The sequence below is a fragment of the Manduca sexta genome, chromosome 13 (genome assembly GCF_014839805.1).
Source record: "Manduca sexta isolate Smith_Timp_Sample1 chromosome 13, JHU_Msex_v1.0, whole genome shotgun sequence".
Classification (NCBI taxonomy): Eukaryota; Metazoa; Arthropoda; class Insecta; order Lepidoptera; family Sphingidae; genus Manduca; species Manduca sexta.
The window spans coordinates 2,483,638-2,627,816 of record NC_051127.1 but is presented as its reverse complement, the minus strand read 5'-3'; the positions used below and the strand labels follow the sequence as shown (position 1 = coordinate 2,627,816).

The 144,179-nt window shown below is 36.5% G+C and overlaps 4 protein-coding genes across 6 annotated transcripts in view; 2 read left to right on the top strand and 2 right to left on the bottom strand.

Moving 5' to 3' along the window:
• Positions 1 to 6,904, top strand: part of LOC119188444 — a 7,175-nt gene extending 271 nt beyond the window's left edge. Inside the window, exons 2-11 of the mRNA XM_037438232.1 lie at positions 775 to 966; positions 1,496 to 1,649; positions 2,183 to 2,352; positions 2,985 to 3,169; positions 3,409 to 3,580; positions 4,018 to 4,024; positions 4,151 to 4,255; positions 4,757 to 4,878; positions 5,764 to 5,904; positions 6,722 to 6,904. Of these exons, the coding sequence (XP_037294129.1) occupies positions 775 to 966; positions 1,496 to 1,649; positions 2,183 to 2,352; positions 2,985 to 3,169; positions 3,409 to 3,580; positions 4,018 to 4,024; positions 4,151 to 4,255; positions 4,757 to 4,878; positions 5,764 to 5,904; positions 6,722 to 6,821 (1,348 nt within the window). The 3' untranslated portion in view covers positions 6,822 to 6,904. The remainder of the gene's footprint in view (positions 1 to 774; positions 967 to 1,495; positions 1,650 to 2,182; positions 2,353 to 2,984; positions 3,170 to 3,408; positions 3,581 to 4,017; positions 4,025 to 4,150; positions 4,256 to 4,756; positions 4,879 to 5,763; positions 5,905 to 6,721) is intronic.
• An 8,631-nt stretch (positions 6,905 to 15,535) lies between these two features.
• Positions 15,536 to 54,529, bottom strand: LOC115453096 (zinc finger C2HC domain-containing protein 1C). Of its 3 annotated transcripts, XM_037438205.1 has the most exons (11): positions 54,092 to 54,529; positions 23,516 to 23,680; positions 22,507 to 22,719; positions 21,852 to 21,929; positions 20,562 to 20,731; positions 20,117 to 20,204; positions 19,634 to 19,684; positions 19,065 to 19,085; positions 18,492 to 18,689; positions 17,217 to 17,385; positions 15,536 to 16,895 (listed from the first exon to the last, which is right to left on the bottom strand). In XM_037438205.1, exons 1-11 carry the CDS (start codon positions 54,128 to 54,130, stop codon positions 16,732 to 16,734), a joined length of 1,356 nt encoding a protein of 451 aa, XP_037294102.1. In that variant the 5' UTR covers positions 54,131 to 54,529; the 3' UTR covers positions 15,536 to 16,731. The 3 variants fall into 3 exon arrangements, with proteins under 3 accessions (XP_037294102.1, XP_037294104.1, XP_037294103.1); XM_037438207.1 differs by lacking the exon at positions 18,492 to 18,689; XM_037438206.1 differs by lacking the exon at positions 19,065 to 19,085.
• An 8,376-nt stretch (positions 54,530 to 62,905) lies between these two features.
• LOC115450506 lies at positions 62,906 to 142,032 on the bottom strand. Its single transcript, XM_030178537.2, has 9 exons — positions 141,844 to 142,032; positions 132,863 to 132,923; positions 116,192 to 116,239; positions 115,439 to 115,512; positions 90,185 to 90,390; positions 76,617 to 76,644; positions 75,222 to 75,306; positions 65,903 to 66,079; positions 62,906 to 64,399 (listed from the first exon to the last, which is right to left on the bottom strand). Exons 2-9 carry the CDS (start codon positions 132,897 to 132,899, stop codon positions 64,188 to 64,190), a joined length of 867 nt encoding a protein of 288 aa, XP_030034397.2. The 5' UTR covers positions 132,900 to 132,923; positions 141,844 to 142,032; the 3' UTR covers positions 62,906 to 64,187.
• On the top strand, positions 80,564 to 83,217 carry LOC119189175. The gene is made up of 3 exons (XM_037438204.1): positions 80,564 to 80,611; positions 80,956 to 80,986; positions 81,723 to 83,217. The coding sequence occupies exons 1-3, from the start codon at positions 80,582 to 80,584 to the stop codon at positions 83,024 to 83,026; spliced, it is 1,365 nt and encodes a 454-aa protein (XP_037294101.1). The 5' UTR covers positions 80,564 to 80,581; the 3' UTR covers positions 83,027 to 83,217.
• Positions 142,033 to 144,179: the final 2,147 nt, after the last annotated feature.

The following is a 144,179-nucleotide window of genomic DNA, read 5'->3' as shown; positions in this document are numbered from 1 at the left end:
ATGACCTCAATGTACCTGGTAAGTAGGGTGGGGATAGTGTAGAATAACGAATGATTTCAATCATATAACGTAAATAAAATAGCTCATCAAAGTTGTTTGAGTTGCGTAGTTTATGGTAGTGATGTGTCAACTCGAGTTGGGTTTAGATGGAGTCAACTCGAGTTGAATTCTCTTTAACTCGAGTTTAAATAAGTAATAACGTAAGTAGTTTTGTTGTTAATTAATATAAATACTTTATTTATGCTACGAATATTTAATCCTAAATACATAAAACATAAATACATGATGAATAAATAAATTCCTTTATTATTTAAATTCACCTGGTGAGTCATTACATTTGTAAAAATAACCCAAAACAAATCATTACTCAATTTCATCTTACCCAGTTAACTCGAGTTACTTAACTCGAGTTGAACTCGAGTTACGTAAATTTCAACTCGAGTTAGCTCGAGTTGTGTTTATCCCGAGTTGACACATCACTAGTTTATGGTACGACTGCACTGCTGAGGTCTCGGGTTCGTTTCTCCGTTCGGGCAGTGATATTGTTTTTTTTTATTTATTAGCTAGCCCGGTATCTGGAATTTGTCCCCGATGTGGCGAAAAGCTCGCCATCTATCACATCTTAGAACAGAACACACAGCGGTAACTGGGTGCAACAGATGCGCCTCTGCCTACCCCTTTGGAGATAAAAGGCATCAAAATTATAAAAAGCACAATCCATACTCTCTAGCCAACTTTATATGACATAGGCGTATTTTCACCATCTATTGTCAGGTACGAGCAAGGTCCTCTGGTCGAGCTGGGGCCGGCGAGTCCTGATGATGTGGAGGCGATGCTGCCCAGGCTGGAGGAGTACAGTGTCCAGGGTGTGTTCATGGAGACGCCTGTGTACGAGGTGCTGGACCAGCCGGACATACTGAAGCCTTTCAAGAACATGTTCGAGAAGGCCAGGAACGTAGGCATCAAGTGAGTACTTTATAGTATATGGCTCGTATTAGTAGTTGTAGCTCAACTTCGCTCAGAAGTGCGATATCAGCTAAGACGCTGTCAAAGTAAAGGCAGCATTCTGGATAATTTGCTACCATGGGAAATCATGTTTATTTTTTTAAATAGATGTCGCTAGCGTCGTGTACTGTTTAAGGGACTTTGTAGCGGGAAAGGCTCTATACGCGGGCGAAGCCGCGAGTAACACCTAGTAAAAATAAATTTTAATAATGTGTTAGGGTTGTCGTCATAATTCTGAGGATATATATTTTTAACCACGCTGGAATATGAACATAAAATTATGTATCAAAATTAATAGTTTTTACGATATATTTAAGTTTCATGATGAAATACGGGGCGTTCGCCATAACGGGCACAAATTCCTGACTCCTAAAACCGATTTCCATCCTTAAAATAAACAACAATGTTCATAATTTATAAATGTCACCCTCATGAAAGGTCTCCATGCTGTCATAATACATTATCTCTATATAACACAATGTTTCTCCAGGGTGGTGGTGGATCTGCTCCCGAGCTTCGTGTCCCTGAACCACACGTGGTTCCAGCTGAGCGAGAACCGCACCGCGCCCTACACCGACTACTTCGTGTGGGCGCCCAGCAAGGGCTTCGACGACGTCGGCGCACCCATAGCGCCCAACAACTGGGTATAATATAACCAACAATGCTTATGTCTTAGATATTATAGTTTAAATTTGGCTGTTTGTTAGAATTATTTGTAACCGGTGAATGGATCTGGATATTTGAAAACAGATTGATGAGTGCCTTGGTGGCGTAGTTGTACAGTACGACTGCAGTGCTGAGGTCTCGGGTTCGATCCCCGGGTCAGGATATTGGGTTTTTCTACTCAGTATCTGAGCGGGAGTCTGGAATATGGCGATAGACTCACCACCTGTCACTTCCCTGGATGAATTACACACAGCGCAAATGTGGGTGCACATGTTGGACCTCTGCCTCCCCTTCGGGGGTAAAAGGCGTGAATGGGCGCGTGTGTGTGTGTGATAAATCAATATTTCTTGCATTCGCAGTAGTATCTAATATCAAAGTGACACTTTTTCTGAAACCCCGATGGATAAAAAAATGCGTGTGAGATCCGCTCTTGAGCAAACTACAATTGACAAGGAATCGGTTCTAGACACATATTGCCACTTGTCCAACTACAATCACAATTGCCCTTCAGATATCGACGAACAACACGCCAGCGTGGTCGTACAGCGAGAAGCGGCGCGAGATGTACCTGCACCAGTACGACGAGCAGCGGCCGGACCTCAACTTCCTGAACAAGGACGTGGCGGACCACCTGGACAAGGTCATCAGCGCGTGGATCACGAGCGGCGCCGCCGGAGTCAGGTGAGGGCAGCTTTATGTAAAGAAAAAAAGAAAGAAAATACGTTTATTACGGTAACTCACATAAATTATAAGTATTCACAGTAATTAAAACTAATTATAGTAATTTAAAATAAAAGGCAAAAAATTTATGGCAAAAGGAACATTGCACCGCGTCATTACTAGCATTGTGAGTCCCATAGTGGCGAGGAGATAGACGCTGCTGTAGAGGAACAGATGGTTAAGTTCTTCTATGGAAGGGGAGAATTTCCAGTCAAGCAGATGGTGCTTATAACTAGCCGAGCTCCCTTCAACGGTTTTAATTCGAAGATGGTATATACTGCGCGTCGCGCAAATTCTGCTACCGCAATTCAGAATTGTGTAGTGCCATCTAGTGTGATTATTGGGCATTTCCTAATTATCGAGATATATCTCGTAGTTCCAGTGATGTTGCCGACATGGTGGTGTATACTAATTGTACCGTCACACTTAACATCGTATGTCTCAGGATGACGAGCGCAACGGAGTGCCACATAGTACTTTATAATTAGAATGTCTATAGTTTAAGGCTCGTTTGTACACTAAAATTGTAATAAATAAGTAAAACAAAATAAATGTTATTATATTATAATTATTAAAACCGCCGTCTCCCGCAGGTTACTCAAAGCGCGCCATCTCATCGTGAACGTGTCCGCCGAGGCCGTGCCGAACTCTGGGCGTGGGAGCGACCCCGGGGTCGACCACACGCACCGCGCCTTCTGGCGACACTCGCCCGACCCGCGTCTGACACAACTGCTGGGACACTTCGCCGCGCAGGTCAAGGCCATCAGCGAACCTGATGGTGAGTATCAAATCTCTCTCTCTTTCTCTCTCTCTGAAAAAAAGGATTGGGTTATTACTGGGCGTTATCTCAGATTAGCTTTGCCTGCGGCTCCGCAAAAGTTTTTCCGGGATAAAGAGTAGCCTCACGAGAATGTTGACGCGGTAAAAATTGCTTGCAGTAGTCGATACCTGAAAGTTCTCTTGCTAATCTAACTTCACTACACATTAAGTATATGATTATGTTGTGTTCTCCCGCAGCTGTGTTCACGGTGAAGGAGGAGTCGGAGCCGGAGCTGGAGCTGTTCATGTCGCTGCACAACATGTCGTCGCTGCGGCCGCCCAGCGCGGCGCCGCTGCATCGTTCTCCACACACCTCGACCAGCTCGTCTCCACCATCAACGCGCGTCTACCTTCCTGGCCGGCGATTAAGGTAACTGACGCAACTCATGAGTATTAATGATCAGTGGGGGCTAGGTCAAGTCTGTTTTAATTGGTCGAAGGTAGAAACGCTCGCACTAAGGAACCAATCGACAAATCCGCTTGTACCTCTATCTTACTACCATAGATAGCGTAAAATTATCTTGATGAACATTTTGGGGGTTTGGTATGATTGATCTGATCTCCTGGTCGGCTTAAATAAATTGATTTAATAAAAAGTAAGCGTTTTTTAAAAGAGTAAAAAATAAATTATACAAATAAAATTATCTCTGCTAAACCTACTGCGCTGATTTGTGTACCTATTCAGAAATGAAGGCGATAGAACATGTCACTTACCTTAATATTTTTTTTTGAACGAGCACAACAAAATGACTGCTCTGCACCTAATGGTAAGCGCGGCGCCATCCAGATAAAGTATCTAATGGCAAGTTATAGGGTATTTCGTGCTATTCGACATGCTACGGTAGAAGGACATTGCATTATAGCCTTAATTAATTACTTTTATGATAACCCAATATTTATTGGGCAAATAACAACGCATCATACCATTTCCAGCTGGTAGCGAATGAGACAGACGAGGAGCTCGCGGCGTTCTCGCTGCTGCTGCCCGCCGCGCTCTGTGCTGGAGCTGCAGCAGCTCAGCGAACACGGCAACGAGACCAAGACCGTAAGGCACCGAGTTTTTAAGCACCCTGTATAAGTATACATATATTTATACAGGGTGCTTAAAAATTACAAAACGAAATAAAGCAAGCTAAATTGCTTCGATTGTTATAAGAAATATTAACTTCTCAACTTATCAATTGTAAATAAATACAGCCCGCAAACAATTTGAACATACTGCTACGTGTTGTTTTACATTAGTATACTTGCTCTTAATGTATAAAAAAATCCTCTTCCACCATATGACATAAAAATATGCTTATATTTCTAGTATTAAACTGCTCGGCAAAGAGTCCCCACTGCACTTGATGGTAAGTGGAGTGGCGTCCAATAGAATGTGGACTGACTAATTGACACAATTTTCCTTGCCTGTTGGAATAGTGGCACACTTACGTGAGCCACTATAGCGGGTTTTAACACGTTGTCTATGGTGGTCGTTATCCGGACGGATATAAAATATATCTTAAACGATCCGTGTTAATATGTGTTCCTTTGTCCTGTGCAGAGCTCGTGGCTGTCGCACGTGGTGCCGCTGCGCTGGGACGTGACGGTGGAGCACGGCGCCTACAGCGTGGCCGCCGCGCCGCCGCGCAACCGCACACACAACCAGCTCCTCGTCTGCGCCAGGTGCATTATTTTTCTAACACGGGCAAAACCGTTTGCAGATTTCTCCCGAACTCATATACTGGGCCCTTATTCTGTATGATAGTGTAAACACGTAACGCGGCCGTGTCATGTTATCTTCGAGAAATGTGCGTGGAATGATATTTTGTAAGCCAAATTTCTATAGTCCTAAACATGATGCGTTGTGTTACGTGCTTGTTAAAATAACGTGCGGGATAGAGAATAAGGCCCCTGTATAACGTATAAACTGTCCTACTGACTGAAAACATTCGACTCTCCCTAAAATCGATGGTTGCGGGTGCGCAAGTGCAACCCCAACCGTCGCGGGAGTCGGTGGCCTGCACTATACTCCAAAGCACTAGCAGTACTTCATTAAGGATCGGATTCATAATGATCAACGACTGCAGTGCTGCGGTCTTGGGTTCGATCCTCGACTGAATTGAATTTGTTGATTGAATTAGTGCCCGATATAGAGGTAGGCTCGTCCCATAACACATCACAGGACGGAATACACACAGCTAAAAGTGGGTGCACCAGTTGTGCCAGAGTCTTTTTTTTTTATTGCGAATTGAATGACGAAACGAGCTTGCCTTTCGCCTGATGGTAAGCGATACGACCGCCCATAAACAGTAGAATCACCATCTAACTCATTGAATTATTGTACTGTTTGGTATTCCACTGCGCTCGCCATCCTGAGACATGAGATGTTAAGTTTTATGTCCAGTAGTTACACTGGCTACAATGTCCTTCAAACCGGATCACAACATTGACTACACACTGCTGCTTGGCGGCAGAAATAGCGGTGGTACCTACCCAGGCGGACTCTCACATATGAGAGATCTACCACCACCTATCTGTGTGTATAAACTAAAGTAACGTGTGTCGCAGGTGGAAGGCGGGTCACACGGGGTACGTGGCGGTGTACAACCCCGGCGCGGAGGAGCTGCGCGGCAACCTCTCCGCCGTGCCGTCGCTGCCCGACTCCCTCACCGTGCACCACGTGTCGCACCGCGTGCGGCTCTACACCAAGTGAGTATCCACGGGAACCATCAGCCACGAAACTACTTCACCTAATTCTAAATTGCCTTTTGTGTATCTATAAAAGATACTACTACAAACATCGTGAAGAAACCTGCATACCTGAGAAGTTCACTATAGGAATTTCGAGGGTGTGTGAAGTCTACCAATCAACTCTAGACCAGCGTGGTGGACTAAGGCCTAATCCCTCTCAGTACTAGTAGAGTGGGACAGTATATAATATAGGGCTAATATTATTATCTGTAATAGATTTTGTACATCTATAATTCCCGTGTCGTAATGGCGTACTCACGGCTATATCAATTTATGCCGGAAAACCACAATTTGTTTTTATTCCAAAGGACATTACTGAAGTAACGGGCAACATGTAATTTATATGACAATTAAAGAAAAACTTATATGGGGTATTTATATTAGTAGCCAAAGAATTTATATAAGACCCACAAAAGCCGAAACAATAGTTTTTAGATTTTTGTCTGTCTGTATGTTAGTATATATACAATCATATATATATACTAACATATTTATATGTAATTTTATATGTAACCTGTCAGAATTCACAGAAATGGCTCATAGATGTATTGAAATCAATTGTTATGGTGTTATAATATATGTATAAATAAATAAATAAAACAAATAAAAATCATGCCAAAAACTATTGCATGAAGTTGAATACAGTTTCCATCGATATATTTCTAGAGGTCTAACTTAAAATATACTGTCAATTTTCACGCGCGTAGAACTGCAAGCAAAGGCTAGTAATGTAGTAAAACCCTTACAATATAATATAATGCATTATTCATTCCAGTTTCACATCCAACCACGCCATGGCGGCGGACGACGTGTTGGTCCCTCCGCGGTCCACGCTCGTGCTCTCCTACGTGCCCAAGACAAGCGCGGAGCAGTGAACGGACACGCTGACCCGCCGAGTACACGAGGCGGAATATTATGCATTTATTGGACCGTTCTAATATAATAGCTGACATATTAATTGGTTGTTTTATTTTACACGGGCCTTATTCTCTATCCCACACGTTATTTTAACAGTGCGTAACAAGCACTTAGCGCGTCATGTTTAGGACTATAGAAATTTGGCTTATAGAATACATTTCCCGCACATTTCTCGAAGATAACATGACACGGCCGCGTTACGCGTTTACACTTTCATACAGAATAAGGGCCCAGTAGGCATATTGTTACGCGCCACTATCCTAGTCGATGACATCGGGCGTTTCCGGAAGTATTCGGCTGCGCGGTCAGGCTGGTAGAAGAGAAGATATGTCACGCGCGACATTTCTATTATTCTCTCTTAGTCCATTGAAAAGTTACATTTGGGGTTGCGTTTTTTAGAGGACGCAATTTTATTTTTTTGAAGTGTAGGGGGCGTCTGTGTAAAGCTAAAACCAAGTTTGTGGGGTCGCCACCCTTGTCCCACGGCCGCCATCTTGAAAATAGGGGTTGAAATGGTTTTTACTATGTATCTCTTAAACTATTTATCTGACAAAATAAATTATAAACATTTTTGTTGCAAATTAAATTCTCTACAACTTTGGTTCAGTAACTTTTTGTCGTAGAACTATAAATAAAAAAGTTATAAGCGAAAATGTTAAGAAATTCAATGTTAAGCAAAGTCCATTGCAACGTCATCAGAACGTGTGTTTATAAGGTTCATAATACTTTTTTTTGTACTCTCATTACGTACAACACAAACCCGCGGTTGTCGGCTTTTACGCGAATTACTTGGATCCTGAATCGCTTTGGCACAGATGAAGCAATTGTTCACAAAATCAAAGTCTGGCTCTGGAGCTTCTGAAACTGATAGCAGTGGCGAAGCGTCAATATAATTCAATTCCTACCGGCTTCCCTTTTAAGTTTATTTACGTTTGTCTTAGTTTTGTTTTCTGTTAAATTCACCGTGATATGTTAACTAAGACAATTTTTTGTTGCCTCAAGATACCTTTTGAAAAATTTCACCCTTTGCCACTGCTCGATAGTAGACACTATCTGGACCCCATTGCCATTGCAATGAGGTCAAAATTTCGAGATTATGTAAAAGACAAAAATACAGACTACCGATGCAATATTGTTTGCGTAACAGGATGAGGTGCTATCATTGGTTATTGGTGTGATGCGTCTTTACATTTAAAAAATATCAGAGTAAAAAAACTGATAATACTATGAGGATTCACAGTGCCTTGTACACGGGGAATTAGATCGTTATTATTTGTATCGGTGCGGCAAAATGGTGCGCACTACATCAGCTGATAGTAGGTACAGAAATAGGTATAGATGAAACAATTATGCCGGCTTTGCTGTTAGGCTTACTATTTATTTAATTAATCTAAGAATAATTTACTAAATAAAAAAAAACTTAATCTTATTGTACTGATGTAATGATAAAGACTTATCAATCTAAGATTTTTCACCGTATATTTTGTATGTATGTCTCGTCTCACCAATAACCGAGCCGGTGTGATATCAGCTACTAATGCTAGACTCCGGGTTAATATTGAGAATATCAGGCCCGGATATAGGGGGGGGGGGGGATTCAAATTTGGCAGACGAATACTCAACTCATAATTAACGCAACTTTGACTATTGAGACGTCCAGTATATTAAACACATAAATTATTTCTCGCGGGGCGCGAAATGATGATGATAACAAAGGTAAAAATACAGGTGTTCGTGGGCGGCATTATCCAGATTTTGCCGCGCCTCCAAAAATTCAAAATCAGGGGTTGGAGAATATATACCCAACATCACTTCGACCGAAGCGGGATTAGAACCCAAGACAGCGCAGCAGGCGAACTCCTCACGCAATACTACTACGCCACCCAAAGTCCATACTATGAATTGTAAATATTGAAAATATTAAAATTACATGGTATCGATCGTATTTTTTTTATAGTTTACGTCGATTAACGAGACGTTCAATCGTCTGATTGTATCTCTACAACCCTTCATCAAGAACAAGGCTGGAAAATGTAAATACTTAGAATATTACTGAATTACCAGCCCTTTCTTAGCTCACCTCCTTGGGGAACCAAATCTTCCAAAACAGTTTCATCGAGGGCCTTTTTTGGGCCCTTAGTCTTATAGCTATGCCACTCGCAAGGAAAAGTTCATTGTGATTAGAAAGAGAGGAAGGTTACAATTATTCGCCTCCTGGATACCATTTAAAATAAACGCTATAAGAAGCTTATAGTAGTTTATTTGCATAAGCCTATTGCACTGAGAACAATCTCAGAACAACTGAAACGTGGAAAATCTATCCACCTCTACACTCTACCATTTCGATAGAGATGCCACTGTTCGTCGTAGGAACTGGCGATCGCCGGCAACTACACTGTACACTAGCAGATCTGTAAGCGTAGAGCGTGATACAGGGGCAGCAAGCTGTGATTTCACTTGCAGTCAGCCACGAAAGTAGATGAACAAATATAAGAATGTCTCGGTGGCGTAGTTGTACTGCATGCGAGGTACGTTAGCGCTCTGAGGTTTTGGGTTCGAGTCCCGTGTCAAGCAATGTGATATGTGGGTTTTTTAGTTCAACATCAACCCGGAGTCTGGAATTTGTGCCTGATATGGCGATAGGCTCGCCGCCTATCATATCATGGGACGGAACACGCTTGGCGAAAAGTGGGTTGCCCTGGTTGCGCCTCTGCATACCCCTTCAGGGATAAATGCCTTATGTTGAGTTTGTCTCCGTATCAACAAACGGTTTTAGTTAAAATTAACTTCAAAAGGTTTGCTTAAATTTAAACAAAAAAAATAATCGATTGGAGTTATAGAATCGGTTTGAGTTTTGCATTTGTTTTGCGGCTGACTGTACGTTTTCGGTAAGTAGTATTTTCTCAAGCCAAGGCAGCATTAATGTAAACGATGAGGTCTACACCACTACTGTGTACTATCTAGGATTTAAATCTTTGTAGTAAAAACCAGTCTTAGTCTTTTTTTAATATTTTGTTGTACTTAGGTATTTATGGAAATGCTATGCTGCTAGTTACTGTTCTAACGCTAATCTATTAGGACTTCGAATGCAATAATTAGAGTAAACGTGATTTTGTAGGATTCAAAAATAATTTTAACTATTGAAAATAAGATATGTTTTTTTATGATATTGATACATTGGGCAGACACATACACTTCTCAACAAAAAAAATGTAAATAATATTGACAGTATCACATTTCTATTATGTTGTTTAGTTAGTAATTTAGATTTTATAATATTGTGTTTTACTCCATTTCGAAGTCATATTCCACGAAGATGATGCCTCTTAGTTTGAACAATTGCACCATACTTTATTCAGCTTTGTAAAATGTGAGTAAATGTACCCATAAGTTTAGTCTAGGATACCGCAATTCATTAAAACTTTGTTCCTAAATTATTATGTACATTTTGATTTTTTATGTGCTTTTATTTTATTATTTATTTATTTGCATTACTGATGTTCAAGGGTGGCGGTGAACCTAGTTCCAAAGAATAATAATCTTTTTTTCTAGCTAACCGTTCCATAAGGTAGTGATCTTTGTGTAGGCATCGACTACCTAAGGTAATGAAATGAGAAACTGTTTATACCTAAACTCAGACTCTTAAATGTTTTATATGATTAGAAAAAGTAACACTTGGTAGAGTCACAAAGTTTTTGGACACAATATTAAGAAATTATAGGTTTGCTACATTTTTTTATTTTAATTGTCATAGAAAATAGTAACCTGAGAAATATTTTTGGGGAGTATATCCTTTAATCCTACAAATAGGCTTATAGTAATAATTTAATTCATCTCAAAATATGGACTCTATATCATCTTTCTTGCCTTAAAACTACATAAACAATTATGTGTCGTAAAATATTATGAAATAAATAAATAAATAAAAAGGGAATCAAAGTAGCTGCGTCGGTGTGGTCGAGAGACAGTTCTCGCATTTCGATTCTTGGTTAAGTTCCATTGTATAGTTCCATAATTGCATATCGCAGAAGTCCATGTAAATTGAGAAACGTCTTTGAACGTAAGTCGGCGGAGGTTAAGACCGGCCCACCGCCACAACCGGTTTACCTTGCAGCAACGGATCCCCTGTTTGTTAGTGGAGCGGTTTGTATATATGCTAACACAGGTACAAATTTCAATAGCGCGATTCAGGACGCGCGTTGTAATTGGTCTGACGCGTGGTTACGTCGCCGGCTGGGAGCTACAAGGCGAGCGTTGAACTGTCTCGTTGTAAAACTTACATGTCAACCCGGGTTTGCTTGTGATTTATGCACTTTTTTGTGTGCTCATTAAAATAATATTTTTATTACATTGGCTAACCTAACCCAACCTAACCATAACTACATTTATAATTTTGTGTTCCTCTCCATCATAAAAGGATATTATTTAAATATTAGTATCTCATTTTGACTGCCTGTTATTTAATCGTGTACGTTATTTGCCCTTAGATATCTTTATCAGATTGTATTATTCTAATATTAAGGGCTGTGGATTTTTAAAAATAAATAAAATTTCATGAGAAAATTGAGAAATATTTACGCAAAGGTTATCATAATTATATGACAAATAAAAAATAATAAAGAAATGTAGAGTCATTCGAGACGTTTCGTTTGTCCTGTCAAGCCCTTTTTTTAAAGTCGGACAATAGCTTACTATTCTCAATGTGTTATTCGAATTGTTATTCCATTGTTCTAGAGAATACTTCGAGATGTTAGTACAAATATAGTATAATTATTTCTTATGTTTACCCGAATTGTAGACATTAAAATTAAACTACATATTTTTGGGATTTTGTCGCGGTTTTAATATTTTAATTTTCTCCCGATGTTTCGAAGACTGCAGCCTTCGTGGTACCCCCGTGACCTATAAAAACCGCAATAACATTCGAAAAATAGTTTAATTTTAACAAATATAGTATTTTATAAGGTTTCTGTAGAGTTAGTTTAAAGTGTACTAAGGTATTAAGTATGTTTCATTAATTTAATTTACTTTACACAGGTATGCATAACTTCACGCCTTTTCCCCTTTCCAGGGATAGGCAGTATAATATGCACATTTCGCAAGTTATGTGAGGTCCCGACATAGGAGATGAAACTATCGCCATTTACCAAGCACATTTCAAGTCTCTAGGCTAAGTAGTACCCCAATATCATTGACCGACCGGGGATTTGATTTCGAGACATTAGGGCGGTAGTCACGGTACTCGCAATATAACAATGCCAAGGGCAATCATGTACTCCAGTCATTGCTAGTTAGTAAATTTTTATTTACTATAGTCATAATTATAATAATCCGTATAATTAATTTATGTATTAAATTTTCTCATGCAATAGGGCGTTCCATCGCCTAATCATGTACAAATTCCAATGCTATCTAGAAAATCAAAGGTGTTTTTCTAACCGAAGAATTCATAAAATTAGGCGGACCTAGTAATCGAACCCTGAGCATTACGTTGTTCGGTCCAAGTTTGATATCGCTGGACGACTGAGGCGACCGATTTACAAACGCGTGCGGAACGAATGGTGCGATAAATACGAGTTTTTAGTATTTTTTGACTGATTGTGTTCAGTACGAATTCAAATATACAGAGGGCTTTTATATAATGTTTTATTGAGGATTCGGAAGAATAACTTTACTGCATCTGGTGAAGCTGAATAAAAATTTGTTTCTTCAAGTACTAAAATACTTCTTGAGAGAGTAATTTCATTTTAAAACTCACGCAGATATTCCGTTCTCAAGACTGCCAAGCTTAATACGTAACATCGACTATAAATATCTATAATATGGATATTTGAAGTGGGGTAAAGTTCGGATATATTTTTTTATAAGGTGGTGGTAGAGCTATCAGTGAGGACGTGATGCGAAGTATAGATGGGTGGTAGAGCCGCGAATTAAGACGATGCAAGGTATGGATGGACCCGGTTCGACCGCTTTAACATATCTCACAGAAAGTCTACGTAAAGTAGCAGCTTGCTGCATTTATTGTAGCCAATGTAACTACTGGACATAAGACTTAATATCTCATGTCTCAGGATGGCGAGCGCATTGGAATACCAAACAATACTTAATTCAAGGTGATGAATGGTATCGCTTACTATTAGATGAATGGCAAGCTCGTCTCGTCATTCAAAGCAACAACAAATAAAATTTAAGGAGGGTTCAAACAGACCGGCGTATTTGTGTCGACTGTCGACACTATGACCTCACTCCGGTTACAATCAGCTGCAGAGGGGTCACGTTGCCATGTATAAAAACAAGGTGTATGAGTTTACCTAAGGTCCAAAATACCCTAACCATTCTCGAATTCCACTCCCTTACTTTTATTATCGGAAATGCATTATATATTATAGTTATATGACAGTTACATGTCAAAGTAGATGTTTTAACATGTAACTGGAGTGAGCTCACAAATATTTTGTTGCATGTAATTTGTTATTCTTAGCATTAATTTAATTTAATTTTTTTTTGTTAGACAATTTATTTTTACAAATAGTTAAAGAATATAGTTGTAAGTTATTATGTTATTATAGTTCCGTCAGTCGAATTGGGTGTAACCTGTAATGCTCAGCTGTAATGGCTGTGTGTTGATGTAAATAAATAAATAAAAAAAAAATATAGTGATAAGTATGGGTTATAGGCAGTGTATAAATTAACATTAAGTGGTACACTTGCTGTTTTGTCGGCCTATAACTATATAAACAAAACTACTTGGTGATAGCTTCGAACCTTGAACTAATTAGTTAAAGCTCTAATTTGATACTGTAGCGGTTACCTTTTTATTTCGAGGCATAATATATTACAGTGAAATTGTATAAAATATGTTTATGAAATATGGAAAAAAAGTTATACGCTACCAAATTTTTTATGTGATACATCATACAACTGAATTATGCTCACGCCTCTGTATCGTATGGGTCGGCAGAAACTAATCCTCCAGACAGTGCGAGTGGCTCAAATTTCAAAATATGAAATATCTTAAAAAAATCACCCTCATTAGCCTTTACTATTAGCATAGTTGTTACTTATTATCCAGTTTCATGGCACTCTGGGCGATGCTCTGACTAAAGCAGATAGTCGCGGCTTCTCAAATTCTGCTCCTAGATAAGTGATTATATGATATATTTTTTAGTTTTAGGACCGATTTCCTTGTTATATCTGATAGATATTAAAGCACTATATTATGGTGTGCTAAGACGCAATGGTGCTCTTAGGACTTCGCTCCGTGTCTAAACTGAAGACTTTTCTTTAGATCATTATCGTGCCACATAACATGACGCATTTATCCCTGATAGGGTATGCAGCGGTGCAACCAAGGCACCCCCTTTTCGCCAAGAGGTTTCCGTCCCATGATGTGATAGGGGGCGAGCCTATTGCCATATTGGGCACAAATTCTAGACTCTGGGCTGATACACAGCAGAAAAACAAATATCATTTTACCCGATCCGGGATTCGAACCCAGTACTTCTGAGCGCTGTCGTACCGCGCATGCAGTACAACTACGCCAACGAGGCAGTCACTATCGCGCTAAGTTTGTAGTATTTTCTGTTCATATCCGCCGTCTTGTGTCGGATGAGTCTGCCACAGCTAAGAACTTTAAACCTTGTGGGTTTAAGACTATGTGAAATATGCATGTCAGTTATTTATTTAGGTTTATGACTATTATAATTTCATGTGTTAGATGTGTATTCAGGAAGCAACATCTCAATTATAAATTGTGGCGTGGGGACTGAGCCCATGATTTTATCTTTACTAGTGTATGTACCTATATTTGGTTAGACAAGGTAGGTACCAACTGTATTGTCTACATCTGCTATCTAGCAGTTTAAGCATTATTTAGTTTTTATGAAATGGGTTCGAGACATAATTGGTTATTTGTTTTTAGCCCATATAATATTCAGCTAGGAGGAATTTTGCGCGACAAATTATTATATATTTTTATATGCCATCAACCTTTTTCGAAGCTTTTTATTAACTTTTATTAATAACTTTATGGAAATGATTCTTAAAAATATGTGTTATTGTTACTTGTTTAGGTAGTAAATCGTAAATAACAAAATTCCAATATGATGAGGAACAAAGTAGTCATCAAGGTTTGCGTCCACATTTTTACACCACTTTGCTCCTTCGAAGTTTTGCTCAAAGTTTTAGTTGACGCCATTGGTTGACGCAGATTTTGTAATATATTTCTAGCCCTCTATTGAAAAAGAGGTTTGTTATAATATCGAACTCCGGGCTGGTGGGATACAAATACTTCTTTACTGGTCCCCCCACGCGCCGACGTTTGGATAAAAATATAAGAATTATTTGTAAAACACTTAATAAGGACAAATACAATTAACTTTTCAATGTTTTTTTTTCTATCGGGGTGTTATTTAAATTTTACTAGTACATAGTAAATAATGCATGTTTCCTTTTATATTTAGTTTTATCCAGAAACTCCTATCAACTAGAATTTATTATCCGCGTTTTCTTTGTTGAGAATACTTGATCTGTCACCCTATTTTGTTGTCCATCCTTGAAAGGGTAGGCAGAGACAGCATGACCACCTTGTAGCGATCAGGTTTGGGTATTTTGCTTCTATGTCATAAAAGATTTTGTTGGCAACTAAAGGCACTGAATAAATAAAACAACATTACCAAATATTAAAGTATATTTAAAGATTCCAGTAACATTGCGTATGTTAACATGTTTAAAAAGCATTATTTGTACAACATGAATTGACTTACAAAATCTTGTCATAATGTCTTTTTAACTTATACTAGGCAGACGACTTTGCGACCAGCATTTTGGATCCCTGGTCGCAATTTCGTCGCTTCCGCGCCGTATATATTTTCATAGCTATACTTCTGTTATACGCTTATAATAGATCCGATATTGAGATAATGACGTCACAATGACGTCCTGCGCTGCTCTTCTAGAAACGTCGAGACGGTTTCTCGACCGATGCGTGCAAGTATAGTCGTGGATAAAGGTTATAACCATCCATATAGCATAGTACAATACAGTGGCGAGCCACATCCGCAGCACAAAGTCTTTCAAAGTGTACACATTTCTTTGACTCACGGGACAAAATACTTTATTCGATGCGATGTTGAGCAACCGGGACTGTTTCTCCACGGAATCATCAAAGTCATTCATTTTGCAATGAAATCAATATTTGAGACAAGACTAGAAATATTGATGAATGGTTTAAACAAGTAATTGAATAGTAAAAATATAAAATTAAAATTGGAGTAAAAGAAGCTCTAAAATTATTGAATAAAGCAACAAAATTTGCAGATCTTATTGTCAGTAGTTAGGCAAGTTAGGACTGATTATGTCGTAGAAAACTTTAACCAAGTAGATTAGGGTGTAAGTGAATATAATCTGCATGAGAGCGTCGAGGATCCAGCCCGAGGTAGTGTTACCCTTGCACTCCGCGACATCAGGCATTTTAACATCAAAAGGAATCTAGGAACTAATATAGAAATACTGTTGATACTGCAGAGAGAACGCTGTACGAATTAAATCTATTGTAATTCAAAGTTAATATAGCACGTTGTTATTTGCTACCACGACCAATCGGTCACCACAAACTTATTACTAGCAAACTGCTACCACGATAACATTATTTATGTAAAAGCTCTCCAGTAACCAATGGATTGTAACAGCAATCGAATTGTATCACCAGTAATCACAATTACCAATAAGTTGCTTAATTTCAGCAACAAATTAGGTACGGAATGGCCTGGCTTCAATTTGATTGTAGAACCAGTCGTCAACCGCCAATCAGTTACCACAGTTCCCAGTTGGCGACCATGGGAACTGATTGGCATTTGTTTTGGTCGGTTACCGCCTTCTGGCAGCTGGTTTGGGTTTGTTGAACTGGTAGTTGGCGCACTTGGGTATATGTCGTTCGGCGGCGCCTTGGTTGAAACGTCTGTTGCAGTGAGGACACTGGACGTAGTCTGGGTTTTCAGACGGCGGCGGTGGAGGTAAGTCGCTTAGTTTACCTGAAAAATTACGAAGGAAATTCGTGAAATAATAATTTCAATAGTAGTTTCTTCATTTGATAACTTCGCCAGACTTGTATTAAAATTGCTGTATGCTATAAATTACTAAGTATTTGTAATAATTCTAGTTGAGACTTTACTTGCATTGTAATTTCTTAATCATAATTCTGGTTATAAAAGATTATTACCATACCATAATCAGACTAAATGACATCTGACAAAGGACATATAATAATAAAAAGTTTGACATTTAAACATACTCCAGAGTTAAAGACTTTCAGGTGAGCTGAATAAAATGACTGTTTTTGAGTTCGAACTCACCGCCCGCGTTGAGATGCGCCTGCACCTGTTTGGCGGCGCGTATCGCCTGTATGAACTCCTCGTGCTTCTGCCTCCAGCTGCTGTTCAGCGGCTTTGCGTTCACCTTGGTCGTCGACGGGGTCGTCGTGCTCTTGCGCAGCTTGTTGATGAACGGTTCCGCTTCTGTTCCCTGTTGGGTAAGAGGATAGCTTAACACTACAAAAAAATTAAGAATGATCGACGTGAAAGGTTGAATAATTTTCTAATGGGTACGCTTATAAACATAGAAAAAAAAATTATAAATATAGCAGTCGTGGTAAATATGTACAGTGAGTTTGAAATATGATCACAAATAAGTCGAACAATGTTAAACGCAGACTTTAAAACATGAGAACATTCGATTAATGAAATGGCAATCAGAAATTCAATCCATCAAACATCAACATGGAAAGCATCAGTAAAAGAACATGTAGTGTAAGTTTTTAGGAAAACTAACTGTCACTTTCGGTAATTTGCTATGACAGATAGCCTTGTGTGTGAACACGCGTAAGCTGAAGAATCAAATAGTGTAAAATCAAGTACGCTTGCCTTAAAGTCGCTCGCATCGGTACCCTAAATGTTGCCGCATGAGGATAAATACTTATGCTTATTATTTATTATTACATAAATCGGCAAACGCGCTGTACGATCACCTGATCACGTGATCTTCACCGCCTATGAACTTCTGACAAATTCCAAAAGAGCTATGACTATCTTGCCTGCTCTTAGTGAAAGAATTAGGGATTAAGAATTAGTAGACCATATTTTAGACTTCCGATTATTCTAGCAACCACCATACGATACTCCATATCAAGCCATTTAACGCTCAACTAACTGTGATGTATTTTAGACAAGACTGAGGTACATACGTGACAAAGCATTTCAAGATTGGTTATTTCGAACTCAGGATTATTTTCAGGATGTGCATCTTCATATATTGTCTTTATTGCAATGTTAACTACAATTACCACATATTAAATTGTAACATTATTCGTGTATACAGAGAAATATATATAGAAAATCTTATCAATCGGTGCTTTCGACATCTCCTTGAAATTTAGCAATCCCAGTTCTTTGCAAAAAAGGCATGCTAAGAACCAACTGTCGATACGCTATCAATAAACAACATTCCCTTGTAACTAATTGCTAAAAGTGTACGAAATAATCGTCTCTTTAAAATACATCTTGCATAATCGGACCTCCACCATTCACAAAGCTGAGTGCTTCGACTTGTACGTTACAAAAACCAAACCTTACCGCCAGCCGATGTTTGAGCGCGTCAAACGGCTTCCGCTTTTTGGTGTGCGACTTCTTGCAGATCTCCTGGTGCTTGGCGACGCGGTCGGGCGCGAAGTGTCTGCCGCAGATGGTGCACGCCGCACCCGAGCCGCTCGAGGGCGCCGCCGTCGCCGCCCGGGCCTTCGGGGTCGGCGGGGTGCTGGGACCACTCGACTTCTACAGGGACGGATAATGAGGATGGTATAGAGGATGGCGACACTCAAGGACCTTCTAATAGTTAACGATTACTCTTGGTTATCTGTTGGTCTTTTGGATATATGAATGGATGCGTTTATTCTAAATTAAAAATTAGAAAGCTTTCTTGATGGTAGAAGATTTGACATTAGACGATTAAAAGCTGTTGTGATTAAAGAATGATATGTTATGTAAGGTTCGTATGGTTGAAATCTACGTGAAACGTTATTCAAAATATTTCAAGTTCAATGTAAACTAGTTAATAAACGTATGTTGAAAAGTACTGAAATTAGTAATAGCGGTGACTTTGATTCAAAATACTGATGTAAATCGAACATTCGACAATAAAAAACCTACCACTGGGTGTTTTTTTGATACCTGTAAAACAAAATTATAAAAATAAAACTTAGACTTTTAATAATAAATAATTGAATAAATCAAATCGAAATATTGCTAATAAGTAGAAGTAAGGGAAAGAAAAAATTCTTGGTAGCCTTAAAACATTAAAATTTAAATGACTAGTGAAACATTACGGGGAAATTAATTTATTTCGGTTGGTTTGAAAAAACAATATTAACAAAAATAATAGACGCAGTTCTTTAATAGATTTAAAAAAAGAGGACGCTATATGTTTGACTGTATGTATTCTTTCATGTATGTGTACCGTCCCTTCCATCAAATGTAAACCTAATGAAAATACTTGTTACTTTATATATTTGATTTATAATCCTGATCGGTTCGGTTAACGGTTCTAACATAATATACAAAAATACTCTGACGGTTTCTCTGGCGCACTGAACTGTTCTCTCTGAACCTCTCAGTAACATGGTAATAAATTCCCATACCGGCTCTCTCATTATAATATACGAATCATATGTTCATGATAATTTCAGTACGAGTGAAAATTCAAAGTCCGAGTTACTTACTGGGTTGGCCGCCCTCTGCATAGCCCCGCGGGCCTTATTGCTGTCCGATACCTGACCACATCACAACGCGGTATTATTACACTAGCATTTATAAAATTTTAATAAATAAATATCAACTAAAATTTTGTACAGCCATTATGACAGCTTCAATCAGAATTTTTTCTTGGTAAGCGATTTCAAATATAGAACTGTCATTTTATTTTTCTTTTCAGAATCAATTTCAATAAAAACTTTTTAGTATGGAATCTATAAAGTTTATTTTCCAAAGTTTTTAATATCAAGTAAAATTTAAAAAACATTAAAATTATTGGAAAAATATAGTTAAATATCTTAAAAAATTTTACCGTTCCGCAAAAAGAAACAATGTGATTATGCAGTAAGTAATACTACTCGGGGAAATGAGGTTTATAAGATGTATTTATGTACTAACCCAGTAGGAACAAAGCCGCGATATGACGTAAATGATGATAATGAAAGACTTACAGTAGTTCCATTTGTGATCCTTCGCGGCGGTGATGTAACGGACTGTTGTTTCGTTTTAACCGGACTTGTTGTTTTGATTGGAGTACTCCTAAAATGTCACATTTGAATGGCAATTTAGCGTTAGTTTGGAAGATAGCTTACAGCCGTTTTGAATTAACGATCCCAATCTCAAACTTCAATCCGAATCCAAGAATGAACCAATCAAAATAACTCATTTGGAAGCATGTCAAAAATCTACGTTCTGATTGATCTATTTTTGAAATCGATCCTAAAAACCCATCGGAATCGTATATTGAAAATGGCGGTTATTCGATTTTTAATTCGTGTTTATTTTTTTAACACGATAATTTATTTCTAGAATGATCTAGATTCTAGAGAGGGTGTCTTTCTTAGATGACTTTAGTAACTACTCACAGAAAAAATTGCTAAATTTGCATTAGATTACCTCTTAGGTTGTAACACTTCCGTAATCGGCTCCGGTGTTTGCGGCGTGGGTGTCGGCGCCAGCGCTTCAGGGAACGTCTCGTTTTCCAGCATTTCGTTGTTGTTCTCCACCTTGTCAGGCTTGTCTGTCTCGTCTGTGCTCGGTATCACTTCGCCGTTGCTTTGTGGCAGCTGGTGGAAGATATTTAATTAAAAATACTCTTTGTCGTTTCATTATTCTAGAAATGGGCTATACTCCCGAGTGGAGACATTGGGCCGTAAGACCGGTGAAACCAATATAACCGTTCCACTCACTCCCCAACTGATGGAAGCGAAAAAAAAATTTCTAACTCGCAAAGGTTCTAAATTTTCTTGCTATGCCGAGCAAACAATAACTGACATTTTTCAAACATAACTAGAGATATTTACGAATGTAATTTGGAGATGGTTCACCTTGTTACATGGAGGAAAACTAATCTTGCTTAAAATGCAACCACTTCTGGCAAGCATTTTTGGTACTTACAGATAAATGAGAATATTCAAGATACAAAATATAGAATATTTGATAAGACCGAATTGGCAATAGCGGACAATATTCGGCGACTTAAAATGCTGTTACATTTTATTCTTAATGGAATATGCTGTAACATTACAAGACAACGCGCAATGATACCGTCTAACTATAGCAAAGAAAACTGGATTCGCTAGACCTTTGCATGCATGCGAAGCGTTTACTGCAGATAAACGCAAAGATAACTTCAATTAATGTGGGAACTGGTCTATAGCAATTGTCTAGTTTTTGGTAATACTATGTATTACCAGAAATATTATATTTAAACTGACTCAAAACAGAAAACAAGGGTATGAAGAGTTTCGACGACAATTTACGATACTAAGAACCTGTTTCATTAGTTTTCAAGTGTTTTAAGTCAATTTTATTTGATAGTTATCATATAAACAACTAATGTAGAATGTACTCATTTTATTACCAATCATTTGGGAGCATAGATTAGAGTGTAACTTTTGTATTTAATCAGCTTATACAATATACATTAATGTGATGAGTAGCATTTAAACAAACAAGTGAAACAGATCCTATGCACGTAATTTATATAACTAACATCTATTCATTAGATTCCACGTCTCATAATCCTGTGTTGTTTCGAAGCCTTTATGTATCAAAGCACTATCTTAGAGACATTATGAGGAACCGGTTGCCTCGATCTATCTTCACGCTTAAGTAGAACCGATAACCATAGGGATACTCGGGAGCCTACAGGCTATACCACGTTCTAATGGCGTAAACACTTACTTGTTGCTTGATAGGGTTCAAGTCCGGTTTGTGATTGTGGTTCAAATCGCCGGACCCGTTCACTATGTTCTCTATTTTCTGTAAAGAAACAACACAAGCATTATGATTCCTTATGTTTACGCGAATGTTAGACATTGCAATAAAACTATTTATGGATTCTATCGCGGTTATTTATATTATTACTTTTTCCTGACGTTTCAAAGACTTTGCAGCCTTCATGGTCACGAGGCGCACTTCTTTTTCTTAAAACATAAGCGTTACTTCAAAGTTTAAGGTATTTTACAATAAAAAGGTTTTATTATCATTGTAAGTATTTGGTAACATATTTATGATGAGTTGATGAGGACCACGAGGTCGGAGACTTTTAACATTTCTACTAAGGTTTAAAGTTTTTTACATGATTTAGTTGGTATTTGATTTCATATACGTCAAAGATCATTGACGGTATGTGGTAAAGTATTTTAAAATGGACTGGTAATTGACCAATCAGAAATAAATTTATTCGAAATGCTCTCGGACGACTTACATTGATTTATAATTTATATTAATTCGGTATCGATTCGAAGACGATTACTTTTTTCCTAATTTCGGCCCTAATTTAAAAATGAACTCATATCGTCAAGCTTTTCCTGCTTGCTCGCTTTCCAAACCTCACCTGCTGTTTCTTAATGGTGTGTGTGGCAACCGTGCTGTGACTCTTTGTGGACTTCTTCTCGAGAACCCTGGTGCTGGTGGTGGAAGTGGTGACCTTCGCGTACCCGTTCGGCAGCGGCTTGCGCATCGCCTTGTCAGTGTTTTGTATCGGCTGGAGCGGATAGCTCTTGTCTATGCCGGCTTTCGTTCGACGCTCTTCGAACATTTGTCGGACCTGAATGGATTCGATTCAGAAGGCTAGGTTCATTTTGTATTGCTTTTGATTATTAGTACTTTTTTTATTTTTATTTATTAATTGGATCGCCAGTGGGGACATTAAGAACAAAAGAAGTCAAATACTCAAATCAAACTACCTAGTTACTGGCACCACAACTAACATAAAATATTACATCGAACATAATTTACTCTCAAGGTTTACAGATACCTTTATACATTTTTTTATATAAATTAATGGGGATCAAGCTGCTTGCATGATGGTAACCATGACGATTACCCGTTATGCATTGCGTGGTAATTTACCGTGTTCGTTACCCCTCATAATCAACCCATACTTACCATCCAATATCTCAACATGATCAATAATTTTAAATAATTTTTATTTCAACATTTTGAATTTGAACGACGATGCCGTTTAGGGGCTATCGTGGCCTGTCATCTTGGAAGCGATTTATTCGTCTAGTCATCGAAAAAACACAGCACTACTTACGGGAAAGGTATAAACGTTTACCTAAATCGATTTAATGAACTCTACGACGTATAATACCGTCTACGGAGTGCTAATGCAACAGGATTCCTCCCGAGCGGAGTTGACATACCAAATGCTTGCACGGAACGCTTTACTATGTGCATTTAGTATTTGTTATGCAAATTGCTAAGCTGGCGATACTTGTAACGTTGATTACAAGAAATACTAGTGCTGAAAAGTGTGTACTACTACGACTGCGTTGCATTGGGGTTACTTTATCAGGCTCCTATTAATAAATATGTTTTATTACTAGATGCACCCTCACCTTCCCAGGCTGGTGTGGCTGCGGCTGTGTCGGCGACGTGGCTGTCACGCTGACTCCGTTGCTGGGCGAGTGCCGCACGCGGTCCAGAGCACGCGCCTGCTGCGCCTCGTAAAGCGACGCGATCTTCAGCTCGCGCTCTTGCATCTGTTTCTGCTGGAACCTCGCCTGGAGACAAGATGGCTAGGTTAATAGATGTTTAATAATCATCAGTAACAGAATGTATATACGAACGTAGATACAGGATGTTACACAATAGCTTAAGAGTTAAAACAAGGCTTTGTGAAAAGGAAGTAGATTTACTTGGTCAAATCTACTTCCTTTACTGTGTTTTTTTTAGTATCTTGGGGAGTATTATAGACTCGTATTTTTTTTATATTATTAATTGTTAGTTTCCTAGGACATTCATAAAATGTCAAACTATACTTGTGTTCTGTTAATCCATATTTTGCGTGAAATGACATCACTGATATTATAAATAACGATACTTAGGGCCCATTTCTCAAGTTTTAAGTAAATTGTATTTTATGGTTATCGTATTAAGCAGCTAATATAGATAGCACTCATTTTATTACCATTTATTTGGAAGCACATATTGGAGTGTGACTTTTGTATTTGATCGATTTACAATTACTCAGAAGTTGTGAAACAGGTTTAGTTACTTTCCTATTTACCTAAATTCCATATTTATCGCTGAGTCATCCTTTCGATACGTTTTCATATAATATAAAGAATAGGGTATTGTCTTGTTTTTCTAAATGGAACGAATCTAATCCAAGGTTGAATAACGAAGTCACGACTGTTTGTTGTGGTGTAATATTACGAAGCATAATGGATGGATAATGTTTTCTCTAACATTCGATAGCATCATTGTCTATTTTATTAAGTGCTACAAATTAGCTATTATTATTTAGTTATTTAACGATACCAATTATTTTAAGTTTATAGTCAGATTTCAAATTGAATTAATATTTAAAAACAAATGTTTCGTTTTGGTTTTCATATATCTAAACTGCTGTAAACAAACAACGCCGTATTTTATTTATATCTTACAATGATTTTGTTTCTTGCCCGTCCTTCTCTAGTGAGAACTGCTTTCCAAACTGATGGTAGAGTTAATATTGACGGAATTTAAATAATGTATAACATTTTACAGGTTCAAATAAACTATTAAATTTCATTTTAATAATACGTAATATTTGCCATTGTTAATATGTAAATGTTTTAAACAACAAATAATTATTATGATTAATTCTGTGTTACCATTTCTTGTAGATCCTACAAGGACGCCACCTTATATTTCCTTCCTAAGTTGAACGTAATAGTTTAAAAATAAACTCGTATCGTTAACATGATGAAATTTATTAGCATATCACATATTTGGAAATTGGACTTGCTATGCGCATCAACTGTCCTAATATGCTAATCTAGTCCTGTAGTTTAGATGACAGAATTAATTATACTTAGGCACGATTTTGTGTTTTGAACGTACAATCCATATATTATATAGAATAAAAATCTGTTGCCATATCATTCCTTTTTTGTAGTGTTCCTCATTATCAGGACAATGTTTATTTCAAATAATAATTTAGATGATATTTTGAAAATATATTTTCGTACGCGCTAATATTTAGCACCTAACCGATTTCAATAAAGAGCTTTGTGAGTTTAGTTAATTCTAGCTTGATATACGAACATTATGAACCTTAAAGGTGGTGCTGTTGAAACCTACAAAATGAAAGGTAGTTTATATAAAATGGTGTCTGAGGCAGGACGTCTGCCGACCTCACTAGTACAATATAGTTTAGAACTAATAAATAACATAACTTATGAAAACTTTGTAGACTACGCGACGCAACAATAGTCGTAATATAATATGTTGATATAACAATAATAATAACTAAAATCACGGTGTCATTTATATTGCCGAAAAGTAAACAAAAAAAATCATGAATGGAAAAGACAGCTAATACCAACCACCTACGTCGCCAGGCTACTCATTTTAAACCAAATGAACAACACTCTATATGGCAAACGAAGGCGGAGGACTGTACCCACGCGAGACACCTCACTAAACCCTCCGTTTCCGCGACCCAGAGACAATGACAATGCCGTCGAGTTTTTGCGCGGTTTGTACAAGGAAGCGAGCCGTTCAGCCAGTTAGATGTGACAGGTTACGAGCCAGTGAGACGCTAGTTGCTTATTTGGTTATACAAGATGACGTATGTCTTGGTTAATTTCTTTGTTATTACATAAGGATAGGCATGTAACTCTTGTATGAATTACTGAAGATAAGGTGCTTTGGAGTTCTTTGAACTACTTATTGTCAGTGACATGTAAACCATAGATAAAAATTGCGTTATATCTGTCGACCTCTGGATTTGTGATAAAAATGTAATCTCCTTGCGTAAGACAATCCGTGATGAAAGTCCTTAATTCTAAACTATTATCTTGTGTCCTATACGAAACACAATTGATTGCATTATTAGTAATAAAAAATCGATTTGAACCTTATTTTAAAAGATTTAGCGAATGTTATATCCAGATAAACGACTAAATTATGTTTTAGTCTTTTCACAATAATAAAATAACAAAACAATCGAGTGGTTATTTAACCCCTGAGTCAAAACTTAAATTTATAAATAACTAATCCACAAGAATTTGCAAAAATGTAAAAACTTAATGAAAGTATAAAATGTCAAAGTAAAACGATTCAGATCAGTAAAAGCGTGAAATATAATTTTCCCGTGTTATATAAAGTCTAAAACCTAGACAGTCTTATCGCTTTCTAATTCTAGAAATTACTATTTCAACCAGAACTGAACTCTTAAACAAAAAAAACGATAATCTATCAATTAATCACGTTGAAAGTCAACAATTCTGGTACTAAATGATTTTTCCTGTAATGTTACCGATGGATAGTTCCAATGCCTATATTACTATCGGCAATTAGCAATTGTGCGTGATGCAACCGGTCGCAAATCGGTCGCGATTGGCATGCGCGCCGCACCGATTGTTGCCGACGTGCAACGCACTATGACTGCAATCGTCGTGATCGAAGCTGCGATGATTATGCACGACCGTCAGGTATTCACGATTTGATATGCCGGCTCCTGGTAATGGGTAATCTTGGTTTATATAAGGAAAAGGTTGATACCAGTACTGCTATCAGCGAGGATAAAAATTTCAACGTACATCTATTATGTAGTTAGGTAAACTACCATAATTTGGATTACTATCAAGAGACGAAACATCTTGTTGGTAGGTATTAATACATTCTAATATTTTTATTTAACGTCTTAATCTTTTAGTAGTAGGCCAAAGAAGTATTGAAGGCAATTTTTAAATACTTAATTTTTTTAAATTTATATTTTATAATCATAAACAGCTTCTAATTTTGCATATCCAAACCTTGTCCAACCCCACTCAATACCAAGAAATTACATTAAAACTGTCACTCTTCGAATACCACTAAAATGGCGCTGAAAAGTGAAAGGACATAAAAACAGGCAGCTAATATAAATTAATCGCGTCACGTTGTGGGTGGATAATCGATCGGGCCAAGGCTGTTATGTGTACCGATGTCCATGTACGTAGACAATGGAACGGACAAGGAACGAGTCGCCAGGGATTTGCGAAGGTGATGCATCTTGGAACAGCTGACTTAGAAGTAGGAGTATCTACAAAACGGTCTTATAACTTGCCATACTACTGGGCAGGGTCTTCCTCTACTACCGAGAGGGATAAGGCCTTAGTCCACCACGCTGGCCTAGTAAGGGTTGGCGGACTTCACATACCTTCAATATTCTGATGTAGAATTACTCAGGTACGCAGGTTTCCTCATGATATTTTCCTTCACCCTTAATGCAAGCGATAATTCACAAAGTATACACATATCACTCTAGAAAAACAGAGATGCGTGTCCCTGGGTTCTGAACCTGTGGACATTCGTCTCGCCAGTCCGTTCCACTTCAACTAGGCTATCAGCGCCTCATTGTAAATGCGACGATTCTTACGTAGGTCTTACGCATGTTTTGACTGTGCCTCTACTCTAAAATCTATGGACGGCAGATGCTGTTTACCATCAGGCGAACCACTTGTTCATTTACTTACTTAAGGCAATAAAAAAAAGAGGTCTTGCAACAATGTACAATATACAACAAATTAACAAGTAAATCTATATGTAATAGATTAATTAATACCCCTACATTAAGATAACGTATTGCCAGATTGCTAATTTAGCTGATAAAGCCACCGCGAACTTGATGCGGTTAAAGCTAACTAATGTCCAATATAATTAATTAAAATCTGTTAATGCTCACGATTTATCTGACCGCCTCAATTATTAATTATCTAAACACGATATTTATTTAAACTCGACAAACTACTGAACATAATAATTAGTCCAAGTTATTGCAATGGATAAGTTATCTTATTCGCTAGTTAATTTAGCTAATAGTATGAATTCTTTACTATTAAAAATTGTATTAATTTCTGGTTATAATACAAGATAATTGCGTATAGGGATAATTTGTAGTATTGTAATATTTATTTCGAAAATGTTTTGTTTTCTAAAACTTAATTTTGAACTTCTATCATAACTTACTGAGTATAACGAAATAAATAACAACAATTATTGTCTTTTGTTTTGTAGATGCATTCAATCTTTATCAAATTAAAATTCATATATATATATTAAGAATACCTTCACCAAATTTGGAAAAATCACTCAAATCCCTTAAAATCCCTTGTAATTTCATACGAATCTCAATGGCTAGAAGACACGTTCCTAGATATTTATAGTCGTATCCATTGAAGTGGCGAGGGGGCGAGCTAAGTCTAAACCTGTTGAAGACAACATTCCGGCGGAAACGCGGTCGGCTCACACCTGCCCGCGCAGAACTAGGGTTTGAAGCTGCCTTCAGAACTAAAGTCGATCTAACGATACTGGTTTGATTTTATTTAGGTATTCGCAGCAAAGACGATGAGAATGTTCATCTAAAAGATTTGGCTTGATTGTTGCATTGGAACAAATGTTTGCATGATAAGTGACAAAACTTTAAAGAATCTGGGTGTTTGCGTCTTGTGGAACCAATGAAATCTAGAATTGCTACGTCCCAAATCTTCTAGTTTACTGAGAACTTCCCTAACTTTATTTAGTTATTTAAGTTCGTACTAATTTTACATTTAAGTATAGGAATTTATTAAGCAATGTAAAAAATATAATGTTGATATATTTAGGATCAACGGATATTGTATTTATCGTACGCAGGTTGAACTCCATGTTTTGCAGTTCTTTTTCGTTTCAAATATCGATACGTAAATTGGTGTATCGATAAAGTTATCGATATAGACTTCGGCAACATCGAGGGATCTTTGTTGCGGCCGACGGAGCGGATCGAACCCTGGCACTTCGTTACGCTGTCCCGGCCACTGTTACCCTCGCAACTTCATGGTCATTTAGCATGAATCATACTGACCACTGGTCATTTTTAAATTTAAAAGAAACATTAAAGTTTTTAACAGATTTTGTACTCATGAATAAAGTTTTAACAGATTTTGTAGTCATGAATAAGTGCGCGCTGTTTGCAAACATTATCCAAAGTTTACGAATAATTATACGGATATCACAAGGTCAAGAGGGAGAGAGACATTACCACGAGACTAAGGCAATAGATAAGCTACTATACAGTTTCAATCAACACCCACTTAATAATTTTCAAAATCGACTGAACAAAAATAAAAATGATCACCTTGAACAGAAACTTAAACATTGACATTTCGAATGATCTACAATTAGAACGGCCAAGCAGACCGAGGCGTCAACACCCACATATCCTAATGCACACAAACGTTTGGACATATCAGCTAATATCCAAACACGGGACACGAAGTGATTATTCTGAATCACACAGTCATCGACCTTAGCAGCGTCAATATTGACAAAAGTGTTTACTTTAATCTGTTTACTTTGTTACATCAAAGACAAAGGAGTTTTGGCAGGTTTTTTATAGAATGACAAGAGACAAGTAGCTTGGTTGATGGGTAAACGCCATACCTGCTCAAATATAGTATTAGTAGTAGTATAGCTGAAGGTAAGATAATTGTATTCCCTGCAACAGCGACCACCGTACGCAAAGCGTAAAACTGTAAAGCACTGGCTCACGTAAGTGTATCTCTTTTCGAAATCAGTCTGTGTATATCCTGCTTCTAATAGGTATAATTCTATAGCCTAGCGTGGGGTAATCATATTTTCTCAATCGACACTATATTTTTACTTTATTCTGCTTATCATTAGGTGCTGTGGTTCATTTTGCTGTCGCCATGGTAAAAAGAAAGCAGCAACACCAGACACTTGTTATCAAACTTCATAATTCTCCAATGCTGTTATCACACAGAAACATCAGATGAATCTTATTACCAAATTATACAAATCGGAACACAATAATAACATATTATGAATGTCGTTGACTACCCAGACCGAACCCTAGAGATCTTACGTATTATTTATATATATTTGAAACAAATCTCGCATCCTAGAGATCTGCAACCTTACGTATATCATATTTGAAATTCATATTTGAAATCAACACCTTCGATTTCATTAATACACGAAAGTTATTTATTTATTTTATTTCGAAAACTAACAAAACATACACCATACAAATTTATTTGTTACATGTAACAGTAAGTAATTGCTGTAGTGCTGTTTTACTTACAGGCTGTCACCGCATGTCATAATATAACATTGGCATTAATTATACCTTCGTTAATACCCTTGTCGACTTTGGCATCTTTTCATCTAGCTGGTAAATAAGTTTTATTATCATCAACATCAAGATTCTGCAGACAGTTGCATTTAGCAACTATTATGATATCTAATCCTTTGAGGTTTTTAGCTATTTTACTCTTAGTATAAAACATCCTTGACGGAAAAGCTAGACTGTGCTCCACTGATGTAATACGAATTTTGGCTGTTAAGAGACCATTTAAATTAAGGACTGTGAGTGTAAGGCACATACATAATTTATGCATTATGTAGAAATGGATTCGTTTTTTTATTAAATGAAGACGTAAATTTAAACTGTTTGTGCCTCTGCCTATCGGTTCTAGGATACAGTTTTAAGCTCAGGTATATGTATACAATAGTACAAAAAACACTTTAATATTTCATACGTCATTAGCTAAATAATTTGTGTGTGACGAAGCTGTTATTTTGAGAGTTACTTCCTTGTGACAATCAGGAAGGAAATCCTGCTGTCTAGAAAAATTAAACGTGATTTTTGGATTGAATATTAAATTACTTCGATGAATGATCACTTCCTCACATTATATAAAACTTTTTAAAATACCCATCACGCGTTTTTACCGTTTCATGGGTAGGCAGATCTAACACACCAATATTTCGCTTATTTGATTAGGTTCCATATTTTAGGATTTACGGGACACCATACCAGGTTCCGGACTAATGCTAAACAGAAAAATGCAATACTCCTTTGCTTGACCCGGGGATTGAACCCGAGACATCAAGCATGCAGTCGTTACGTATTACAACTACGCCACCGAGATAGTAGATGCAGGCAGACAGTCACTTAATAGCAACAAAAACCACATCTGCAACTTAATAGCTGCAAGTATATTCTTAAATTCTTGGAGACGCTGGCATCTTCATTAAGTAATACAAAACATTCGAATTAAGAACTTCCGTTATTTGAAGTAAGTTAAAATATTGTTCTTCTCAATATGCGTTATACCGCGTTGATTTTGCAGAAAAGATCAACACGCAAAAGAACCAGTTCCGAGGTTATTGAATTTACATCGCCCGGTTTCTGTTGACAGTTATTAATTCCACTAAGTTAAATAATACCTTATAATGTTTGCTAATAATTATTTTCGAATAGACACGATAGTCTAGATGGGAATAAAACGGACTGCCGAGACGATGGTCCGAAAGTTAGACCCTCAGGTTCTAAGCCCAAGGCACGCCACTTGTGTTTTCGAAGTTACTAGAATTAAGGCCTAAATCCTAACAGCAGAAGAGGCCCGTGCTCAGCAGAGGGGAGGATAATAAATAGCTGATGTTATTATTATGTTTTTTATAACTAGCTTTGTGGCATAGATGTATGTTCGGTACAAGTCTACATTGTCATGAAGACCAGGGTTCCAATCCTGGATCGGGCAAAATCTTATTGGGTTTTTCTGATCAGTATAACTCCGGAGCCTGGAATTTGCGCCCGATATGGCGATCGACCCCTAGCACACCATGGGACGGAACAAACAGGCGAAAATTGGGTGCCCTGGTTGCATCTATGGTAGCCCTTCAGGGAAAACGACGTGATAGACTACTGGGTGGACCCTTTCCCATTCCAGATTCCCCCCAGCCATCTCTCAAATCTACCGTTATTTTTGCAAATCGAACATTGAAATCCAGTTTCGGCGGTCGCTGACCCGTCGTGCGACCTTACCCCAGGGACCTCAGAAACTGGGTTTAGTGAAGTCACGCATCCATAAAGCCAGCATGTTGACAAACCATTTGCCATCATTACTGATGCACGATAAAGCCTAAGGTTAAACATGGCCAGACTTGATGACTAATCTTTTGTCGTGTCTAATGCCATCATTAAGTCAATCATTAATTTTCACTTGACACCGACAGGCGACTTGTTAAGCATAATTATCTCTGTTAATTTGTTTTCATGTTGAATGTTGAAACATCAGTACCTATATATCTGAGTTAGTAATTTTAATTATAACCAATCTTGGCTTGGTCAACAAAAATAAATTGCATAACTTTTTAAATAAACAGATAAGTTACATCGTACATGATTCTTGCTAGATATGAATTCAATAGAATGAATTGACTGAAGAATTTAACAATATTGATATTGCAATTGAAGATGAGAAAGGATGTTTTGTTCTTAAGGTGCTCCCTCAGCGGAACGGCGTGCTGGCCGTATATTTAGAAGCTATCTTCGTGAAATTTATTAAACATAGAAAAGAAATTAAACATCATATTTTTACAACATGTTATCTTAACTTTGGTAATTTAAATCTTTTTATAATTGTGTCATTAATTTCCTAATAAAAATTGGTGATACCGTGCGTCTCTTCCTAAAATAATTTAAATTTGCAACAACACTATTTAATAAGGATTATTTTTCCGAGACAGTACGCCAGTTACGAAGAACCCATTATTATAAAAAATAATTTGCGAAAGTGGACATTTCATATTTCACTTCCTTCTTACCTTTATAACAATAGAACTCAAGTACGACCATGATATATGACTTGGTTAAGATGTCTGCATTATAAAAGCAACTCAAGTTGGAATCTCTCGCGATTCTTGTGGGAAAATATGTATTTAATATTAATCTTATTCAGGACACGAATCATTGAATTACTTTGACAATTAACATTTTTGCTTCGCTACACCCCAGTAAATCTGCAAACGAACGAACGAAGGAAATCGCACAAAACTTTAAAGACATAATACAAGTTAGATAATACAATCACGGCGCGACGCCCGCAACACACCGAAGGTGATTCACACGAGGTCGTATGCAAATACGGTGTGATGTAACCAAAACAACAGCCTACTGAGCTGTGACTAATCTAAACACGAGCCTTATGGACTCGCTTTTAAGGCGTTTTTTGAATCTCAATGTCGAGCAGACGGCCTGATAGGAAGTGCCTCAACTCGTAAAATCAACGCCGGAACACGAACCTTATGGATTAGCTTTTAATGGTGTTTTTTGATTCTTAATGTCGAACAGTCGGCCTGTGCAGGAAGTGCTTCAACTCTTAAAGATAGAGTTTTGAATTAGTAATAATTAGCAATTAGGAAATTGATCTGAATGATGGAGCAAGTATTTTATTGTATGACACTGCAGTTTAAAGGTCAGAACGGGAAATAAGTCTTAAAATGATAAATATAAATATTTTTTTTGAAAAACAATACTAATGTTGAAAGTAGGACTATTTTTAAATAAATTAAAAGGCCGGCAAAGAAAATTGGACTCGTTAACTTTGGGATTATTTATCCTTCGATACGATGGTACAATTTCTTAATCTCATCACTTTTTATTCCTTGACTGCGTTGGTGACGTAGTTGTATTGTGTGTGCAGTACGACTTCCGTTTTAAAGTTTCCGGTTCGAAACCCGGGTTGGGCAGTGATATTGTTTTTTTCTCAGTATCAGCCTGGAGTCTGGAATTCGTGTCGGATATGGTGATTCGCTCGACATCTAACATAATTCTTTAAACATAACAATACCAAGTTCAAGGTAGCACGCGGTCCGATGATTAATAAGTTATTAGCCGTGCCCTTGGCCTTCGACGTTACATACCAACATACTTGCGACCGCAGAGTTTTGAAACAAGATGTCCAGTGCTTTCCATGATTTAGTTACTTAAACTGCTATTTAACTTATTGGTTTTATTTACAGTACATATTAAACGATTTAAATTTAACAGTTCTAATGTCAGCAAGAGCTAAATAATGTTTGATAGTATTTCAAACCCTCTCAAATGCAAGTTATGACTTAATATGTTAACATTTATACTTGACTTTAAATTATGAAACATTTGCATCATAATTTACTTTAAAGTTTACAGGATAACATGTGACAATAACAATGTAATTTAAGGGTCGCGTCAGTTTGTATACTTAAATCAGTGTTCAACTAAATCTTTCTAAATATTTTATCAGGTAAAATCGAAACATCATTTATTATTGACACCTGTCGTGTGGAAAGCATATTCATTTAGACGAGGACACACCAAAACTGACCCTTACGAGGTTGAAGGTTGTATCATTTTACTTATTCAAATATTTTTCCAGTTTACCAATCGATACATACTCATGTGAACCAGACATTTGGTAAACGTTTATGAATTGATGGATGTTAAAAAATTCATTCGCAGTGGAATCAATAACGAAAATTTCTTTTTCATTCGAATCACGATAGAAATTTTGAATGGTAAATACGGTTGGAATACTTTTATGTCTATAGCAAGGCATGTTTAAAAAAGGTTTTTGAATTTGTGTTCATAATGGACACAAATTCTAGATTCGGTGAAATCGCATTCTTTTGTGAAAAAGTCAAAATATAGCTAAATATGAACACCTGACCAACTGTAGGACGTATTTTGAAACAACTGCAAAATAAATATTTTGCAATATTTAAATTATCAATTTAAGAAAAGATTTCAAAAACTTTCAAGTTTAAATTTACATTAAACATGATCGCGAAAAACTCTGTTAAGTAATTTTATTTCAAAGTATTAAGCTTTCTGGGACAGAAAATGAAAAACATATCAGAATTAAGCAGAGCAACTAAAACTAATAGAACTCTACGAAGACATTCCCTATTCTTATTTTACCTTATTATTCGGTAGGGTGAGCCATCCATTCCTGATTTCGGCTGGATCAACATCTTCTAAAGACTTGGAAGACATAGCCCTCACTCCCCGATTCTTCCAATGTTCAGGGTCCCACCAATTAACATGGTCCAACGAACGAGACATATTTTGAGTTCCCATTATCTTTTATATCATGTACCAGGACATTAGAAATTTAAAGAGTAAATTTTAATTTCACAGCAAACTTAAAATCTTAGTTTGAATATAAATAGTCAACTTTCACTAAGCAATCCTTTACGAAATTGTAAAAAGAATTACCGTTACTTATTTACATTTAATTTGGTTTTTATGTCCATGTGCAAAAAGAAATGAAATACGTTGGTGATTTATTATGAAGGTCAAAGACATATGCACGGACGCGAAACATCAAATATCAAGGCAATTTTACAGAAATCAACAAGTGTCACAAATTACGGCGAATAAAGTCTAACGTTTCCGTAAGCAACTATCGTTCTCTATAATCTAAGAAATCAAGAACCTCATCATTTGCAATTCCACTGTCATTTACAGATGGAACGGGTCAAACAACCGGTTCGACAATATTTTTACGAAGCTTTACATTATTATTTACTTGCAATAAGACGTAAGAACGTATTACATCATCGACATGTCCATCAACTTTGACGGTAAAACTACACGATCCTGGTGAAGTGGGCGAGCGTGTAGCTCCAGCCGAACCCGCGACGTCCTCTGACTGCCCAATTTGGCAGGTGAATGAAGCCCCCATTGTTTCTCTTTGTTTGTGTGTCCGTCTATCGCTTGGCAACGCACGTGGCCGTCAATGTCATGGCGATACATAAGTCACGGCCGTTGAGAACTGTATTTGACCTTTGCTTACACAGATGACTCATTTTAGAACAACGGTGGCTTTTTTAGTTATAATGAAATCGTTTTGGCTCTAGTCAAGACGATTTAATTATAACTCTATATTATGATCTCTAGATCTAACTCGTTATTTCTTGATATTAAATGTTTAGAACTATTATGAATTAATTATTAGTTAATTTGGTACAATAGGTGTTGTACTTAATATTTGAAAGATTTACAATTATTAGAGCCATGATAAAGCCGATTTTGTCTATAGCAAGGATGCAACGCCTCGGCCAAAGAAGCCACTGATTCGCAAAAAAAGAAGCTTTGCTTTTATGTTTTGTACGACCCATTTGCCAACAACTCCAAAAAGAATATTTATTATTTTAAAACCCAGCAAGGCTCGAGCCCTCTGGCATAGTACTTAGACAACAGTAATAACATACTAACTATCATGCATTTGCCTCTCTTTTGATTTTTTTTTCTAAACTGTGCACTGCATTGTGCTTTCTTAGTGTGATGATGTCAAGTGCAGTTCTATTACAAAAAGGAGAGGATCCTAGTTAGAAAGCATCCTGTCAACTGCACTTTATTCAATCTAGATTTTGCAAAATTATCCAATTATCCAATCTTCTAAATCAACAACGGAGGGTTGATGGATGAGTGCATCTAAACGGCACATGCAGAGCAATTGCAGGATCGTAGCAGCTGGTACTTGGAATTGGCTTAGAAACAGAACTTATAAAAAATCTAGATTATATTATAATAGAAATGGTCAAGAAAATAGACAATATTTTTAATGTAACCTCTATGACTAAAGACGAAGCGTCTGTAAAGCGGGAGACTGAAGGATCGTTGTTCTTTGTAAGGACATACAAAATTCGAGTCAGACTAAAACACACACGCATTACATCCCCAAAGGGGTAGACAGAGGCGCAATTGGTGCACCTCAGTATTCCATCGCATGTGATAGAAGGCCAGCCTATCGCCATATCAGACACTAATCCAAGACTCCGGCGTGATAGTTAGTAGAAAAACCCAATATCACTTTGTCCAACCCAGAGATCGAACCCGAGACCTTAGCACTACAGTCGTATCGTAACCCAAATACCACCAACGCAGTCGTCATCGTCGTTTCAAAATAAATAAGAATACATTTAACAGTAACATGAATTTTCCAGACCACCCAAAGAGAAGTTTTGCATCATGAAAGTAACTTTCACAAGCAGACCTGCAAATATTTGCCAATAACACAAACATTGGTGAGATCAAAAGACTGGCTGAACACTGCAACTCATCTTTTTGTTTCTATATTTAGTATGCAAACGAGTCAGTGTGTTTGTAGCTAATGATTACGGTGTTTGTGGGTAAACAAACCGCGTACAATTGTGGGAAGATCTCGGCTTACTTGCGGCGGCACGATGCATCGATTACCTAGCCGCGCTTCAGTCTGTGGGTTTGGACCTAGCTTAGATTCACGTGCCCACGCTCGTGTTCATATAAGGCTATTATACTTTACAAGCAAAGCGGGGGCCAACTTGTAGGATTTTTGGGTAGGTTGTACAAAGAACTATAATATTGTAAACTGACTGATAAAATTTTGCTGTAAAAATAGCCCTGAATTGAATAAATTTTGGCATTACGTTGACGCATTGTTTCCATATGAGATCCCTTCAAGTTAAAGGCAAGCAATTATTGTTTCAGAGAACAATGACAAGTCAGAAACAACGCCATTCACAGATATTAAAGTTCAAAAGCGATTATCAACTACAGCAAACCGTTACACCTATCCGTGTGCAAAAACCAACTAGAGTAACATTGAAAGTGGTGACGTCACGTCAGAGTCTAATGCCACCTTACAAGGCGACCGGAGTGAATCACCATCATAAATTGTCCTGACCATAAGCGCTAAAATCTCGCGTGGGCGACGCAAAAAACAACCTTAAACTTTTCACGTTAGAGGTTGATTTCAATTACTAGTCAACTGAGAGCGATGTTCAAATATTAGTGTGAAAGTTACAATGTAAGTGGATCTAGTAAATTTCAAAGTAAAATGAGAGGTATTGCTGTTGATTTCAGTTGTTAACATTATAGAATTTAATATTACAAGGATCCTTAATGAATGTATGAAAGTGGACCAAACTAACAGGAATCTATCTTGTCTAATGGAAGTTTCATAGATTATTTTTAAAACATCTTTTATTCCGGAAAAGGCAACAGTTTTTTATGACCAAAAGCCACAACTTGGCACCCAAAATCAGTTTTGCTCAGTACATCCGTGGTAGTGTATGATTGAGTTTTAGTTACCCAACTGGATAGAGATCATGGTACACATGATACAAATACCAGCCACTATGACTAGAATATATTGATAGTCATCATGTAAGACGGTTCATAATCCTAGCAAACGGTAGACCGTACACAAGAACCTGTCTGAACCACGTGCGTCACATTCCGGGATCAGCCTGTGTATATCCTGTTTCAAATAGGCAGACAAATTGCGTCAACTGGTGATGGTTAATCATCTCTCGTCAGTCAACTCTGTTTAGAATTTAATCCACTTACCCTCAGGTGCAGTGGGGTCGCTTAGCCTTCCTTATAAAAAAAAATAAAGTTGAAGCATACCGCATAACACCATTTGTCAATTCTCGTTCACTCACCAACAACCTTTTAGCTGATTAAAAAAGGCTATCCGTATTTAATTTATATCCTTGCATCATTATCTTAGTATTTTAATGAGATCCTCGCATCACGTTTACTTGCCATATGCTGTTTGTTCCTTAATTGCAAATTATTGCGTTTGAGCCGACAAAACCCGCGTATTTCTTAAGGTCGGACCTTGTTAATCCATATACGACCGAGCCGAGATTTTGCACGCTTTACATTTCGGCGACAGTGGGTGTATAAAGACATTCAGGTCATAATATATTTTTAATACGGTAAAAATTAAATGAGCTGTAATTGGCTTTTGTATTTAATTATATTTCCATTGTTTGTCTCCGATAAAATAACCTCCGGGAAGGTAATTTTGAATGGTTCAATTTAAGTATTAATTTAAGAACAATTATTTCCGAATTCGTTGGATAATGGTTGTGTAGTTGTAAGCTCAACAGCGGTGACTTTGATCTTTCGATTCAAAAATATCGCTTTGAATATTGACGTTTGAAGGTCCGTAAACCTCTTGTAGATATACCCACAGCTATCTTGGAGGGTTAAGACGGTTCAAGTTCTTTCATAAAATTCTCGAGAAAGTATTTTTCAACGACATTATTGATTGATTTATGCCCCACAATCTCGAGCAGTTATTTAATTATTATAATAACATGTTTCGTGTAATACCTGCCGGTGGTCCAATTATAAATTAACAAAAAAACGGCCCCTACTTTCCGAATATGCGGTGGTATTATCACAAGTGTATTTTGAAATACTTGAACTACTCCTGTTAAGAGCATCAAACAAATTCGCTTATATTTTACTGAATTATCAATTAAAATTATTTTAATATTGTAATACACTTTATTAACTTATGATGTTTTTTTTTCTATTTATTTAGCTTTGTTGCTGAAGCAATAATGACGTTCCTATAGTATAACATTTAAATTTAAAATTACATGTTTTTTAACCTTACATTAGCTAATATATAATTATCTTAGCGTGATTAAAATTGGTGGTATAGCGTGTTGTCTAGTGATTTTATAATTCAGCTTCGGTGGTACCTCGTATTTTTCGGACATCCTCAATAAAAAGTCAAAATCATCAACCATAAACATTACTGGCGAACTCGTCAATTCAATCGTTTAAAAGGGTAACGCTCTGCACTATACAGTAACAAGTTAATGACATCTAAACACCGTACAATTACACAATTTGGCCGACGACTCGTTTTGAAGCACTGTTCGACACAATTTGACCGCATTCGTGTCGCATCCGCCCACTGTGTGCTTTTGAACGGGCGCAGTGCACATTGCACTTACGACGGACATTGTTCCATCACGAATTAATGTTATTTTAATGTTTTAGTCTGGTTTCTCGTGAAGAAAGGCGGCCTTAAGGGAAACTGGGCAACCGCCCGAGGCCGGCCGGCGCGGTGTATGAGAGGACCTTTTTTCGACAAAACTGTTAAAACTTGGAGGATCTTTTTTGCTTCGCCCGGGGCTTCGCGTATTTTTTTTCTTTTTGCCTAGAGCTACGCGTCGTTTAAGGCCGCCACTGGTTGTGAATTGTAAAAGTAAAAGATGCCAAACACACTATAGTAAAAGTTTCCGCAACATAATTAACATTATAATTTAGGCAAAAGTAATAGTAAATTGCTTAATTTCTTTGTAAATTTATCTTTCGCTTTAACGGTGAAGGAAAACATCGTGAGGAAACCTGCACATCTGAGAAGTTCTTTATAGGAAGTCGACCAATCCGCATTATGCCAGCGTGGTGGACTAAGGCCTAATCCCTCTCAGTAGTAGAGGAGGTCCGTGCTCAGCAGTGGGCAAGTATATAATACAGGGCTGATATTATTATTAATAGTAAATTGAAATTGACTGTCAATAAAGAAGCTAGCCGTAAGTGTTTGAAAGCAGTAAAGAGTGAATGACATCTAAATATCGTATACATAATTTGGTGCACGCCGACTCGTTTCGCCGCACTGTGTTCGGTGCAGTTTGACCGCATCCGCACACCGCGTGCGTATTACTTACGCGCAGTGTGCACATTTACCCTTGGGGTGGACATTATTGACGTTTGTTTTGTTTCTGCTTGTGCGTTTAAAACAATAATCGGTTACCCACCATAATGGCCTACGTAAGTGTCTCGCTTTCCGGGATCAGCTTATGCATATCCGGTGCCAACAGCCCGGCGTAATTGTGTCGACGGCCGAGGGGTAATCATTTCTCGTCAGTCGACATTCTACACCTCCAATCCACTTACCAGTGGGGTAGTTGTGCCGTGCTTGATTTAAAAAAAACGAATGACATCTGAATACTTTACAATTACACAATATAAACCTATTTGTTTCGGTGCACTGTACTTGATGCATTTGTCCGCATCCGCCCACTGCTTGCGGATCACTTTAGCGCAATGTGCACATTTGTACAACACTTGTGATCAACATGATGCTGTTTCATGTGAATTAGTCTTTGTTTTGTTTTTATTGTTATGAATAATGTAATTTATAGACATTACATTATACTATTTGTTTTCATAGCAAAAAGTTTCACAAATACCCTCTAAATATTAGTGAAAGTATTTCTGTAGGCAGTGATATGCCTTTTTATTATTCAAAATCCCTCCATTTCCTAACAATACATTATTAAAATACACACGAATTATACTTGTAAAAGGAACTTTTCTCACACCCAAACGTCCTTAGCACGATTTATATTGTTACCAAGTATAAGCGTAGGAGGACAGTTCCGAACCGGATCGTATTACAATTTACCGACCATCGACTAATTAATAAACGCAAAGAACATTTGTAACTGTCAATAATTGTCTAGGACTTGGTGGATATGGCTATTGTGAGGATATTGACATTTAATGATAATATGTTACGATTTTAGGACATATATTAGAGATGTTTCCGTGAGAGTCCGCCTGGGTAGGTACCACCGTAATGTCTATTTCTGCCGCCGAGAAGCAGTGTGTAGTCACTGTTGTGTTCCGGTTTGAAGGACATTGTAGCCAGTGTAACTACTGGACATAATGAGACTTAACATCTCACATCTCAGGATGGCGAGCGCAGTGGAATACCAAACAATACTTTGTAATTCATGGTGATGGATGTTTCTACTGTTTATTGGCGGTCGTATCGCTTACCATCAGGCGAACGGCAAGCTCGTTTTGTCATACAAAGCCATAAATAAATTAAAAAAAAAACATATGTAAGTGTTAAATTTTATACTACTTTATTTTCATTTAATCCCCGTGTGAAAATCCCAAAAGACCCATTGTGCATTTTTAGTGATAAAAATAAGTAATTCTATTATGAAATTTATAATTTCTTCAAAAATTTTGTGCTGCTTTGCAATTGCAATTTTTATGTAGTTATCTGTTTGGTCCCACATGAGTCCCGTTTGGAACCCTTACAACTACCACATTGTGGTTGCACAACTTGCGGAGGCCAATATATTTTTATTATATTAAATTTTCCCGTGGGAAAGAAAGACTTGTAGCGGCTATAGTATAACTGGAAGTATCGACTGACTGACGATCAACGAATGTCTGCAGATCCAAAACTATAGCACTCTGGAATACTGCAGTTTCTAATCAGTACAAAAAAAAACGGCTTAGTAGTTTCTGATATTAGCGCGTTCAAGCGAACAAACAAATTCTTCATCTTTATATTAGTATAGGTTATATTATACATTATAAATTCCTTGATAAATGGCTTATCCAAAACTTTTCAATTCGAACAAGTAGTTCTTGAGATAAATACGTTCAAACAAACAAATTCTTCAGCTTCATATATTAGTATAGATATAAAATAGGGTCCCTCAAACAGCCATTACCCCCCAACTTCCTCTCAAACACCACATTCGATTTAATAACTCAGACTACACGCGCCGATGATTTTCCCATATTTTTTTGTTACAATACCGCGCGTTCGGTTCGCCGCGCACGGCAACCATTTACTCAGCAGTGGCGACAGGACAGCAACAAGGTGATTGCAACCAAGACTCCAATATACTTCGATAATGTTTACTAACACTGATATAGGCTAATAAGATGTTTATACAACAATTTGTAGCTGTTTTGTACATTTCTGCAGTAAAGCAGAATCTGAACGGATTTGGAAGACATTTGACACACACAAAGTTATATCAGAATAATATATCGGCTAGTTATCTTGGAAAACTAGTTTGTATTTTGGAAAAGATATTTCACACCGGCAAAGCTGCGAGCAAAACTTAGTATCTTATCATCAACCTGAAGAATGCAAGTTTGAACGCTTTAAAATCTGCAACTACTGCCCCAATTCAAAAAATAAATAAATCTGAAGCCGCATTTCTTGAAGTATTACAAGCTTTTTATCCGGGAAAACGAACGAGCGAAGTCGCGAGCAAAAGCTAGTTTACCAATAAAACCGCAAGCCCTCTATAAATACCGTGTAATCACGTTTGCCATCTCCATATATAAATAACCGCAACGTATCGTTTATCTCAAAGCAGAGTATAAAGCGTGCTCACTGTTCATGCGTTTCAAGTCATTGATTAAACACTATAAATGAATTGTGATCAATCATTCTTCATCGACTTATGCCCTTTATAACGTTTTGAGAATGTACTTAATACTGGCTATGCAGTGGCGGAGTGAGCGGTGTTTTTTGGGGGATAGAATGTTCTAGAACAACAGTCGCCAACCTTTTGGTAGGCAAGGGCCACAAGGTAGCAAAATTTAATAAAGGTGGGCCGCACGTATAATATTAAGCCTAGATGCCTAAGTACATACAAATAATTCCATATGTAATACTATAAGAATTTTTGTTCTGACATAGGTACTGACAGACTGACTTTGTCTTTCGCTTGTTCATTTAAAGGCAGAGCAGCGCGTTCTTGAGACGCTTTACTCTTTATTTAAAACATTTATTTAGATGTTAAAGACTTATTTACAAAACATCACGGGCCGCAAGCAGAACGTTCGCGGGCCGCGTGCTGCCGACCGCTGCTCTATGACATTGATTCCCAAAGTGATCCAGGTAGACCCCGTCTACTGGAGACTTGACGGGGGTCTACGATGGCATGACCAAAAAATGGGAGTCCAAAATTCGAAAGCGGGGGTCCACGAAAATTTATCTTGGCTTGACTGCACCTATTAATGTAAGCACATAATATTGACAGGGGTCGTAAGAGGCACAGCGACCTCAACGAACACCCAACATAACTGTCCAGAAACACTGCGATGGCTGGTTGGTGGTTGTAATGCACATTCACAGCGAAACCAAAAAAATTAAGTAAATTTAGAAAGTTTAAGTGAATACGACACATCAAATTTTGTAGATATTACAAATTAATTGCTTGTTGCTGTTGAGCACGATTCTCCAATTTAATAATTGCCTCGAGTACATCACTGGAGGCATGATTTTTAAAGTGCCCGCCGAGCGATATATGGGGGCAATGTTTTGGGAACAGCGGAGAGTATGGAGTCGTATTTTTTTATTGCTTTTCTTATTCAATTATATATTGATCTTGTGGCAGTTCAGTTCAAGCTCATGGCTTAAGCTGAAAGAACTTAGGTTTGCCAATCTGGGAAATGTGAGTGGCCAGATATGAGTGGGTTATTTAGTTCAATTTGTAAGGGATTGGAACTCTAAGAAAAGGTTAACGTCGGACTAGTCATAAAAACATAAAAAAACTGTAATACTATGTGTGAAAAAGTAAATTCTACTGATTACTCATTGGAGTAACATAAGGGCCCGAGGAAGAAAATAAAGATGAACTTTGTTATAATTACGTAAACAAATCAAAATAAAAGTACCTATAATAGTTCAACCTGATTGATAGTCATAACAAAAAAAAAACTATTATAAGACCAAGTTTCCCTAAACAAAGACATTTAATTCCTCGTTTTTTATCTAAACATTTTTTATCACAACATCAACTCCACGATTTCCGCGTGCTATTGACTCAAGTGTCTCGCATTCCTCAATTAGTCAGAATGGCTGTTACAGTTCATACCTACCGCATAGCTATTAACCGCATGTTAAATATGTATGATGCGTCTACGCATACACCAACCCATTCAACTTCGCGACAACCTGATAAAATGTTCTGGAAAGTTCCTTTTAATCCCAATTTATATCTTTAACCACATTTCGATGTGTTTTCGGCTGATTGCAACGTGATCCAGTATGAATGTTTACATTATTGTGAAATTAACTCATGATACCGATATTTCGTGTACTTATTAAGTACAATTATTGATCTGTTTAATATTTTACTGTAGTTATATGTTGTTATTAATAACTTAATTAGTGTAATTAGTTTATCTGTTCTAATTGAAATAAATAAATAATATTTACATTGTATACCTGTCACCTGCGGCTAAGCTGAGTACATATAATTGTCTTTAGTAATGTGTACATCTTTAATAGGTGCGTGTATGAGTTATTAAGCCTAAGTATATTAGACTATTGTATATGACGGCGCGTCTCATGAAAGTCAACGTCAAGAGTGACACCGTCAGTCACCCTCGCGGAGCGTCGTGTCGACGGCAGCGGGGCCGACCATCTTTACTTGGGTTTTGGTGGTACGTAACGGCCAGCGCGCCACGATTGCGACGAATCGCTACAAAACGTGTTAATCAGTGTATCAGTGTTATAATGAGTTCAGATGTAGGTCCTTCTGCGCTTTCATATATATTATGTAGTGTTGATGTAGTTATTTAAACGGCTTTGTACGACTTGTCCGCGTGAAAATGTTTCGGGAATAGAAGTCTTTCTTTATATTGTCCGGGATAAAAAAGTAGCCTATAGCACTCAGGAGTAATGTAGCTTTCTATTATTGAAAACATTTTCAAAATCGGTTCAGTAGTTCCAGAGATTAGCGCGTTCAAACAAACTCTTCAGCTTCTTATGTAAATAGATAAATTTAAAAATGTCGGGACAAAACCCAAAGGACTCATCAAACATGAGACATATATGTTTAAATAGTTAGTTTTTTTATGTTCTTACCAGAAAATAAAAAACGCGACAATTTAAAACTTTCAGCACCTAACACCCTTACATAGTCATCATATACCCAAATAGATAGTTATAAAACCAATTTACGACATCTGGAAATACCAAAAACATCGTCCCGCTGGTCTTTGAACATTGAACAAGCTTTATAAGTCAAATAGTGGGTAGACACTGAACGCTCCAGCAAAACACGCTTGCAATTAACCCACGCATTCTTTACATGGATTCTGCGTTTATAACTTGTATTAAATTGTGATTATTAAATCGTTATGTTTACATTAATTGTTTATCCAGTTGCGAGTCTACATAAGGGCTTTTTGGACTGTAATATAAGGCCCCGTGGATGATAGGCCCCCCCAGTACATTAGACAGTAGACAATATAGTTGTTGATGTCTGTCATCTATCTATATATATAAAAATGAATCCCTATTTCCCTTGGTCACACCATCACGCGTGTACGGCCGGACCGATTTCATTATATTTTATTTTGTTGTGTTCGTTATTGTCAGAAGGATCTTATGAAAGAAAAAATTAAGGAAGTTGAGCGGAACGTTAGAAAATTTAAGAAAAGTTAATTTCAGTGATTGACTGAAAGCGCGCTGCAAATTCAAATCAATTCAAAAAAAAATATTTCCAAACATAAATACCAACACTTAGTAGTTACTACACCGAAAAGTGAAGGTCCCTAGGTTTAAAACCAAAAGCACAACCCTCGAAATTTTCAAAGTTACGCCATTGGCTTTATAGACAAAACTTAAACACAATCAGTGGATTCTATCGATCGCCTCCACCCACATCAGGACACCTGGCGACACGAGTACAATTAGGACAGTGGTATCACCAAACACACCCAGTTTTAAAACCGTGCCATCACGCAATTAATTAATGTAATCTACTATAACTCTATGTACATAAATATCATCATGTCGGAACGTGTATACGCTGTAGACTTTATCATCAAACATTTTGTATACGAATATAGTGCTAATATTTCAAGGTACCTATGATGTACTTAGCTTGTCAATCTCTAGACCAACCTAAGGTTGACTGAGAAAGAATGTCTATGGAATGAAGTCCACACACACACACACACACATATATATAAAAAAGTGAATAATTAATACTACACATTCTATAGTGTTTAGAAAATCTATGTTGGTTATAGTTCCACATATGAAGTTAGTTTACTGAAAAACAAAACTTATAAAGCGTTTTTGGTCAATATTTGGCAGGATTTTCGTATGCAAGGGTTCGTCATCGTTGGTAAAAGATCAGACATATGACTTGCCAGTATAGAAAAGCTGAAAACCGAATGGACAATGGGATGGAAAGAAGAAAAGCAGATGACGAGACGTTGGTTTATCGAGAAGAATAAAGGACTGTTTATAAACGTATCGCCACAAATATATTGGAGTTATATTGGGGTTTGGGGCCGATTGGGGTATATATGTATATAGGATATTGGCCTAATTTTTGTAATGGGGCAAAGTGACGATAACTCACAAGCCGAGACATATTATTATTATACACATATTATTGTCCTGTAGGTATTCCGATAAATATATTTATATACTTAACAGGTAAAATATAAATAAAATTATGGCTGTCATACATAAAATTACGCATAACTTTATATTTATTTTAACACCAATAATTTCCTTTACATAAAACCTATAATGTGCGGAATTTTACGAGTCCCTCGGGAGCCGGCCGCAATTTCAAATAGTGTGAGAGGCTATAATACATAACCAACTTTTATGTTACATGTATATATTTTAATACTGTTAACACGAGTATTAATACTGCTATTTTATCCTCATATTTTTATGATAAAGGGAGCAAGCCGTTCACTTGTTAAATTCCATGACTCCAAAAACAATCACACCAGCAGCTCTTGAGAGTGCTTTGTAGTATGCTACATGAGCGCTATGGCGCTCGTCACAGACAAATTAGTTGTTAAGTCGCATAATACCCACTTCCCAACATTTAAACTGACCTTAATGTTCTTTAAATTATAAAACAGTGCATGAACGATGCTGCTTAGAAGGCAACGAAAGACATTGTATTGATACCTGCCCAAGCAGTCTCTCGCACACGAAGGTGGTATTAATATCAATCTCACCTTTGATAGGATCTCAAGTAGACATTTAATAAATTTAACTATTTAGTAAACAAAGTTAAAGTTGTCATTTAAGAGCGTGTTTCCGCTGATTCAGCGTTAAACATATCTCAGCTCTCAAAATCTCGCATATACTTTGACTTAAGACATAATTTGAGATGTTGATACCTGTATATTAAATAGCTACGATCTTAAGATGCTGATTTTAATTTGACAGCGAATCAGCTGCTATCGGAATTCAGAACGAAATTGAATCGCGTCTATTAATAGGACCCTAAGAGATCTCTGAGGGAGACCTCTGATTTCATAGAAGTCTTCGTAAAAACTCTTATATGAAATCTTCTAATCAATCCCTCGCTCCATTTAATGTTCTTATCGGTAACAAGGCCTGCATTGTAACCACGTTATCAGTCAAACATCGTATTTAGCTCGTAATCAGCAAGTGAACGGGCATAGATAGCAGTAAATATGAAAGGGACCGTTGCTGCGATGTACTTAACGATGCTGCGGGCTTTATTAGCTTTATATTGAGGTCTCTTTGAATAACAGTTAATTGTCTTGAGTTTGCATAAAAGTAATACATTTGGGGTCATCTATAGTTTACGATACAAAAGTAATTTTTGCAAATTCTATTCTTGTTACACAAGTTGAGGTTCAGTTTTAGATTCCAGATTTATTCGTGACGTCATAATGCTTAATATTCATCTCAACTTTGTCACAATATGATAATACTTTGTTGTTGTCCTCCCTTTTTCCAGCAATTATATGTAAGCCAGTCTGTCTAAGTTGGCAACAACATCAAGGTAAATAATACTTCTCCAAGAATTCAAGCAATAATGTTAAATAAAGTTGTTTCATTTAACTTCCAATGTTTGGATCAAATCTTAAAAACAAATTTCAACCGATTAAGGTGAAATTTTGCACACACGTTTAGTTTGGATGACAATGCATGGTTACTTTTTCTATGTTGCTTTGAATGACGAGACGAGCTTGCCGTTCGCCTGGTGGTAAGCGAAACGACCGCCCATAAACAGTAAAAACATCATCCGACACCTTGAATTACAAAGTGTTGCTTGGTATGCCAATACGCTCGCCATCCGGAGACATGAGATGTTAAGTCTTATTATGTTCAGTAGTTACACTGGCTACAATCTCCTTCAAACCGGAACACAACAGTGACTACATACTGCTGCTGGGCGGCAGAAATAGACATTGCGGTGGTACCTACCCAGGCGGACTCTCACATGAGAGATCCACCAGTAATATTACGTATTGACAGCTTCAATATAGGGCGTCGTTGTCGGGCCGCGGGGCCATCGCACTGTTTGTACGCCACGACCTGCATCTACCACCTATTTATACCTTTTCACGTGAATTGAACGAGGTCTTTGAGGAAATTATGTAATAGCATTGTGTAGACCGGTTATAGAAAAACGTTTGCGCGGCTATAGCTTTACGAATCGTTTATGATACGATAATTCATTATTCAGTCATTGACAAAACTGTTAAGGTGAGTCCTCTTATAGGGACTGACATGTAAAGAATATTATGGGCGGGCATGTGAAGAAACCATTTTGAAAGTAATAAAATATATACTTAATAAAAATATAATGATTACTTACCTATGAATATAACTGGTTATGCTCGCCATTTCATTTGCGTAATTTTTTTTCTGGGATATAGTATATTATTCTGGTATAAAAATATAGGCTTTAGCACTCAAGAGTAATGTAAGTTCGTAATAGAGAAAAAAATGATGTAATCGGTTCAGTAGTTCCAGAGATTAGCCTCTTCACAATCATAAACAAACACAAACTTGTTCTCTTTAAATTTAATAAAGTTAAATTAACAACTATAATATATCTACTTAATTACTAAGACGAAATCATAGGGAATAATGTTTCTGGAACTGCGTATGCTCAGAAAATGTTTGTCGTTATGTGTCTAGGTAGTTGTATCTTGTGATATTTTATAAAAACCAAATAAATATTCATTTATATAATATACATTTTCGAGCCAGAAACCCTTGCGGCCGTCTTCAGAACACCCTTCCAAAGTTTCATCACAATATGATTATTGGTTTTGTAATATAATAGGACAAACATACACACATTCATTTTTATATAAGTATATAGATTTGACAGCTTAATCAAGACTTAAATAATTAATTAAAAAAAATAGCTTGTTACCGTTAAAAGACGTTTTATGCAAACCAATTATACATCTCTTTGTTCTTATTTTAAATAATATTTGTATTATAATAGCTATGATTAACGCATTATTAAAATTCAAATTAGATTTAAAACTGTATTCAAATTAAAATGTGTTTTCCTAAAAAAAATAATTATACTCGGATAGATATAAGTGAGCGTTTAGGCCGTGCTCGTTGTTTATCGATATAAATAAGTATCTAATATTATCCAATAATGAGATAAACACTCATACCTACTAACTGTAAGACTGAACTGAATGCCTGTATGCAGTATGCTCATAATTTCCACTTATACGTTTGGAAAATAAAACCGATACAAAAGGTTTTTAAAGTTTCTAGAACTTGCTAAGTAACGGTATTTTATTTTTCAATTACTAAAATATACTCGATATATTAGCTATAATTAAGAATGCTTCCTATATTGTGCAAGTCACGAATGACGTTTAACTTAACAATGAATAACATACAAACATACTAAACATTTCATTACTCTATTATTGATAGTAAAAAAATCACACACTTCCATTTCCGCCGGAGTCATCGTCAATCGTAATTGACGTCACCAAAACATTTATACGGAACAAATGCGTATATTTATTCAACATACGGTGCCTGTGCGCCATGAATTAACATTTTGCGACGTTATATACAGACTTAATATCGATAGTTATGGATATCCATAAACAGATTCGACAGACGGAACTTATAGAGAATCTAAATAGTAGTTACTGGAGTTGGCATTGAGACACATAACTGAATATCGACATATAAAATCGATATCGGTAAAAACACTTACTAAATAACGTCTAGACGACAGCTGTCAGTTGGAGCTGGCATTGAGTTTAATAATATATAACACAGGTCCACAATGTTTGGACAATTTACTTATTAATAAAGTTCATTATATGTGTGGATATGTATATTGATTTCGATTTTTTTATATAATATAACTGTATGAATATAGATCAGAAACAACAGATTATTTAGATTAGAGGATTCTTTAATATAATTATTATATATATTGAAATTAGAAAGAAATAAGTCTGTATGTCATTAACATTACCCGCTGTCTCCATATTCAACACTCGTTCCCATACGTCAATGTCAATATTCTTATGAGTTTTTCGACATCTAAAGTATTCAGGGGTAAAAGTGGTAGTGAAGATTACTTCCCATAACATGACAGGCTTTTTCATTTAAAATACCCAATATTTGGCTAAAAACCAGTATCATGCAGCATTGTGCTAGCGTTGCTATGAAAGACGTCGTTGTTTGGAAAATATTTATTTATTTATTATCTTATATTGTTGAAGCCAGAGTAATTACTGGGTGTTGAGAGTTAAATCCTTAAGTCCCTAGGTGACATGCGCAGTATAATACTACCCAATATTGGAACTCCATAGCCATAAGTAGTATTGTTGTGGTATCTAGTCACTTACCAACCGTTCTACAGCTTAGGAATTTCATAATACAGTTGTATAGAAAAAGATTAACTACTCATTTCAATAACTGTTTTCCATGGTCAAACTTAACAATGAAGCTCTTATATAGACCAATTTGTAGCCAAACTAGCCAAATAAATCTAGATAAATGGATGCCTATGTTACAAACTTTCTGGCACTTAATACTTCACAAACATAAATCAACTTTATCTGGCGTTTCGCTTTATCTTTTCTTACTTATCAAAACAAAACTTGAGGTGAAATTGGCTCACATCCAAAATTAAAAGGGTGTATATACTAATATGACCTACTTTAAGCATATTTTTTTTCTAGACCTAAATTATTTCATGCGTAATATCTCTTAATATTATTGGCTTATAATTTTACTTAATTATGACATGTTTTCTCAATAGTATATTCGTATATTTGGCCTTGAATCAATTTAATAAGTAGGATGATTAAGTCATGCGATTTTTCAAAACCACTAATAAGTAAATTGTTTAGAATTCAATTTAGTGGCGTTTTTAAGCATAGGAGGGAAATTAGCTAAATAAATCATGAGGGCAATGTTTGTGCATATCTTTTCAGTGAAACAAGCCTAACGTGCATAATATATAGTATGTAAATGTTTATTATTTAGAAACTGATATATTCTTTAAAATATAGCCCCATCTTAAATGTTTATAAACAAATTATGTACACAATCTAATGACCTATATATTCGCAAACTTGTTATCTGTATCAAAAGAGGCATCCGCACTTTTATCAGTTATTATAGAGATAACCAGGGCATGATGTTTGGCAATAATATATATTACCTGTCATGTAAAGAGTGATAGAGCAGCGAATAAATTTTGCATGAATCAGCATAGTATCTTAGACGAGGTTAATGAGACCCAAAACAACTAAAATCCGATTTGAGTTCTAGGCCTCACATTTAAAATAGGTGTAGGAGGAATAAAAAGACATATTCCTTTTGTTGATATAAATAAAAATTTTAATATTCAAATTTATCGACTTCTTACGCAAATCATTCCCATTCCCTCACCTATCATTAGCAAAAAAAAAATCAAAACATCGATAAAACATTTCAACGAGCATCACTACAGCGAGTGAGGATAATAATAATCGGCACCGGCGAGGTCAAGGTTCGCATCCCGGGCGGGTCGACGCCGCGGACGTTACGCGACCGTTTGAAAAACGAACCGTTGGAACGCTAACAATCCACTGTGGGGGCGCTAGTGTCGCGAGTTATTTTTTCTTTTTTTTGCAATTTTATACGCTTAATGGCAATGGGGTTTTTTGCGAAGTTTGAATAGAACAGTTAAGGCGGATTGAAATGCATTGTTTTGCTTCCAGTTTTGAAACAATGGCTTTTAAAAATTCACTTTTTCGTCTTTAATTGTATAAAGATCCTTAATTCTCGTCGAGTTTATAACTGTTTTATTTTTATTATTATGATACATTTTTTATATGACGACTAAGTTATTTTATGTTCCTTTCTTATTCTTAGCATTATTTGAAACTGATAATACGAATATGTAGTTGGATATCTACTCTAGGCAAATTATTTTCATTCTATACTCTATTTTGGACTACAGAAATTTCTTTTTTTTCTAGCACACTGATTCCATGATATCATTAGTTGCCGTCTTAATATACAATTCATTACTAGTCTCCAATTACACTCGTGTTTATTCTGAATCCTCACATGTCCTTGAACATGAACACCGTATACATGCGGTTTTATTTGAATAATTCTAGGCAATGATAAGTACATGCCACCTTGCCTTTGAGGTATTCTACGCATTGTCCCAAGAAAATATTTATTGTTTTGCTTAAGCTTCCTGGAATTGATCACAGCTGACGCGGCGACAACATGAATAATATTGGGTTAAATATTAGTGCGAGTAATAGAAACTGTTTAGACGTTACATATAATAATGACTTGAAAACCATTGTATTCTTCTATTGAGCAATTCTTTACTTCCGCGATGAAAATCAATGCTTTTGATATGATTGAGGAAATAATTTACTTTCCAACGTTTTTTAGATAATTTAATTTAATTATGTATAAGTCCAGACTAGCACTGGAAGTAATATTTACATAGGTTCGATTAGGTCTAGATGTAAAAAGTTCGTGGAAGTCCCGACTACATCTAGAAGTATCTAAATATAAGTTCAAACTAGGATTATAAGTAATTTCTTATATATCAAAATAGTATCCGAGTAAAATCAATTTCGATGTATACGCATTTGATTATTTGTATAGTTTTATCTATTTTCCTTCCAAATACTATATAAAAACTCGTTATCTATAATAATTTGAACATTGTAATATCATAAAAGAATTGTGCACACCTCTATTTGGAATCACTTCAAAAAGCTTATTTAGTCGTTCTGCTATAAACAGACAGTAAAAAATAAATACCACAATAATTTTTAATTTTCTCAGAATAATTGATGTGATCTACTGCCATAGAGATTAGAGACCATAGATGGACATTATTTATAGTCTTGTATTTAATTGACGTGACACAATAATAAATACTGTAAGTTAAAGGAAAATGGAACGGTATAATATGTCTTTGTTTTCCTACATAGATAAATGAACAATATTGTTTTCATAGCTATAATGCATTATTATTAAAGGATTGCTGGCACGTGTCCTTGTTAACTGTGTACACAAGGCAAGCAAAATATTTTAGACACATTTATTATGTTTGCTTTTCTTCTTTTGAGAGGATGTAAAATATTTTAACTATAACGTTGTGTGCATAAGATTCCAGCTAAAACACTGGGCGTAAAGAGAACAATTTTTTAAAAAAATATCGTAACTTTGATAGTAACACTTAATATAGGGGTCGACAAACATAAACAATGATTATAAGTAGTTTGACCTCCTTACCTGCATTTGCAGCAGTCTCGAACCACCGCCTTTTTCCATTTTGTCACAGAAGAACAAAGTGTGGAAGATCGCGAAAATTTAAGTTTTTTAACTGTTTTACGTCCAGGACCAATAAACAAATACAATTAATGCGTCTACCGGCTAGCAGTTCAAATATTACACACGATTTTAAACATTATCAACACAAAACATTAATAAAAATTTGACACAATTTTGACAAGTCCAAACACGAGAATTTCCTTTGACCGAGTTTTTGAATTTCGAATTCACGTTCGGAAACGTGTTTATATTTTTTATTTTTAATTGTATAAGGCTCGCGCACCGATCAAACGTATGGTCGCCAGGCGACTCAGCTGCGTGCGGCCCGACGCGAAACACCACGAGATTGCGCGGCGGGGGAGCGAGCAGCCTGCATGACTGCGCGCTGAGTAATCAACTAGCTGCACCTACATGCCCTGTAAACCTCGCCGAGTGTCCATTTGCCGCCACGCAACTAACGCTCATCCAATTTGAGTTCTAACCTCAAACCATAGAGGATGGTATTCAATAACAAACTGTTTGGAGTTATCAAAAACTTTGTGCTTCGTACTGTCGGACAAATGTAAGTTTACCGTTGTTATCAATCAAATGAGCTTTATTTTAAGGTGATAGAAACTATTTTTGGAATGCATAGGCTTTAGTTTGAACTTTTGTCGGTGGATGGAGAGGAACATAAACAGTGCGAAAGAAATTTGCAAGCCCGCAGCCGAATACGGTGAAAGCTTATGAACGCATCGGGTGTTAACCTTTGGGGCACTGTGATTAAATGTTTGACGGGTCATGTGTCCCATAGTTTATTAGCATTAATTGCAATAATTTAACATATTAAAATTAAATTATTCGTGATAATTTTGCTTCTCGATTACTTTCTGAAAATTAAAATTATGTTTAAATCAGGAACACGATATTGAGATTTGTAATATTAATAATAATTTTGTAATATTGATTTAGTGTCCATAAAATTGTGTATGCATTACTAATATATATTTTTAAATGGGTACAACAAGGTGACCCCCACTGCACCTGTTGGTAAATAGAGTGGAGTTCAACATGTCGACTGACGAGACTTGCTTACCCGTCGGCAGTCGACACAATTATGCTGGCCTGTTGGAACCGGATAATAAATAACAATAATAACCGGAACAGGCTGATCACGGAACTCGAAACATTTACGTGGGCCACTGTGGCGGGTTTTAACACCTTGTGTACGGTGGTCGCTATCCAGGCGGATATAAAATACGTATATCCTACCATCAACAAATTAGTGTTATATTCCGAAATTGTTTTGCACTCTGCCTTGTTTAATTTTAAATAATAGTAAAACCGGTATAAAGAAACTGTTCCACCCCTTTTCAAGTGACGTTTTAAGAAATTCATGATATTTAAGTACCCCAACCTTATTTGGTCTGAAAGATTTCAATTATTTATTTACTGAATATACAAAAAAGAAACAATCATTTGCTGTTAAGTGGTCGCCACGACTCGTTATAAACACACATCATTTCAATAAAGAAATGTAAATAACCAGACGGCTTTAAGTAAAAGGCATAGAGCTCAAAATATGGTTAAAAGCATACCGGTTATATTTTGGTGATCTGGAGGATATCTTTTAGACGGTAACAGAAAGATGTCGTGTTGACTTCCATTTTTTTTTATTATAATTTTTTTTTATTGCTTTGAATAACGAGACTAGCTTCCCGTTCGCAAGGTAAGCGATACGCCCCCCCATAAACAGTAGAAACACCATCTAACACCTTGAATTACAAAGTATTGTTTGGTATTCCACTGCGCTCGCCATCCTGAGACATGAGATGTTAAGTATTATTATGTCCAGTAGTCACACTGGCTATAATTTCCTTTAAACCGGAACACAACAGTGACTACAAACTGGTGCTTGGCGGCAGAAATAGGCATTGCGGTGGTACCTAACCAGGTATATGAGAGACCTACCACTAGTAATAGCAGTTTTTACCCTTGACCACTTCATTGTTACTGACGTTAACAGAGTCCTTATTAATTTTAAAGTAATTGCTATGAATCATTCGACCTGATTTCTTTGACATGCAGATGTTTAATGTCCCAAGAATAGTCAATTCATTGTTTGTACGAAGTTAATAATTCTATATCTATACTTCTATATAAAGCTGAAGAGTTTGTTTGTTTGAACGCGCTAATCCCAGGAACTACTAAGTGAAATTTGGAAAAATATCTTAGTATTGGATAGCCCATTAATCGGGGAAGGCTATAGGCTATATAACATCACGCTATGACCAGTAGGAGCGGAGCATCAATGGACAATAGTGCAAAAACGGGGAAATTTCATTCCTTTTGGGAGCTTCCGTTGCGTGCGCTGGGTAAACGGTTAAATCATTGTAATAAATATTCTATCTATTGAATATAGTCGCATAATTCCCTGGCCAAAGTTTATGCAGTATGTAAAAAGCAATAGGTCGGTTAATTGTAAGTTACCAGTGAAGAAATTGTCTTATTTGAGAAGAAAGTGAAGAGTGGGGAATGTCCTGGATTAATTTTGCAGTACACATCACGTTTATTACTAAAGGTTAAACGAGGTACAAGCAGGGCAGTTTTTGCCATGTGTTTCATTCCATGATCAGATAAGAGGCGAACCTATTGTTATCAGGCATTGATTCCGGATTTTGAGCTGATACTTAGCAGATTAACCCAATATCACTGCCGGATCCGGATTCGAACTCAGGACTTCAGGGAAGTGGTACCCTGCACACAAGATAACTAATTCACTGAGGCAGTCAATGATGTATTTTATGTTATTTTTCATCATGTAAAACTGCTCGTGGGAGTCATATTGTGGGAAAAAAATTTACGCTAGGGTAGGTACATTAAAAATTAAGTACTTACCTATCTTATAAATATAAACTAGATATTTACCCCCTTATTCATAAACGTTTTTTATCTAAAGACGGAGCTGTGGATAACAAATCTGTTTCTCAGTTATGGCATGGCAGCCTTCGCAGTGCGTAGACATAGGTCCGTTGTGATTGGCTAATATTGAGATACAACAGTATTAGCCAATCACAACGGCCCTGTCTGTTTCTCAGTGCCGTTGGGCATTGAGAAACAAGCTTGTTATCACAGCTTTACTCCGTCCTTAGATAAAAAACGTCTATGAATAAGGGGGTTATTTTTTAAGTTGAATTTATAACTTTTATAAGTCTATAAGTACTTTATATTATAAAGCTTATGGGTTTGTCTGAAAGCGATAATTACAGAAACTACTCAACCCATTTTTCTTCAAAAATAGGAACTTACGTCACTTCTGAATGCTATAGGCTACTTCTTATCCTGGGCTAATATTTAACTCCGGAATTTTCATTCGCGTGTGAAAGTTATTATACTATATATATATCACATATATATTACAGAAATAAACAACCGATACATATCTCTACCACGTCGAATTTGTTCAATATCATAACATATTCAAGAAAAGAGTCAACATAGCATATTGATTTTTAGAATGAAATATACCATCTGTTTATATGGAAGTTAATAGCAGTATCAATATGTGGGTAGGAATCCATAATGACTTAATTGGTTTGAACCAGTTTGAGCACGTGGGTTTAATGTCAAGCTATACTAGGTTTTTCCTGCGATTTCGTAAGCAAACAGGCCGGCATAATTGGTTCGACTGACGAGGGATAAACATATCTTGTCAGTCAACATACTGAATTTCAGTTGTGAAAGGTGAAATTTGCGAAATGGATCTCAACTCGAAACATAGGTACTAATGTGTATAAAAGCGGTCAGCAAATCGTTCCGATGATTAGATTCTAAAAAATTCTACGTCAAGTGAAGACGGTAGGAATAAGTTTATATGGACCCTCCGCCACTGTTGAACTCCATTGCACTTACCATTAGCAATGGGGTCACTGCTGTGACGGTATTAAAAACATATTGATTTATTAAAAGAGGCTATCAGTCGCCTTGTTCTTGCATTTGCTATTTGTGAATGATTCATTGTTTCTTTCCCTTTCTGGCAGTAAAGCCAAGATTTGTCAAGAATTGTCTTTTTACAATAGTTAAAGTACGCGGATAGTATGTATGATCTTTTCTTTGTTCCAAAGTTTATAGGCAAAAACTTTGGCAGTTAGAAGTTAATGCACAAAGTTTATAGGCAAAAGTTTAGTTAATAAGTGTTGTAGTGTGCGTAAAACAGGCAAGTATTTTAGATTTATCTATGTGTGGGTTCATAACGACACAAATCCTTATAGGATATCATAATAAGTGTGTTGTCCTTTCTAAGCGGTAGTTACATTGAAAATGACAGATATTTTGGTAATGATTTCATATGTTTGCGCGAATGTTAGACATTGAAATAAAACTATTTTCGGATGTTATGGCGTTTTTTATATTATGATTTTTTACCGACGTTTCGGAAACTTTACAGCCTGGTCAGGGGGGACCTTTGTTCAGTAATAAGCATATGATACGTCCTTTCTAGATAATCTAAGAGAATTACAGATGTTTATAGATGCAATGTGCATAAAAAGCAAGTTTCTTGAGGCGAGTCTCGCCCGTCATCGCGGGCAAGAATTGCCTGAATTACGTTCAGACGGGGCAACTTCATACCCTTTAATTCAAATAGGCAGTAAAATTGCTCCGTCCAAGTCCACCACCACTAATTCCAGTAATAAATAAAACAAAATTTCACCAAACGGCGTTTATTTACAAAAATTACATACAAACATTCATAATTCTTAACGCGCGGGATGCTGTCGCCTCCCGCGCTGCACACCACGTCCACTACCTACGCCTCTACGTATCCTTATTTGTCCAAACTTCACATTTTACGTTATCACTACTGCATGAACTTAATCACTGGTATTATATCACTCGAGATAATTAAATAAGTCGATACTAGATTCAATAAATAGATGTTAGAGAGCTGTGTAGAGTGTAGAGAAGGATTGGTAAATAGAGAGCTTTGGTCTGTTGGGGTATCTAATATTTCTCTATTTTAGGTATAACCAATGAATATTTAGGTCTTTTGTTAAAGAATGAAAGTCTAAAACATCCATTATAAATGACATGAAAACTAATTTTAAATAAAGGCAGGACAAGCAAAATTGATTGCAAAAGTGCAACTGGATATAACATATTATTATTGTTTTTTTAGTTTGCCCCTACTACCTACGCTCATACTATAAAAAATGGTTAAACGCTAAAATGGCTTTCCCACTTCTTGAATAATGATCTTTACTATTACATAATTTCGGGTTAAGTAACGCTTAAGTTAACACTTTTTTAATTGTGTACAGTATTAAGATAAAACAATGGTGCGTTAATGTGGTGTTTAAAATTACGTAAGCGTACCATTATTCAAGTCGAAAGAACCAAATTTTCACACATGACATACGTCCAGTTGATGTGAAACGGCTGTTTTTGTTTACAAGCGCATTTCTCAAAACCATAGCCATCCCTCATAGACTTCATCTGACAGTTGTGACCCAACCAATGAACAATCCCTCACAGACCTCAACTAAGAATTGTGAGTCGAGTTGTGTTTGCTATGCCGTTAAAAATGATAGTACCGTTGGTAGCCAGGGTTAATGATCGAATGAAGTAATTGGTTGAATCTCAGAGTTAGAATACAACGCACAACAAATGCATTGACTATAATGCCTATCTAAAAAACCTTCCTAGGAGAATTTCTGTCGTGGCTGTCAAAGGAACAGGTAATCAGCGAGGTATTTAGGAAATATAGTGCACAAGTATATGCGCAATACACAAGTGCACTATCCGTTCCTTCACTCTTATAGTTCTTTGAGACGGTAATTTGACATGACCGGAGAGAGATCAGGTGCAAGTCCAAAGGCTTTACGTGTTTTCCGAGGCACGGGGATATCACACTGCAAATTCCGAGTCAAAAAACCCGGACAGAATTTACTTCTGCCAATGTTGAAACTACAGCATTTGCGGCGAGTTGTATAGAAATTATTGCTGCTAACATTTAGTTCTTACGCAAAAACTGCAAAAACTTGCTAGTGTGAAAAGTATGTGGCAGCTAAGACTTCTCAAATATAATACCAGTGATTACATAAAACTTAACCAATAACACAGCCAAATTATGTTCTCATTTCAAACTCATCCAATCCGAATTATTAAATGAAAAACAAAAATAGCAAAACATTTTCATGTTGATAACACATATTATCTAACAATTATTATATTTAACACACAAACGAACACAGTGGTTGAGTTTATCCATTTAAAAAATAATTGCGTGCTTTACATATAAAAATATATTTTAGACGAACGTCCGTTATTGCTATGGTTTGATAAAATAAACACACTTAAACATTAACTAGCATAACCTAACATTAAAATTGTTTTAAAGCAAATATAATTGAAATCATTGCGAAGTGTGAAAAGCTTTTAGCATAAATTAATATAAAAAGTAACTTACATTGTCTATGTATTAACTAATTTAATATTTATCGTACACGATCTGCTACAACATCTAATTGGTCGATTGCAAGATTTTTGAACTGTTTTTAAGATTTCCCTTAATTTGAGATAAAAAATAAAACATTTAGAGAGCTGATTGATATACGCAAAGCGTTTGATCCAAGTGTTTGATGAAATTGGAACAAAGAATTCTATTTGACAATATATTATTTAATATCAATTGAATATTCTTCTCAATACTATGTGGCTGAGCGGATAACAAGCCAGCTTCGAAAAAAGAGGCAATTAATTTACCAAATTGACAAATGTTTCAGATCTGGTGGGATCAAAACACACATGGACTGGGTGGACTCAACGCCAAGAGCATTCTCTCCCAATTAACCTTAGGGTGGTACAGAAGTAAATAAGGTGGTACATTTTTGGCGTTCCGTACTATATCTGCATAATTTTGTAGATATATCAAATAAACTCAACTATTTCTTTTACTCGTGAGCCCAAACTCCCTCAGCTTTCTTTAATCTGCATTCCTTTCCTATTTAAATATGGAGATCATTTATTACCAAATCACTCGCTATGCAAAAATATAGAACCTTTTTCAATTAATTTAAAAGATTTTTTTCTTACTGGCCATAAAATTAAAAAGATACGTTTTTCATACTGGCCAGTTCCAAATTCAAAATCTTGCAATACGACCCACATTCGCAGGGCTGGGGACATAATCGCGATTACCTTGCCTAGGGTAACACGCAACACAGGTATCAGTTATAATAACGTTAGGCAGTCTTTGGGTAGGTCGGAAGATTTATAGCGACTATAATTTTATAATTGTACTAATATACCACACCTAACACGCCGACGCTATGCCAAACCATTGGTTTAGATTGGGTGAGAGACCTTTTAAAAACGACTTGGGTTAAATAACAGTCCTGTATTACATACTGTCCCACTGCAGCACGGGCCTCTACTACTACCTACTGGGATTAGGCCTTAGTCCACCACGCTGGCCTAGTGCGGATTGGTAGACTTCACACACCTTCGAAATTCCTATAGAGAACTTCACAGGTGTGTAGGTTTTCTGACAATATTCCTTCACCGTTAAAGCAAGCGATAATTCACTAAGAATATAATTCCGCACTCGACGCGAGGGCGAAGCGCACATCCAACATTTTCAACGATACCAGCCGCACCTGCATCGTCGTCGCCTCGCACCACCTCGCCATCCATCACCTCCTTTCTATCCAGCCAGTCAACACTTCGCACAGCCAGTCAGCACTCTCCAGCTATTAAGGTTACCACATGCATGCTGCCAATGCAAGCTTGGTACATTCGACACTCCTGCACGGAGGGGCCGCGGCCGGTCAGGCGCAACATCTGCCTGACTGGAAATCTTCCCCTTCCATAGAGGAACGCAATCATCTGTTCCTCTACAGCGGCGTCAACCTTTACGCCGCCACACACACATTGTTTTAGAAAAGTCAGCGGTGGGTTCCCTTGGGTTTCGAATCCCTGGATATTCGTCTCGGTAGTCCGTTCCACAGCCCAACAAGGCTATCGCGGCTACCACCTTGACTTGGGTTGTATAGCTACGAGGTACACACCCTAAAGACATATTATTAACGTCATATGTATTTAAATTACATTTTATTTCAATAAGCTAGCGTAAAACTTGCTGGAGCTAGGCAATATTGAAATCAATTTCGTAAGGTATATGAGTCAAGAACTGTTGCCGGGCTAGGTATTAGTCATTTTTAAAAGGTCGCGTACAGGAATCACGAAAGGTAAGGCTTTGATTCTACCGACCACATTCACTACATACTAACATCAAGTTACGTCTAATATGAATCCACGAATACAATATTTAATTGATGTCATGAAGGGACAAGCAAACTTATCCTAAACCAAAACTCCAAACTTGCCCATTTGTGCGATTTCATGACACATTAGGAAAGACGTAAGCGAAAACGTTACCCTGGTTCTGTCGCGTAAAATATTCGAAAACTTGTCTTAAAATGGTCATTGCCTCTAAACGTAACGGGTTAACAATTGAATAATGTTCGAAAGGTACATTTTTGATACACAAAACCTAAAATGCACTGTTCTTTTTATTTTATCAATGCAAAGTAATACCACTGCGTATTGTAGTAAGGTCTGAACTCCAGATACAGTCTCGATCGGCTAGAGATGATTCTAGTATTACCCTACGAACGGGCATTACAAGGTTTAATACAAGGAATAAAAAAATACTATCGTAAAGAGATTTACACCCCTTCAGTGAAATTAATAAGTTTGATTTACACTAATTAGGGCCTGTTCCTCAACGTTCAATAATTTTACCTCCAATTAACATCTAAGACACAGCTTGACTTTTGTATTTAGTTTAGATATACTATATTCGAGTTTCTCAATGTTCAAGTAAATGTGATTCACCAATTAACGTCTAACATAGAGTTGGACTCTTGTATTTAGTCGGGTTATAGTATACTCGACTATTAGCGTTTATATAGATATTGTGATATAGTTGTTTATTAAAAAGCCGTAATGGTTCTATAATTTGATTACAAAGTGCAAATGAATAGGGGAGAATTTGTTTTGTTTTTACGGCATCAAATAACTTGTCATAGTACGATCGCTTTACGTTCATGTCGGGGTACGAATTTGTGTTACATTTTGTCATTTCAGATCCTTTTATCAAGTGAGCTCACAGTAAATATCGCTCTAATTATAATTAGAGGATAATTAAGACAGTATTAAGCTACTGGCATGCGACCCGTCGATGGCAGTAGCTGGCTTCGCTGTTAGTCTAGCAACTCGCACAGTGTAACCGAAATATATATATTGAAGAATTGCGATACGAAATAAGTCTTCACACGTTAGTAGATTGTGTATTTTAGATTTTGTATATCATTTTTCAAAATATATAAAACAAAATAGTGTAAAAAAATTACGAGCAATTAATAAACGCGGTTACGGAACAAGTACGGTGCTAATGTATCTATATTATTGAACACCTAAACCGTATCAATAGGCCGTAGAATAAAATCTAGACATTTTCATGGCTATACACATCATCTAGGACATGCAGACACGACTAGAGCATGCAACTATACGGATAATAGTTATTGGAAATGTTCAAAAATAATCATTAATATCGGAACACAACGATCAGTGACAGAACATTTCCGAACGGAAGAACCGACGAGAACTATTAGTTTTATTCACGTTTTCATAAGATCTTCAGATATTGGCACGTATATAATCTCAAAACAGATTTGAAAGTTTATTTTTGGCACATAGTAAACTGTAAATTTTGGTATACGCGTAGTAATAATATAAATGTAAAAGTACAAAATTAATTGTATCACCATTATATTTGGTATAAAATTTGTTATTCCAGAAATGTTTCGTATATGGACTAGAGAAATTCTTCACGTTTTCACAAAGGAATATGAGCAAACGTTATTCAAATTCGCAGAGCAATTATTTGAATGTGCCTTTAGATACGAAAACCCTCGTCTCAAATGCCTTAACGGCACAACCCATTTCGGGTATCGGAGTTAAACTCCAAAAGAATCCAAATTGCGAAATCATATTGTGCCTCTCGAACTAAAGATTACATCATAAAGTCTCCGCAGTCAACTCCGAAATCCCAGTCATCGGACGTGGTGGCAGTGTCATCGTATTCAGCGAGGGCTTGTTCGTAGGCGGAGGCCTCGTATGCTGTCACTCCGTCGAGCATGGAGCAGGCTTGGGAGACGTTGGTGTGGTGCATGATCGGCATAGCGTGGAGGGCGAAGTCCTCGCCGTCTTGAGACCAGGTAAGACCTAGAAATTTTAAGAGCATTGATTAGGTTTTGTTAAAAGACGTGATGAAGTTTAGTTTTCAAAACTTTAAAGACAGAAGAAAGGGTGGTGAAAAAAACAATGTCTGGAGAAACGTTTATTATATTTCTCATTTTTATGGTAAAAATAATGAAACATACATTTTATAAGTAACAATCGAATCAACCGACTCTACTTTGTAATAAATATATTGCATCTGAATCATGGCGATATACCCTGTTCTCATTTCTCAATAACTCAAACCTATTTTAACATAAACTCAAACTCACCACAATTTCAATGGAAATACTGAATATTGGTTTTGATATTTTCATCAAATGACCGCGTAATGCAGCAATTATAGTCTCCCCAATATACTGATATCATGTATAAGCCACAAATTAAATGTGTTTGTAACCACAGAACGGTGCTTTGGTACTTTAATGAATTACTTGTTTATTGACATTAATATTTTGAATCAATAGTAATAATATCAAACCTGTACTATATAGTGTCGTGCTGGGCACGGGCCTCTTCTACTACTGAGAGGGGTTAAAACTCCAAGCTGGCCTAATGTAGATTAGTAGATTTTGCACACCCTCAAAATTCTTATAGAGAATTTCTCGGGTATGCAGGTTTCCTCACGATGTTTTCCTTCACCCGTAAAGCAAGCGATAATTCACAAAGAATACACACATAATTTTTATAAAAGTTAGAGATGTGTGCTCTTGCGTTTTGAACCTGCGGACATCAGTCTCGGCAATCCGTTCTACACCCAATTAGGCTATCGCCGCTTTAATGTCGGTTCTTGGGAGAAATTATCGATTTTTAATGATAGGAAAATCAACACATAGGTGTTATAGAAAGGGTTGGACGTGTAGCGTCTCAATGAATTGTATTCCTTATCATTAAGGATTCTTTTAAGATGTTATTTGGAAAATCCCGACGTAATAGTGGTATACCACATATACCGTTGTTGGAAACCGTTGTACCTACTATTGCATACATTCAACTAAGTTAATTTAATTAATGTCTTTTTCATAGTCTGAAATAAACGTAATATTGGTATTTCTTCTAAATAAGCCATTCAGAACTGGCTCATATTGAACCAGCCTCATATAAAGTGGTCCAGGTGGACCCCCAGGGGTCTACGGGAGACTCGACGTGGGTCTACGTTGGTGTGATCAGAAACTGGGGATTCACAATTCGTAAGCATGGGTCCACGAAAATTTATCTGGTTTTCATAGTAAAGAACTAAAATGTAGGCTTGACTTCACCTATCAATGAAGGCAGATAATATTTTAAGAAGCCCAGCGATTGTTATGTCATGTAAAAACTTGCATATTCTGGGGAAGAATAAAGTAGAAATTTAGCTGCAGGGGGTCCGACGGAACCAGAAACTTTGAAAGTGGTCTATGAGAAAAAAAAGTTTGCGAATTACTGCTTTAAATATTAGCTCCAAAATGGTAATCAAATATCCTAACCCAAAAATACTGTTCAACTTACGTCCACTCCACACTCCGTTCGGCAACGTCACCCACCCCCATCCCTGGCCCCAGGCCAGTTGATGGTCGAGCTGGCCAGCCAGCGGCACCTGCCTTTTGATAACAGCCACCAGCCCACGGCCATCCAACGCACCAACAGCATTACGACTGCTCCTGTTGTAGATCTCCGAGGAGGTGGCTGTGGATGCAGGGCAGCTAGTTTTTAGAAATGTTCTATGTAGTCTGTAAGTTCTTGTGTAGCGTAGGTTCATAGTCGTCGATTTCAACGTCAAATATGACTTTTTAGATTTAAAATAACTGAGTTACTTGGGGTTAAAATGTGTGCTCGTGGTGGGAAAAGGCTCGTCTTTCCCATTATAGTATATAAGCTTGATGTATTGGTGGCATCGAGTTGACGGATTTGATCAGTCATAAAAAAAGTTGTACTGTTATATTTTATTCTGTTGTGCTAGCAAAAATACAATTTAAGTTAGTGTACTGCCTACAGTAAACTAACTTAAATTGCGTGATTTTTTGTTTGTATGCGTTATTGCTATTGCTATGAATCAGGCGTAAAATTTGTTATCGTTTTTAATTTATTTAATAAGGCCTTCATGTTGGATTAAGGAGAATGGTAATATTACGCAATTAAAATGTTTGCTGTTAATTTTAATTTGTGTAATCAGTCCTACATTGTTATACACATTAGGAAAAATGATAATAGTTTCAAAGTTAAAAAAAAGGTTTGAGATATTTGAAAAATTGAATTTATTTTGATGCCTACTAAACCTATCCTTACTGATAATACTATTTATTATGAGTAAAATAAATTGGTTTAAACACTGTAACTCAATATTACACAGATAATTGTCTGATAATGACCATTTTATCATTAAAATCACCAATCAATAAAGAAGTGTTGTAAAATAATTTTCTAGATTCAAAATAAAATACAATACATGAAAACTCCATTTAAGGCCGCATAAAATTAGATTACGAAGGCTTTACTAAAATTAACTTACGCGCCTATTACAAATTAAATAGCAAAAGCACCTAACCGCACACTTCACTCCATCAGGCGTCTTACCCGACTTGTACATTATAAGTTATAACAAGTGCTATTAAGCTTATTAACTTAATGGCTCGTAGTTTTGACGGGAGTAAAGACAAGACGTGGACGCCATGATAGATTGTCTATGCGTGTTTGTTGGATGTTAAGTGATGACTCATTTGGTATATAGGTTAAACTAACCGGCGAAGGCAATGTATACCACAATAATTACTGGATATAGAGCATGTACCTTCATTACAAACGTGCGACAAAAAGTCTGGGAAGCTTCGAGACATATATTGTTCTTTTATTATAATTAGTGACTATTTTACAGCCATCATTCTGTAAAAGAATTTACAAATATTATATATTGCACAACTAATGATGTCATTACAATAAGCATTTACTTAAATCAGTATTTCAACTCTCCAAAAGCTTATAGCATTACAATACTCCAAATACCAGTTAGTCTCACTATTGGTGGCACATAGTAAACTCTTCATTTAATACGATACAAATTAACTGTCACTGATCGATCCACCGTTTTCCAATCGACAAAAAGTCGCTAGTCTGCATCAACAGTAATAACGCCCAGGATCCAGAAGACGTGATTAAATATCTACGTATAATCTCATTTTACGATTCTATTTTATAGTCGGATAATAATTGTGACGAAATGAATCGAGATCGTAAACCTATTTTATTTAGGAGCATTGTACCTTTCCAGGAATCTTGAATTTCATTGACATAAATGCTTTGAGAATTCTTCAAAACATTTAGATGGAGATTATTTTATTTACTGGCTTAGGATACGCTTACAATCTGTCTATATCTTGTACGTAATAATATAAAAAAATCATTTAGTTATAGGAATGATGATAAAAAAAAATGTAAAAATTTCAGATTCCTTAACATTCAAATTAAACTATTTTGCGGATTTTAACGCAGTTTTAATATTTTAGTTTTCTCCCGACGTTTCGAAGACTTTGCAGACTTCGTGGTCACGGGGGGACTGAGGTGTTGATCATCCGCAAAGTCAAAGTTACAATATCTACCTACATTTTACAATTATAAACCTTTTTAAATTTTAGCTGTTGGTGGTCCGACCTATGCAAAATGCGCTCACAGTGTCTTCAAGTCTGGCAGCCGGTCTTTTGGGTTCCGATTTCATTAAATGTAGAAATATTCTTAACATTGTCAGAAAACAAGCCTTACCACCCGCAGATTTAAAGTTAAAATACCTACATGTGAAACAGAAAAACTTCCCTCGCAATCCCCGAGGGTCCGGTCGTCAACTTGTAATGCGCGACCCGTGTCATCGCTTAACAATGCCTTAAACGAAAATGGTCCTTCGAACCGAACTCGTCGTGAATAAAGTCACTGTTTTATTACAGGGATTTTAGTTAAAAGCAGGATGATTTTGCAAAATGAATACATTGAAGGTTTTCTTCACTCGTAAAGTAAATAATTTTAGAATGTTTTTTTTATTCTCGACGCGAATGGTTATGAAGTTAACGCTTACAAACTAATTCCGCTGGCATCCAAACATATTGGTCCACATAAATGTGCTGCGAATAAAAAGGCCGGCATAATTATATTGACTGGCAGGGGTAATGATCTCTCGACAGTCAACGTTCTATCTGAAACGTACTTCACTTACAATCAGGTGCAGTGAGGTAATTTTTGCTTTTAATACATTTAGTATAGATGATTGTAAAAACAAACAGATAATTCAATTGAGTTTCTAAATATGCAATTAAAGTTTAATAGGGCGTGCTCTCACAGCTTGGCAACCATAAGTTCCATTCAAATTAGTTTTGGACAAGGCAACTGTGAATGTGGTCAGCTCTGTTACCCAGTGTTCATTATCTGGATTTGGTGTGATTAAAATGGAGTCCGTATTTAGTTTAAGATTGAAATTAAGGTAATTATATAAATGCCTATGAACCGGCAAAGGGTATAAAAGGGTTTGTTACTAAAATAAATTATATGATGAACAAGATGCTTGCTTGACAATAAGTAATATGATTGCTCTTCCCTCGAAGTAATTCTTGTGCGTTAGGTCTCTACACCGAATGCGCGCCCATGCATGGGGGACATTTGTCGCGGCCGTACGCACACAGTTAAGTGTGTATACCTCATGGTTGCCAATTCACATTGAGGCCTACAAGTGCTCGACAATATTTCTTGGGCTTCTCCCCTTTTCCAATCCTAACAGGCTTTCTTCTTCTTCCCCCACACTTTCTTCCAGAGCCCTACAGTTGTTAAGCTAGGGGATTTCAGTATGCCGTTCGCAGGTATTCCCTGTTGTTGAGTGCAGGGTTCGATATAAAAAAAAAACATGATTGCTCTGTGTCCCGTTTCATTCAACATTGCTAATATTATTCAGAACATAATGTAAAGGTACAAAGCACTATATATTAAGGTACATCTTAAGGTTAAGTGTTATAGTATCTACATTGCTTATTATATAATTCTCACCCTAAAACAAGTCCTTGCGCACTGCAGCGTGGAGGCGGACATCCTTCCTTCCTAACTGAATCTGAACTAGTATCAGCCAGGTACGCAAGATACATTAATGTCCACAAGTGTGTGCGCAATACACAGGTGCACTATGTGTTCCTTTGGCCCAACCTGGGATCTGAACTCAGAACCTCAGCAATTACAGCTACGCAACCGAGACAGGCAAGCGGCGGAAATATACAATAAGGTAGTACCTATCCTGACATTTTCTCGTTATAAAATAATGTAGAAATTCAAACAGAAACCTCTATTGTCTTTCGAAGCTACACTACCCGGAATAACAAGGCATTAAGCGAGTTAACGTTTACCCACGTGCGAAGGGTCCGCACCCCGCTGGGCGTCACGTTTATATTTAATTTGCCAAGTCCCGAATGCTCAGCGAGATTAACTTGTAATTGTATAACATATCATTTACATAAAAGCATTACTGAGCCTTTGAGATAATACATGCGTGTAATGAAGTCGGCGTCTATTTAAATTATAAAATTAATAGGTGTTGCTCGTGACTATGTCTACGTAAAAAGCCTTTGTTGTTACAAAACTCCTTAAAACAATGTACGATGCCAACGTCATCGATCTAAAAAATTCATTTTTTTTAAAAAGCAAATTACAGAGTTAAAAAAGTATGTGCTAATTGAGGACATGATCTTCTCGTGTGCCGAATCTTATCCAAATCCGTGTAGTTGTTTCTATATTTATTTCTAACAAACGTCCAAACATTATCACAAATTTTCGCATTGATAATATTATTTGTCCTGTCTGAATATCAGTATACCAGTCAACATATATTAAAGTCCTTTCCAACTGTGAAGTGTAAGAAATTGAGAACTTTTATTCATACTGGTTGGTCGTCCTGTGGTTTAAAGTGGCCATCGAAATAATATTTGTAAAACATATTATACATCAATTTTATTTTTCTGCACTCTTTTGTACGTACTAATTATACCAAATTTCAATCCTCCGTGCGTGCATGTGCTATAATACACAAAAAAAAATTCTTCCCGTAATATAGGTTACAGTTTGCAGAAAAAGGAATCATACGAAAAGTAACAGGAACATTACGTTAGAAATCTGTGAAAAAATGGTACTATTTCATAGACAAAGTGAGTATACCAAGGCTCTACCGTACAGAAAGGCTTGATTTTTTGTATTATCATGCCGGTCAGCTAGTCCTAACCAAATATATGAGTGACGAATAACAGTTTCATGATCATTATTAGCCACAGCATGACTACTAAATATGAATCTATTTCAAAACAATGACAATTTAAATTTGTATTTCTACTAACACTATTTTTGTCTTCTAAATCCAGTTTAATTTCTCATCCTTGAAGATCTCATAGTTTTATAGCAAGGTAACAAAATTCATTTCCTCGTAATTGCCGTTTGATTAAGATCCGTCGGCGACAGATCTAGCGGGATATTAAAATATCACTCTTACCTGAAGGAAATTAGAATTAAATTTCCAATACCCAGTCTTTTGTTGATTAATCGTCCTTTGAGTTTTTTCTAATAGCTTCATCCTTTTCGAATAGATATGAGAAATCATATGTATTGAAAATTTGAGATAACAGCGTATCTATGGGGGCACTATTTCATTTTGGTCTAGTTTTTCAATGGTAAGTTAAATGTGATTTAAAATATAATCGTTTAAAGTCTCTCGGCGCGTCTGTTTATCTGCCTACGATAAATTTAAATTTAGACCTTGGGAAGGAATAGGGTGTATTTTTATCCCGGGCAATATATAGCGGGACTTTTATCCCGGAAAATCTTTCCGTAGGCGAAGCCGCAAGCAAAAGCGGTTACAATATACGCAAGTTGAAATGGGGAAATATATTCTGTGGATACTTAATAACTTTCTTTTTTTTTTTTTTTTAATGGAAGATACATCATCTCCTCGTGCGCTAGCTTCTTTTTTACGGGATTATACAGGGACAAATATAAACATTTTTTGATTCCTTCCTAACTGAATTTCGGCCACGGCGGCCAATCTCATCGTAGATCAGCCACGCAGGAGATATTGTAGTGCACAGTCTGTGTGCAATATACAGGTGCACTCTCTGTTCCTTCACTCTCATAGTTCGGTGAGACGGCAACCCGACATGACCGGAGAAAGTTCAGGCGCAAGACTTTAAGCGCTTAACATAAACATTAATGTAACAATAGCTACTATATACTGTGTTATATCACATACTGGTTTTCTAAATCTTACAAAACAAAACTACACTCAATCTAAAACCGACCTTGTACGCGACGTAATAGACTGAAATTCCCTTGCGGAGCGTTATTATTATAATCCTCATAATAGTCCCTCGTTCCAGAGACCCTTTTCCAGGCTATGATCAAAATAATGGCACTGCTATTGCTCGGGCGTGTTAGTCACGTGGTTTCTATGAGGGAAGAACACGTGCCTCGAAGATAAACGAATACACGTGTTGGTAAGGGTCAAGTTATACTGGCGCAGTCCATCGTCTCGCGGATTCGTGAGATTTTTTATCATAGAAATTTGTGCGTTACTTTGTGAACATAAAGGTGAATTTACTGTTAAGTTTAGATTGACGTTACATGTTAGTTGACTAGAGCGATAGGTCCTTCCTGCGAGATTGTGACAACAATGTATTATTATATACGGAATGGGATCTAGATAGCTTGTCGACTGACGAGAGATTACCTCTCGCCAGTTGACATAATTATGCCAGCCTGCTTAAAAATGTATATACACATGCTAATCCCGGTATGCGGCATACTTACACTTTTGGGAAACTACCCTATATCAATAAAAAATACTCTTCAATAAAATTGAGGAACTGAGATTCCGCCTTATATACTTACCGTGCATGACCACTAAAATATTTGTCCAAGTTAATTTGTATAGGTGTTTCTAATGTACACTATTGTTATATTTGCCTGTATTATATGATTTATGTAATTACGTTTCTATATTATTAGCTTTTGCTCGCGGCTTCGCCCGCGTGATAGAGTTTTCCGGGATAAAAGTCCACTGTATGATAAAAGTCTTGCTACATATTTTCCCGGTACTGATAGGTTCAAACTAATTTTATCCCCATGGGGGTTGAATTTATCAAAATCCTATTTAAGCGAACGTCTTCATCAGAGTAGCTCCAATCTTTAAGTTCAATCAGTCGAAAATCTAAGAAGATTTATACATACTTTCATCCCCTATTTTATCCCTTTGGGGTAGAACTAATCAAAATCCTTTATTAGCGGTTGCCTACGTCATAACATCTGCCAGCATGCCAAATTTCAGCTCGATCCGTCCAGTGGATTGGGCTGTTCGTTGATAGATCACTATATCAGTCAGTCAGTCATCTTTGAGTTATATATATTTAGATGTCACCGTTTTTGAACTTTGGACCGAGTATGGTATAAGTCCCCACCGTGACCATGAACTGCAAAGTCTTCGAAATCCGGGAGAAAATTATAATATAAATAACCGCAATAACATCCGTGAATAGTTTTATTTCAATGTAATAAATAGGTTTATGGAGGTCTCGGACCCATTCGACCCCTAAAACTCGTACCCTAGAATAAAAGTTATAGATTCGTCACCTATTCAAGTGCCCATTGGTCCCCTGATAGGAGACCAGTTAATATTAATTTATTTATAAGGTACCCATTCGTTCCCCGTCGTCGTTATCAAAATCACACGGAGAAACATGATAAGCGAGTACAAGCATGCACGATTGTGTAGAAGGCATAACTCTAACCAACGGTTGCACAAAATCTTATCTTTCCATGGGACTTAATGCTGCCTCGTAAGACCAGTGACCCCCAAAATAACCGCCCAATAGTCCCTGAGACTTGGTTTGGTAATTGTTTCTTGAGAAAATAAAAAACGTAGAAGATTTGTGGTTCAGTGACGTGCGTTTACTTGTAGTATATGTAGAGTATACGAAATAGTTTTAACTAAAACATAGTCGTGTACTCCTTACATTACAGTAGTAATACTGCCTACAGTCTTAAGGATATGTTGATTTATATTATACACTTATCTAAGCAAATATCGACTACTATTGTGTAGACATCTGTGTTTATTCGAATATAATATTTAGTCGATTAATCGTTTTGAATTTGTTCAGTGCGGTAATATATTATCAAACTATTTACACTTTTGTAACGCAGCTTATTGCGTGTGCTGTACGCCTGCTTGAGGACTTAGGTTCGATTATCGGGTTGAATAAAGCGATTAGTTTCGTTACAATTATGCCGGCCTGTTGGAACCGGAAATACCCAGGCTGATCCCGGAACGCGACACACTAACGTGTGCCACTACGTCGGGTTTTAACACCTTGTGTACGGCGGTCGTTATTCGGGCGGATATAAAATATATCCTACCACCAGCAGTCTCACCTGGCGAATAACATACAATGCAGAAATCGAACCTAAAACCTAAAGGTTTCTTAACCAAATCAACACAAATTCTATTCATAGTTTGTTCACAAAATCAATTCAAGACTGGCAAGTAATTGAAAGTTGGTAAAACGGTGGACATTTTTACCACGAAATTCGTCAATATTCGATGCAACCGAATAGAAACATCACCGATATTTGCAGTTCCAGTTCGATAACGAATAAACGTTATGTTTACTTTTCATATGGCGTGGATTTTTCACTTGAACTATATTTCAATTTTTGTTCATAGAATAGTGTGGTTTACCTTCGATTGAAACTTGGTAACGAAATTAGAAGCTGTATTGGTATTTGTTAGTGCAAAGTGATTGCAATCAGTTAAATGATTTTTAATTTCCATTCTTCCGACGTTTCGAAGACTTTGCAGCCTTCATGGTCAGGGGGGGACTGAGGTGTTGTTCATTCGCAAAATCAGAGTTACAATATGTACCAATTTTTTTCAAATATAAAACTTTTTAAAAAATTTTAGCTCTTGGTGGTCCGATCTACGCAGAATGAGCTCACAGTGTCTTGAAGTCTAGCAGCCGGTCTGATAAGGTGATATTGTTAATATGTGTAGATATAGTAGGTCACTTACATGATGTTAAGCCTGTCATTATATAGTAGTGGCGAAAGGTTCAAGTAATCCGTTTCCTTTCGGCTGTCCTTTCATAATCTATGTAAAATCTTATCATTAGTATGATTTGCATACCGCAATTTATTACTTTGAATGAGGAGGCGATGCCGTTCACCTGATTTTATTTATTTATAGGATTTTTAAGCGATTGATGGTAAGCGATACGACCACCCATAAACACTAGAAACACCATCCAACAATTTGAATTAAGTATCGTTTGGTATTCTACTGCGCTCGCCATCCTGAGACGTGAGATGTTAAGACTTATTATATCCAGAATTTACACTGGATTTGTAGCCGTACATTGTTGTCTTTCAAACCGGAATACAACCATGACTACACACTGCTGCTTGGCGGCAAAATTTAACATTGCGGTGGTATCTACCCAGGCAGACATATGAGAGTCCTACCACCACCGGTTCTCTTTCGAAAAATTTTACCCATTGTTTTTTTTCCCTTTACTGCAACAGATGTGACGTATATAGTCTGTATATCGACTGAAGAGAGATGATTATCCCTTGTCGATCGACACATATCAAGCTGTTCGAAACCATCTATAAATATTACATTTATTTATTAGGCAGACCTGCCTTACTGGTATTTTTCCTTCATTACGTCTGATATAACATATACCGTCTGTATATTAACAAGAGGTATGATTAGCCCTCGTCGGCTGACATTTGCTCCACGTCGTTCAGAACTGTCTAGACAAATACTTACGTCGCACTCGGACTGTGGGCCTTTTGAAAGCGGTTCGGAGGTACGGCATGGCCATCACCAGCTCGATGTGGGGCGGTGGAGGAAGCTGCGAACATATAATATTAATTTAGATGAGTAATTTTACAAAATTGATAAAATATATTAAAAATAAATAATAACAAGTGAAAGAGGTATTTAATAAAATAATATTTGTGTTTATTTTTGTCCCACTAAAAAAAAATGCACTATACATTCGTGGACTGAAAAAAACACTCTATATTTTTATAAATTTGTTAATTCCACAAAAAATTTCGTATCCGTAAAACTAAAATATTTTTGAGCTAATCTGGGATTCCCTCGAACAATATAGTAAAAATACAAGTTATAAATCACAAATCAAATTAATGCGCAACAGAATCTAATGCTAAGGTTAGACTAGCAAGTTGTTGCAGCAATATTTTGCGCAATAATTTTGCATTTAAACTAGCGACAGTATTTCAATTATTCTATACATATGCGACTCGCAGCAAGTCCTGCAAACTTAAAATTTTGCAGTAGGTACCTTGTTATGATTGTTTACACGGTAAAATTGCTATAGTCGACTTCTGCAAGTTTTCACGCTAATCTAAACCTCGCTTTATGCTTATAATTTCAACTTAGAAATTCCTAGAATCGGTTTATGCAATATTACACAATTCCCACGAAGCTATTGATTATAAATTAATGCATTATACGGTCCGCTTGTCTTATCATTACGGGTATTATCGTTCATACAGCAGCTCAGGGCTTAACGCTGTAGACTTAAGTCTATTTGAGGCTTATAGTTTAGTGGAGCTTGAATATGAATATGGATTGTATACTGATGCAACTAATTAAATGCTGTAGTGGGTAATGTATGTACTTAAGCTCATTACAGCGAGGTGCGGGATTCGATTCCCGGTTACTTGGCGCTATCAAAAAATATACGAGATTTGCCGTGAACTATACTTTGTGACACGATGGCTGTTAAATCCTTCACATAGGACAAACATAAGTTAGAGGCTTTCCCGTCCTCACACCCACCACTACAACTCCTGTAAGCCAGGATCAGCAGTGGCACGCATTTTCTGACACTGAGCGGTGATGCTCGGCGAGTCTCAAGGAACACTAGCAACGAAATAACTTAAATATAAAGATAGGAAGGAGCTGGTAAGAAAAAGGTAGGTGAAAATATATTACTAATAAAGATATGTTAGGAGAAATTGAATGCATTAAATACCTCTGCTTGCCACTAAATCATGTATTATGAAACAAACTAAACAATGTTTGGACTAATATGCTCACTAGATTATCAATCTAAGCCTTAATTAACCATAAGCTCGATTTAAAATAAGATAACGAAACGATTTATTTCTAAAAAGAAGAATTAAGGCTTACCGTTTTTGAAATTGCCGCCATCCATTCTCTTGAGAAGCGAGAAAAAGAAATCATTTAATTAATACGCATTTATTACGTTTACGTACATTGAAATGAAAATAATTATGGGGACCATTGCAAAGTCTTCGAAATGTTGGCAGAAAATTATATCATAAAAACACCGCGATACAATCCCAAAAATATTTTCATTTTAATATCAAATGTTTCACAATAAATAATACAAAAACTATCTATAGCTACATATATTTTAAATTGATTATTGTGGATGTTATTTATTAATATATTTAATAATCAATGTTATGTCCTTTTTGTTATTAAATATAACTCTTTCATATTTAATTACAAAGCGGGAAAGTGTTTCATATTGATACTCAAAGGTTTTGACGTAATTTTACCAAGTTATATTGTTTAATTAACACATTAACGCATTTGATATTTATAAATGAAGCTCACAATAAAATGCAGTCATTTAAATTATTATTTTTCATAAATCCGCGCCGTTAAGGTCAAAAGGGCTCACCGAGTGTTTATAAACCAACGGACCCTTGGGCACGAAAAACCCACCTCTGGGAGGGCCTTGTTTTTCACACCCCTTACAAAGAGCGAAGAAACTTGTGAAATGGAAGTCAAGTGTTTAATGAAAATTGATTCAGGGGCCTTATTCTCTATCCCGCACGTTATTTTAACAGTGCGTAACAGGCGCGTAACACAACGCATCATGTTTAGGACTATAGAAATGTGGCTTACAGAATACCATTCCACGCACATTTCTCGAAGATAACATGACACGGCCGCGTTACGCGGCTACACTATCATACAGAATTAGGGCCCTGGAGTCATTACCGAATGTTAAATGTCGGTTGTTTTAAATATATTTGATTTCCTTGGAGTACAAGGCACAACTGCAATGTCTAATGCCGCCAAGAGAATGTGCATGGACTATTGTGTTCCAATTATAAATACACTGTAACAACTGATTTCTTCCTAACTGAATTTTGCCCACAGCGGCCAATCTCAACGGAGATCAGCCATGTACGCAGGATATATTATAGTGCATAAGTGTGTGCGCAATACACAGGTTGCACTCTCTGTTCCTGCACTTGCATAGCTCGGTGAGACGGCAATCCAACAAGAGCGGAGAGAGATCAGGCGCAGGACCAACAGCTTGATATACTTTCCGAGGCACGGTGGTATCACACCACTAAATTCCTGGCTCTGAGCTGCGACTGAGTAATTTTCAAGATGGCTAAACCCAGTCACAATTATTTGGCCGGAACCCAGGATCTCAGCGCGGTAGTAGTACTTGTACCATGTACAATTAAAATGAGGCCACTGAGGTATTGTAGATACTTCGCATAAGCAGCTCCCTTCCATGAAACCCATTGTTGTAACAGTATTTCCCACACCAAAAACCACGTAAAGATAAAAAAGATAACTAATAAGATGCAAAAACACATAACGGGTTTAAGCCGGGTTACGTTCTAATAAATTCCCGTGACGAAGCTAAAACGCCATCTGGAATGAGTTGCTGCTTTTACATTACGATGTTTGAAGCATTACGTTGCGTCTTGTCAACGCTCCATTGCGTTATTAGGTGGTTGTGGATTGAAAGTCTTGCGTTTTATTCCAGAACAAAATCGTAGTGTGACTGGTTGCTTTTATATCTTGTAGATAATGTAATGGCACTGGAGGTCTTTTTTAACAAGCTTATATCTAATCTATATATATAAAAATGAATCCCTATTTCCCTTGGTCACGTCATCACGCGTGAACGGCTGGACCGATTTCACTATTTTTTGGTGTGTTTGTTATTGTCAGGAGAAGGATCTTATGAAAGAAAAAATTAAGGAAGTTGAGCGGAACGTTAGAAAATTTAAGAAAAGTTAATTTCAGCGATTGACAGAATGCGCGTTGCAAATTCATAGTTAGGACAGGACAACGTCTGTTCCGCCCTGTGGAATGGGGGCGTTTGGAGAATACCACCACGGTAAACCCCTGCCTGTCGTAAGAGGCGACTTATAGGGGCCACGAAGGGGGTCGTCGGCGGGCAGCAGGGGGCTGTCCGCCCTAGTGCATTTTTGTGCATTTCTTGCACATTTTTCGGTTGACCCCCGGGATGGACGGCAGTGTGGCGTTGACCTCATGCTGCCGTTGACGCTGAGAGCGTCCTTCGGTGCGAGGGATTGATGAACAATGTGCGAGCGCATAAAAGTGGTACAATTTGCAATATAAAAATAAGATAAGACATTAAATAAATGACAAATGAAAAAAAATCTAATCAAAGAAATTTCGGCTCACCATTCTTGGTACTAGAGTCTAAAATGTACTGGCATGCCTTATTACGGCGAGTCATTGTCTCAGCAATGATATAAGTAACGGAACGTGAAACCATGCGTCAATTTGTATAAAGTCTGGTGAAGATCATCAACTTCGTTCCATAGTGTCATACGGATCGGGTCTCACCTCGTTCCCTCGCCCAATTATTATAAATAATGAGATAAGATCGAGTAGCAGGATCGACGAGGCTCAATACTCCTGTGGCCAGATTTATGACTCGCGATTGTAACTTTATCCAAATGATTACTATTTTATCTGAAAAAAATTACAGTAAAAAATACAAATGAATTGAGAACCTGTTCCTGTTTGAAGACACTAGCTGACTCGATAGACGATGTCCTGTCAACTATGAATTTGCAGCGCGCAATCTGTTAATCGCTGAAATTAAATTTTATTTAATTTTCTAACGTTCCGCTCAACTTTCTTAATTTTTTCTTTCATATGATCCTTCACCTGACAATAACAAACACAACAACAAAAAAATTGCGAAATCGGTCCAGCCGTTCACGCGTGATGGCGTGACCAAGGGAAATAAGGATTCATTTTTATATATATACATTAGGCGTTATTTTTATTACGGCGACTTTTCAGGTGAGTAGACTTGTATTATATACTTGCCCACTGCTGAGCACGGGCCTCCTCTACTACTGAGAGGGAATAGGCCTTAGTCCACCACGCTGGCCTAGTGCGGATTGGTAGACTTCGCACACCTTCGAAATTCTTAACTGCTCAGATGTGCAGGTTTCCTCACGATGTTTTCCTTCACCGTTAAAGCGAACGATAAATTCACAAATTTTATTGCGATATTTAAAATTCGTGTAAACATAAGTAATCAATATCGTAGAGTATCTTAAATCCATGTTGTAAACAGTGTTGTTGTGTTTCACAGGTATTATAACGTGGTGGTTACTGCAAGTTATATAATAGCACCATCAAATGAGACACTGTTCAATATTAGATTATAATTCTATATTATATATCATGTTGTAGTATTTAATTTCTTATTTATTGCTTTGAATGATTAGACGACATTGCCTTTCGCCTGTTAGTTAGCGATACGACAGCCCATATACAGTAGGAACACCATCCAACACCTCGAATTACAAATTATCGTTTTGTATTCCACTACGCGTGCCATCCTAAGACATTAGATGTAATTCTTATTATGTCCAGTAGTTACACTGGCTTTGTAGCCGAACATTGTTATTTATACTGGAACATAACAGTGACTACAAACTGCTGCTTGGTGGCAGAAATAGACATTGTGGTGGTACCTACCCAGACTCGCACATATGAGAGACTTACCACCAGTCATTTATTATGAGTTGCATTTATAATACATAGTATTTCATTTAATTTAATTCAATCAGCGAATCGTAAATCACATAACCCATTTGATTCAGCAAATACAACTATTTACACAGTCAGTTTATTTTAAACTTTGACGTCAGATTATAAATCCCGGTGGCAGCTGATTTGAAACATACGTAATTAAATCAATGGAATATTTAAAGTAAATTTACTCAATAGTAATGTTTGAACAAATTGTCAAATCAATTGTTATGTTTGAGGGTATATATTCTGAACAATTGGAGGATACGTACCACACTTTATCGAAGATCGGCAAGATGAAATCGTCAGGATTTCTGCTTGCTTTGGTAAGATATTCAGTTTATAACAGCAACGGTTAGATAATTAAAATTATTTTAAGTGGACAGAACAAATTGAATAGTGGTTCTGACTTTTCGAAGTTACTGATCCCTCATTATAATGGGATAAGAAAACATGCTGAGGAAACCTTTACCTTTGACGTTATCATAATTTTGGAGTTATGTGAATATTTTCAACCTTCCGTGTGGTGGATAAAAAGCTCTCTTTCAAAGACTCGTGGCCAACTGTGTGATTCGTATTAAGAACTGGCTCATTGATAAATTATTTTGTGTGAACTTTAAACATTCTTTTATTGAAAATTCACGTAAAAATAATAAATATTGCATTGCAGGCTACGATAACTGCCGTGACATCAGCACAAAGTAAGTATTTATTTGAGAACATTAGATATTTATATTAAAAATTCGATCTTAAGTTCAAGGGAGGTCAAGGCAGAGGTTATGAGGAAGTAATTTATCATTTATAAGACACCAATAATTATAACCTTTGATTTATTATAATTAGACAGTCAGCCTAAAAAGAAGCTATACAAATTCCAAATTTCAATTCGCATTAAAATATTGTGGCCGCATCAACAATCGTTTCAACATTTGAATGCCAGAAGGGCCATCATGTAAGCAACAAATATACCCAAAATGAGTAATACAAATATTTGAACTCACCAGATTTTTCTGCGTATTTTGATTAAGGTTTTGTACTTTTAGGATAATTTTCGAATCATTAGTCTATATTTTTAAAAAGTAAATATTTAAATTGTTATGACATTCTTATCAATACCTAAACTTTAAATTGCTCTACTCAAATATTATTAATTGTCGCTTAGATATGATTACGTTTGTTGCTGACTCTGCCTATATAATATAGTAATAAAACATACGGGCAGCATGACCTCATATGCCCTGTGTACTATTGAATTTCCCCACTCCATTTCTCCAAATTTATCTTATATATCTATACCTACCTCTGTATTTTAACTTAATTGATTCGCTACGACCTTGACTGTATATTATGCAAAACACTGTATGATTTTTTATAGATTCTGTCTATAACACAACCTAACATTGCTAATAAAAAAATTGCCTTATATCAATTTTTTAGATCAAAACTATGCTCAAGCCAATGCTGCAGCGTGGTTAGCGAATGCGGCAGCAAACGGAGCCCAAGTGATACATGTTCACCACAAGTCCGGGGCAGGTCGTCCAGCCCAGTCTAAGCCAGCCCAAGACAGACCTGTTCAAGCAGCCGGCACAAGAGCTGAAGCAGTAGCTCATTCGCGATACCCAGAAAGCCACCCCAATACTGGACAGGCTAATGCACCAGCACAAGCTATAGCCCACGCTCTAGCCAAACCTCACCATCAAGGTCATCATGGCGCTCCACAACCCTCAACGCCAGCGTCAAGTGCGCATCAAACACCTGTTGCAGTCACTTCTGCCCCAGCCACCACAGTTGCCAAAACGCCTCCACAACCTCCAAATGATAAAGATTTGCAAAAGTTACCGCAGCCATCACCACTACCCGACGTCAGTGCTCTGGGGATACCCAGTCTATTACCTGATTTACCACAAGATATAGCGAAAGTAATCCAAGCTGCGTTAACTGACAATCCATTGGCTAAAGTTGCGTCAGGCCTAATCACCGCTTTCATTACTGATCAGTCTACAACTGTTCCAGCAATCATTGCCGGAGTTCATAAAGGTCTCACAAATGCAGCTACCGTGATCTCCCCTGATAATGTATCCAAAGCAGTCGCTGTTCTAGCTGACAAATCCCACGATGTCATAAAAGCCTTTGTTGCAAAACTCGGAGACCTTATAGTCAGTCATGTTGATAAGATTGGAGAATTGATTAAAAAACTTAGTGAAATAGGCAAATTTTCACATGCAATTGCGATCGGATTGTCAGTCTTGGCTACTCTGTCCTTGATATTCCAGAATGAGGTACTACCAAAAATTCCTGCTGACTTGAGTCACTTGCCAATACCTTTGGAAGATTTGCCACACCTATTGGAAAAGGGTCCGATACATCTTGAAAAACTACCGTTTTTGTTAGACAAGCTTGAACCCTTAAAAAAGTTGCTGGAAAATTTTGGACATGGACCGGCTTCGGCTCCTGGCGCTGACAGTGAAGCAAAAGCTTCAAGTGTACCAGGTCAGGGCGCGCAAGATGCTGCTAAGGCTGATGCAGCGGCTAAGGCACCAGCCTTAACCACCGGGTCAAGTCCACCCGCACCTGCAGCCGGCGCTGCTCCACCACCTACAGCAGCGACGGAACCAGAATATTTGGATGAGTACTATGAAGAGGAAGAAGAAGGTGCTGCAGGTGCTTTTGCTACTGCTGAAAGTGCCGCAGCGAGTACTGCAAATGCTAGCGGTGCTGTAGCAACTGCTATAGCTGGGTAAAGGACATTGACTCATCAACCCATATATATAGATTATAATATAACTTAGTTTTACATTTTTTACTCACATTGCGGTAAGTTTGATAAACGAATGATTGAAGTTATAAGTTAAGTTAATATTTGGAGTTACTACCTTTTAAGGAATATATATTATGCGCTATCAATTATTTGCAATAATAAAGTTTAGTAACACTTATTTGTTTCATTGAAGTATCGGGGTAAACACCATTTAGATGTTCATATCCATATTATTGATTTTTTGATACCCATAACCAATTAATATAAAGTCATAAAAATGCTTACTAGGTACAAAAATGTGTCAATAATCATTAAGAATGTTAATTAAACCAAATAAAAATATATTTTTTCCCCAAACAGACATATCCGTAAAAAACATCGAGTAAACACAGAAATTCTGTAATAATGTACGATAAGCGCAAAGTAATAAATAATGCGGATACAAAGTGTTGTACGCGACCAAACACATAAACAGCGCAAACAAGAAAACCTATGGAATTGTTTGGAACTAGACAACCCGAGTTAGGCCGCGGCCACACTCAGCAAACAGTTTGCGGATATTTGTCTTGAATTAGCGCTTGGTGGAACAAAGCTTGCTACGTGCACGATACGCAGTTTTGAATTCGTCGACTCATTCATTGATTACACTAATTTTAGATTGTTTTTGTTGGCTGTAATTAATGTTTTGAATACGCTAGCGTTTGTTTTAACTCATTGTCTAACTTAAGTAAGATACCACGTTCGCTAATAAATAAATGAATATAAAAATATAGAGTCAAATTTTAAATGTAACGTTAGCAATACAAAGGATAAGTAGTTATTTAATTATTGTTTTGGTATCTGATTTTAAGTTTTAAGAGTCCATATCACCTCTTTAATTTTAGATTTGCAGCGTGCGATTAGTAAAATGTTAAACGCAACTGTTCGTAGTTTGCCTTGTGGACGCGTCTTAGCTCATATATTCTTCTAAGCTTAGTAAAGATATTGCCGTAAATGATTTTGAGGGTAGTAAAAATTTTATAGAACAGTTTTATTTTATAAAGTAGAAGCGTATAGAATTTTATGGCGCACTAATGTTCAAATATTTTTAATTACATAAATATGCTTTCATGCTACGTAATTAACAACATTTTTGAATAACACACATTATTTAAACATTCATATTAATTCAATATTTGATTATAAGTTTAAATGAACACCTGTAACAATATGTAAATTAGAAACATGTTTGTAACGAAGTGAAAAACGACGCTTCCATAATTAAATAATTTGAGAAATTTATTACATTGATTACATCTAATCACTCTGATATATAGGCCTGGTTGTAAAAATTATAATATGTACTTATACTGCAAAATGTTCAAAAAAAAAATTATGGCGACTTTAAATTGAAATAGAGTAGGGACAAATTGAGGATTATTAACGAAACAAAGGAATAAACAGTAAAGACCGTCCATAGTATTATATCTATTATAATTATACTTATGCTGAGATGATCTCCTCATTGCCATGGCGTGAGTTTGCTATTCACTTCATACCTACTTTCTCTATATGAGCATTAATTAGCCTTTGTTTTATTAACCGACTTCAAAACAGGAGGTTCTCAATTCGAGTGTATTTTTTTTTATACATTTTTTAGACCTTTTTAGAGGAACAATTCTGTCGTACATCATTGTTGCGTAACTCTAACCGTTTAACCAGCGCACGCAACGGAAACTCAAAATGAATAATATTTGCCCATTTTTGCAACATTATTCATTGGTGCTCCGGTCTTATTGGTCATGGCGCGATGTTATATAGCTTATAGCTTTCCTTGATAAATGGGCTATGAAACAATAAAATAATGTTTAAATTCGAACCAGTAGTGAGATTAGTGTGTTCAAATAAACAAACTTTTCAACTTTATATAATAGTTTAATTTGCTGCGCTTAAGTTCCTTTTAGATTCATTTATATAAGTACATGTTGAGTTTTCCTAACTTGGGCTTTAAAGCTATAAGTGTAATATTTATATTATTGTAATCGTAGTGTTAAGTCTGCTGGAAAACCTAACAAATAAAATAAAATAGTAGTACTATAATATAAATAGTACGATAGCCTAGTTGGGTGTGGAACGGACTGCCGAGACGAATGTCCGCAGGTTCAAATCCCAAGGGCACACACCTCTGACTTTTCTAAAAAATTATGTGTGAATTATGAATGATTATGAAATGTGAATTTATCGTTCGCTTTAACGGTGAAGGAAAACATCGTGAGGAAACCTGCACATCCGAGAAGTTCTCTATAGGAATTTCGAAGGTGTGTGAAGTCTACCAATCCGCACTAGGCCAGCGTGGTGGACTAAGGCCTAATCCCTCTCAGTAGTAGAGGAGGCCCGTGCTCAGCAGTGGGCAAGTATATAATACAGGGCTGATATTATTATTATTATTATAATATATAATAGTATATACTTATGCTGAGATGGTCACCTTTTCGCCACAATGTGGGTGTGCAACTTACTTTATATCTACTCTTTCGATATGAGCATTAGACATAAATTACATATAGATAGCTTACTACTATAAAGTCCTATACTAATTTTTACATATTATGGAAAAATGAGATGTAAAATTTTCATTTAAGTAAAAATTAGAAACGCCAATACATGACACCTTTATTATTCCTTCACGAATATTGGAAATTTTACTTTAAAAAGTATGTGATATAATTCAATTTGTACATCAAATATAACATAGTACTTTATAACAGTGAACCAGCGATTTTTATATGTTTCCACCTTTTTTAATAGATATCCAAATACTTACTGCATGTTAGTGGTAATAAATGTTTCTTTCTTTATAAGAAACAAAAATCCTACAGAGTTTTTACACGATGTTAATACCTCCCACCGAATAGCAGACATTTTGTCCAGTATCGCTTGGGGGTTATTCGCACCGCCCAAAGTCAACCCTTTAGGTTCGGCGACCGTTGACAAATGTAGTCGGCTCGGTCGATACACACTTTTAACCCTCTAACATACCTACACACTTTTAGACTTACTTATAAACTTGTCTTGTTTTAATCAATTGTTGTACCACCGATTATCGAAAATTTTACTTATAAACTTGTTTTAGCGTTAAGAGACGGTTAAGCATTGCTTAAATAGTTGTCAATATTCATGATTTCTGAGAGGAAACAATAACATTGATATGAAAATTTAAATTAATTTATTCCTTATTTTACGAGCATATAAATGAACTGCTCTAAACAACAATAAAAAATCAATTGTATTTTTTTTCTCCTCTCCATATCATGTATTGTAGTCTTTACTTTAAACTGATTTTGAAAAAAGCAACACTAGAGTTTCTTGCCAGTTCTTCTCTTGTGAGAACTGCTTTCCGAACTGGTGGTAGAGTTAATATTGACGGAATCTGAATAATGTATGACATTTAACGGATTCAAATAAATCATTTCGTTTAATTTCAAAAAAACATCGCCGGTGATTACAAGTTGAAGAGCAGACTAGTTAAGATGTAACTAAGCATAGCTTTCCGAAATTTTTATAATCAAGACTTATATCGATGGAATTAAAAAAACCTGAGCGTATTTGTTTTTCATTTTCAGTGTATGTAATTAGCCAGTTTTAAAAATGTATACAAATATCTAGGTTATTTCAAAATAGTTTTTAAAGTTTTTAATAAAATATCTTTGTTGGTGGATATATTTTTTATCTGCACGGATAGCGACCACCGTACACAAGGTATTAAACCTACCATAGTGGACTAAATAAGTGTGTTACGTTCCGAGATCAGCCCGTGTATATCCGATTCTAACAGGACAGCATAATTGTGTCGACTGTCGAGGGATAACCATCTCTCGCCAGTCGACAGTCTATTGCACTCCACTTACCTTCAGGTGCAATGAAGTCACTATCTACTCTATCACTCCTTAGAAATATATTTACATGTCTGGAACTCCTTGGGGTAATCTATAATAGGTTGTAAGCATCAAGAAATAAAACATATATTCATGTGAGCCAAAAAGTGCTTGCAAAAGGTAAATAACGAAAGAACAACAAATAGCTCAGAGTGATAAAGGAGTATATTTATTGTGGCCGGCGGGCTAGGTTTGCTGTATAAATAATTCTAGTAGGAACACTGTGAATGGCGGAGAACGGTTGATACATTGTAAGTTTATTGTGTTGTTGATCGTATTTATAGGTACATATAAAATGTAAAGCAATAGCAAGTATGTGGCTTTACTGCGAAAAATAATAGATCAGTTCATGGGTTTTTTTTTTTTGGCATTATAATAATAACTAAAAATACACCATTAAAAGTGTTCGAAGTGATGCCGATGTCGACATGTTTTATATTACATAGGTATATTCAATTGTAGCTTACCGAAATTAACCGAAACTGCATATAAAGGTATATAAAAAAGCTTAAAAATATTGTTAACTATAACAATTAAGAATCTAATAGTAATATGAATATTTGATACACCATTGTATAAGTGTTAACTGTAATTGATGTTATAATTTAGTTCAATAACTAAATGTTAAGCCAGCGCGACGAGTTGCAATCGCTCTGCCGCCACCAATACCTGCGCGACGAAGAGGACAACCCCTTGTAGTAGGTTTTAGACTAGTAGCCGTGTGCCTCAACTCCCTTCAGAAGATTTTAGACTAGTTGCCGTGTGCCTCGGTCTCCGCTACCGGTGGAATAGTGCGCAGTATGTTTCACTATCTAGGATATATAAAATGACCACGAACCGCGAAATCATTTGGGAATCCGAAACCTGAGTTCTGATTTGCAATTGTAAATCAAGCAATTGTGAATCTACTTTGTAACAGCTACGGTTACTTTGTAACGATATATGGTTATTTTGTCAGGGAGTCATAGAATCAAGGAGGTCAGTTTTAGATGTAGGATGCAAACTAAAAACTTAATTGTTATGTTTCGTGTTAATATGCTATATATAATAATATAGATTTCTATCTATACTATATGTTTGAAAGCGCTAATCTCAGGAACTACTGATTCGAATTGAAAAATTATTTTAGTGTTAGATAGCCCATTTCTCGAGAAAGCCTATATAACATTACGCTTTAACAAATAAGAGATGAGCATCAATGATTTTTTTTTTCAAAAACGGGGAAAAATTATTCCTTTTAAGAACTTCTGTTGCGTGCGCTGCATCAACTGTTAAATTTCGCAACAATAATGTATGACGGAATTGTTTCTCTTAAAAAGTTGTAAAATATTTTAAATATGTAATATCAAATATAACATAATGTTTTGCGCAAAACATTGTTTGATTGAGACGTAAATGACGTTACCAAGATCATATCTTATAACGAATATTATGTCAAAACAGTATTTGTTGGACACATCACACTTCACTTAAAATAATAAAATAGCATCTTTAAATCCTCTAGAAATTACATCCAACTAAAAGAACTAAGTTAAATAAATTCCTTAACCCACTCTAGCTTTGCGTCGCGATGAAAAATGTGCCTGTAAGCCGAGGTTATTTAACCATCCGTCGCTTCAATCGGCTCTTTATAAACGTAATATACATATTTTAATTAAAAACGTTATCTACAAAGAATAATGATGCTGTATACGTCGGTATGTTTCATTAATCAACAAGCTATGATACACCTACACTTTTATTAACATTTTGTTTTGTTTTCAGAATTTTTGCGTGGTACTAATTGACGTATTTGGGCTAAGTATTGCTACGCTATAAATGCGATCCATGTGCGACACTAGCGCCATCTATTTAAAATCAGATTAAATAATCCATTTATTTCCTACAGGAGCAAATTACTACTACTAAGTATTACTACGCTACAAATGCGATCCATGGCTCCATCTGTATTATGCCAGCGACATTTATTTAAAATTAGATTATTTAATCAATTTATTCCCTACAGGAGCAAATTATTAGGATAAAAAGTAGCCTATATGTTTATTCAGGACATAGCTTATACGTATAAAAAAAATCATAGATATCCGTTCAGATGTTTCTGCTTTTACTTTTAATAAACATGTAAACATTTTCGCAAACTTTTGCATTTACAATATTAGTAAGAGTAAGTAGTAAAAGTAACATTGCAAAATTAATCACTCATGTAACTTTTCTTATTAGCTTTCTTTCTGTTTTTAGCTTAATTTACATAACAAAAACTGGTACGACGGATATGAAAATATAATAATAATCGGTTTCTAGGACACAACACACCCTTACTTACTGGTAAAATAACACAATTAATTCAAACCAGCAGCTCATGTTATTTAAAGATGTCTCAGAAACGAGAATTCTGTTATTTTGCTTCTGTCGTATGAGAACTTACATTAACTTAAGTCTATCTGAAGCTTATCGTCTTCGCTCACTGTCAGCACTGCGAGATGCATACCTCATCCAATTCCAATTTAATTTACTGATATTAATCATTACCTAGTACATTGAATAGAAATTCTTTCTTCTTTTGTATCTCTTCAGTATGTTGGTTACAGAATACTATGAATATCAAAGGCTTTTGTTAAATACATGTATATTGTCTATGTTCGATGATATTCAGAATGAAGATAAAATTTCCTTTATGCGTTTGGATGTTGATATTAATTTACATGGATCATTTGTAAATACAGATTTGATTTTGTTTTTATTCTTATATTTTTATATTAGTATATTTTTTGCATCTTCTTTTGTGCTCTTTCATTTGGAATCTGTTTTGTCTTAGCTCTATGTCTCTATTACATAAACAATTTTATTATTGCTTTGAATGATGAAACGAGCTTGCCGTTTGCCTGATGGTAAGTGATAGGACCGCCGAAAAACAGTAGAAACACCATCCAACACCTTGAATTACAAAGTTTTGTTTGGTATTCTACCCCGCTCGCCATCATGAGATATCTTATATAGAGTTAGAGTCTTATTATGTCCAGTAGTTACACTGGCTACAATGTTATTCAAATTGGAAGACAATAGTAACTTGTTGCTTGGCACAGAAATAGACATTGCAGAGGTACGTAACCAGAGGGACTCTCACGCATGAAAGATCTATCACCAGTAAATATTTTATTCGCAATAGTTATAATTGTTCATGTTTCTACATTCCTTCTCTCATACCTCCTATTTCATCTAATACTCACTTCATTTCAGCATCAGACTTCGCCAGCATCCAGACGACCTGTCCAGGGTCTCGCCTGGAGCCCAGTGCCATGAGCTGCGACAACTTCGCTCCCGGCGGCAAGGTCGGCCTCTTCGGCACCTGGCCAGTCCAGGTGGAGATCGCCAGCATCTCCGGACTTTCCTTCACCAGGTGTTTCTGTGTTGCCATGCATTTGCCTGATGCGTCCTGCGAAAGATAAGTTCTTTGTACAACCGGAATAGCTAGCGGTTCACGTCTGACAGTAAGATCAGCCGTTAGGATAAATATGCCTCGCAGGACCTTGACAATCAAAGTTAACGAACTCCAAATAATGCTCTTGTTACCCTGATAATAAATGGTATCTAACTCTTAAAATAATTATAACAATGGCTCCATACAATCTGAAGGGTGTTAAATGCTTCTGCTTAGCGGCAGGAATAGGCGATACATTATGTTACTGTCTGGTCTTGCTGGTGGTAGAATATATTTTATATCCGCCCAGATAGCGACCACCGTACACAACGTGTTAAAACCTGCCATAGTGGCTCACGTAAGTGTGTCGCGTTCCGGCACCAACCTCTGTATACCCAGTTCCAAGAGGCCGGCATAATCGTATCAACTATCGAGGGGTAATCATCTCTCATCAGTCGACGTTCTATTGACTCTCACTTTACCTACCATCTGGTGCAGTGGGTCATTTGTGCCCGTATAAAAAAAGTACATTGACTCAACTCTAATTCAGGGCCCTTATTCTGTATGATAGTGTAAACGCGTAACGCGGCCGTGTCATGTTATCTTCGAGAAATGTGTGTGGAATGGTATTCTGTAAGCTAAATTTCTATAGTCCTAAACATGATGCGTTGTGTTACGTGCTTGTTACACATTTTCAAAATAACGTGCGGGATAGAGAATAAGGCCCCAGTTTCACGACTATGTACTATAAATTCCATAAAGTGACATGATTAACATCTCACAGTACTCGACAGACAGAGAGCGTGGCTGGGTGTGACATTCACGTCGTGTGTTGATCACGTCAAGCTACGTGTTGCAGTTTCTACATGGCGTCTTCTATACATTGTTATCTTATCCCGCTGTCTTGCAATGCCTTTAATAAAGTAAGAATAATATCTACGTCTAGAGACGACCGCAAATCAAGGTCGTATACTTAAAAACCAGACCACTCGTTCATTATTCGGGAACTCTTGTAGTAAAATGATTATCGTAACCGGCTAGCATCGAGCGCGCCATTCATCAGACACGCCGCGCCAAGTGGTCACGCTGAATACACAATGAGCTCGCTGAATATACCAGGCGGGGCGGATTAAGGGTTGTTCGTGGGGGAAATTTGAGTAAAGTTGTTTGTGACACATTAAGATTTAAGATTGTATACACTAGGGCACTATAATATCTAATAATAATAAGTATTTATTGCACACAACACAGAAAAACAAGTTTAAAGAGAAAAAAAGGACAATAAAATATAACGACGAACGAAGAAAAGATGATGAGATATAAACTAACTACCTATACCGAACGAAATTATACTTAAAAGATAAACTTGGCACACATCCGCAATAACTATAAGACGCCCTTCTCGCTTACTCCGAAACAGAATGCCATTTAACATAGCGAGACAGAGCACAGCACAACCACAATAGATGTGCGCAATGTTCACTACATATTATAATTAAATTAAAAATACAATAAAAACGAAAGACCTCTTGCGTACATGACTGATCTCCGATCTGGCGAAATTCGATTACTATGGATTCATTCATTCTTTACTCTCAAGATATGCGTTTCAATTACACCTGATGCTTTCGGTGCGTAGGAACACTTTGTTTAGATACAAATTGCAATCCTTAATTAATGAATAATATAGAGGTTTCTCACAAATTTCTTGCTTAATAGAAAATTTCTGTTACCTAAATCCGTCCCTGGCGCCCACACAGACAGAACAACCTTAATTTTGTATAGGAACCAGACGTACTGCACGATGAAGAGTGAAAACGACTAAATGACATTTTAAAAATTCACAAAATTATTTGAACTTATTCGAGTTATGAAAGAGCTCTAACTAAATACGTATTAATTTTCATTTATTGTCTAGTTGGCTTTGTTGTATATTGTGATAATACAGTAAGGATTCAAATTGATTTTTATAACTGATATGGCAAATTATAATCCAAAGTATGTCAACTAGTAAGAATCTCTTCTAGCCGAATTTCGACCACGGCAGCCAATCTCAATGGAGATCATCATGGTAGTCTCATATTCCGGTGAGACGGTAATCCGACATGACCAGAGAGATCACTTCCAGGACCATCATCTTTACATACTTTTCGAGGCTTGGTGGTATCACACCGTCAACATCCAGACTCCGAGCTGCGACAATAATTTTTAAGATATAAAAGTCCAGTCACAATCATTTTTGTCTTGACCCAGGATTCGAACTCAGCAACTGAGTTCAGTAGGCGTACTCCTATGTACGCATTGCAACTACGCCACCAAGGCAGTCATTACTATAACTATTAGTAAGAGATGATGCATCCTTTGATCGTCATCACAATTATGTCAACTTTACTTACTTTTTAAATTCCATTGATTTAAAAGCCAGAAAACGGTCAATTTTTTAAATAAAATCCTTGTAAGATGTCAGAGCTTGGAATTTGAGACCGAGGAAGCGATACATTCTTAACCAATATGAAAAATATCGTAATGAAAGGAACACTATACCCCACGTGTTGAGGTATAAGCTCCTGTACGTAATAATAATTACGAGCATTTTTACATGAATTAAGCAAATTAAAAATACATTACGCTCGTCAGTTGCAGATGCTGACGTCACAGGTCTCGTTGAGTGGTCTGCATCTACCCACGCCTCGGTGTTCGGACAAAGCTTTTAATTATAATCATATGCTATATATCCGCTTATCGCCCATAATTAATTAAATTATGTGCTGGTAATGCATTCGACACTCGGACGTAAATACGTCTGCTTATTTCGTCATGATTTATTTCTTCTTCTACATTATTTTATCCAACTCCAACGTAGTGTCAGCGCAACATACTTTTTAAGCATTTATTTGTTGTAGAAAGGTTTTACTGGAACTCAGTCCCTTCTAGTCCACAACCCCCATGAATGAATCCTTCCTTGGCGCATTTCGGTCAAAGTAGCCAATCTCAATGGAGACCAGCCAGATACGCAGAAGATATTATAGTGCACAAATGTGCGCAATACATAGCTCTCTGTTCCTATTTCTCTGTTCTTTCACTCTCATAGTCCGGTGCGACGGCATTCCGACATGTCCGGGGAGACATCAGGCATAACATCAACGGCTTAACGTGCTTTCCAAGGCTCATGGGTATCACAACGCGAACTTATTGACTCCAAGCTGCTACTGAGTAATTTTAAAGACAAAAAACCAAGTAACACTATTGGGCCGATCCGGGCTTCGAATCCGGGACCTCAGCGCGGTAGTCGTACTCGTACCGTGTACGCAACTAAGCCATTACAACTCACCCACCGAGGTAGAAAAAGCCCCCATATACTCTGACTGGCCGAATAGGCAACTAAAGCCCTAACCTAATGCTTTAATGTTAGAGAACAACTAGCAACGATTTATCGAGCTACCCTCTTTTCGCTGCGAACATTAAAACTACCAATTACCGATATTAGGTCGACAAATCAGATCCTGCCGTTAATGCTCTGTCTCACGAATATTGTAAGAGCCAATTAGCCGACTTAGAAAACTAATTGGAAAATAAATTTTATACGTAAAGTTTATTTATTAACGAAAAGAAAAATAAAAAATCATTATTCGATTCTGGAGTTGTTTCGCATATCTTTAGAGGTCAAATAATAAATATATTTACAGGTAACAGGAATTATGTAATGATTTAGCTATATAGGTAAAAATAATAATATTTTGCAGTATCTGCTCGCACGTCTGCCCGTTAAAAAAGATTTCATGATAAAAGTCCTATTTTAAATTTTCCGGGATAAAATGGAGCCTATGTTTAGAGTTAGACAAATATTATAAAAACTTTTGTTTTGGCTTTTGTTTCATAAAGACCTCCCATATTAGGTTTTCTTCAATATTTATAATATCAGACTTACTAAAACTCAATATCACTGCTCGACCCGGCGATTGGACCTCGACCTCAGTACTGCAGTCGTACCGTAATACAACTACGCCATAAAGGCGGTTATATGATTAAAACTATTACCCGAATCATTAAAAAATAAATAAATAAAAATGTTGGAAAAGAATTCTCCTATAATAATATCAGCCCTGTATTATATACTGTCCCATTGCTGGGCACTGGCCTTCTCTACTACTGAGAGGAATTAGGTCTTAGTCCACCACGCGGGCCTAGTGTGCATCGGTAGACTTAACACACCCTCAAAACTCAAATAGAGAATTTCTCAGGTATTTTAACATATCTCCTAAAAAAGTCGTAATTTATTTTGTTGTCCGTCAATTGTGGACTCTAAATTCTATTAAGTATTTAGTGCCACATTGTTATTGGATAAAAAATTAGTATAAATGTATACTTGGCAGACAGAATCAATTAGGGCCCAGGTGGTCCATTAGGGCAAGCGATTAATAACATCTGTACTGATTAATTTTATATTGTAGATCGCGTCTGCCTGTCTCTCATTCATAGTTAACAACATATCGGTAAGTAAATTGATTATCCTATCATACTAATATTATAAATGCGAAAGTTTGTGAGGATGTATATATGATTGATCCTCTTTCACGAAAAAACTACTGAACGGATTTGGATGAAACTTTACAGTAATATTGGTTATACATCAGAATAACACATAGACTACAATTTATATTTTTTTGTAATTTGGTCATAATATAACGATACATATCAAGTAAGTAGGAAAAAAGAATTATCCCGGAAAACTCCTTCACGCGGGCCAAGCCATGAGCAAAAGCTAGTAAGATATACGTAATCGCCTCTTAAGTTTGAGGGCGGCATTAAGGATGCAACTTAACATCGCTCTCAAGTGCGATATCAAATTAGTCGCTGTTAAATGAAACAGCGTCTTAAAATCGTGACTATTTAAAAAATATATATTAACGATATTTTATAAATCTTACGTCACAGCATCTGACGGATTTTGATAGCTGAGATTTTTTTACTAAAAATCGTCGACTCAGCCTACAACGAGCTCTCAAATGACAGCTCAAGTTTTGAAATAATTTTGATTTTAGTATTTTATCGCGGTTTTTTATATTATTGTTTTCTCTCGACGTTTCAGATGGCAGATTCTGTTGTCTTAAAAATGACAAACAGTAATTAAAAAACCTCTATAATTAATAAATATATAGTATAAGGCAAATTAAAAACATTTAGTACTTTATTATAAACAATAGGGGACCGGACTCATGTTTGTTCTTTATTATTATCAAATATTTACGTTATATAAATTATAACACAGAAAGAATTATTTAAATCCGTTAAAAAATCAACAAGTTATAAGTGTTTTAATTTCGGTAGAAGGGGTAAGTAACAAGAAACAGAAAAGAGGCGCAATACCCACGTGTGACGTCATCGGGCATTACGACGCGTGCGAAAGAAAGAGATGAAGCGATATCCCCACATCGCGCCCACTTCTGCACATTACAATATTTTAAATATGAATTACTCGCTCATTTTTTAACCAATTTTAATGCAGTTTTCGCAGGAGGGTTTCTTTTTCGTATTATTAACCATTTCATATAGAATAATGTACAAAATCGAACACAGGCCGGTCCCCTACTGGTCTGTTTTACTAACATTTATTAGAGAAATGAGTATAAAAACTGTATGAAAAAGTAACATCCCGGATGGACGTTGACAAGTTAAAACCCACGCTTCTGTACACGACAACGTTAGGTTTTTTATTTAAAGATTAACACGGGAAAAGCGTCTACATTATAATTATAAGGTACAGTCACCGATATAAATAGCTGAACGAAAAAACTTCAAATCGCCTATGAAAAAATCTTTAAAAAAAATATTTATTGAAACATACCTAATATGTGGGCGATTTGAAGATTTGTATTTGTGGACTATACAATTACATTCCACTACGCAAATAACGGAAAAGATTCTAAACAGCAATTAATTTTTTTTAACATAAAATTGCATACTTTTTTGTTTTCCAACTTGGTAAAGCGTACAGAGAACCTTATGATTTTATTTACTTATTCATTTATAAATAAAATTGCATAACTTTTGGTTTTCCAACTTGCTAAACCGAGAGAACCTTATGATTTTATTTACTTATTTACTAATATCACTTTTAAAATATCTTTACAGATTTATTATTGAATCGATATAAGTATATCTATAAACAGCTAAGAATTAATATACTTAAGCATAATCTTGATCCTATACATATTCTTTCTACGTTCAATTTGCAAAGTATTTCAGACACTTTTAAAAGTACTTAAGGTTCATGTTTGTTAATTTTAAATAAGTTCAGCGGTTGGTGCGGCGAAGCACTCCCAAACACCTGTCTCCACCTCATGTTGTATTCAGAATGTCTGCAATATTTATAAACGTCTTAAGAATATGAGACATCGCTCAATGAACCGAAATATTTTTGCCGCCAGGTGGCGCCACTTGATAACAGGAAAAATATTAAAATCTTTTAATCTCTAATTTGAATAAATAGTAATTGTTAATCATTAAATCAAAGATTAAGATTGAAATCGGATCGAACTCTATCTAAGCGATATTCGTGAACTTAAAATAATTACTGTTGGTAGGTCTCTCGTATGTGAGGGGCCGTCTGGGTAGCTACCACCGTATTGACCATTTCCAACGCCAAGCAGCAGTGCGCATGCACTGTTGCGTGAGTTTGAAGGACATTGTAGCCAGCGTAATTACTAGGCATTATGTGACTTAACATCTTATCTTATGGTGACGAGCGCCTACTGACACGGAGTACTTTATAAATCAAAGTTCTGTATGGTGTTGCTTCTGTTTTTGGGCGGCGTATCGCTTACCATCAGGCGAGTGGGAAGCTGGCCTTGTCTTACAACTAAACATAAGTATTCTCATTATGAACCCTTATCTTACGTCTCAAGATGACAGGCGCAGTGTAATGCTATGTATAAAATTCTTCAAATTTTGGTTAATGCAGTTGATATTGTAAAGTAGAGTCCTCTAGCATACAAACAGGCAAGAGACTTGCCCATAATTATTTTATTGTTTTAATAAAATAAACAAGTCTTAATGGCCTAACTTCTGAAAGAGTTAAGAACAAATTAAGAATTTAAGTCATTATCATCGAATTCATGCAACAAATTCTATACAAAATTCGAGCCCACAGCCACCGGCACCTCATTCTATAACTTTGCTACAATTTCAAATCCTACAATGCCTAAGTCTAACTCTGAGCCTACGAGGCCTTGAACTGCTTCCACCATTGTTTCGCCCGAAGCGCCTTAACCGTCCGCCCACTCATATGCCGTCGCTAAAAAAACGTCAGCAAATAGCAATTTGTTTCTATGCAACACGACTTTTCACGTATTCTTTTCACATATGAGATATTTCTAATAATAACCCGTGGATTTTAGTCTACATTCTGTGCTATACAACTGTATTTGGATAAGGTTTTAAATAAGTATTTTTATACAGGCACTGGGACCCTACTCCCTAATGGTTGGTGAAGTAAGGTTCAGTAAGATCGTCTGCCGAGAGATGATTATAATCGGCAGTCTTCTTCTTTTATATTATGGCTTGATTTTGCTAATGTCGAGTAATTATCGTCAGCCGACACAACTATGCCGGCTTATTTGAAACAATACAGACTGACCCCGGAACGCGACACACTTACGTGGGCCACTGTGGCGGGTTTTACACTTAGTATTTTAGTCGCTATCCAGACGGATATATATTTGTTTGTCCCGGCACAGCAAATTGACCCCATTCTACCCGATGGTAAATACAATGAGGTCAATAGAATGTTGACTGACAAGAAACATCTGGACAATCGACACAATTATGCCGGCCTGTTGAGCCGGATATACACAGGCTGACCCCAGAACGCGACACACCTGGGCCCTTATTCTGTATAGCTTTTGCTCGCGGCTCCGCCCGCGTTATAAAGTTTTTCAGGCTAAAGTTTTCCGTTATAAAAATAGTAGTTTCCCGGGAGCCTATGTTCTTCCCAGGGTCTCAAACTGTCTCCATACCAAATTTCATCTTAATACGTTAGGTAGTTTTTGAGTTTAACACGTTAAGGCAGACAGATGCAGCGGGGGACTTTGTTATATTATTTAGAACTTTTTAAGTGAAACAATCCCGTCATACATCATTGTTGCATAACTTTAACCGTTTACGCAGCGCAGGCAACGGAAGCTCTCAAAACTCATAATTTTCCCCGTTTTTGCAACATGTTTCATTACTGCTCCGCTCCTATTGGTTATAGCATGATGATATATAGCCTATAGCACTCCAGGAACAAAGGGCTATCCAACACAAAAAGATTTTTTCAGTTCAAACCGGTAGTTCCTGAGATTAGCCATTACTGCTCCGCTCCTATTGGTCATAGCGTGATGATATATAGCTTATAGCGGTCCACAAATAAAGGGCTATCCAACACAAAACGAATTTTTCAGTTGAAACCGGTAGTTCCTGAGATTAGCCATTACTGCTCCGCTCCTATTGGTCATAGCGTGATGATATATAACTTTGAGCACTCCACAAACAAAGGACTATTCAACACAAAAATTTTTTTTCAGTTCGAATCGGTAGTTCCTGAGATTAGCCATTACTGCTCCGCTCCTATTGAATATAGCGTGATGATATATAGCCTATAGCTCTCCACGAACAAAGGGCTATCCAACGCAAAAAGAATTTTTCAGTTTGGACCGGTAGTTCCTGAGATTAGCCATTACTGCCCCGCTCCTATTGGGTATAGCGTGATGATATATAGCCTATAGCACTCCACGAATAAAGGGCTATCCAACGCAAAAAGAATTTTTCAGTTTGGACCGGTAGTTCCTGAGATTAGCCATTACTGCCCCGCTCCTATTGGGTATAGCGTGATGATATATAGCCTATAGCACTCCACGAACAAAGGGCTATCCAACGCAAAAAGAATTTTTCAGTTTGGACCGGTAGTTCCTGAGATTAGCGCGTTCAAACAAACAAACAAACAAACAAACAAACTCTTCAGCTTTATATAATAGTATAGAAGTATAGATGATAGTGTAAACGCATAACGCGGCCGTGTCATGTTATCTTCGAGAAATGTGCGTGGAATGGTATTCTGTAAGCCAAATTTCTATAGTCCTAAACATGACGCGTTTTGTTACGTGCTTGTTACACACTGTCAAAATAACGTGCGAGATAGAGAATAAGGCCCCTGGGCCGCTATGGCGGGTTTTGACGTCTTGTGTACGGCGGTCGCTACCTGCGCTCATATGAAATATATCTTATCATCAGCTATTAACTCAGGGTGACGAGCGCAGTTGAGTGCCACGCAGTAGTTTGATGTTCAATTTTCTGCTTGGTGTTGCAACTGTTTATGGGCGGTCGTATTGCTTACCGTCAGGCCTAAGCCATGCCCGTCAAAGTCGTCCACGTAAGTGACTTTAACACCTTGTGTACGGTAGTCGCTATTCGGGTGGATATAAAATACATCCAACCAACAGCAAATAGTGTAATATTTAAGATTGAATTAAGTATTTAAAGAAATAAAGCAAAGCTGTAAATAACAATTCTATTTATAATCAAATTTTGTTTACTACATAATAAATTATCCAGTTATAATGTAATGAAAACAAACTATAGAATCACCTGAACAGATCGTATTAAGATTATACTAATACTAAAGTTAGAGAGTTTGTCTGTACGCGCTATTCTCAAGAACTAAGCCGATTTTATAATTTTTACCGTTAATAAGAAGCTATCAATGGCAAAGAGCTCATATAAACCGATTCCTACCGGCTTCCATTTATGAAGAATTTATGTACAATCTAATTATCATAAGCAGCGATAGCCTAGTTGGTTGTGGAACGGACTGCCGAGACGAATGTCCGCAGGTTCAAATCCCAAGGGCACACACCTCTGATCTTTCTAAAAAAATGAGGTGTGTATTCTTTGTGAATTATCGCTTGCTTTAACGGTGAAGGAAAACATCGAAAATATCACTTTGCCACTGGAAACTACATTACTCCTCAGCGCTATAGGCTACTTTTATACCGTTAAAATATAAAGCAGGATTTTTATCACAGAAAAACTTTTTCACACGGGCAAAGGCGCTAGCAAAAACTAGTCTCCAATAAACGTTGGAACAGTTATAACTCGCATAACTCACAAATAGCTTTAACGTTACTTTGAAACAACGGATTTTGCCTTTGAAACTTAGTGGTGTAAATCATTGGCTGCCGATTGAACGAGTAGGCGTTCGATATCGCGAAAGTCGAATCAAGATTTGTTATAAGTAGGAAAAGACATATTTATAAGTCTATGTTTCTTTGTTGACTATGGTGATAGGTCCGCTCCATCATATTATGGGACGATTCATACTTGGCGAAAAGTGTGTGCCCTGGTTCCTACTCTGTCTACCCTGGGTTTTTGAATTAATTTGTTCGTATTAAGCTAGGTATTTGCAGACAATACAAATGATTTTTACATTCTTCAGGTCAGGCCAAAGAACTATTATGGTTTTATTATTATTCATCATTTAGGTAGCTTAGCTAGTGAAAGGCTGGTAGGTTAGCTAGGATAGGGCTCATGTCCTCGCCTGTGAGGATCGCGACGCGTTATCCTTTCATTTCCGTACTAGGCCAGCGTGGTGGACTAAGGCTTAATCCCTCTCCGTAGAAGAGGAGGCTCGTGCCAGCAGTGGGACAGTATATAATACAGGGCTCATATTGTTATTAATGTAGAAATAATAATCATTATTCTTATACATTGTTTTGACGTCTCATAAGTGCAACTTTGTTCGCTTCGTGACAAATAAAGTATTTTATTTTATTTATTTTATCGTTAACGATTGTAAAAAGGGATTTTGGCTACGGTCTCAGAGAAGTAACTGTAAAAAAACTCAGAAATACTCCATCTAGACAATTATTTTCAAGTACTTATATGACTACTTTTTATTAAAAGTTAGTTTGTCTAACTTTAACAAGACATGTAGTTTAACCTATAACAAGACATGTAGTTTGGCTAGTTAAATTAAACCTGGATGGCTGAACATTGCTAACTTCAAGAAATGTCGCTAGATGTCGCTATAAGTTTCGGTTACATTTGAAACGGAGTACGTACCATTCCTTTATTTCATATATTAAATTTATTAAGAATTGTTATTTAAATAAACACTAATTCTCAATACAGAATATTTTAGTAAATAGGATGCAATCTTAAAATGACTATTAACCACACTGTCTATTTCTAACGGCACGCAGCAGTGTTCATGCAGGGCTTACGGGACATTGCAGCCAGTGTAATTACTGGGCATTATATAACAACATCTTATTTCTTTTATACATGCATGACTACACTGCACCTGATAGTAAGTGGAGTGGAGTCCAATAGAATGTCTACTGACGATAGATAATTACTCCTCGGCAGTCGACACAATTATGCCGGCCTGTTGGAACCGGATATACAAAGGCTGATCCCCGAACGCGACACACCTGGGCCGCTATGGCGGGTTTTGACAACTTTTGTACGGTGGTCGCCATCCGGACGGATATAAATATATCCTACCACCAGCAATTGTCTCAGAGTGACGAGCGCAGTGGACACACATACGTAGTGTGATCACACGTACTTAGTAATTCAAAGTTCTGTATAGTGTTGCTACTGTTTATGAGAGGTCGTATCGCTTACCATCAGGCCAGGGGCATGCCCGTCTGATCATTCCAATTAAATAAAAAGCCAAATCATTTAAAACGTCGTTTGTAACAAGTTAAGGCACAAACTACTGAATGGACTTTCAATTTTGACACACAGACCAAACCCTAATTAAAAGCTAAATTGACACGTTGGACTTATCAAAGTAAAAACTACTTTAGACAAGTCGCATTGGAGTTGTGAAAACATAAATTGGACAACTTAAAGCGTTAGTATAACAGTGTTTTACTTTGTAACACCTTGGGAATTTAAATAGCTTCTAATGTAGACGAGGCTTAGTAATTACCGTGTTTTAGCTTCTCTGCCAAGGTTAATGTTAAAAACTTTATTTAATTTAAGTGACTGGTGAGTTTGTATCAGAATTTTAAGCCGCCATTAGCGTTTTTTATGGAAATAACTAAAATCTTTTATGTTTTGTACTAAGAGTTTAATCCTGTGTAGTGTAGACATAGGTGCTACCTATAGTAAATACTTGTACTTTGTAAACTGTAAACCTTATTTATGTCCAATCCCACTAAAAATATAACTATGGTGGAAGTGACTGCTTCAACGTAGTTGTATTACAGATTGCAAAGGTCTCGGGTTCGATACCCGGGACGAGTAAAGAGATGTTGGGGTTTTCTACTCAGTATCATCCTGGAGTTTGGAAAATTTTACCTTTCGCCATTGCAAGCGATAATTCACAAACAATACACACATAACCTAAGAAAAGTCATAGGCGCATACCCTTTGACTTTTGAACCTACAAACTTTGCCTCGGCAGTCCGTTCCACCACCAACTAGGCTATTGCCGCTTAACATTATAGTTACCATATCATAATACCATTTAAAACCTAACGGGATTATGCGTAACAATAACCAATCATTCGTAACGATAATACCACTTAATCAGCAAATACTACGATAATTAATTATTATTGTTACCGTATTTCCTGTGAAAGGGCTTAAGTCGGTTGCCATTATTTTGCAAAAAGCCGATAAAAGCTTTGTATCGGAAAGTGATGTCTGACAGGGACGGATTTAGGAATAAATTATGGGGCTTCGATGCCCACGAGACAGTTGAAGTAGGGTTCGGGTCTGTGTATCGTACAACGTTGAGAGCATGAGAACGCTATATTATTACTATTTATCTAATGCGTGGTAAAAAGAAGTGTTCGAAAAGATTATTTTCAAAATAATAATTTAATTTCAAACTTTTACTATCTCACTTTCTTATGCATAGTTTTATCTATTTAATATGCCATTGATTTTAAAATCATTTACATAGTTATGACTCCCAGTAGTTTTTACCAGATCCGCCCCTGATGTGTGCTGCGGAAACCACTATAATCAATATAAGTTTATGTTGTTATTGTGTGTGTGTAGATAAATTTCCGAGCGTTGAATGCACATTAACTAAATGTTTACATCAAATTAAAAGTTTAATGTAACCTAATAAGACATATTATCATTTGCAGCCGCTATGTTCAACTAATAATTAGTTGTTTTTTTTATACGCACGGCACAGTGACCCCTGCACCTAATGGTTAATGGAGTGACGTGGATGAAAGATGATTACCCCTCGACAGTCGACACAATTATGACGGCCTGTTGGAACCGAATATACACAAGCCGATCCTGGAACGCGACACACTTACGTGGGCCACTGTGGCGAAGTTTACCACCTGGTGTATAATGGTCGCTATTGGGGCGGATATAAAATATATCCTACCACCAACAATATCATTTATAAATCAATTTATGTATTTATTTAACTAGATGGTAAATTTTTCGTATTAGGCAATTCTTAGTATTATTAATTACGGTACTTACTATATAATTAGTTTTTTCTCCTAGATAGTAGATCTTGCTTTGAGCGACCCATCTGAGGAGGTACCACCACGTTGTATTATAAACTGAGCAAATCGGAATCCTTCGGTCGCTCGTACGACTCCCGCGGGATCAAACAAGATCACGCAGATTTATACTCTTACGAAAATTGAACCCAGACCTCACATTTACGGACTTAAGTACGTATCTTTGATATTGAGTTGCATACGTTGAGATCTCAGAGCGATAACATTTAATCCCCATGCCTTAAATATGTAATGCGCTACAAAGCTTTTAAATGAAATTAAATAATTTATTTTTAACCCATAAAATGATAACTATTAACATTTCATAAATTTTTATTCTACCACCAATTCGGATAGCGTTTTCCACAAGAGAAGAACGGATAAAAAACTCTAGTGTTGCTCTTTTCAAAATCAGTTCAAAGGTATAAAATACACAGAGTACAAAAAATACAATTAGTTTTTTATCATGTTTAGAGTAGCTCATTTATATACTTGAGAATAAAAAAAAAACTCTCCCATACGATTGGACAACCCTATAAATCCTGAAATAGTTTTTATATTTTACCAACATACTTAGTATAGCTTTCAAAGTAGTAATATATCATTTAACATCAGCCAACCGCTCATTAGATTCCGTTTTAAACAAAACTACCAATATATAAAATGTAATTTATTATTTCTCATAGAATATTCACTTTTCCGTGATACCAAATACATTATATGTCAAATCAATATCCGCATTCACAAACAATATTATGAGGACGCACAGTATACCCGAACGCATAGTGTCCGCAACTTCATAGTTTCTTTTGTAGGAAATGTGCGTGTCTAGCAGTGGCAAAGGGTGAAATTCTCCAAAAGGTAACCCGTGGTAAAAAAATGCCTTAGTTAACATTAGCGGCCAATTTCACAGGAAAGACAAACGTAAATACACCTAAAAGGGAAGCCGGTAGGAATTGGGTTATATGGACGCTTCGCCACTGGTGACTAGCCTAATTACTGACAATTCAGAGACTTACAGCCGTATTCAAAAACAATACTATGAGGCGCACAGTGCGCCCGAATGCGTAGTGTCGGCAAATTCACTTTTCTTTGGCTTCTTTCAGTTTTGTTTATCAGACAGTCAATTGGAGTAAAGTTGTATCTCAATATTAGATAATGCACTGCGAAGGCTGTCATGCCGAAAGTACTGAGAAACAGACTTATTACCAAAGCATTGTTTCGTACTTAGCTAAGTATCATTTGTGAATACGGGCTATAGTCTATATGAAAAATGTCAACCGAATGTGTTCAGCAGTTATGTATTCACTTTTAAAAAACAGACTGCCTCGGTGGCGTAGTTGTACTGCATGCGCGGTACGGCAGCGCTGTGAGGACCTGGGTTCGAATCCCTGGTCGGGCAAAGTGATATTTGGGTTTTTCTGCTCAATATCAGCCCGGAGTCTGGAATTTGTGCCCGACATGGCGATAGGCTCGCCCCCTATCACATCATGAAACGGAACACACTCGGCGAATAGTGGGTGCCCTGGTTGCACCTCTGTATACCCCTTCGAGGATAAATGCGTGATGGTGTGTGTGTGTGTGTGTGTTTAATAAACATTCAAATATAAATTTTCTCGTTTATAATTATTAGTAGAAGTTATAAAGATATTAAAATTCAACGATAGATCACGTTGAAAATGCACCATAAGCCACCGAGTTTTTTTCAGCAAACGATCCTCAAGGAGCCTCGTTGCTGACAAGGGCACTTAATATTGACATTTTAATACACGCCTCGATAATTCCAAGAAAATTCTCCGCGAATTTCCAACGTATTTTCGCCGATGTAACGTTTGTTAGAACGCCCTTGAGGCACGGCTCAAACGCCATTGTTAGACTCAACTCACCGACTCTTCGGAACTTCGGCTTTCGTGCACTTAGGTAATGCGGATGTTGCGAATTTGCTTGTTGAGAGCCCTTTACATGTTACACGCGGATAACGTTTGAGGTTATTGAGCTGTGCGGTAATGGAAGCTTGAGCTTGTACTTGAGCTGCAAAGCATGAGATTAAGATTGAAGTACTAATTTCTGGATTAACGAGGCAACTTTGTGATTATTTAAAGTATAACACTAGCTTTTGCTCGCGACTCGATCTATGTAAATTCTGGGATTAAAAATTCTTTTATTGGTAGGGTTTTGGTATGTGAGGGGCCGCCTGGGTAGGTACCACTGCATTGTCCATTTCTATCGCCAAGCAGCAGTGTGTAGTCACTGTTGTGTGAGTTTGAAGGACATTGTAGCCAGCGTTATGAGACTTAACATTTTATGTCCCAAGGTGTACTAGCGCAATGGAGTGCCACACAACCTAGTAATTTCAAGTTCGGTATTGTTGCTATTGTTAACGGGTGATTGTAGATTTACAATCAAACTCGTGGCATGCTCGGCCGAAATGTTAAGCCATGGATACACTAGCAACACATATCGATGCTTGAAAGGCAATCTATCTAAGCGACAATCAGTAAATTTTTGAGTAGAGTGCTTTAAAGTTTTAATTTTCATATGAAAATTCGTAACAAATTCAACTATTTATTTTTAAAAATAGAGTCTAATGTTGTTAAAATTGTTCTAGACCTACAAAACCTAGATGAAATGTTGCAGAAAAAAAATCTAAATATTTATATAATTCATTTTACGTATTTTTGTCGATATTTGAATAAGGCGTGTATAAAGTACAATACCGGAAGATAACACTACCAAAAACAGATTACTATCATATCTCCATTCGCGTACAAAAATGCAAACAACTTGTATAACTATAAAATTAAATTTGAGCTGCAGAGTCGGCGTTTTCTTCGAATAGGCAAAATTCTATATAACTAGATACGGCATCCACAACGGGTGTCATTACCGGGCCAGCGTGGCGTGTAAACCGATTCCGCGCCTCGACTCCGGCCACGAGCGGACGCGACGAGCGGAAAATGATACTTTAGACGCGTGGTGTAAATTACAAGCGATGGCGTAGTTAATTAACATATGCGCAATACTTGCAATAGTTTAATAATCGAATTAAGATGCACACAATTATTTGTTTTGACATACATACTTCTTATTTACACATTTCAACAGAAAGTATTTTGTATTCAAGTATAACTTAATATTACGTCATATTTTTGTAACATCATTGGCACCAATCTAAATAATTTGATGCCGAGTATATACGTTGATTGAGTTTAGACCAACTCCAGCGTCGACTATTTGATACAAGGTAAATGCTATCGTCCAGATGTTTGCCAAATTTTAAGAAAACAAATACAAGTGGCCAATATAGACGAGTTCTGTGTAGCTCCCCACATATTCTACGCTGTCAGTTTTTATTGTGTGAGCGAGACAAGTAATTGCGAGCTATAATGAGTTGTGACGTCACGTCGCTGGCACGTTACCCTGCCTTCGCAGCCAGTAAACTTCAATCTAACTATCAAAACTTACATCATGTAAACATTTTGTGAACTACGTAATAGTTGGATAATATTATAATAATATTATGTTAGACAAAATTGCATAACCCGTGCCGTGATTGTAAACTTTGTCTCCACTATTTTGTATACAATTTATAAGAAACATTTTCCATTTTTATACAATTAAACGGGTATGTTGCTTGCCAATAAATTAAATGCCAGAAATATTATAAGGTTTTGTACATCATTGTACTGCGCTCGTAATACTTAGAGTTCAGATGTTAAGTTTCCTAGTTTACAGAAATCATTTAAATCGAACCACAACAATAATTACAAAATTTACATTACATTTCTCTTATCCTATATTTTTAATGTATTAATAATGTGGTTGATAGTACAAAATATCTACTTTACAATACCAAAACCATACATCATAAAAAATCGCAACCGCTCGTCCCTCGCACCGCACAATCCCGCAGGAACTTATTATAACTTTTGTTGCAGAAACCGCGGCAATCGCGCGGCCGGCCTAACTGGTTTACGTGGAGGAACGAGCTTAATGTCACTCGGTATTCACCCCCGCTAGTTTAGGGGCCACACAAATTTTATTGACGCCTTCAATGACATTCTTTCTCTATTCGATTTCTGGTAGTGGCTTTATTGTTGTAGTAAGATTTATAGCATAGCTAAGCTGTTTCATGATATGAAAAGGGGAAGTGATTTTTCGTTGAATATACAGAATGTTGCAAAATGTTATCAATAATAAACCTAATTACAAAGTGCGTAATCGGTTAATTTCTGACTAATATATAAAGATGAAGAGTTTGTTTGTTAGTTTAAACGTGCTAAACTCAGGAAATACTACACCGAATTTGATTCTTTTTCACTTTTAAAAGCTACGTTACTCTTGATTACTATGGAATACTTTTTTTTTCCGAAAAATATTTATCCCGAAAAACATTTTCACGCGGGCGGAGTTACAGGCGAAAGTTAGTAATGTATAACACGCAAACCTTATAGATTGATATAAATTGTAAACGTACTATATATAATTTTTTTTTTAAAAACTGATAAACATTATAAAGTACCTTAGCATAGCTAGGTATATGTTTAGGCTGGTTAAAAATAAACGCCACATAGCCTCAAAAAAGCTGCATAAGAGAAATAAACATAAAATAAATACCATCAAAGATTAGATATATATGTAAATCCACTCCAAACCGACTACATTCCGGGAACCGAATGGTTGTACCGAAAATTCGGTTACTCGATCTGTTTCCGACCGATATCGACAGTTCGTTAACTCACCAACACTCTAATTTCGTTGTTAGTTCACGAAACATTCACGAGGATTTTTGAAAGCTTTGTGTTTCTTTGTGTTGTAGTTTGCTTGTAATTTCATAAAAATAAAAAAATAATAAATAATTTGTATATCTACGTACTTATTGTATTTTTACGTGTTTTCTTTATATCTTGTGGAATACAGATAATTAATTATAATCCGTCTAATTATCGACTCGTTTAGAATTTCGTAATAAAAATAAACGGTCCCACTATCTATATTAACGTGTCACTGACAGCTTGATTCACGTGATTCATGCACATTAAGCAGAAAAAATTTACAATAACATAACTTTAAATAACAATATCAAAAAAGTAACCCTGTATTTACTCCCATACACAGTAGACAACGGGACAATATAAAAGCAATTTATTTACCTACTCAATCAGCATTACTGCATTATTAACGAGATTGTTTACAACACGTATCCAAAAACACATTCGCAACAAAAGTAACCCCTCGCAAAGAGCTCGAGCAACAAATTTATTTGATCCACCCATTCGTTTCGTAACTGTCTGCGTAGCGACTACGTGTCTACGTAGCTACGTCTCTACGCGGCGTAGTAGCTACGCGTTTTATCATATTTACGTCACGGCTAAGCTCTAGGATCACTCTGCAGTCGTACTCCGATATCGGGGATCACTGGAAATGAATACCGTTTGGATGCCGCTCATCCGATATGAAAATTGAGTTTGTAATTTCATTAAAACGGCTGAGGTGTTCGCGGATTAATTGTAACTGTTCGCTTTTAGTTTCTGAATATTGGAATATCAAACAGAATTATTAAGTTATGATACTGGGTTTTTAAATATATCTTGTAATAATTTGTTATGTTAACATTATTATAGTATATGCGCATTATGTATATTTTGTTATAGAATCAATGCAATGAGTGACTATGTATATATTAGTCACATTAAATATAAACACTTGTGTTCAAAAATAACTTTTCCTTGCAGCTCCGCCTGCGTTCATATTCATCCCCGGGGAAAATTAGCCTATAGCATTTCAAGGAAATGTAGCTTCGTTTTAGTAAAAGGATGTTCAAAATCGATTAAGTAGGTTTTCATTTTATCTATTACAACACACTCACCCCTTTTTATACCCGAAGGGGTAAGCAGAGCCGCAACCGATGTACCCACCTTGCGCTATGCGTATTCCGTCCCATGATGTGATAGGTGCGAGGCTATCATACCAGACGCAAATTCCATTATCCATTATAAATATATAAAAGTAAATCATAGATAAAAAGTCCTTTTTCGTACAAGACACCATTTTTTTTTTTATTTAGCGAATTCAAGGCCAATGTCTCTCCTATCTATTCCCGAGGTATTTGCTGAAGTATTCAGACAAACAACGGCAGGTATAAGTTATATAAAATAAAAAAATAAAAAGCCTTTTATATCTTGATCATTCACTAATAAAATTACAATATATTACATATATTGTAAGGTATAAGTTACTTATAATTAATTATTATTTACACCCCAATGGTGGTAGGGATAACACGTTTTTTCCAGCGAAAAAAAAACATAAATTACTTCCCCCATAGCATACTAGCACGCTAACTTTATTAATCAACAAATACAACTTGGCAAAACTTGTGAGAGTATATTGACTCTGATTATGACCCTTATTATTAGGTTGTTGCAAAATGACTAACTTGTGAATATGCTCACGCTATATCCGAAGGTTTAGGGAGGGAAACTAGTATATATATCGGCGCAAGATTCCCATCTGACAGCTCGCATGAAGAAATTCTAGTTTTTACAATTATTTGAAAATACGTCGGTAGTCTTGTATAAAAATTCATTCATGCAAAACATCGACAGAGCTCGACCAGTGAACATCTCTGCCGCTTGGTATTCATAAAATCTGTAAAGGTGACTTTATTGCTGTTCGTAAGTAAAAAATTATAAGTTTTATTTGATTCGGGAAATTTAAGGTCAATTTCATATTGTTAATAATCTTTAATAAAGATAAGTGGTGAACAACAGAATGACGATGGTAGTTTTATTGAGCAAAGTACCCCTCCTCTTATATATACTTGAGAGCTTTATGTATAGGCTGAAGGGTAGGTTGGTAATTTAAAGTGTATTTTTTACATGTTAGAAATGTTAGATGGTAATCTCTTTTACTGGTGGTGGTATGTATTTTATCTCCGCCCGGATAACGACCACCACAAGGTGTTAAAACCCGCCATAGTGACCCACGTGCGTGTCGCGTTCTGGGATCGGCCTGTGTATATTCGGTTCCAACTGACCGGCATAATTGTTTTAACTGCCAAGGGGTAATCATCTCTCGTCAGACCCCAATCACCTTACCATTAGGTGCAGTGGCTGAGTAGAGTCACTTCTGTGCTCCTATAAAAAAAATCTCAATCTAGATATCCGTCATTACAACTTTCGTTTCATAGAGATTTCTCAGATTTAATAGCCTACAATAACTTACTATATTACTTACTAGAGTAGACTGCGCATGATTTAAGTTATTTTTAGCAGATTTTGCAGAAATTATACGCGGGCAGTGTCTGTACGTAAGCTTTCACAGACTTATATCCGAATAGAATTTAATTATATAATTCTTTTCTGATAATTCACTTTCAAAAATGTTGAGTTGTTTGTACTCTTAATAAATAGAAAAGAAATGCATAGCTTTTGGTCCACAATTTACGGTTCTGCCTACTCCATTGGAGATAAAGGCGAGGACTTACCGTATATCATAGCGAAGGTTAAATATTTTAAAATCTAAGTCACTTTTACTAGTAAAAATATAATTCAAAATTTATTCAATAAGGTCGCAAAAGTAAGTCAATAAGAGTCATGTTATCCGAACACTTCTCCACTAGTATATATTGTAATGATGCTCCAAAGCTGTATTAAACTCATTTGTATTATGCAAATCGGGTTGACATGGATTTAAATCCCGTTTGGGAAATTCTCGTGTTTGTACGAGAATTTGTAAAAGGGATTATTAAAATTGGCACTGGCGGCAAAATTTTGATTTAAAACAGGTTGATATTTAAGACTTGTAAGTCATTTAATGAAATCTTCAATCACCACAATTATGAAGATCGAATCCACTATCATAGCGCATCAGTCCTGTATTATAAACTATCCCACTGCTGGGCACGGGCCTCCTCTACTACTGAGAGGTATTAGGCCTTAGTCCACCACGCGGGCCTTGTGCGACTTGTTAGACTTCACACGTCCCCGAAATTGGCCTGTTGGAATGGGATATACTCCGGCTGATATTGGAACGCGACACACGTGGGCCACTATGGCGGGTTTAAACACCTAGTGTACGGTGATATCTGGGCGGATATAAAATATATCCTACCACCTACAAAACACAATTCCAATACTGTTAATCAACACAAGAAATCTTAATTCAGTCGCAGTCGGCAAAGTCTTCTGTTTTAAACTGACAGATACCGGAGCGCTCAACTATTTAAACCTATTTCCTGTCTTAAGTAACTGGATGACAGCGAAACGCCGACTAGTATTGGAATGTAGATGTTGGGAATGATTTATATTTGTTGTTTTGTGTTTCTTAGTAACTAAGATGTTGGGTAATTTGTGTAGTGACAACCCTCTGTTAGCTATTCGCGGTTTGATACATCTATATATATAAAAATGAATCCCTATTTCCCTTGGTCACGCCATCACGCGTGAACGGCTGGACCGATTTCACTAGTTTTTTGTTGTTGCGTTGATTATTGTCAGGAGAAGGTTCTTATGAAAGAAAAAAATAAAAAAATTGCGCGGAAAATTAGGAAATTTAAGAAAACTTAACGACAATATTAATTTTACATAACTTTCAGTGGTTTGAAATAACTGTCAGCGATCGACCGAATTCGCGCGTGCATACATAGTTAAGACAGGACAACGTCTGTCGGGTCAGCTAGTATAATAATAAAGGTTGAAAACATTGTGTCGACCTTCGAGGAACGAGTTGTTCAGCATTATACTTCATTATGTTTATAATTTCAGTAGATTGGGATGCGAAATTAAAAATATAATAAAATTGACTTTAAACTCTTACATATTTCTATCTTCATAAGTATTGTCAGTAAACGTTAACGAAGTATCAGCTACATCCCAGAACTCCAAAAAGTTGAAATTATTACTTTATATTCAACCATCTTATTAATTCCCTAAATTTAAATATTGAGTGACAATAACCTCGCCACGTACCAGCAATATCAATATTAAAATATAATTTACTGTGAACAGACAAATCCCGGGACACTAGAAATGATGCGGTCCCGTTCCAACATTCCCGCGGTACTGAACATTGAATTCTCTAATCTCCTTCCTGTCACTAACTAACTAAGTGGGTGACAGCGACGCGGGTGTCTTCTGGGTATTCATATTGGATTCTATTAAAATTTAATCAACATTTCATGATTTCTGGGAGGGATGGAGGCGCACTCGTATGGAAATTTAAAATTCACTTATTACCAATATAATAAATGAATTTTAAATTTCCATTCGCAAAGTATTGCGAGCATATGAATGAACTGTTCTAAACAACAATAAAATATAACTTTTTTTTTTCTCTTTATCATGTACAGGGCCCTTATTCTGTACGATAGTGTAAACGCGTAACGCGGCCGTGTCATGTTATCTTCGAGAAATGTGCGGGGAATGGTATTCTGTAAGCCAAATTTCTATAGTCCTAAACATGATGCGTTGTGTTACGTGCTTGTTACACATTGTCAAAATAACGTGCGGGATAGAGAATAAGGCCCCTGTAGTTTGTACCATAAACTGATTTTGAAAAGAGTCAAACCAAAGTTTCTTGCCCGTTCTACCCTGGTGAGAACTGCTTGTAGAGTTAATATTGACAGAATCTAAATAATGTATAATATTTTACAAGCTCAAATATATTATTCCATTTCATTTTAGCCAACAGACTTCATCGGGGAGAAGTTTTGAATACGTGTTATGATTGTTATTCTAAAGTCTCAAATTCGATCTCCGTTTTATAAAGGCCGGCATAATTGTGCGGCTGGCGAGGGATAAACATCTCTCGTCAACACTAATTTGAACATATTCCATTTACAATCATATGCAGAGGTTACTTTTCAGTGCCCCTATAGAAAGCAAACAGTAAACCCCAGGCAGTAAGGAAATGATGGCCTTGTTTACCTATTGATAATTATTAATTTAAAAGTAGAAAAAAAAACGTATTATCGTCACATCGGGTGCATGAGACATAACAAAAGTGAAGATTTTAATATATTTAAAATACTTTTAATTATGTCAGTGTTGTACGCCTGCGATGTGCCAATTTGCACTGTTCTATATTAACTGAACATTCTAGTATTCAGCATATTAAAAAAAATCTCTGTCTCTCTCCAACATTAGCTGAACGATATCTACCCGTCTCTAGTCACACAACCCACTAATATTAAGGACATGAAACGGAAAATATCTCTCTCTTTCTTATTTAGTGCCGGTCGCTTCCCTAACTGAATGATACTACCGCTGTCTTCAGGTATTCATTCAAGTGATTTCTTCAATCGAATCCGTTGGGCTTTCCCCTGTGGCAGCTGACAGCCGCGATAGTCAATTGTCGTCTGTGGTTCGTTTATAATTTATTAGCTTTTGCTCGCGGCTTCGCCCGCGTGAAGGAGATTTCTGGGATAAAAGTCCCGCTAAAAAAGTGTCCGATTTAATTATATTTATGGCTCACTATTTTGGTCATACTGGCTTCCACATAAAATGTAGATACATGCTGTCGCATACTTTTATTTAGAACTATTTAACTACTATGGTATATTATCTTTGTCAGTATCCAAGGTTTCAGGCAGCGTGAGCCAAGATAGCAATTTTGTATGTATCGTTTTATTATGACCAAATACACAAAATCATTATAAATTATATCATATGTGTTATTCTGATGTATAACCAATATTACTGTAAAGTTTCATCCAAATCCGTTTCGTAGTTTTTTCGTGAAAGAAGAACAAACATACATATATCCATACATCCATCCTCACAAACTTTCGCATTTATAATATAAGTAGGATTTATTGAAAAACCATCATTATCGTATTAAACAACTAATGTAGATAGTACTCATTTAATTAATCATTTGGACCCATAGATTAGAGTATGACATTTGTATTTGGTCGGCTTATAATTTATGTGATGAGTGGCATATATTCAGGAGCTGTGAAACAGACCCTTAGTTAATGGTGGTTGGTACTAATCAATTAGTTAATTTTCAAGCGACTGCCACACCTCCACAGCATGTACTCAGTAGTGGTGAAGGATGAATTTTTCCAAAAGAGAACCCGACACAACATATAGATACTAATACGCATAAATTAGTACTGCAAATCGTTCTTATGATAATTCGATATCAAATGAATTAAGAAAGGAAAGCCAGTAAGAATCGAGTTATATGGACCCTTCACCGCTAGTACTCAATCAAAGTAAAATATAGCTTACATACACGTGAAATAACCTTTAAAATAAATTACGTGAAAAAATAAACAAAAAGCAATCGGACGCATGATACACGCCCGCGTCAAAACAGCGCCGGCTAACGAAATTAAAACATTTCGCTTCGGACGTAGCGTTTCATTCGAACACGAGAATTGTTTCGAAGTAACGTTTTATGCCGACATAACAGTTGCGACTTTTACTTGATCGTGTTTAATGTAAATGTCTTTCGTATGAGACGGTCTGTCTGGGATGCAGCTGTCTCTTTCTGTTGCTAAGCATATTGTCTAAGTTGTTATTTCAGCTTACCTTAAACCAAGCCATAGTAGAGTCGTCGTAGAGCACCACCCATTCTTCAGACCAGGAGTTCCACAGATACTTTCCTATTAAAAAATAATATGTTAATATACTTAATAATCAAACACCACATGAATGTAGAAATGTAAGGATATTCAGGCATTAAGGACGTTTTTCTTCTAACCAGAATATAAAATTGTTTCGACGCAGTAATGGAACGTGCACTCTTGATTTACAGCTGAATCGACGCGAATTTTCTCGAAATAAATTTACCCTAACAAGTATTTAACATAAAAATACATTCTATCATAACCCGAAAAGCTATCATCGACCTTACATCATAAGTACCGAACGTGTTTTTCATAACAACGTAGTCCGTAGCCGATATTCGTTTCGTAGCACGTAGCACGGAGACAGAACCGGCCATTCTACGTAGCGTAGTAAATACTTTACTCGTTTAATAACTGCCGTAAAACGTGTTGTCTCGCTCACACGCGTGGACTGCACCCACCCGTAGACAAGGACGTCACAACTTTATTCACGTAACACGCCAACGTCCCACACTCGAAATAAGCTCGCGAGATGTGTCGTAAAATGAGTTTCTGTTTATGATATTACGAACGGATGAGAATTAACCGACTCTGGGCCCTTACGTTGGTCACATTCGGGTATTATTGCCATAGTTATGGTATGAAGTGTCGATATTTTATTAGGAAGGTGAAGGTAGGTAATAAAGATCATATAGTAGGGGTTTATATTACTCACGCTTATAACGCAGCATATATCCGCCTTTGATTTGCGTAGCGCCATGTTCTGGAACAATAATATAGCAATTTATTGATACTTCATTTTATAAATACAGTACTTAAGTAAGTTTGGAGAGTTTTTGATACTTAATATTATAAATGCTTAAGTATCTTTGGACATTTTTAAAGTAAACGCAAAGTCGTTGTCAAGTTTGATGAAATCCTCACCAATATATAGACCTAGATTTAAAATATATGCTTCCTTTTAGCCTAGAAAGTCGCAAAACTTTAATTTCAAGTAAGATTTTTTACGTAAGCGGTGCCGTGCGTAACATAATATATTTTGAGTATCTAAAAATAGCTGAATAAACACAAACTCTACTCACACAAATATATACTAATCTTACAAATATTTATCCTAATACAGGAGTCAACTCGAAGTCTCTTCTTTCAAAACTCTCGTCCGTCACAACACGAATAATAATAATAATAAATAATACAAGCCCTGTATTATACTGTCCCACTGTTGGGCATGGGCCTCCTCTACTATGAGAGGGATTAGGCCTTAGTCCATCACGCTGGCCTAGTGCGGATTGGTGGACTTCACACACCCTCAAAAATTCCTATAGAGAATTATTCAGGTATGCAGGTTTCCTCACCATGTTTTCCTTCACCGTTATAGCAAGCGATAATTCGCAAAGAATAAAAAATATTTTTTTAGAAAAATCAGAGGTGTGTGACCTTGGGATTTGAACCTGCGGACATTCGTCTCGACAGACCGTTCCACGACCAAGTAGGCTATCGCCGCACAACGCGAACGCTGTTTAATATTTTATATCAACGCAAATGTACGCTATAACCGTAAAAGTTATTAATAACGGGCCATGCGGGGAAATGTAGTCTGTTTATAGCATCATGCCAGCATATTCGCAGTCGAAGCAAAAAAATATTAGGACTTTGATTAAAAACATAATGAACGGTGAATTAATGATAATGAACCTTTCCGAATGGTTCTTACCTACTGGTTGACTGCCGCGGTGGCGTGGTTGTTACCTGTAACGCGTACACAGTACCAAAGCGGGTACTGCGCCGAGGTCCTGGGTTTGAATCGCGGTTCAGACCAGAAATAATTGTAACTTGGATTTCCCGTCTTAAAAATTGATTTGCCCGGAGTCAGGAAATTGGCGGTGTGATACCCCAGTGCCTCGAAAGAAAGTAAAGCCGTTGGTCCTGTGCCTGATCTCTCTCCGGTCATGTCGGATTGCCGTCTCATCGGACTATAAGACTAAAGGAATAGAGAAGGCATCCGTGTGCTGTGCACACACTTCTGCATTATAATATCTCCTGCGAACCTACTTGATCTCCATTGAGATTCGCCGCCGTCGCCGAATTTCGGATAGGAGGGATTAATTGATTCATTTATTCACTTGTTGGTGGTAGATGAGAGTTAACGTCTTATGTCTGAGAGTGACGAGGACGCTAGAGTACTAGTACTTTGTAGTTCAATTTGCTGTATAGCGTTGCTACTGTTTAAGAGCGGTCGTATAGCTTACCATAAGACGAACACTTATCACTTTGCCAGACCTGGGATTCGAACCCAGGACCTCAGAGCGCTGCCGTACCACGCATGTTGTACAACTACGCCACCAAGACAGTCCTGGGCTATAGCCGCTTCATATAATATAAATTAAAATTGGCTATCTAGAATAAATAGCGGTGTATGCTCGATATTGGTAATCTGTACACTATTACAGATAAAACGGACGACGACTTCCGGCACCGGAAGTAATAACACGAAATGAAAGATAGACAAAAAATATTTAATCATAATATACATAGTAAATATATTGCGATGTAATTTATTTTAATTTAATATTTTGTCCCTTTCCCTTGTTACTCTTACTCTCACTCATTCGATCTTATCTCTTGTCTAAACTTTACGTAGGCGCAGTGCCTCTGATAAAAAATCGTATTGTATACATTTATCAACTTTATAAAGAGCACTTGGACTTTTGTGTTGTATATTGTAGCCAGTGTACCACTAAGTATTTACTTGTACACTTTTGCTGGTAGTAGGATATATTTTATATCCGCCCGGATAGCGATCACCGTACACAAGGCGTTAAAACTCGCCATAGTGGCCCAAGTAAGTATGTCGCGTTCCAGGATCAGCCTGTGTATCCGGTTCCAACAGGCCGGCATAATTATGTCGACTGTCGAAGGGTAAGCATCTCTCGTTAGTCGACATTTTATTGGACCCCACTCCACTAACTATCGGGTGCAGAGTGATCACTTAAACATGCTTCTATAAAAAAAATAAGAAATAATAATTGACGTAGTCATATCCAGAGAACGAAGCCATGTAGATCATAGTGCAAGACTCTATTAGAGTTTACAGTTATGCTGAAACATACTCGTATACTCTACATAAACTCTATTCGATGTTACTGTTGTTGATGGTAATGAAAAACACATCTCAGGTAGCAATATGCTTAAATCATATCAATATTCAATCGTACATTTAAGCAGAAATATCATTTTACATTCCTAAAAGAAAATTCCAAGCGTATGATCCCTTTCCAAAACATTGAAAACGAAAAATAATCTTGATAAAAATTTAAATGCCGAAATTCTCTTATGAAAAATGGTGGAAAACAGACGCCGCGCGATAAAACATCACTCTGTTAGCTGTCGTCAAAATTGATCCAATATTTTTTGTAAGCTAAGTTAGTACCCAGTTTTTGCCAACTGATGTTCAGTTTTTCATTCAATACTGGGGCAACCTATTTAATATACAGCGAAGACATTTTTGTAAGCATGAATGAATTGGGTCGGCCGGGCTACTAAGGTCTGAGAGAAAACCTCCATCAAACTGTATATCACACATACATCACGCCTACATACCCGGGGTAGGCAGACGTGCAACCAGGGAAGCTACTGTCTATCACTACCGGTATCGGACACACACACATCAAGCCTACATACCCGGGGTAGGCAGACGTGCAACCAGGGAACCTACTGACTATCATTACCAGTATCGCACACACACACATCACGCTTACATACCCGGGGCAGGCAGATATGCAACCAGGGAACCTACTGTCAATCATACTGGGCACAAATTCCAGAGTTCTCTCTGATACCGAATAGAAAAATCCAATATTACTTTACTCCATCCAGCATTCGAACCAGGAATCGGAAAGCGGTGTCGTATTGCGCACGCATCAACGCAACCAAAGCAGTCTTGTATTGCGTTTTGTAAAATCATTGAGACTAATGATTTCTTGTTGCGCGAATGTTAGACATTAAAATTAAACTATTTGTCGGATTTTACCGCGGTTTTTATATTCTAATTTTCTCCCGACGTTTCGACTTTGCAACCTTCGCGGTCACGATGGGGACTGAGGTGTTGGTCATCCGCAAAGTACAAGTTACAATATCTACCTACGTTTTACAATTATACAACTTATTAAATTTCTAGCTGCTGGTGGTCCGATCTACGCAGAATGAGGTCACAGGGTCTTGAAGTCATCGAAACTACAAAAATAAAATTGTATACAAAAACCTTCTCACTTTCCTAAGTTGGGAAGTAGGTAATTGATTTTTCCAACTTCGATCTTCCTAAAGAATCAAAAACAGAATAGTGCTTTCAAAATCTCACCGAGATTAATTTCATGTCACGAAATGCATGTCACTGTCGATCTAGGTTCAAACTTGCAGTGGCGGAGATGAGAGAAATAATTTGATTTGCATGACCCTTTTTGCCTTTATAATTTAACAATGTTACGTTTAATAATAATAAATATAAGTAGATACGGAAATAAAAGATTTTTTATTATTATTTTACTATCTAAACATATTATAAAACAAAGTCCTCTTTTCTGTCTGTATGTATGTTATTAATTATCTCAAAATCTACTGAACGGATTTTTATGAAATTGGTTATGGAGATAGTTTAAGACCCTGAGGAGGTTATAAGTTACTTTCTATCCCGGGAAAATATATAGCGGGACTTTAATGCCGGAAAACTCCTTCAGATGGGCATGCAGCAAGCAAAAGCTAGTTTATTTATTTTTGAAATATTGTTGGGTCTTCGTCTTTCGCCCTTCGCAATTCCTACTTTTAAAAAGCAGCATTGCATTTACATTATAGTTGCAATGTAGACATAAGTTCACTCTTGCATTACAGCGAAAGGCCTTAACCAATCAGGTTCAGATATGTTTGTGTACAATGTTAGGAATCGATGCTACTATGATGGATGGGGTTCTCAATTACACCTTCCTGTGATGTTTTACTTGTAAATACAACATCCTGCGTTATGTCAAAGAGTTTGCTCACAGCTTTTTCTATTCGTTTTGGAGATTTGCTGGTAGGATATATTTTACATCCGGGTAGCGACCACCGTACACAAGTGGCCATAGTGGCCCACTTAGTACGTCGTGTTCTGAGATAAGCCGGCATAATTGTTTCGACTGTCAAATCATCTTTCGTCAATCGACATTCTATAGGATCCCACTCTACTTACCATCAGGTACAAATAAACATTATATTTTTAAAATATTTTTTTAGATTATGTTCGAGTTATAAATAATTATTATTGCAGAACGAATGTATAGGCAAATTTTGTAAATTATATCCCTTTATAGTAGTTATCCAAATCCATGACTCCAAGAAATACACTTTTTTTTCATTCGTTCTTCCATTAATTCACTTAATCAATCATTTGTTCGTTCAATCATTCATTCTTTCCGTCTTTTTACTCCTGGTTTTTGGCTGCCAATAAAATTCCTAAACAAATACTTTTCATTGCAATTTTCGCAACAATTACAGTTTAAATTACGGTTTAAGCGCGTCACGTTTTAAAACCACAAAGAATTTATACAAACAAGGTACATTAATACATATAAATCTAAAAATATCTTCGACCTTTCCTGGCACTTCGTTTCTAAGTATTTGTTTCCTAAATACGAAAGAAAGCAATCAGAGCTATAGAACTGTTAAATAATTCGTGTAAGCCGTTAAAGGCATTAAAGTCGCGCAATCAGAATTCAGAGGTAATTCTAATGTATCATAAATCGTTCTTATTCTAGAAATAAGCTAATCCGAAACAAATAAAGATTTTGTTCAATTTTATTGTTTTGAATGACGAGACGAGCTTGCCGTTCGCCTGATGGTAAGCGATACGACCGCCCATAAACAGTAGAAATACCATCCAACACCTTGAATTACAAAGTATTGTTTGGTATTCCACTGCAGCCGCCATCCTGAGACATGAGATGTTAAGTCATGTCTCAGGATAGCGTGCGGTAAAATCCGTAAAATAGTTGTATTTCAATGTCTAACATTCACGTTAACATAAGGAATTAATATGAATGAAATTTGCTTGTAATAATTTCTAAACTACTTAACTTGATTAATTGACATTTATAACTAATTGCTAATCTAATCAACTGATTAGATCTAGTGCAACAAGTTAACAGCATTTACCTTCTTGTGACCTACAGATGTCCTATAATTCTACAATATATAAAAATGTAAGTCAAAACACTAAGACGCCAAGACTTGTGTATCCCCTAAGGAAATAATACAGAGAGCCACGAGGCACTGTAAAATTCACCTGTCAACTTCTTTACCTTATTACATTACCTAGGATTATATTTTATATTAATCCGAAGCTATCTGAAAAGTAGCAAAGGTCAAATATAAATGAAATGATTGATGAAGGTGGAGGAAGCGAGAGAAGTATGCCAGAATCGCGCACAGTGGCAATGCATAGGCTCTGATTACCCCTATGGGATAGGGGTGTGATACTATGTGTATCAAATATAAAGCTATTATATAACACTGTCCTATGTCATCCAAAACATCATAAATCACATATTATACTACAAATATATTTTAACATTTTTTCATCTACAATTTTTTTAACCCGTACTACGAATATTTATTGTATACATTAAGTGTATTTATACTTTATAGTATACATAAAATTATAGTTTCAATTAAACAAGTTTTTGTATGGAAATTTGAACATCGCTCCGTGAACGTATGTAAAACTAAATCGCTTGAAACTCGAGTAATTCATATTATAGTTAAAGAACAGTGTGTATTCAAATGTAAAATAGTCTGCTTTTGTGGTATAGTAATGCTTAACGACCGCAGAGAAATACTTAAACGTTAACTTACTAGATAAGAGTGCTTGGAGCATTTTTTTAATTCGTGCTACAGGAACTGAACCCAATCTTTTATATTGCTATTTGGCGTCTGAAATAAACATCGTGGTACCTGCCCAGACTCTCGCATACAAGAGGTCTATCAAGATATAAATAAGAAATTATGTAATCATCTCTCAAGCGTGACCAATGTCTGTTCATTAAAAGGAAAACATGCTCCCCCAGGAATGCTTTGAACATCGTCCTTAAAATTCCAATTACAACACTGAACAGGAATATTCCTTTAATTATATTTATATGAAAAGTTTTGCATGTGTTAAATATTGCATCATAGGTGTAGGTGCAATGTAATTTTAATAATGTCGACTGACGAACGATGATTACCTCTCGGCAGTCGGCATAATTATGCCGGCCTGTTGGAACCGGATATACAGGCTAATCCCGGAACGCGAATCACTTACGTGGGACACTATGGCGGGTTCTAACACCTTGTGTACGGTGGTCGCTATTCGGGCGGATATAAAATATATCCTACCACCAATGTTTTTAAAAACTAACCCCCTTATTCATAAACGTTTTTTATCTAAGGACGGAGTAAAGCTGTGAGAACAAGCCTGTTTCTCAGTGCTCAACGGCACTGAGAAATAGACATAGGGCCGTTGTGATTGGTTATTATTGTTGTATTTCAATATTAGCCAATCACAACGGCCCTACGTCTACGCACTGTGAAGACTGCCATGCCGTCAGCACTGAGAAACAGACTTGTTATCACAGCCTCACTCGATCGTTCGATAAAAAACGTCTATGAATAAGGGGGTAAGCATATAAAATTTTGCCTAAGGGAAAAATGTATCCCAGTTTACGATACTGAATGTACAAATACATTACATAATTAAATTCATAATCTCATACGGGACTTAGAAGTTTCAACCCCCTAACCAGTACAATTTAAACAAAATGTCAACCGATTCATGCATAATGGGTATATCTGTCCCCGAACACTCTCATTTTCCGCATTCCGTGAACGCATAGTGGAACAAATTTATTCCATACATTTAAATACGGAAAAACATATTCACATTTCAATTTCCTCTCGAGTTTTGCATTTAAATAGGAGTTGAAAATATTTAGTACTTTTTACTCATTATGACACGTGGTTTTATGTATTAAGTCATTTTTGTGACGCTGTTTCCACAATTATTTTTTTCTTACAGCTATCATCGTGCTCGCCTACATGAATCTATGGGCTGTGGTGTTACTGCATATTGAGCCTTATTTTATTAGTAACATAGTTGATTGGCATCACGTATCGAAAGATAAAATCTTGTGCTTATGTACGCGTTACCTATACGAAATTCCATAAAAACGCCAGTACCATAGTAAAAAAGTCTTATTCAACTTCGTTCCTTCCACTAGCCATTTTGAACCGTAAAAACACGCCACTTAATATTTAAATCCAATAAATATCGAAAAGCATTTTCATCCATCCATTTAGCCATCCATCGGCGTTGTGCCATAATTTTTATAAAAATTGCAAGCCAGGTGTCACCGGGCGCGGACCGGGCCCGATATTGGTTTTATGCTAATGTATATTTACCCGGGCCGGAGAGGCCCGGCCGGCAGCGCACGGTTAGTTTTCATAATGCTCTGTTTTCGAGAGCTTTTTGAGGGTTATGTTACTTTTGTTCTGATTGCGTTGTTATGTAGGGTTATATCAATAAAAAATAATAAAAAGTACTGTAGTTTTTTCAGAATCCAGGGAAGTAAAATGTATATACAATATTTTAAGACATTGACTTCATAGCTTATGCGAGGAAGAAGACTATATTATGAGAGAAAACGAGCTAGTGCCGAGCATGGGGTTTGACCTGACTCGGACCAGAAGATTAATGATATTAAACAACCATAATGATCTTTGGGTAATTTTAAATGATTCCTTCCTAGCCGAATTTTTGCGACGGTCAATCTGAACACAGATCATTCACGATGTTTTAATACACAAATGAGTGCGCAATACACACGTGTATTCTCTGTTCCTTCACTCTCATATTCAGGTGAGGCGGCAATCCGCGGAGAAAGATCAGGCGCAGGACCAACGGTTTTACGTGCTTTCTGAGGCACGGAGATGTCATACCGCCAACTTCCTGACCCTGAGCTGCGATTGAGTAATTTTTAAGATGGAAAAACCCTGTCACAATTATTTTTGCCCTACCCGGGGTTCAAACCCAGAGTCATAGCGCGGTAATACGCCACCGAGGCAGTTTGATCTTTGACTAGTCAACCTTAATGATTTATTAAAACCACTGTACGAAACTTGACTCTTTTGATTAAAATCCACTCTTGCTTTTAAAAACCAGTAAAAAATCAGCGATTTCGAAATAAAATAAAGTGTCGGTTTAAAAAAGCACTATCAAAAATCGGTTAATGTTGGTCATATAAAGTCTATAATAAAATATCTGCCAACTGTCGTGCAATCAACATAATCAATACGATCGGCTACTTACGAAGCGCTTTGAAGCGATCGAGCGCTCTCCGCCCGTCGATTCCAAGTATCCACTCTACATTATAATATCACCGAAGCGAGGTGATATTTATTTCGATGGCTTTTTACTAGTTTATTTTTCCTCATATTTTTAGTTAGTGTTGTATGCTTTTGCTATAATAGAATGGTATGAATCGTGAAGCCGTAGGTTCGATTTTACGTGAAAGTGAAAAAATACATTATGGTCACTAAGTATGAAAATTATGCAAAATAGAGATAAGCTCTAGATGTTAAAATATGTTTATAGTTGGGACCACATTATGAAAACCGAACAAGTGCGAGTTGGACTCGCGCACCGAGGGTTCCGTACAAACTTGTAGGTAAGGTATCTAAGTATACAAGGTCAAATTTGACAAACTTAACTCTACAGTTCGATACTTAGACACGGTTATTGCACTAACCGCAAATAATAAGTTAGTAAAAGTAAATTTTCTTTTTATTGTTATTAAAGTACATATTTATTGTTTCCTGATTTTTACCTTTACAAATTTTATTTCCCTTGAGAAATCGCAAAATATACAACATAAATAATCATATCTTCCCATCGCTAGGATTTTTACAGCTAGCAGACCGTAGACTCGAATATTTGATATCAATTCCAAATGAATACCTCTACAAGTTCCTGAGCAGTATCGTAACAAAAAAGGGAGAAAAAGACCTACAAGAACTCCTTTTGAGGTAGATACGGAACTCTAAAATAATATCAAAATATGTTATAGACAGATAAATAGATAAAAAAGAACACACGTATAACTTAAGATATACATAGACAATAGACAAGTACATATACCATTTGTAAAATATTGCAGCCGCAATCAGGCTTCAACTCAGCAATATGCTTTGCTCCAAAGAGCAAAACGAGAAATTCTTCTGGTACCTAGTATGACGTATCAATAATAGCAATAGCTCACCATACATGTTAATTATACCTTTTATTCAACTACATCTCGCGTTAGCAATGGTAATATTAAACCCCAAGCTAAACTAGAACTAGCTACGTTAAAAATGTGTCCAATTTCAAATTAACCACTTTTAACGCTTCACAGCACAATACATTTTTATCATCGTCGAGTCAGTGACGGTGCGAAGCAGTCAAAAAGTACGCCAATAAATATCCAACGGGTTATTTGTTCTGATTTGTGGCACCAATCGGAATCGATCCCTGAATTATCCTGTTTACGTATACAGAAACTTTCGGATTCATTCTAATAAGATTACTTACGTATTTACCACAGAGCTCGCTCACTATTCGATATAAAGTATTAGTTATGTGAACAAAACAAAATGTAAAATAAAAGTTGGGAAAATACTTTATTTTCGTGTAGAATTTGTGAGTTTTGAAGGAAAATATGTATTTCAACTGTTAGTGGTTTTGGTGCAAATTCATAAAACTGGAATTTTAAAATATTTTGTGTCGCTTTTTAGAAAGAATTTTAAGTTCAGTATCAGACAATGTAAAATTTATGCTACGAAATACTCTGCGGTATGAATGTTTCGGAAGATTTAAAGTATAATCAAATATTACTATAATAGTCAATACACACACGCACTCAAGCGTTTTATCACCGAAGGGTTAAGCAGAGGCACAACTAGTGCACCTGCTTTCCGCCGTATTTATTCGGTCCTAAGATGTTATAGGGGGCGAGCCTATCGCCATATTGGGCACAAATTCTGGACTCCTTTTCTTATTGCTTTGAATGACGAGACTAGCTTGCCGTTCACCTGATGGTAAGCGATACGACCGCCCATAAACAGTAGAAACACCACCCAATACCTTGAATTACAAAGTATTGCTTGGTATTCCGTTGCGCTCACCATCCTGAGACATGGGATATTAAGTCTTATTATATCCAGTAGTTACACTGGCTTCAATGTCCTTCAAACCGGAACACAACAGTGACTATACACTGGTGCTTGGCGACAGAAATAGCCATTGCGGTGGTACCCAGGCGGAATATCACATATGAGAGACATACCACGAGTATATACTGAGTACACTAATACTAAATAGAAAAATCTAATATCATTGCCTGACCCGAGAATCGAACTTTCGATTAGTCAATAAGTGACGGGTGAGTCTCATAGAATCGATAAAATAACTTAAAGCCCTACATAGCAATAAATTCTAGATCCTCGCGGCTCACAGCCCAAGAAAGGGGACTATTGCCGATTTCTCAGCAGTAAGACATTTTATGTAATGAAGTATTTCTAATCCATCAGTCTAAGGTTCCGAGTTTTAATAAAGAAATGACTTACCAAACATTTTGGAATTGGCTGTGACTTATAAACAAATTAGCACTTTTTTCATATTTTGAACACTTCAATAGAACTATAACGAAAACAATACACTACAATGATGTACTATATTCAAAGTAACACCAAATTAATGAAGTTTTAAAACAAAACAACCATATGACATTTTCAAGTTCCCGCCAAAACCCTTCGTATTTTTTTTTATACAATTTTGAATATGGAACAGTCGTTGCCGGAGTTAATCGACTATACAGCCCTCAGAACAATAACTAAAACATATTCAGCCAGTATTAAAATATTGATAGTATAAATTCATAATAATATATAGACTGTCTTGCATTATTAATTGATATTTATTATTTAACACAAAATTATTAACACAAGAGGAAGTAAAGCAAAACGTACGTATAGCAGATGTAATAAAGTGTATTCTCGAAACGAATCAAACCGTATTTACGTATAAAGCCATAAATGTCAATTTAATTACTGCTAAGTGGATTTTTGACAGGATGTTGACATTAGCCCCCAACGCGCTTTGATCGCGGCCACAAACCGCTTTTCATTTGCTGAGCTTCTCTTAATTAAGGATTGCTATTTGAACGTCTACAGTCCTAACTGAAAGGCCTATTTTGATTACTGAATACGTCGGCTCTAGTGGTAATAAATCTGTAGTGGTAACTATTGTGCTGTGTAATGAAATAATTTATTGATACATCACGCCTTTATCAACAAAGGGGTAGGCAGATGTGCAATCAGCGCCCACTTTTTGACTTCAGCTATATGTTCTTTTACGTTGGTCCCTATATTCGTTTTGTTTGGCCGACATAAGAGAGACCACAGTTGCAATCTATTTTGTATACATCCGGTTCGTGAAGTGGTATATAGCACTTGTCCGGTGGTAAAAAAATATTTATGTTCCATCAATTTTGACTTCAGGCTAGCTGCAGGCTAGTCAAAAAGCAGTTTTCGCAAAAATTCTACGAGCAAGACTCTCGAGTCACAAAATCAGTTCAAAAGTATACAGTATGGCCAATCAATGGCAGGTGTGGCTGTGGAACGTGACAAAATAATTAGGGCACGGGAGTAATATGCCTAACATTGTATATGTATCTTTCTTTAGACTGTACTTCGCTTAACATCAGGTGCAGTTCAAGCCACTATGCCGAGCTAGATAAAACCCGTCCTGTTTGCATGTTAAAGGCCATATATTTTATTTAATAAATTATGACACGTTAACCATTAAACGTTCGCCATCCCTGCACTAGGCTGATGAACGCAGTCTAATACCGCGCAGTGCTTTGTGATTCAAATTACTGTTAACTAGCAGTCGTTTACCTCCAATAAGACGTGCTGGTCAATTTACAAAAACAAAATCCCAAACAATCCAACTTCATACAACTACAATACTTCCAACATTAAAACTTTAAATAATTCCGTAAAATATCTTGAAGTTTTTTCATTTATAAAACGCGGCGAGTGTTTCGTTTACTTATTAAACAGCTAAGTTTTTGCATGAAAAGCCGTCAGCGCTACTACTTAGTTACACCACTGGTAGAAATATTAACTTACGCTTCACATGTAGAACTATGGTATACAAAACTAGGTTACAGGCACTGCGAAGGGTTCATATAAATCGATTCTTGCCGGCTTTCCTTTATGTAGAATCTAATTATCATTAGAACGATTTATAGGCCGCATTCGTGCATACTGCAAACTATCATGTTGTCGGGTTCACTTTTGAAAAATGTCATCGCCACTGCAGTGAGGCGTAATACTGAAAACCGAAAGGGGCGAAGTCATTTAGACTTCTCTGCACTATAGATATAGAGCTAGTATATATATATACCAATGGACGTATTTAGAGAAATACAAAATAAAAAAAAAATAGCAATAGCAACTCTAAATATATCTATGATAGATTTTTATAAAAAACATTACCTGATGACACTTTTGTTTTCATTCTTAGGTTGGAATTCAAACGCCCGCAACGCGTAACGAATGCGTGTACCAACTACATTATACCATCAAATACAAAAATAAAAGATCTTGGTAATATAATCAATAATTATTATTTTATACAGGGTAAGCAGAATCGTATAAATCTTTTGTAAACACCATCCATAAAACTATTATTGTTGGCCACAGTCAGATAAATAGATTAGGGGAAAAGTTTTTCCAACATCTCTCCTTTTTTATCTCTCCTCGACAAGCAAGGATAAACTTGTATATCTAGATTGCGTCGCAAAGTTATGTATTTTTAAGACATTTTCTTTCGTAGCCATATTTATAGGCAAATGTAAGAAATATACGAAAACATTTAATATATTTTCGTGGAACGTGTAAAGCACGTCGGTCAATGAACGCTCGTGTACAATTTGTACGCAAATTACTAGAAAAATATTTTAAGAATAGGCAAAGATATATACGAATGAACCAAAATGCAAAGTAAATATTTAAATTATCATGCATAAAAAAGGTTTTTTAGTAATTTTGTGTTAGTCAGAAAGCAATTCTAATGTGGTTGCAGGACCGTGGTCTGTGGTCCAGGAGATATCATTCCCAGGTCAATGACTTTTGCATCTCGTCGTAAATGAGGGTATCACCAACAAAACAATAATCCTCAACTCTCAGGCATACAACGCTACAACTAAAGCCCAACAAATGAAAACACTTCGCATCTTAAATCGCCGGAGATCTGACTAAATCCTAACAAGATGCCATTCGTTAGGGTCGGGTGAAAATACTAATAAAATGGAAAACAACAATCCAACTCAGTCGCTCACACAATAGAGCGACGACACAATTAAATCGTCGCATTGTCCTCGCTTGATGCGAGTTTCTTGAAGTTGTCTAACTTTAAAAAAGATAATAAAACAGGATTACCATTTTAATTTTAATTCTTTTTGTAGTGGAAGGTATGTTGGTAAGATCATTGAGGACTTTGAACTACGTAAGTAATAGAGAATATTGTAAAAGCGTATCTGACACTTAAGAGGAGAAGGCGAACCAGTAAGATCTTGAGAGGTTGATCTCATGTATACGAAACTGGCTAGCGTTGTCCAAGCACTGGTACATTCTTTAAATAGTACCGGGTTCTATGATGATTAATAGATGTGACTCAGATTTGTTCTAAAATGCTATATCAGGCCAAACGCTGTCAAATTAAAAACAGTATCTTAAGACAGTCGCTATTTAATATACCCAATACTGATGATCAGCTAAGGAGTCACCATATGTCACGGATTTGATAGCAAATTTTTTTATTTAAGAGCGTCGATTCAGCTGAGATTGAGTTCTTGAATGACAGCTTAAGATACATTCATTAAATAGTATATATAATACGTTAAATGTCTACTTGAGATTTTACTCAAAGCTGAGATTGATTTATTGTCTTTGTTATAAATAGTACCGCACAAAATAGCACGTATGCTATAAACTAGATAAGATAAAGTTATGGATGTTACTGATGCTGCTTGTGAGATATCGTATTGTGTACTATCAGACGAGTGAATGGTTCGACTCGTGGAGTGTATTATATTATATATGCTAAAAATTAATGGCAAAGGCACCGACTGTAGGTTTTAAATATCGGATAGCGTTTTTCTTTCCTGGATATTATCTTTTGCAACGTGCGAGAACTAACTAATTAATATTTACACTTGCAATATTTACTTGTTTATTTTCGACGAAACATAATAAAAAAAAAATGTTAATTACAATAAAACTAATTTACGTATTATTTTAACGTCTAACATTGGCTTAAACATAAGAAATCATTATAATTTGACAAACATACCAAAATTCAACTATCGAGCCAAAACATTTCCACGTTCACAAACATTTGCATTTGCTAAAAACATGTTCCAATTCAACTAAAGAGCTCAAAGAAATTGCAAACAGAGTGATTGCAGCCGACGGGGCTTGTTACGTTAGAGGTTTTATATCGATCGGGCATAGTTTTATGAATGGCTTCGCGCGGTCCTCCGTCCCCACCCTCCTCTACCTACCACGGGTTACTAAGTGGGAGTTATCCCAATTTACTCAGCTGATTTCTGACGCGATCATTACCCGAACGATTAGCCTGAGTGCACTGTATATAAGTAGATGGTTAATTGAATATTTCAGTGCTTATTTTGATATCTAGGTGACCCAGTTTGTTGGAATTGTTGATTCAGATTATGGTCTCGAAGAGTAGTATCGTTAAAATATGTCGGGAAAATTCTAGAAGGATATCGAATAGGACCTGATTTTCAATTTTATAGTTTTATTATAATTATGTCTTTACTAGCGAATTGGGATTATAGTATTATTGCTTGGGGTAAGGGAAATTGCAGCTATTTGAAATAAATAATGAGAACGGTAGTCTTCCAAAATTAAATATGTATGATAAAACGTAATAGAGAATTACATAAAAGCGGCGATAGCCTAGTTAGTTGCGGAACGGACTGCCGAGACGAATGTCTGCAGGTTCAAATCCCAAGGGCACACACCTCTGACTTTTCTAAAAAATAATGTGTGCATTCTATGTGAATATCGCTTGCTTTAACGGTGAAGGAAAACATCGTGAAATTTGAATACCTAAGGAATTCTCAATAGGAATTTCGAGGGTGTGTGAAGTCTACCAATCCGCACTAGGTCAGCGTGGTGGACTAAGGCCTAAACCCTCTCAGTTGTAGAGGAGGCCCGTGCCCAGCAGTAGGACAGTATATAATACAGGGCTGATATTATTATATGATAATAGAAAATTAATTTAAAAAATAAGCGAGTTAAATATCTCAGTTAAGCCTGTGGTACACGGGAAGAGCTAATGGAACAGTAGTAGTAGTAACTATACCGAAGTAAACAGATTGGTTAAAGTAATGCTGATTTTAATCTTTACTAGATTCAATTCTGAACTGGTAGACCACCTTTAACTAGAAGAGTAGCACTGAAATAAAACTATTTACGAATTTTATTGCGGGTATTTATATTATTATTTTCCCCCGATGTTTCGAAGACTTTGTAGCTTTCATAGTCACGGAACGGACTGAAATTCAAGATACTATGAGCTCATTCTGTGTAGATCTTACCGTCAACACCTAAAAAAATGTTTAATTGTAAAATGTAGGTAAATATTGTAACTTTGATTTGGGGAAGAAAAACATATCAGTCCGTCCCGTGACCATGAAGGCTACAAAGTCTTCAAAACAACGGGAGAACATAATAGTAAGAATAACCAGGATAAAGTCCGTCAATTATTTTATTTCAATATAGGTACTAAATGCATATATGGCGTCTACATGTCGTTCTGATGATAATTATTAGATTCTATATAAAGGAAAGCCGAAGGTATTGATTACCTCCTAGCCGAATTTCGTCCACGGTGGCCAATCTCAAAGGAGATCAGCCAGGTACACAGGAGATATTATAGTGCACAAGTGTATGTGCAATACACAAGTGCACTCTTTGTTCCTTCACTCTCATAACCTGTGAGACTGCAACCCGACATGACCGGAGAGAGGTCAGGCGCAGCACCAACGGATTTCGAGGTTTCCGAGGGGTTTTTCTACTAGGGTTTTATATCTTAAAATGACTCAGTCGCAGTTCGGAGTAAGGAAGTTGGCGGTGTGATACTCTCGGACCTCAGAAGTTGACTCTACTGTTTACCCATGTCCACCGAGTTTAACTGCTTGAGAGTAAAGTGTCATGTTATACTTTGTAGTTTCTTAAATGTAATACTCACCGTGATCATCTTTGTAGCGGCGGCATAGGGAAAACATTCTGTGTTCCCGCAGGCAACTGACCTGTAGGCAAATATACAAAATTCAATCTTGAGTTCAAGGAAAATTAGTCTACAAGTGTTAATAAGAATAATAAATTCTATTTTCATATACAAATCAGGATAACTATATAATAGAATTGCGGTAAACACAAATATTCTTATTTGAGTGTCAACATTTACACTTTTTCAAGATTTAATAATAACATATTTCAAAGGCATTTCAAATAATGGAAAAGTGTGTCAATTTTTATTCGCTGATGAACTCGAAGAATTAAAATGGATGGAACTGTGAGGTGTCATAATATGTTCCACCTACGAATCTGTAAATCAAAGAGGCCAGCACAATTGTGTCGACCGGCGACGGATAATCTATTGTCAATCGATGTTTTGTCTTCATGCCACTTCATACACATACGTGGATGAAAGCAAAGTACGAATTACAAATTTAAAAATATTTAACGTCTTCTTATGAACGTATAAATTAATTCAGGTCTGACTGTACCAAGCAACAAGAGTTTGCTCGTGGTAGGATATATTTTATATCCGCTCGGATAGCGACCACCGTACACAAGGTGTTAAAACTCGCCATAGTGACTCACGTAAGTGTGTCGCGTTATGGGATAAGCCTGTGTATATGGTTCCAACAAGCCGGCATAATTGTGTCAACTGCCGAGGGGTAATCATCTCTCGTTTGTCGACATTCTATTGGCCCACACCAGTTACCATCAGGTCCAGTGGGAGGCGTGCCTTTATAAAAAAAGGAAATTATAATCTAATCATTTTTATAGAGAACTTAGTTTCTTGCGCAATTTACTCTGGGGAACCTTCTCAAACTTGGTGTAAGAAAATTGTATGAACGGATATGATAAACCTTTTTCAGGTCCAATAAATATTTCAGTGAATATAAAACATGCATGTTTCATAAACATAGTTAATATTATATCCACATATCAAAAATGCAAATCATCACAAATATTACTATCATGTCTTAATCAGTAAATCGTCCGAAACTAACAATTCTATTATACCTAAAGGCATTTTATTAAACTTTAAAAAATAATTGAAGAAGCTTCTACAAAGCTATTTTAAATATTCGCTTATCCCAGAAAATTGTCTAAAAAGCCTTGAACACACGTAATCCAGAGTTTATCCCGTCTGCCGGTAACAAGTAACTACGCTGTGTATTTTTATCGCACCCTATTGTTTCTGCCCGATTGGTCTACGATTACGCTACGGAGCGTAGCGCTGGCGTAGCACTGGCGTAGCGTGGGAGCTGCCGTATATCGTTACAAGTCATAAACTTCGCGCGTTTTAAACACGAATAGAGATATATGGGGCGCGCCGTCTGTGTTTATCTATATACATGATTATTTTGGTATTGTTAAATAAAACCACATAATTATATTTTAAAAAATGACAACTTAAAATAACCGTAGATATAAAATAAAAAGTGTAAGTTCCGAAAAATACAAAAAAAAAATATTTTTCACTTTACACCTTCTACTGCCACTACTACTTGTCTTAAAGAATTTCTCACAGCGGCAACACCATAGTTTCAGTCAGAAATACACTCTCGCACGCACCACACTCGCACGATAGTCTTAACTAAAACTGATTCAAAAATAATAATTTTAAAAGAGGTATTTTTAGTGAAAATATTCTTTATTTATGGTTAATTTTCGACACACTGACTTTTGACTGCCTCGGTGGCGTAGTTGTATTGCACGTCCGGTACAATAGCACTCTGAGGTCCTGGGTTCGAATCCCGGGTCGGGCAAAGTGATATTTGGGTTTTTCTGCTCAGTATCAGCCCGGAGTCTGGAATTTGTGCCCGATATGGCGATAGGCTCGCCCCCTATCACATCATGGGACGGAACATACTTGGCGAAAAGTGGGTGCCCTAGTTGCACCTCTGCATATGGATATATATGGATACACACGGCCGTATGGCAGAGTAATAATACACCTCTACCTACCCCTGCGAGGAAAAAACATATAAGTGTTTGTACGTAATAGCTTAACATCTATCCGCATCGTTGACCTAATATCAACTTCACCCGACCCAGAATCAAACTTAAAATCCATGATTTAGCAACAAAGTTGTCGCGAACGGAGATACAGCGTCGCTACTTCAGTTTCCTAATCCGGTGAGATAAGTCGACAACTTCGCCTCCATCGAGAGGGATTAATGCGAATTCGATTCTTCAAATCAATTCCTTATGTCTAGGAAATAAACGATAGAACGCGATAGTAGCTGGACTAAAGACATAATTTGCTTTAACATAACTTTTTCGAAGAGTAAGGTGCAACAGTGGCGAAGGGTCCAAATAATCCGATTCTTGTCGACTTCCCCTAATATAGACTCTATTTATCATTAGAATGATTTGTAGACCGCATTTATACATATCAGTACCTATATGTTCTTCCGGGTACCCTCTCAGAAAATTTCACCTTTCGCCACTGAGATGCAGTATGTGCGATTCAAGGAATAAAGATGCTTATGAGGTATGGTTGTCAAACTGTTCCGAAAAAAATGCTTTTTTAATTTAGTGTCTGACATTACTATGAATCTGAAAGTTGCTTGAGCAACTGACAGTTTGCGCGGCACCTTAATTTCAATTCAGAATTGGACTATCTATGTGCTAAAAATTGAAATCTATGTAAGAGTTTTGCCGTGCATTTTTAACAAACGTCTACAGCTCCTAACGTAAGTGTATCACGTTCCGGGATCAGCCTGTGTAAATCCGATTCTAACAGGCCGGCATAATTGTATCGACCGTCGAGGGGTAATCATCACTCGTCAGTTGACACTCTATTGGACTCCTTTATTACCATCAGGTGCAGCGGTCACTTTGCTGTGCTCATAAAACATCCAGACATTTCGTCCGTCACCATTACAAGTAAAATATTATACACAGCTATATATGATACGCTCCACTTAACACTTACGCTTCTCAATAAGTTCCAAGCCTTCCCGTATTAGAAACACAAGACTCAGAGACAACAGTCAAGAATCAAATATTTGCGGATCACACAAACATTTGTCTTGAATCTATATGCAACGAGAAATGTTATATTTTACGTAGCACAAAATAATGCTACAAACAAAGCAACAAAGCCCAGCCCCATAGAGGATCATACCCAGAAGAGAAAACGGAAAAACACACTGCGTATATTCATTAACATATTAAAAACATTAAAAGGAATAATTAATTAAATTAGAAATCCGCCAGACTAACCTAACCATCTTTCATAACCTCACAAAAAATCTTAAAAATCTAAGCAAATGCTCGGTTAGTGACAAATATTAAAACAAAATTTTAATTATTATTGAAATTAATGATATAAAATATTTATCAATACATTAACTTTATTTATAAGTTATCAATTTGCTTTTACCTATATGTGTGTGGGTAAAATGTATTTTTGAATTTATTTATTTACTACCCGCGACTATACTCGAAAGAGCTTTTCGGAATCTAATTCCCACTATATATTCTCGGGATGAATATAGTCATCAAACTATTTTCAAATTTCATCGAAATACGTTCGTTAGTTTAAAATTTATCGCGTTCAGACATACGCGGCGGAGATTACTAGTATAATATGTAAGGATTACAGTTACTTAAAACACTCTAATAATATTTTCATTTTATTATAAATTGCGCGGGCTTGTTATAATGTAGGTCTACATTTGTAGGTTAAGATAGGTACTATTTCTATCTTAAAAAATAGAAAATCATTTGTTAAAGTGTGAGTTAGAGCGATATTTAACAAACATGACTTAAAAGTAACGAATAAAGATTTTAATTACTAAGTGCGATTTTTAAGAACTAAAGGTCATAATTAAATTACACAGGTCCCTTATATCTAGCCATTTAGCCCAAACATACTTTTTAATCTATACTAATACTAGCTGACCCGACAGACGTTGTCCTGTCTTATCTATGTATAGTCCATTGAAAAGTTACATTTGGGGTTGCGTTTTTTAGAGGACGCAATTTTATTTTTTTGAAGTGTAGGGGGGGTCAGTGTAAAGCTAAAACTAAGTTTGTGGGGTCGCCACCCATGTCCCACGGCCGCCATCTTGAAAATAGGGGTAAAACATATAAGTTGAACGACAACTTCAACACAATATTATCAGCTATTCTTACAATAAGAGGTTAGAAATAATAATAATAATAGCAGGCAGATGTTCTTTTGTTCTCTAATGGTCCCTTGGGTATTTGGGTATTAATGAGAGTACAAAAAAAAGTATTATGAACCTTATAAACACACGTTCTGATGACGTTGCAATGGACATTGCTTAACATTGAATTTCTTAACATTTTCGCTTATAACTTTTTTATTTATAGTTCTACGACAAAAGTTACTAGACCAAAGTTGTAGAGAATTTAATTTGCAACAAAAAATGTTTATACATTTTTTTGTCAGATAAATAGTTTAAGAGATACATCGTAAAAACCATTTCAACCCCTATTTTCAAGATGGCGGCCGTGGGACAAGGGTGGCGACCCCACAAACTTGGTTTTAGCTTTACACTGACCCCCCCTACACTTCAAAAAAATAAAATTGCGTCCTCTAAAAAACGCAAGGTAAGGCCTAAAAAATGTAACATTTCAATGGACTAATATGCACGCGCGCATTCTGTCGATCGCTAACAAATATTTCAAACCACTAACAGTTATGTAAAATTAATATTGTCGTTAAATTTTCTTATATTTTCTAATATTCCGCGCAATTTTTTGAATTTTCCCTTTCATAAGAACCTTCTCCTGACAATAACAAACACATCAAAAAAAAATAGTAATATCGGTCCAGCCGTTCACGCGTGATGGCGTGACCAAGGGAAATAGGGATTCATTTTTATATATATAGATTAAGATTATAAAGAGAAAACGTTTGTAATCACAAATGCGCACACATTGAGGTCTATGAGGACTCGCTAACATTTCCTGGCCTTCTCTCCCTCCATCCTAAGAGGGTTTCTTCTCATTCCTCCACACTTCCTGCCCTCCCTGTCTATCCCTGCAGCCGCTAAGCCAAGGGATTCCAGTATCCCATTCGCTGGTTTCCCCCGGTATTGACTGCGGAGTCCGATAAATAAAAATAAACTCTGGAACTACTGAAATGATTTTGATTTCTTATGTTTACGCGAATGCTAGACATTAAAATTAAACAAAAACACGAAGGTTGCAAAATCTTCGAAACTTCGCGAGAAAACTAAAATTAATAAAACCGCGATAAAATCCGAAAAATTGTTTAATTTTAATGTTTTTTTTTTCACTAATAGGAAGCGACTACCCTGTGCGCTAAAGGCTTTTAATACCGGACGGAGCCGCGAGCAAAAGGTAGTTGGTAATAAAAATTATCAGTGTTTAGTCCCTCGGACCCAAAATTTCTTCAAAGTTACGTCCTGTGATTAGTTATAATATGATTAATAGTGAAGAAACGGGTGGGATAGATAGCTGATAAGGGTGCTAGGTGTATTGTAATATCTGAAATGAGGAATAATATTCAATACCCAGAACTGAGGGTCTACTCGCAAAATCGATATTCGACATATCGTGACATATGTCGTGTTGAAGTCTGCTCAGTTACATTGTTTTATTATTGAAACGATTAACGGACCAACGACTCCTCTTCGGTAATGTCGACCATAAACCTTTTAGTGGTAACTGTCAGACGCAAACTTCAAATTTGACATCAACGCTAACGTCATCTTAGAGAATATTTATTTATTTTTATACATACGGCACATTATTCCTCAGAACAATCATTATTCACTCCGAACAACGAAAAATATAACATAGACTTAGTCAATGGTTACGATAAAGCAAGCAAATATTAGATACAATATACAATTACATCGTTACATAATTCATTCATGATTACATAGTCAATTATAACCTGTTTTACCTACCATTTGTAATTCTTGTATGTCGTGTTCACATCTAGAAGGTGGCAAATATTTGTTATAACAATATATTAGTAAGACTGTGTGTAAGGAATTTTCACATATTCATAACCAGTTTTGTTAAACTAATAAAAAAAATTGAAGTATGGTGTTTCTGATGCTTTCGAAGCAGAATCGTTTCCGATATATCGTTGTCGAGTTTGCGAGTAGACGCCCTAGTAAGGGTTCTTTAGAGTGGTAAAGCCAATCACTTTGAAAACATTAAAGTGTACGAGAGTAATAACTTCGCAGCGCTACCGAAGCCTTACACATCAAAGTATTCCGCGAATTAAATGTTTTTACATATTCTGTACTATTTTCCTTTGTAAATGTGCTAATATTATGTTAATATTGATTATAACGGTGATGAGAAACTAGACCATGAACGATAATATTATTAGGGAATCAGTATTTTTGCCGCTGTACCAATATATAAATTTGCATGCTGTGGTCTCCTATAATTGAAGAGGCACGTCACATTGCTTATTGTAAAAATGCTACGACATTGTTTTTATTATATGCCGTGTATCCTTCGTTGGAGATCCTTAACTAAATAGGATGCTTCAGAATTCTACGTCAGAATTTCAAAGGTATGCCAACCCGCACTATCGAAAGGATAATGGACTAAAACCTAAATAATGCCGCAGTAGCGAAGAATTAAATTTTTCCAAAGGGAACCTGACCCAACATATAGTTACTAATATGCATACAGTCAACAAATTGTTCCAAGTATAATTAGGTTTTATATAAAGTGAAAGAGAAGCCGGCTAGAATCAAGTTGTATAGACCCTTTGCTACTGTAATGCTGATATTATATTATTGATAAAAACAATGTAAAATAGGACAAATATGTCATAGTTACTATCTTAAATAATAAATTATTCTACTTCGTACTAATTTTACATATGTGAAATTTTGTGCATGTTTCGATGTTTATTTATTTTTTACACTTTATACAAAAAGTATAAAGGCGAACTCAATGCCGAAGGTATTGTTTACCAATTAACCTTTAGGTAGTACAGAGACTAAAGAAGGTAGGTGTACACAACGAGAGAAGGTGGTAGACAAAACATTAATAAAAAATAACAATATAATGTATCAATATAAAACGTACTTAATATAAGTATAGATAGATGATTATATGTTTGTTAGAAGTAAACGCAGAAATAAATGAACGGATTTTGATAAAATTTGCCACACGGGTAGACCATGCCCTAGATTAACATATAGCCTAATTTTTATCCCGTTAATTTACTCCTATGGGAAAGACTGAAATTTTTAATCTGATTTTTAAACAGATGGCGCTAGTGTCACGGCGTGTTTTAGGGACTTTTAGAGAGGGAGAGGCTTTTGACGCGGACAAAGTCGCCGGCAACAGCTAGTAACAAATAATTGACATATTTGTTCCACAATTATTGTATTTAATTATTTTTAATTTGTACTATCATAAGAAGTAAGTTTTACAAGTTTGGATGTAAAGGTTATATTTGAAACTATTAATTAGATTTTAAATTATTTTTATATATACGGCCAGGAGAATGTGCCCCCCACTGATGATGGTAAGCGAAATGGGATTCAGATAGAGTTGCAAACGAGAGATGATTTCGCCTCGTCAGTCTACACATATAGGTATAATAGATAGCTATGTTATACCTAAGTGTTTTCTGAAAAACTCGCTTGTCCACCATATGCCAACATATACCCTTATATTTCGCTCACACAGTCCGCAAAGACGTTGAAAATTTAGAAAAACTGATTGTGGTGAGATCGCGCTGTCGTACAACAAAATAGTCCACGTGAAGAGTCACCGCCCTCCAAATATACAGCTGTAAGAGACTAGCTGAACGGAAACCGGTGGAAAAATCCGCTTCAGATGCAACCCTCATACTGACCACCATCTTCAGACACGAGCGACTAAAGAGTTATATATAGAATAAAACATTATTAAATATATCGCACCCTTAGAACTAATCTGAACTAACTCAAAACTATATAGAGTTTTGAGTTAGTTAAAGTATATATGTATATATTTATGTAAGTATGTCTTCTGACTTTTTTAAAATGCGACTTTCCAAAGCATGCTCTATAACCCTATGATGAAAAAAACACACAAAACATACAGCCGAATTGAGAACCTCCTCCTTTTTTGAAGTCGGTTAAAAAGACAAAACTATAGAGTGGAAACAGAGATTCTTATTTTCGACGACTGCCTAATTCACTGCCTTCTATATCGTTTTTAAATCTTTTTTAATCGTTTCCCCTAATCGTATTTTTTGAGTTAGGTCACCTTAATTCTTCTATATATATAGTTACTTGTTACCTGTGAATAAACTTTAATTCCGTGAACTGATTTTAAAGCGGACTTTGATGGCTATGGTTACCGTAAGTATAAAGCTTAATACTTAATTTAGGTTATTCTGTATGACACACAAAAATATAAATTTACGTTTCAAAATATATTTAACACTACAATTATTTACCTGAGTTCAAAGAATAGGTTCCCAATTCTTGTTTGTATTTTTTTTAAGCATATATTTATGGCGTAAGATATGCAAGTAAGTAAAGAGATGGATCCTTACAAAAAAACTTTTGTTTTAATGTACCAAGTAATACAACAAAATATTTAAACTATTGTATTTTAATTAATAATTAAAAAACCTCTAAAATACTATTTAAATCAGTATATAATTAATGTATAATTTTCTTTTATTAAGAAAAACACTAATCTTCTTTATTTAACTTTAGATACTTCATGTATTATCAACAACAAATATATTTCCTTTGCATTAAATTGCACGCCTAAATCGTATTCCTCATTAACTAAAAGCGTTAATAAATGTAAGCAGTAATTAAAAAATAAGCTAGACTTCGATGCAACTAAATAAAATAAGGGCGAGTCATTTATTAGTTAAAACATCTAAAATAATTAAAAACATAAAGGTACGATAATAATTTTAACATAAAACGAACGTTGCTATGTACGAACCTATGTCGACCTAAAGTCTCCGTCTGTTGGACGCTTCAGCTAAGCCCATTTTCAATTATCAAAAAAACAATTAAAAAAAGTTAATTAGTTTACAAAAATAATGAACTTAATACTGGCCACTGCACTTGAGTAAAAAAAAGTTAATCACATGTGTGAAGTGATAGCTGTGAGGGAAGCACGCGGCGGCAGCGGCGGTTGACTGGCGACTGCTCCTCGCGGAGGCACGGTCGGCCGCATTCGGCCGCGCTCGGCCAACTTCGGCTAACAGTTCCTCAGGACGAATGAGTTCATGTACAAATCGCACTGAATTTCCACAGAGCCTGTTGAAAAATGCAGTGGGGTGACATTATTGCATTTGAATGTGAGTACGTTTTCTTATGCCGGTGGAAGATTGTGATTTCCATATGAAATGAAGTATGGAAGGCTTTGCGCTTATACGGGATTCTTGGCGAATTGAACGTTCGTGAGAGCTAGCTGCGATAAGATTTCTGTTGAACGAGTGAATGAAAGGTTATATGAAAATGTTCTCACGTACGGAGCTGAATGGTATTGAGGATTTATAAGCCGTTGACTTGCTATTGATTCTGTTTTGTTACAGACTGCCATTTGAGGCACATATTATCATTTATATTACATTTTGTGCGTCAAAGAATTCGCAGAATTTTTGTTTTACAAACTGTAATGTAACCCAATGCCTTATTTATTAGTTAATTACGCAAATCAAAATCGATTTATATTACGATCTTACTTATAAACCACAAAGCAAACTTATCAACAATACAAATATTTCCAAACTAGCTTCCGCTCGTAGCTTCGCCCGCGTGGATTTCGGACTTCAAAAATGGAGGAGGTGCTCAATTTGTCGGGATGTTTTTTTAATGTATGGTGGTATGCAGGTGGTCCGATTGTCCGGTCAGGGTCTGATGATGGGATTCAGTATTCACGCGTGATGGCTTATTATTAGCATATCATGTATAACTTTGGTGTTTCTATACCGATTTCTATGATTCTTTTTTATGGAATATTTAATAATGTTAACTTTTTTAATTAGGGATGACTGAGAGTGTTATAAACGTAAGAGTAGACAGATATAATGAGAAAGCTTCGAACTGCTAAGCTATCGGGAGTTACACGTGTTATTGTGAGTCAACCATAAAAGATAGACATATGCTGTCGTGGGATATTTTTTACATAATTTTAAGGAGAACATTTCCGTCATACATGATTTCTGTGTAGCTTTAACCATTAAGGTTGCACACGCGACGGAAGCTTAAAAAATGGAGTAACTTCTCCCGTTTTCCCAACATTTCCCTTCACTGCTCTGCTCCTATTAATTGTAGCGTGATGAAAAGTATACTATAACCAGCACAGGAGTATGACAAATAATATATAATATAATATAAGTATAGATATAGATATAGATTAAAAAATCCATAACATTGCCAAGCTAAACTAGACATAATCTATATTTTCTGTACTTGTAATAAATCTGTAGAGAGGTCAATTCTGTACATGAAATATATTTCCAAAATAACTATCAGGAGGTGATTAGGAATCGATACTGATGCCAAAAATGCAATTAGCAAATTTTTTGTCTGTCTGTCTGTCTGTATAACCGTTATAAAAACAAAAACTACTCAGCGGATTTTAACGAAACTTGGTACAATTATTTTTCATACTCCTGAGCTGGTTATGGTATACTTTTCATCACGCTACAATTAATAGGAGCAAAACAGTGAAGGGAAATGTTAGGAAAACGGGAGAAGTTACTCCATTTTTAAGCTACCGTCGCGTGTGCAACCTTAATGGTTAAAACTACACAGAAATCATGTATGACGGAAATGACCGGAAATTGGACCACCTGCATACTACCATACATTAAAAAAGCATCCCAACAAATTAAGCACCTTCTACATTTTTGAAGTCCGTAATCCACGCGGGCGAAGCTGCGGGCGGAAGCTAGTAATAAATAAATACTTAACCATTACCTAATAGACGGCATTCAAACAAAACATGATCGTCCTGATTTATCGTTCAAATAAATAAATGGTATGTATAAATATTGAAGCTTGAACAGAGGCCGAGCAAACACAGGGTGGATCGACGAAAATTGATATACTAAGGGTAGACAGCGAGCGTGCCCGCTAGCTCCATAATTTCCACAGGGAATCGAATGGGAACAAAATGTACTCTAAATTCTAGCTTAAATGTGAACTATCGATATAGTGTTGTTACTTTAGTGGAGTAAAAGGGTATTCTCGTGTGGTAATCATTGTCTATTGCCGTTGAGCGATAGAGTGAGGTTATGATCTGAATCCATGTAATTGATGTAATTA

Excerpts from the sequence above, each read along its gene's own strand:
- LOC115453096 (XM_037438205.1), bottom strand. The coding sequence starts at position 54,130 with ATGGAAAAAGGCGGTGGTTCGAGACTGCTGCAAATGCAG. Across the intron at positions 19,685-20,116 it reads GGATCACAAATGGAACTACT|GTATCGGACAGCAATAAGGC; the intron begins GTAAGTCTTTCA and ends TGATGTGGTCAG. Across the intron at positions 19,086-19,633 it reads TGCAGAGGGCGGCCAACCCA|GTATCAAAAAAACACCCAGT; the intron begins GTAAGTAACTCG and ends TTTGTTTTACAG.
- LOC119189175 (XM_037438204.1), top strand. The coding sequence starts at position 80,582 with ATGAAATCGTCAGGATTTCTGCTTGCTTTG. Across the intron at positions 80,612-80,955 it reads CAGGATTTCTGCTTGCTTTG|GCTACGATAACTGCCGTGAC; the intron begins GTAAGATATTCA and ends ATTGCATTGCAG. Across the intron at positions 80,987-81,722 it reads TGCCGTGACATCAGCACAAA|ATCAAAACTATGCTCAAGCC; the intron begins GTAAGTATTTAT and ends TCAATTTTTTAG.
- LOC115450506 (XM_030178537.2), bottom strand. The coding sequence starts at position 132,899 with ATGTTTTCCCTATGCCGCCGCTACAAAGATGATCACG. Across the intron at positions 115,513-116,191 it reads ATATATGCTGCGTTATAAGC|GAAAGTATCTGTGGAACTCC; the intron begins GTGAGTAATATA and ends ATTTTTTAATAG. Across the intron at positions 76,645-90,184 it reads AAGTCTGATGCTGAAATGAA|AGAATGGATGGCGGCAATTT; the intron begins GTGAGTATTAGA and ends TCGCTTCTCAAG.